The 121,896-nt window shown below is 33.5% G+C and overlaps 3 protein-coding genes across 8 annotated transcripts in view; 1 reads left to right on the top strand and 2 right to left on the bottom strand.

Moving 5' to 3' along the window:
- Nucleotides 1-1,168: 1,168 nt before the first annotated feature.
- On the bottom strand, nt 1,169-85,245 carry LOC133200151 (tyrosine-protein phosphatase Lar-like). Of its 2 annotated transcripts, XM_061335909.1 has the most exons (36): nt 84,952-85,245; nt 74,929-75,039; nt 67,031-67,103; nt 65,040-65,155; nt 48,309-48,617; nt 43,979-44,161; nt 42,932-43,042; nt 41,271-41,531; nt 34,546-34,646; nt 34,206-34,404; nt 29,670-29,957; nt 27,979-28,290; nt 25,165-25,476; nt 24,383-24,577; nt 23,611-23,703; nt 22,795-23,088; nt 20,471-20,758; nt 19,422-19,528; nt 18,363-18,579; nt 16,827-16,996; nt 16,634-16,666; nt 12,109-12,297; nt 9,701-9,930; nt 8,332-8,450; nt 7,831-8,129; nt 7,537-7,635; nt 7,260-7,379; nt 6,806-6,960; nt 6,302-6,587; nt 6,072-6,165; nt 5,902-5,978; nt 5,633-5,767; nt 5,302-5,427; nt 4,883-5,037; nt 4,503-4,638; nt 1,169-3,722 (listed from the first exon to the last, which is right to left on the bottom strand). In XM_061335909.1, exons 4-36 carry the CDS (start codon nt 65,113-65,115, stop codon nt 3,654-3,656), a joined length of 5,838 nt encoding a protein of 1,945 aa, XP_061191893.1. In that variant the 5' UTR covers nt 65,116-65,155; nt 67,031-67,103; nt 74,929-75,039; nt 84,952-85,245; the 3' UTR covers nt 1,169-3,653. The 2 variants fall into 2 exon arrangements, with proteins under 2 accessions (XP_061191893.1, XP_061191894.1); XM_061335910.1 differs by lacking the exons at nt 16,634-16,666; nt 41,271-41,531; nt 42,932-43,042; ... (4 more) ...; nt 74,929-75,039; nt 84,952-85,245 and adding an exon at nt 38,400-39,047.
- Nucleotides 85,246-102,495: 17,250 nt separating this feature from the next.
- Nucleotides 102,496-109,912, top strand: LOC133200231 (PCNA-interacting partner-like). Its single transcript, XM_061336048.1, has 12 exons — nt 102,496-102,521; nt 102,644-102,771; nt 104,274-104,464; nt 104,723-104,992; nt 105,577-105,771; nt 106,106-106,270; nt 106,459-106,613; nt 106,814-106,970; nt 107,252-107,427; nt 108,065-108,143; nt 108,268-108,389; nt 109,413-109,912. Exons 2-12 carry the CDS (start codon nt 102,645-102,647, stop codon nt 109,756-109,758), a joined length of 1,983 nt encoding a protein of 660 aa, XP_061192032.1. The 5' UTR covers nt 102,496-102,521; nt 102,644; the 3' UTR covers nt 109,759-109,912.
- Nucleotides 109,913-114,742: 4,830 nt separating this feature from the next.
- Nucleotides 114,743-121,896, bottom strand: part of LOC133200150 (solute carrier family 2, facilitated glucose transporter member 12-like) — a 13,574-nt gene continuing 6,420 nt past the window's right edge. Inside the window, exons 3-14 of one of the 5 annotated variants that reach the window (XM_061335904.1) lie at nt 121,053-121,169; nt 120,675-120,781; nt 119,761-119,844; nt 119,239-119,342; nt 118,833-118,945; nt 118,490-118,578; nt 118,170-118,256; nt 117,708-117,818; nt 117,076-117,490; nt 116,682-116,804; nt 116,358-116,490; nt 114,743-115,295 (exon numbers count right to left, since the gene is read on the bottom strand). In XM_061335904.1, coding sequence (XP_061191888.1) covers nt 115,166-115,295; nt 116,358-116,490; nt 116,682-116,804; nt 117,076-117,490; nt 117,708-117,818; nt 118,170-118,256; nt 118,490-118,578; nt 118,833-118,945; nt 119,239-119,342; nt 119,761-119,844; nt 120,675-120,781; nt 121,053-121,169 — 1,613 coding nt within the window. In that variant the 3' untranslated portion in view covers nt 114,743-115,165. Of the gene's footprint in view, nt 115,296-116,357; nt 116,491-116,681; nt 116,805-117,075; nt 117,491-117,707; nt 117,819-118,169; nt 118,257-118,489; nt 118,583-118,832; nt 118,946-119,238; nt 119,343-119,760; nt 119,845-120,674; nt 120,782-121,052; nt 121,170-121,896 lie in introns of all 5 variants that reach the window. The other 4 variants (XM_061335905.1, XM_061335907.1, XM_061335906.1 and 1 more) reach the window with 4 other exon arrangements.

The raw sequence follows: 121,896 nt of genomic DNA, 5'->3' as shown, positions 1-121,896 counted from the left end.
GAAAAACGTCAGTGAGTATTTGACTTGATAGGTTGTATGTGCTGACAATGTCATTGTATCGACCATAAAACTTGCGAAATGATGATTTCAAACGAGACTGTTGATAACCTTGTTTCAACTTGTTTGTCAATAACTTGCTTCGTTTTAGAAATTGTTTATACAGAGCATGCTCTTGCGCATCGAATCAGCTGAGAGACATAAAGCCCATATATACAGGTGATAATAGTATATTGCTATGTAAGTAAGGGAAGTCTACAATTGAAAAGTTGAAGTCATCACCTTTTTCATAAAGCTTTGTCATTAGGTTACCATTAATGTCATTTTCTAGTAAAATATCCAAGTATGAAACAGATGTGTCAGACTCTGACGTATCTTTTATTTCAAGCTCATTGGGATATAAGGAGTTGACATATGAATGAAAGTAACCATTGTTAATAGATAATACGTTGTCGATACATCGAAATGTCGAGTTGAAGGCCACAACAAGTGTTTTCTTCTTGTCATTTTGAAGTTTTTGAATAAATTCTGCTTCAAATGAATACAAAAAAAGGTCTGCTAATAACAGGGCGCAATTGGTACCCATGGGAATTCCAACAGATTATTGGAAGACCTGATCTCCAAAAACTACAAAGATCTAGATACTGTCAATCAGAAACTCAAGCATCTCTTTAATATCAACTTCAGAGCACTTGTGTGTACAATCAGAATGTTTTAACGAAATAAATTTGCAAATGACCAATGCAACAGTAAGTATATTTACGAGTTCCATTTTCATTGAATAAGCAGCTATGATGTCAAAAAGTCTGGGCTTAAATTTTTTGTAGGGAATGGTTGTATAGTGTTGAAAAGTTGTACGTTTTAATGTGATTAAAAGTTTTGTGATTTCAAATTTCCTAAAAGTTCCTCGAAGGTTTTGAAGCAGACAATACTCAGACACATTACTCTGTTATGAGTTTTTGATTTCCATGAACGGTATTGCCAGGGTTACTAAATTAGGGATTTCAAAGAATTTCACTAAGATACATAATCCAGTACATCATTTTTGGATTTTAACAAATGATGTTGCCATGGTTACTAAAAATAAAAAATTAAATGGAATACCAATCCTGTTATCTTTTCAATCTATTACCGACATCCTCAGGAAAGAAAACACTGCAATGTGTGACAATGTCAGTAATATGTCTTTATTTATGACTGAATACTTCTGATCAGATCAAAGTAACACAACATCTCAGCAGTATTGTACAGGACAACAATGCACAGGATCAGACAGTAATGGTCTGGGTAGATCTAATGAAATACCAATTTTAACAATGTCTAGCATATCTTGTAGAATAAATAGCAGTGAAAATACAAGAGGAAAAAATAGTGACTTAAAGCTGTTTAATTCACATTAATTTTTACAATCTTTAATCAACTTTATGTGAAAAAAAAATCAATCGAAAAAATGAGAACCATTGGTAGATGACTTTTGTAGAACATTAAGAATACTCTTTATCTAGTCTAATAACATATTGTATATGGATTTAGATTGAGATTCTTACAGTTAAGCAATGTAAAGAAATATAACAAGCAGACATACATGTACATACATTGAGACATTTAGAATCTACATGAAAGTGAGGGTGCTTTTCTATATATATATATACAGCTTTTACATGAACATGGAGCTAGGTGTTGAATGTCATGTTTCGTGTTTCAAATTGGTCTACTGAACTTCTAAATATCATTGAATTTAACCCCTTATTTAAATTTTTATACTCCTGTTTATTGAAATCTTGAAATCTGATACCAGCTGAGTTATTTTCATTTAACTGCAATGCAGTTAAAAGAAGACAGTGTTGTTTCATCAAGTTTAAAATGTACAACACTTTAAGAAATAGGAACATGTTCATAAAAGTTTCTATACAATACCCATGAAGCCTAAAGTTGAACTCTACCACATGATGCAAACTTAAGTCCTACGCTGAATTCTCTAAATGAAGCTGACTTTTTTTTTAAATTAAAGAATGCAACAGAGAAGAAGAAAGCTGCATTCAGTTTTTACATAATTTTTTTCTGTGTACGCAATACGATAATAAATTCTTTAAAGTCTTATTAAATATAATGTACAATATAGTTTGGAAATTAATTCCGTGTGTAGAAATAATTCAATTAATACCAAAATACCATGTCCCTGAAGTTCTAAGGAAAAAAATACCACTCAATAAGGAATTCATCACAGATCAACTTTTTTTAACATTTAAAACGTCAACATTTAATATGGTCATTGAATATGTGATGTATATGGATAATAGATGATGATGAATGAAATGATCCTTGGTCTAATTATAATGCCATGTCGTGTACAATGAACATTAAGTATATCTATACAATAAAATATGCCTCAATACTATCAGTAGGTGGGAAAAATTGTCTTCAATGTACATGTATTTTTTTAAATATATACATAAGTTAGCAATCTTATCATAAAATTAAATATCTTTATACTTTCAAGCCTTTGTTTTAAAAGACAGTACAACAAAAACATATACATGTAAGATTTAACTTGATTTGCTGTAGTTCAATCAACTGTGTTTCAACTTTTGTTGAGAGAATTTTTTTTTTCAAATAGCACATAAAAACACAACAGAACTACCATTTTTACAGACATCAGAACCACATTGTTTCATTATTATGCCTGTACAGGGTGTTTCATTATTATGCCTGTACAGGGTGTTTCCATTATTATGCCTGTACAGGGTGCTAAGAGTTTAGGGACGTCCTTTTAAATAAACAAGCACTTTTTTCTTCTGTCCAAAAACATAGATACAAAAATGTACAAAATCATCTCACACTATAAAGCAACACATATTTGTTCTCACATATTAAACACAATTATATTCTTGATTATCTAGAATGACAATCAGATGTGCTTGCATGATAATCTGGCCATCTATCACATCATAGTATAAAGAAAAAAATGAAAAATAAATATTACCCACAATATCCTTCAGATTTCCTTTAATAAAAACATTTCAATTTCATGTTATAGCTCACAAATTGTGAAAAAAGTTCAGTGACATGGCTTGTGATGTTTGGAATTTTCTGGGACATTGAGCAGTTAGAAAAAATGTCTGAGCCATGACATTTTGCAACATGAAAAAATATCGCACAAACACAGCGAGCGAAAAACCAGAAAACTGGTTGTTTTTGTTAACTAAGAGTAATAACCCCTTCTAAAGTAATGTAGTTTTCACTTCTCTAGAGAAACGTCGACACAATGCATACATTTTGGACACGATATTATGGAAGCAGTCTCTAGAACAATAACACACGCACAAGCACCATGGCTAATGATGAAAAAAAAAAAATCACAGTTTGGACTAATCTTCTCTATTTCAGAGAAGCAGACCAGAAATCAGTTTATTTCTTTGGCAACACAGATGTCAACATGATTTATGTTTTCCATAACCTTCCTGTACTGGCCACTTGCACACCAAGGACATCACAGAAAGAATGGATAATTCTAACTAAATGTTATTGCACATATAAACATAGAGCTGACAGGGATTCTCGTGCCTCTGGCTACCTAGCAAACTGTTCAGGTTTTTCCTCCACAGAAAACCAATTTGCTTGTTGAAGTAATTCACAACGCTATGATTAACTTGTCTCTACGTTGCATAGTGGTCAAATGATCCCAGGTACTCAAAGGCAGCTCTATAACAAAACTGATATTGGTCCTAAAAAAAAGAAATTAAAAAAAGTTCAAATACTGAAGAGAACTGGATATGCTTCTATATGACAGCTAGTTGTCTTGCATGATTAAATTCTCTTGGTTGTATGCTGATTTAATTACTGTTAAAGTGGAATACATTACACTGCTTCAAATTTCAGTTTGAATTTTCAGTGAACATTAAGCCATTGTGAATATTGTGGACATACTGATGTTGCTTATATATATTTAATATGTGGCATGAACTTTAAAACCCCGTTTTCATACTCTGTATTATCAAAATATTGACTACCAAGGTAGGTAGTAAGTAGCGATTCACATTGCAAATAATTTTAATAGAAACCTCTTTTAATTGCAACAGCTTACTTGGTTACTGCACTAGTTTGTTACATAGGTAAGTTATTTCCAATAACTTTCTTTATTTTTTTAAAGAAATTTTTTTAAATAGTATTATTTTATAATGAGAATTTTAATGACTATGATTTTAAACTACCATGAAATCTACCAACCTTGGAAAATGTGAAATTTCAAAAACGTAGTAAAGACTTTTACAGTACTTGTTAATAAATCTTTATAGGAAATATCTGATTTAATTCAGTTGAACATTGATATCTCAAACATCAATATCTTGAATATCATTTTTATGTTGAAGTAAGTTAGATGTTCCGAGCACTTTATATATATTTTATTTAACCTCAATATCTCAAATCCTTGGATATCTCAAAGTTTTCCCACCTTCCCAAGAGTTTGAGATAATGAGGTCTGACTGTACTTTTTTCGGACGTACCTCTGTTTGCACCATGGCCGGTCGTTGCGTTCGCAGCATCTTGACGGTTTGAAACATGTCGACAACTCCTTCATACCTCATTCTCTCAAGCACTATACTGAGGGTGATGAACACTCCTGTCCGGCCCACTCCGGCACTGAAAAAAAAATTTAAAAACACATCAAAATTGTGTTCTAGAGCCAAGGGCAATTCAATGCATATTTCATTCCCAATGGATACATAAATATCCAGGTAATACTAAGATTACTAACTGTAGCTTATTATTCATTGTACATTCCAGTTCTTGCGTAGAAAGCCAAGGGATATTCCCAATTTGTATTAAACGAATCATAATTTTTTGACAGCAATTCACCTGGATGATCTAAATGATTGTTTCCTACCTGCAGTGGACAGTAATGGGTCCCTCTTGTCCGAACTGTTCCTTTGTTTTGTGAACTTGACCAATGAAATCAATGAAACCATCCCCAGACTTCGGAACACCTTGCTCGGGCCAATCAGTGAACTGGAACTGACGGATAGTTCTGGACTGTCCATCCTGTCAACAAAATGTTAACATCAATCACCTAGTGCATTACAACTCAACACAACCATAAAGAATACCACATCACATTATAAATAAGAATCTTTGTAATGTTATGCACCATTCTAAATGGCAAGTTTTACGTGGATAATTTTGTTATTCCAAATAATTCTTCAATTTTTCCTTTAATTTGAATATCAACTATGACCCCCCTTCCCCCGAAAAATCATTTATCTATATTTGATTGTTTTGTATTTGGATTTTCACTGGTGAACTTACCCTTGCATCTGTGACTTTAAACTCCCTCAGAATATACTGAGGCATGTTATACTCTGCCATGGGATCGACGACAAAATACTGATATCGAGCGGACCTCTCACTGGGCCAGTATTGGTGGCATTTCTCCTGGATAAATAGAGGACATATTAAATCATCTGACATTTTTCTGCCATCATCATTCACCAAAAAATTCTTTATGTACAACTCCAGCAGGGAAATAACTGAAATCCTGCTGCTGGTCACTCTTTAAAAATTATTTTGGCATTGTGCCTGGATGTTATAAATTTATTTGGCATTGTTTAGAGATGGATGGATGTTATACTGCACTTACTCTGCCCATTTCTCTAAGTTTTGTGAGCATGACTATGATTGTGGAGTTGTGTTCCCAGAGCATTCTCCAGAAATCCTCGGTGGTCTCTGCTAAACATCCTTGTGTGGCTATGTAGGCCTGGCGATATTTGTAACCCTGGAGCAACACAGAAATGAGTCATGAACTACTCAAACTTAAAAGGTAATGTGCTTAAGCTTTCTAGCCTATAAAGTTACTTTTCTTTTTTGAAAAAACAAAAAAAACACAGGTGTTGAAAATGAAAAACTTACATCTATGAAGCTTGCATTGATATAATCAGAGCCATCTACACCCCGAATAGGTTGTAATGCTACTCTTGTGGATTCAACTGGAAGAAAAAAAAATAGAGTAAGATTTCTTTTTTTTCTCACAAGCAATGCTTAATTTCATAGTAAACAAAAACACTGCTTCTGATACTTACAAGGTAATATATTAACAAGCCTGTTTTTGAATTTGTTCACAGGAAGATTTGCACTAACAAAGCGGTTGGGACTAGCCTTCATATTTGCTAATCTCTGCAAGAAAAAACCCCCCAACAATTAAAAATACATCTCTGCACACATACCATTTACAAAACCAAAAAGTGACTGTTTACCAGATTTTAATTTACATTTTTTAATGAAGAAATAGACATGTATGCTGAGGACTTGCCTTGAATTCTAACTCCATTCCCGTGACAGTTTCTCCTGGTTCCGGCTGCATCAGTTTCTGAATGTGAACCGACAGATTGCGGGCAGGAACCTCCGTATTTCCACATGTTACCGCCTCAAGTAGAGCATCATGAATGAAGATGTACTGGTCCTCTGTCTGAACCATATAGTTACGCTGAGCTCGTAAACAGGTCACATGACCATAAATGTCCACTGTCTTTTCATGTTTAATGCGTTCCAGCATGGCATCAATGACAATAAAAGCACCTGTGCGTCCAACTCCAGCACTAGCAAGGTAAAAATTTAACATTGTTTAATAAAATAAATATGGCACTAAAACTAGTGATAAGTTTATGTTTATAATTGATGTGCAGTGCATGATCTGCTTCACAAACATTTTTTTCCAGTTTCTATTGAAACTGATTATTATTTCAAAACATCTTTGTTTTAAGCCATTTTTTACTATGTCTACATGTACATATGAACATGTGCATTCCCTGCATACCTGCAGTGAACGATTAAGGGGCCTGCATCAGGGGGGTTACTGGCCTTCACTCTCCTCATGAACATCAGGAGAGGGGTGGGATGATCAGGGACGCCATGGTCTGGCCATGCGGTGAACTGGAACTGTCTAACTTCACGCTTCTCAGGATACCCATACTGAAAATATCAATTGTACATGTATTACACTAGTCAATATTCTTTTGTCATACAATTGTATACTTTTGTCATTGTAAAATGCATTCTCTTTTATACTAATTTGAACCCATACTATTACTACCTGCAAGTCTAGAAAGATTTTTTAGTTAGAATTAGTTTAATCATTTTTTTTTTTGGAAAGGGGTGGGGGGGGGGGGGGGGGGGGCAGTTAAGCAGAATTTCAGAGAGAGCTGTTCCAGTAATAATTATCTGTTCTGATGTATAAGACTTGATGAAAGTTTTAGCTGCAGTTTTCCTACCCTGGATATATGGAAGGTCCTAATGGTGTAAGTAGACAGTTCTGTGACGTCCACGAGGAGAACCTGCATCACTCCATAAGTCTCAGCACCACGGTGGGGCCAGTACTGGTCACACTTAATCTGGACAGAGAGAAAAAAACTAAATAAGTAAAATCAAGTTAGAGATAACGTTCTGATTTGTTCAAGCATTATTTTTGTTGTACAAAAGACCTATATAAACCATTGACAAATGAAACTGTATATGTTCACAATTTACTCATACAAGATAGCCTCTTACCCTTGACCTTTCTTCTAGGCGGGTCATCATAACTATAGTTCCAGTCCTTTGTTCCCAAACCATCCTCCAGAAATCTCCGAATGTCTCTGGCAATGGACCCTAAAATAAAGACAGATATCAATTATATCCTTTAAACTGAAAAGTGTAGAATTGTAATAATTTATACCGAAAACATCCATCACATAAAAGTATTGAGATACAGTGCATACAAATCTAGTGTCTCAAACATGCTGTATGATACACTGTACTTAGCACTTCCATACTTTTTTGTTGGAGCCATGGTTTTTTGCTTACCTGTGTTGCAATGTATGCATTCTGTTTCCTGTAACCATCCATGTAATTTGCATTGATGTAATCACTACCAGGAATGCCATTTTCAGGTTGTAGGATGACACGAGAATGGTCGTATGCAATCACGTTAGCATATCGGTTTTTAGGCTTATTAATCTCGTAGTTGGACTGGTCCCAAGTGAACTGCTGTCCTGGTTCTATGGACTCGTACTCTTGTGAGAACTTGTGATTATCGTTAGCCTTTAGATTGTCTATGTGCTCTTGTAACATATGAATTGGAATGGGTGGGTGACTGATCATACCTGTGTTAAAAAAAAAAAGTGTGAAAATGATTTGTATGAATACATGTGAGTACTTTCACTGGTAAATAATCTTGTACTTTTAAAATCATACTAGTAGTTGAGGGTAAACACATTTGACCAGTAACATGGGTAAAAAGGTACATTTAAGCATTAATCCTACATTTATAACCAAGACATTGGGAATAAATGATTCTGGTGGTACCTGGGGTCTGGTAATGTTGGCGACGGAGCTCCACCGGATCACATGGATGAGAAGGAACATCCACTATTACTTTACCAGGATATGGCTCAGGACTTTTGGATTTTCTGTTCGATTTCCTCCTGAAAGTGTAAGGAATACAAAATCATTTCTCTCTGTAAAGTACAACCAAAATAATGTTATTTATTTTTTTTGTTCCTTTGAATACCAAGTAGAGTTAAAAAGAAACCCTTGATGTTCTATTTAATAGCATCACTTTTTAATCATAACCTCTTAATAGACTGTTCATAGTTTTATTTCTTACTACAATAAATCTAAATTTTAATTTGTTTACATTTCAAAAACTTGAAAAATCTGGCTTTCAAATAAACCACAACTTCAGACACTTTAAATTTTGTTTATAACTTAATCAAAATTAAAAATGTGATGCAAGTTACACATGATTTAATGATTAATAAAAATACATGTAGTTCAGAGTAAAAGTATTGTAAATTAAAATTTCTCATTCAGATAGAAAAGATTCATACAAGTATGTATCTAATATGAAATCATAAGTCTTGATTTTCTTTAAGTTTTTTTTCCTTCTAAAATTACAATCAACTTTACAACCATTCTATATATAAAACTCTTTATAGCTGAAATTAAATGTAATATTCGGACAATATCAAAAATGAAACTAAATATACCAAAATGGACAACAAAGAGTGACCACCTTAAATCTGAACTGATCATAACTGTAACAAAAGACAAAAAGTTTGGAAGCATCAAAGTATGGAATAAATGTCATACTGAAATGATATCAAGCACAGCCTTGGACTAGAAATTAAGAAAGTGAACTCAAAATCAAACACCTGAAAACCTACAAAATCATATAACATAAATAAACAAGAAGATATCCCAAACTTCAGTAAACTTCCCAACAACGTGTATTCTGCACAATTTAAAGTTTCTTTTGCTTTATGTACACACAAGTTGGTGAAGTTGTGCAAGATGAGAGCCTGACAGAAAAATAGTGGAAGAGAAAAACAAAATCATAAGCAGTACAACGTCATCTCTAGGAGATTTGTCACAACATCAATGGACGACTTTGTCCTTGCATATCCTCATAGGACTACTGACCTCGCCAGCCAAATCAAAAAGATTACAAAACACACTAGGACAAGCCCTGCGCACACCGATCCCCCCACTACAATCAGATAGTTGGGATTAGTGGGTGCATCCTGGGGGGACATTGTTTCCGAAATGGAATAACGTTTTCCGCCATGTCCTCCTTTAAATTCATCCGAATATATACTAGACGTGCAGAGATCCTGTTAAAGCAAAGAAAATGGCAAATGTAAGTAAAATTCGGCATACTTTAAAATAAACGTACCTCATGTACCACACCACCAATATACAGACGATGATTATGAAGGCTACGCCAGCACAGACAGGGGCTACAATCATTATTATCATGACACTTTTAGAGCTTGCGACACTTTCTTTCCCTATTGTAGGGTCGTCTTCTTTGACACTTGCAGAGTCTTCATTGGGGCCAATTGGTTCTGGATTCTTGGGATGCACGCGCAAAAAAGCAGAATAATCACTGGACTTGTACAAAGTCTGGAAAATAAACAATTATGGGGGTGGTTTTATTATAAAAAGTTGCTACTGAATATCTTATAAGGGTCTTCACACAAGCTCCGACTTGGAATAAAAATGATTAAAACTCAGAATTATTTGAGAAAAAAAAATTCAATATTTCCTGTTTCAGATGGGTAATTACATTTAAATATAACATTTCAAGCATTGAACTGTCCTCAATGTTTTGAAACTGAATTCTGAACTTTCTGTTTCTTAAGAAAATAAATTTATATACATGTACATGTATGTCTAATAAATTTCACTTTAATAAATCTGTGACAATCCAATTACTTCACAATAATATGATACGTTATATTCTGTAAGGATTTTGTAATTTTGACTTCTGGAATGGAAAATTATATCAATGCATTTATATACATTAAACTTTTCAGTTTTGACTGTTCACATATAAAGCAAGCTTTGTTCGCGTTTACATTTTAAATAATACAAAACTTTTAACTAGTGCTGTTTGTACATACATGTATGTTTTGATATGGAAAATGTGGTTAAAAATAAAGGTAATATTTATATCCTGTTAAAAATTCTATTTCCACCTACCTGGTTAACATTAAATTGCTGGAAAAGTACTCCCCCAAAAATTCCAGAAATATAAAAAATAAATGTCGAAAACGAAAATAAAAAATGTTGGAAATGCTGAGCAAAATTCCAGAAATGAAATGCAGCAGTAATATCTTATGACTTCAACTGTACAATCGTTTAACTCCCATCATAATTTATTTATCTACAAAGGCCTAAAAAATATGTATGTTATCAGTTACCTGACCAACCCTAATTTTATGCTCTGACCCAAACATTTTTTTTTTTTGGTCGTAAAAATTCAGATATTCCAAGTCTGTATGTTTTCCTTCAAATGTGATGGTTTATAGGTCATGAGGTCACTTTATAGTGGCACTTTTTAGAGCTGATTGTTAAAAATAATAATAATTATAATAATAATAATAATTGCTAAAAAAGAGAGCTTCAAAATGTTTCTAAAAAATTGTATTTCAAACTTATGCCTTTATATGAAAAAAAAAATTAATAAAATAATAAAAACAAGGCCCATGGGCCACATCACCTACCTAAGCTTGGAAAAAGCAGAAATCAGTTCAGTACTGAGCAGATTAAATATATAAGTGATTGCAAATACATCCCTCCCCCAGGGGAAATGGGGGGCATGACATGTTTACACTTGAATCTACATTAACTGAGGATGCATCCATATTTCTTAGACTAATCATGGCTTTAGAAGATTTTTCAAGATTTTTTTCCCATTATGTTTGATCTTGTATTGTGGCCCTGCTCTACCCCCAGGTAACATGACTTCAACAAACTTGAATCTTCTTAAAACTTTGATCCCCTGTTATGATCCCTCTCTATCTCCTGGGGCATCATGATTTGAATAAATCTGAATCTACATTACCTGAGGATACTTTTGTATAAAAATTACTAACCATGGCTTTGTTGCTCTTGAGAAAAGATTATTAATTTTTCCCTTTACATTCCTATGTAAAACTTTGATCGCCTATTGTGGCTCCACCCTACAAACTTTGATCTCCCATTTTGGCCCCTCCCTATCCTGGGGGGTCATTATTTGAACAAACTTGAATCTACATTACCTGAGGATGCTTCCATGTAAATATGACCAATCATGGCTTTGCTGTTCTTGAGATGATGATTTTTAAAGATTTTTCCTATGTATACCCATGTAAAACTTTGATCGCCCATTGTGGCCTCGCCCTACCCCTCAGGGGTTTTGATTTGAACAAACTTGAATCTATACTATGTCAAGAAGCTTTCACATAAGTTTCATCTTTCCTGGCCCACTGGTTCTTGAGAAGATTTTTAATTACCCCACAATTTTTATTTTTTCTTCATTACCTCCCCTTGGAAGAGGTGTGGCCCTTCATTTGAACAAATTTGAATCCCTTTCACCCAAGGATACTCTGTGCCAAGTTTGGTTGAAATTGGCCCAATGATTCTGGAGAAGAACATGAAATTGTAAAAAGTTTACGACGACAATAGACAAATTTTGATGAGAAAGCTCACTTGGGCTCAGGTGAGCTAAAAATAACAAATAATTTTATCTACAGACCCTATTTTTAATCACCATGTAAAAGCTAGTAAACAAACATTTTTTTCTAAAGCCTAGCATACCATTTCAACTGTGTAGGCACGCAAGAAGACTCGATACGTGTTGTCCACCTCCAGAGGTCTATTAGTGAATCCTCCATATTCCACGCCATCACCTAAAGTAAACTCCTCGGGAAGTTGATCAGCCTTAAACTTTGCTGCGATGTACACATTTCTGGCAGGATAACTTGAAGGCATGGTGTCCGAATAAAACTACAAATGGAAATAATAAAATATTATACGCAAAATATTCCAAGTTCAACAGTTTGTTCTTTGTGCCTTGACAAATTCCTAAATGGAAAAACAAACCAGTAATGGTGAGGTCATACTATAAAACTACTATTGATAGCTTTATTTTGTAAAAATAATTGTGAAGAAAGATAATTCTAATGATGAGAGTTTCTTCAATTCGTAAAAATAATTGCAACGAAAGATAATTCTAATAATGAGAGTTTCTTTAATTTGTAAAAATAATTGCAAAGAAAGATAATTCTCATGATGAGAGTTTCTTAAGGTTGATGTTTTCAATAAGCATCAATACATGTACTTGGTATATCTGTATTCCTTTTGAAATTTTGACCTTGAACTGGTAAGGGCACATTTCACAGTGAAGTCAACAAAAATCCAAATTAAAGGGTTGTTAAAACAAGTATTTATGAAACAGGTGTACGGAATGACTACAAATCACATAAATGTGTACAAGACAATGTTTACTTAACATAAAATCATAAACAATTGAACATGCTACATGTAATTCTGAAAACTTCAACATCTGTGACAACTTTGATAATTGATTTTTTTTTTTCAAATTTTTTTTTTTCTGGGTACACAATTGTTGATCATGATTAATCACTCTCTTGAGTATTTATTTTTTTTTTTAAATCTAATGGAACAAGAGGCCCAGGGGCCACATCGCTCACCTGAGCACTATGGCTAGGAAAAAGCAGAAATCAGTTCAGTCTTGAAAGGTTGAAAAGTTTGAATAAAAAAGTGGTTTGGGGGGAGGGGGGGGGGTGTCATAAATTGAACAAATTTGAATCTACATTATCTGAGGATGCTTCCATTTAAATATGACCAATCATGGCTTTGCTGTTCTTGAGTAGAAGATTTTTAAAGATTTAACCTATGTATTCCTATGTAAAACTTTGATCGCCCATTGTGGCCCCACCCGACCCCCGGGGGTCATGATTTGAACAAACTTGAATCTACACTATCTGAGGATGCTTTCATATAAATATGACCAATCATGGCTTTTCTGTTCTTGAGAAGAAGATTTTTAAAGATTTTTCCTATATATTCCTATGTAAAACTTTGATCGCCCATTGTGGCCCCACCCGACCCCCGGGGGTCATGATTTGAACAAACTTGAATCTACACTATCTGAGGATGCTACCATGTAAATATGACCAATCATGGCTTTGCTGTTCTTGAAAAGAAGATTTTTAAAGATTTTTCCTATATATTCCTATGTAAAACTTTGATCGCCCATTGTGGCCCCATCCGACCCCTGGGGGTCATGATTTAAACAAATTTGAATCTACACTATCTGAGGATGCTACCATATAAATATGACCAATAATGGCTTTTCTGTTCTTGAGAAGAAGAGTTTTAAAGATTTTTCCTATATATTCCTATGTAAAACTTTGATCGCCCATTGTGACCCCACCCGACCCCCGGGGGTCATGATTTGAACAAACTTGAATCTACACTATCTGAGGATACTACCATATAAATATGACCAATCATGGCTTTGCTGTTCTTGAGTAGAAGATTTTTAAAGATTTTTCCTATATATTCCTATGTAAAACTTTGATCGCCCATTGTGGCCCCACCCGACCCCCGGGGGTCATGATTTGAACAAACTTGAATCTACACTATCTGAGGATGATACCATATAAATATGACCAATCATGGCTTTTCTGTTCTTGAGAAGAAGATTTTTAAAGATTTTTCCTATATATTCCTATGTAAAACTTTGATCGCCCATTGTGGCCCCACCCGACCCCCGGGGGTCATGATTTGAACAAACTTGAATCTACACTACCTGAGGATGTTTCCACATAAGTTTCATATTTTCAAGCACAGTGGTTCTTGAGAAGAAGATTTTTTAATGATGCCATTAATTTTTCACGAATTCTTAATTATCTCCCCTTGGAAGAAGGCGTGGCCCTTCATTTGAACAAACTTGAATCCCCTTTACCCAAGGATACTTTGTGGCAAGTTTGGTTGAAATTGGCCCAGTAGTTCTGGAGAAGAAGATGAAAATGTGAAAAGTTTACAACAACGACGACGCCAACGCCAACGACGACGACAGACAACGGACAAATTTTGATCAGAAAAGCTCACTTGAGCCTTTGGCTCAGGTGAGCTAAAAACTGCTTCCACAGAATCATTCAACTAGAACTGTCCAAAAGGGACAAATACCCCCCGCTGGGTTTTTCAGAGAAAGTACCAAATCACTAATGTTTTCTAGATGTGAGAGGTGTTCACAATTTCCTTAAACATTTACAGTGAAAATTTAATTACTCATTATATATTTTTATACGTCCGTCTTACGACGGGACGTATTATGTTATAGCGTTCATGTTTGTCCGTCCATAAGCTTTTTCATGTCCGGCTCATAACTTTAATACTATTATGCCTAGAATTATCAAACTTTGTCAGCTGATACATCTAGGGTAGAAGGTGTGTCGCACATTAAAACCATGTCATTCTGACCTTTAATAAAGACGCTATGGCCAAATATGGAAAAATCATAACTAGAAAACCATTAGACTTAGAATCAAAAAACTATGTCTTTTAACTTTTAAATTACACAATCCCAAAAGATGTCAGAGTATTGCAGTATCTTTATTAAAAAAGTGTTAAATCAAGAAAATACTAGTCTTATTTTTTTCATTATGTTCTTTACAGCAATCTGTAACAACAAAAATTCCACCTCTCCCATGGGTGTAATGATCAGGCACTGGTCAAGGAAAATTTTGATAGCAGAAAATTGCATGTCAAATTAGAGATAAATTAATGAGTTTAGTGTGAGGAGATAACTGGCAGAGCATCTCTGATCAAGCAGGTGTTATCTACATCTCTTGGGAAATGGGCAAAAGGAATCAGTCTCTTAATTAATTGCTTTTGTTGTATTGAATTGTTCTTGTTGGCTAGTCTTACTTTCAAGATAAATTTGATGTAATTAAAACTAATTTGATATTGTATATAATAATTAAAACTTATATGATATTGTATAAAATAATTTAAACTAATTATTTATTGTACATTTTTTATTTGAATTTTTATATCTTTACAACAAATTGCAGACTGCCTTGTCTCGCTAAGATGTCATTCAAACAATTGAATCTAAACTGTTTATGATAATTTAACAATATTTGATGGGCGTATCATGCTGTGGTGGGGCACTTTATTAAATGAATGAAACTAAGGTGCAGCCTAATAAACCATCAACACTAATAATTACAGTGTTTTTTATTACATTGAAAAAATAGTTTGCAACTATCTGCCATCTTTGTGAGACATGACACACAGCAAATTGATTGTTGAAAAAAAAATATCATAATTAATTATAGAAAATCAAATTGATTTTAATACCTTTATATCAAACTCATTTTAAAAATAAAAGGCTGGTTTTAGTAACTATGTATTTTGACAGACATAAATTACAATTAAGAGACTTAGACAACAGAGATCTTTATTTCTTTCTGCCCAATTCCCCTGAGATATAGATAAGACCTGCTTGATCAGAGATGCCCTAACAGCTTCCCACACTGAACTCATTAATTAATCTTTAACTGGATGCATGTCCACTCATTACTCCCAAGGGACAAATGGATTTACACTATCTGCTGTGTAATGTAAAAACTGTTTTTAATACTTTGTGTTTTTTTTTTAGCTCTAATGAGTAGTTTTAAGCTGTAGTTCACATTTTTGTACAGATGTTCTAGATTCTATGTCTCAAACCTTAGACATGAACCCAAAATGACTAAGTCAATAAAAAAAAAAAACACCTGTAAAATGCAGAAAAATTATCAAATAATGTTGAAAATACCAGGTGCACATCTTCATATGGTAAATAATAAGTGTACAAATTTTCATACAAATCTATGCAATAGTCTCTGGGAACAGATCCAGACAAAACCACATAATAAAAATGAAAAAAACACCTGTAAAATGCAAAATAATTATCCAATCATAATGAAAATACCAGGTGCACACCTTCATATGGTGAATAATAAGTGTACAAATTTTCAGACAAATCCTTCCAACAGTTTCCAAGAAATGGTCCGGACAAAATCTCGTCTACAGACAGACAGACAGACGGACAGACAGACGGACATGCTGATTCCAATATACCCCCCCTAAACTTCGTTTGCGGGGGGTATAATTAAATTTTCTTTTACTTTATTTTTGGTCAAACTATTTTAACAGATAGTACGTCATACAGACAACAACACATATTGAATATACTGTAGGATAACGACAACAGGGTCAACCTAATACCAGGAATAAATGCTTTCAGAGAAGCATCCTTTGTATTTACCGTTTTAGTTGTTGTGTTCAACTTCAACCCTATCTGTTGTACGCATGCAATGAAAAAATATGACCATGATTTTCATAACTTTACTTGGAAAAATGAATGAATTAAGTACCAGAAAAAAAGATTTACTAGCATCTGTTATGTTTTGTTTTAGAAATGCTTGCATTAAAATAAAAGAAAACATATCTCAACGAACCTCTGACTCTTTGAAATCTTGTGGATTTTTCTGTGCTGCTATATTCTGTGGTACCACAACTAAGTAATAGTAACTTAAATCGCCATTTTCTTCACTGGCTTTATCAAACGTTAAAATGACTGAGTTTTTCCTGTATCCTTTCACTTGGGGTTGAGGAACTTTATTTGGAGCTACAAAGTTAAAAAATAACTTAACAAAAGAAATGGTACATGTACTTTAAGAACATAGCAGTATTGTTTGGTAAAATATGAATGTTTCACAAAACACAAATTTGTTAGTACAGTCAAACCTTTTTTATCTCGAACTCGATGGGACTGAGAGAAAAAAATCCATTTGTCGAGATACTGATGGTAAAATACCGGTACATATTTAAATAAGTGGTTGGGATTTCAAATCACTTCAACATATCCATTAATCGAAATATCAGTGTTAGAGATACCGAAGTTCAACTGTATTTCTACATGATAAGTATGAAGTACGCAGTACAGTTAAGGTGCGCAATGGAAATATCGGCAATTTTTGCGATTGAAAATATATTCTTAATCAGGATGGCGATTCTTTTCAGTACTTTATTGATATCCGACAAATGTAATTATGGTTAATAACTACATATTGAGGACGATAAGATTTTATATTTAGACTTGTCATGTGATGTGGCAGACACGTGATATACCACATATACTTGCAGTATTGAGGTCACCTATAAATTTCACTAGTGCAAGGGCATAATCAAGTTAAAATTCTAAACTTAGAGTATAAATATTTTCAACACGCATCATAGTTTCTGAAAAATGCTGCGATCCTCTATAGATTCTGCTATTTCATTTTTAAAATCAAATTTATATGACCACATTCTGTATTTTTTGCTGGTCAGCAGCATTAAATATAGATATAATTTATTCATTTTCAAGATTTCACCAGGATTGCGGCACTTTTCAGATACCTTAATACTTCTAGAGTTTATATATAAAAGCTTACTGTGATCCATTGAGTGTATGCCCTTGCACTAGATGGATTTATTAAGACCCTTGCATTACCCTCCGATGTACTTGCATACAAATATACGGCAGTATCAATTAAATAGGAAATATACGGAATATATACGAATAAAATCATAAAGAAGACATTGCATCCAAGTTAATTATCTCTTAAATATCTTTAGATAATATTTTATTTGATTATAGAATGCATTTTTTTGTGAAAATATTTCTTGATCCGCCACTTACTGCATACAAACTGCATCAGGGTTTACGAAATGACGTCACATAGAAAAGTGCATCGCGATCAGTGACTTGTTTATACCTTGCTATGTGGAATTTAACTAAAGACAAACAGCATGTTATAGTAAGTTTAGATGTAGTTTGATGGTTTCCTATAGTTTAAAATAGCAAATTATTTCATTTTGTAGGATTTTTAAGAATTGTTGGTTTTGTATGATGTCATAGTTAATGTTTCCCGTACAAATTAGGCTCCGCCACCTCTTTGTAGCCTTAACTGTGCTGCGTATTGATTAAAAAGAACCACAGAAAAACTTACCAAGCAGACGAGTGTAGGCCCTCACCATCTGTGGATCACCTGTTGTTCCGTCACGGAATCTAGCTGTGATATTGAACGTATAAAAAGTTTTGGGCTGGAGATTGTTCACGATATAACTCTTTTGGTTTCCTGAAATCTCGATAGGTTTGGATTGGTATTGTTTTGGTGGTAATAGTTGACCTTTGTGTCTTCTCGATTGAACTCCTACATATTCCAACTGTTAAGACAATTGAAATTTATCTTTTTTTCCCTATTTTAAAATATTCTTTAATGTGGAAAATTGACTATATAAATATATGTAGGACTCCAAAGTCCGATGGTCATGCCAAAATCCGATGATCTGTGCCACAAACCCTGATAGTTTGCCACGCCAAAGTCTGATGGTGTAGTAAACCAATCTACATTTATGACGTCATATAGTACTACTGCCATGAATTGCGATGCCGCGTCTCATAAATAAATAAATAAAAATGAATATTAAATATTTGAACGCAGAAGTGAAATGATTCACTAGCATGTGGCAAAGAATTGTACTAGTAGCCCTCATTTCTTGAGTGGGTGTGAGGCTAACCTAATCTCTCGGATGGGTGCGAGACTAACCCTAATCGCTCAAAACATTTAACCTACATGCTGGATGGGAGAGAGACTTACCTTAATTAGTCGAAAAGAGTGCAAGAACCTACCCTAAATCTCTTTGGGGTGCGAGACTAACCCTAGTTAGTCTAATAGTGTGCGAGGACTAACCTTTAACTCTTGGTTGGGTGCGAAGCTATCCCAAAATCGGTAAATCAGTGTGTAAGGACTGACCCTAATATCCCTGGGGGTGCAAGCAATAAGCAAAATCAGTCAAATTTGTATGCAAGGATTAATTCTGTATTACTGGCTTTTGAATTACGGACAGCGGGGTCGAGGATTGACGTTGGATTATTGTGATGTCATAAATATTCATTGTTTCTCTGCACCATCAGACTTTGGCGTGTCAGACCATTGCACTTTCATCTCATAGGAAACCAGCCATCGGACTTTGGCGTCCGTACCGAATATATATATATATCTTACTTGGTAAAAGACAACAGCAGAATTTTCTGGGGGATCCCAGCTTAAATGCACCTCTGTGGCTGTACGTAGAGTCACCTGGAAATTTCTCACCTGCTTATCCGTCACATCTGTAGGAAAAGACAGAAACTGAAGTATACCTATATATTAGATTACTTTTATCATATTAAAAGAAAATAAACCTTTATACATGTATGTTTCTTATTTTTTGATGTAAACTCAATACAAAGTTGAGTCTGCACAGCTGACTTCTGTTTAAGTACGATGTTCTTACATGTATGAAATTGCTAAGGATATGACATTTAATGCTACTTTTCAACCCCTGCATTTGATCAGTTTTACAAAACAATGTCAAGTTTTTTGTGATTGAATACATGTACATTAGTACTGTTCTCAGTTGAAATGCTTTGGAAAGAATATGTAATGTATTGTATTATATTTGAGCTGAACAAGACTCCAGATAGGACTTAACACTTTTAAGGGAACTAAATTAGAAGACAATAAACAATCAAAGATTCTGAAATTATAAACATGTTCAAGTCAATGATGGATTTGTCCACTTCAAACAATAATGTGATAGCAAGCATCATAAAATTAATCATAAATATGTTAATTACATTTCATTTTTATCCCGCAAATATGTCTCACATGGCCTTGACTAATTATATAAATTAATAATTGTCATACATGGCAGGCAGTATGAACATGCATGCACTTGTAACAAATACATACATCCACATTACTGCAAGAATAAACTTTTTCTGGTTAAAGATGTATTCTATATATGTATTTTGAAATCCTTATTTAATAATACTGTAGATTACCAAATTACCATTCACATTATTTTTGCGACACAGCTGTATTTATATGCGAGACAAAATTTTCATCAATTCTGAAAACTGTTGTATATAATCTTCCAAGAATAAAATTTTCACAAGCAGTGTCTCTCATAATTCTGCGAAAATAAAGTCCTCGCAGTAATAAAAAAAAAAAAATTCTTGTACAAATGGGATGTATAATATATTATGAACTAAAACAATGGAATTACTTACATACAATAACGACCGAGTCTACGAAAGGTTCCGACATATTTCCAAATCTGCCATCCACTGACTTGGCCTGCACTCGAACAACATATGTCGCCTTGTCATCTGGGATGTCAATGTCTGCTATTGTGTAGGGACCAATTTCTATCTTGGACCAGTCTTCCATGTTATTGCTTGCAAAGTCATTGTAGTAAACCCGATATCCGGCCACAGCCATCTTAGGCTCGTCCCAGGTCACCTCAATCTTATGTTGATTCTTGCGGCGGGTACGAACATTCTGTGGCTTGTCTGGCACTGAAATACAGTTGTATGTATAGTGTTTTTTTTTGTAATTATAGATGAATATGCAATCAACACTTGCAATTGTAAAATACCTCACAGGATTATATGAATACACTGATGTGATTAATTTAGACTTGTCGAAATTTTGAAATCACCGTCAGAAATTTGGTCTTCGGACCAGACGAAGTTTTGTCAGACCAGATACATCTACCTATTTTGACGCTGAGAGAGGAAAATAAATAACTGCACCAAAATGCCATTTATTATTTCCAACAGCTTTTAATCTCAAAAGTTCTTTTCTGTAGATGGAGAGTCTTTAATCAGAGACTAAAATGACATTTTATGTCTTTGTTGTAACAAGTTTAATTGACCATCGTCACCACGCGGCCATCTCTGCTGTTTTTGTGACCTTCACCTGTGCACACCAATCCCAATCTCTTAAAAATTTGCATCATACTCAATTTTTTTCAAATGGTCATTTGGACCGATGTTTTCTTGATAGTTATCAGTCAAGACAATTTATTTTTCACCAGCCTTTCCGACAGGATCGAGATTTTGACAAGTCTGTTAATTAATAGGCATACTGAAAACATTTATTTTTGCAAATAAATAATGATGTTTGCAAATTAAAAAAAAATGTTCCTTTTATCAATAAAATCTTTTTTCTTTGTCTTAATTGCATGTATTTAATCTTATGTAAAGGCAAAGGAATTAAATTGCTACAAAAAACAACCGGTCTGCAATAAATAACGTTAAGTACAGTGGCGCCGCGGTAATCCGGACGCCAATAATCCGGACGCTTCACCTTCCAGACGATATTTTTTGGGAACCGATTTTTTCCACGTTATTCTGTCTTATTAATCCGGAAATTCGCGTTCCAGATCCGGACGGTCAATTTCTACTACAAAACGCAATATTTCATTGAAAAATGACTCGTTTATCCGGACGGTAATTTTTCGAGGAACGACTTTTCACACCTTTCTTGCAGTAGTGATAATTATTGTAAAAACGTCCGTGGAGTCAGTTTGAACGCGGTTACCTGTGACCTCTAAACAATAGCGTCTATAATTAGCGTGTGTTTACCTCAGCTAAAACACACGTCTTTTATATTATAAAGCCCGAAGAATTTAGCTTATACTGTGCATTAATTAAATTGCTAACGTATATAAATTTATGAGAATTTTGGAGAGTTGTAAATAAAATTTTTACTGAATAATAAATCACGAGATTTCGTCGTGGTATCGAGTTACGTAAGTTTATCAAAATACGATCGTACATTATTTGAAACTTTTTTTTCTTTTCATAAGACAATTTATTATGATACATAATTCAAGAAAATATATTTCTATTAATGCACTAAGAAATACGTAACTGGCGTTAGTTATAAATGCCGATCATGTCTTTTCAAGATATATAACGTGGAGTTTCTAGAAAAAGTATTGATAATCCTGAATATGGCTTGTGTTTACGTTGAATGTTTGCAATACGTACACTGATTGCAGTATTTAGTTACTTACTTCCCTATGTAGTGAATATACGCGGTTAATCATTTGAACATTCTCAATGGTGATAATGAACAGTTCTACTTAATATGAGCTTCAATAAATATAAAAAAAATGTGCCGAAATAAAACAGTAGCAGATCAAAATTTGATCAGCCCATGTAACTGCATGTCAAATAGAAGGCGAATAAAGTTTCCTGTGTTAGAAAAGGAAGTCTCAACATAAAACTGCCTATCCATTTTTCATCGTGTAAATTACATTTTAATTTTTTCTTTTTTTTAAATATCTATTATTTCTTTTAAAACTATAAAAATAAAATCAATAAGTCAAGGTAAAATAAAGGTGTTTTCTTTGTCTTCACATTTGATACCACTATCCTCATATGTATATGATTTAAGAGGGTACGCCTTTTAAGAAGTGATTCACTTATCCGGACGATTCATTTATCCGGACGATTTCGTTGGGGACGGAGGTGTCCGGATTAACGAGGCGCCACTGTATATAAGATTTAGTTCACAAAATTGAATTTAATAATTGATATATTACTTCTTCCGAATGTATGGTGCATATATTTAGGGCTCCAGGGGCCGGGTCCTCTACTGGTAAAGGCTCGGATCTGGAAAACATAGTCTGTGTTCATTTCCAGTCCCTTCACCTCGTACTGTAGTCCAGTGATATTGAGATCTTCAGCGTTGATGGAATCAGCCATTTTGTGGTACATGAGTTGGTACATGACAATTTCTCCATTCTGCAGGTGCTTGGCTGGTAGGTCCCACTCCAATAAAACACTGGTTTCTGTCAAGCTCTCAGCTGAAAAATTCTGAGGAGCTCCTGCTGGGACTGAAATTTGCGAGATGAAACATTTATAAGAGATGTCTTTATAAACAAAGAAATCAGAAGTCAGAAGTTACAGTAGTGTCCTCAAGTACTGGTACAAAGTCTCAAAGAAACTTGACTAAAAATGTAGGAGTAGCGTTTTGAAAGAATTTCACATAAATTTCTATTTTTGGTAACCATGGCAACACTGTTGAAATTGGAAACTAAATTATTTAAACAGAATTATCTATCTTAGTGTAATATTGTGTACAAAGTCTTATAGAAATTGGACCAAAACTGTAGGAGGAGTAGCGCTTTAAAAATTGTTCACCGACGAGGCAGAAAGATAGATGGACAACAGACACCTTACTAATTGCATAAGCTCTTCTGTTCTGTGACCAGTAGAGCTAGAAGTATGACCAAGAAATACAATGGGCCTCAAACAGGAAATTTCTTGTAAACAATGTAAATGTACTTTACATCTGACTTTAAAACTTTAAAATACCATGGACCATTAACAACAAAAAAATCAAAATTGCAACATACTTCCATCAGGAGTAATAATTACAGCCGATGCTCTCTCACCAAGTCCAACTTCATTTTTTGCCTTTACTCTAAATTCATATGTAGCTCCCTTATCTGAAATAAATAGGAATAGTATAGAAAAAAAATAGCAAAAAACCCCAAGATATTTCTGTTTTACAACATGTTACCTTTTCCTTTTATCCTGCTTCAGACAAATTTGTAGAATATTGATTGTCTAAAAACAGATCAAGACATCCTGTAATTTTCTTAAACCCTATCTCCGAGCAAGAGATGTATTAAAAAATAGGGTACAAAGCAAAGCTTAAAAAATTTTTAGTTTGCAATTGACAACCTACAATTTTTATAGGTAATATAGTGAATAGGTAGGTTGGTAGGGTTTTTTTTTTGTTGAAATAAAAAATAGATTTTAGTTTTCAGGTTTTTGTTGGATAACAAAGAGATTTTCATAGGGTTACTTATGTAATTAAGCTCCATATATTACACACTGTATAAGCCACTAATTGATAAAAACAAATATCAAAAGTAGAAAAGAAACAGTTTCAATATCCTGAAAACTGGAATCTTACACACAAAAAAAATCATCTCAAAAAATGGCTGAGAAACGTTTCAGTCGGGTGCATTTTAAAGTGGATCGGTAGGCAACTGCAAACAAACAATTTTTTATTTTAGGCCCAAGATTCTGTTCGACATGTACCTGTCTGTGTCTTATTGTGTCGCTCATACTACATGTATTTCCCAGTAACTCAAGTTTCATTCTTTTATTTATACAAACCTAAGATATCTGAGATGTAGCTCTGTCTCATGGCTGGCAGATTGAGCATTTGGTAGGATTCCCCTTTGCGTCCCCAGATCACCTGATACCCCATCAGCTCCCCATGCACCTCCTTTGGTATCTTCCAGGTCACATGAACTTGTGGGCGTTCCTCATCTAGCAGTACAGCATTCAGATCCCTTGGTGGTGTGGGCACTGGAAAACAATGTCTCTCATCAAATTTTCATTTAATATATGAAGACGTCTGTATATTCTTGAGACTTGGTAAATGTTTCTTGTTTCTGCATATTTAATATTCTCTTTCATATAAAATCTATTTCAGCATTATCCCACTAACTAAACAATTTCAAAGTTTTATAGCACCCATCCCTGAAGAAACTTTATGTGATAATTCCATTTAACTAAACATTTCATTTTTGAACTAAATAACTCTCCTTCTTCTGCATTAAACAGCATGACAAGTTATGCAATATTAATTGTTTTTCTTCTTTATGTGGGAGTCAATGAGCATGTAATCTCTCTATCTCATCTAAAATTGAAAAGTTCAATACTGATACACAAACAATTTAGTTCTCCGGTGTAATAACTCATCACATTTTATCAGTTCCCTGAGTTTTCATCATATCCATTAACTGATAAAAATCCAAATCTCCCCCCAAAAACTTTTCATAAAGTGGTCTCTCACAGTGGTGGTTTGGGGTTGGGGTTGGAGGGTAGAGTTAGACTTCAGAAATCTATATTTAACAGGGTACTCTGTTTGATGCACTCTTTCTATAACTTACCAGCCCCTTTTGTATTGACTATCTTCTTTTTGCTGCGTTTTCCATCTCCCCTCCTTGTGTACCCTGCTACCTGCACAGAATACTGTGTGTCGGCTTTCAAGTTTGTGATCACAGCTTCATTCCTATTTCCATCATGCGTATCATGTACCAACTCCTGTCCGACCATTTCATCCTTATCATTCGTCTCGTAGTAGTAGACATAGTATCCGCGGATAATACCATTGCTGCCCCGGCCCTCTGGTGGCCGCCAGTCCACAAACATGGCCGTAGAGTTGATGGCTTCAGCTGTTACCTTTGTGGGTTCATTAGGCACTGTAATATTTGATGTATTTCATTCAAATTATCAAATAAAACTTAGAAATGACTCAAAGGAATATTAAAGTATGTATGTCTTACATATGTGGTTAATAAAAATTATAATGATAAACATGCATCTAATTGATGTTATCTTGAAATCTTTAGAAAGGTGCATTTTGTCTAAAGAAAAGATTCTTTAAAAAAAATTATGCTAAAGTATATAAAATTCTATATTGAAAAGAGCTTTTAATCTCCTGTTTTATGCAGTGAAAAGTTCACAACATTATGATCATCTGCAATGTCAGCATTCATGTAAACAGTTAATCCAGCATCTCACACAACACTCGAACCTCATAACAATCTTTAGTAACATTCAAACTTTCAATGCAAATTCTTTTCCTGTGAGACTGAAGAATTGTTCATGCTTTGAATTTTATTTTTATACTTTCTCACCCTTGTGTGTTTTTCTTATCATTCAATTTTAAGATTGCCTTGGTTTTTGTGCGGTGAATAGATGTGGCATTGTGTGTTGCTCATGTACACATTACATTTCTTGCCATCTGTGTAGAAAAAATTATCTTTTTTTTTTTTTAAAGAATGTTATGGAAGATTTCCTTCAAATTATGTAGTGCAAAGGTGCGGATCTCTTGCTTAATTATTATTAAATTGACTGAACTGATGCCAAAGATCTAAGTCGCTACCATAATAAGTAATTTTGAATGGAAATTAATAAAGAGTTAAACTTATCCATTATTATGATAAAACAATGTTCTGATTTTTCCCCCCAAATATTTTGAACAGCACAATCTGTCCACTGTTTTTCTATTCCTGTGTTTTGAGAGAGAAAAAGAAAAACACAAGATGTAGTACCAGGTAATTAGAAAAGAAAATCTAAAATACATGCAACACCAAACATGCAGAAATTTCTAACATGAAGACCACATCAAAATTGGAGGGTAAAACACTTACCTATAAATATGACTATTAATAGCATTTCAGTTTGTGTATAGGGGAGAAAAATCACTAAGTTCTGAAGTCAGTACAAGTTAATTCACTGTAAAACCAACACTCCGAGCAAAATAACTGGTTAATAATCTGGTTAACCCACAGCAAAATAACCAGTAAATAACTGGGTTAACCCACGGCAACTGCTTAGAAAGGTTATCAAATGTCCAAGAATGTTATATGTGTTAATGTTCTGATTCAGACAGATCAACTTGATGAAAAGTTTTGAAGATGATCATGTTGAATATGACAAAAGTATTTTATGATTATAAAGCATGCTTATGATAAACTGAGCATGAAGAATTATAAGGATAATTGTATGTTAAACAATAATTGATGATGGGTGGCTTATTCTTAACAATTTGTTAACACCATATTTTGTATCAAGATGTTTGTATTCAACCTCACATCAAATTTTTGACAACATAATAACGTTTGCCAGTTTAACAGCTTTTTTTCCCTGCTTTTTCAATAATTAAGGTCAATATTCTGATGATTCTCTGATCACTGCTTCCTATAGAGCCTCTAATTAATTAGTACAATGTGTATAACTTCTGAGGGAATTCCCCCCACTGTCAATCTCCAGGATAATGTACAAAGACAAGTTAAGCCATATGTTACCCTGCTGTCTTTATACACCTATTCATGATTGTAAACCAACAAAGAACAGGTTTTTCTACATCCTATGGTGAAATAAACATATTGCATAATTTTGCTGTAAATACTTTAACTGTTTTTAAGTTCAGATAAACGCATTTTTACAACACATTTTCCTGTGTTTGACAACTACAAATATCCATGTTTCTATTAGTCTTTGTTCTTGAAAACGATTGAATGATGATGAAAATGGTGATAAGGATGAAAGGAATGAGAAAATAAATGGCTGGAATGATAATTAAAAATTCCAATGTAGTTTTCAATAAATTTGATCAAACTAAAGCAATTTTCTGACCCTACAGTTCCAAAACCACTTTAAGCAATGCCACACTCTTTCCAAATAATGAAAACCTAATGATAAATGTGCAATGACAAAACAATAAAAGCAACGATGTGAAAATGTGTGACATTCCCTTCAGAGATGTGACTTTAGGTTTGACATAACCCACTTTAAGATTATATTTTCAGTATCAAATAATGCCTTTAGTCACATGTCTGTGCAGAATTGGTTCTCATGACACTAACACAAAAAATCTGTAATGAAGATGTTTGATGCAATCATGAAGCCTTAAAATCATGCAGAACTTTCTTCTTTTTTTTCTTGTATGTCTAAGAGATCAATTGATGTATTACTCCATTTCAACAATTTTTTTTTTTTCTTCTTTTTTTTTTTTAAAATGTTCTGCATGATTTTCTGAGTTCAAATGACACGAGGTCAATCTGTCTAAATCCAAACAGTTATGAAACATAACACCATTGAGGAAAAAGGAAAAATTAACAACGGAGTCATCCATGATCCAAAGATCTAGGTCAATGCAAGACGATGATTTGTTTAAATCCACGGACAATACCTACCATCCTCATTGGTCCACACTCGTATGGGTGGTGAACTGGGACCATCTCCTACACTGGTGAAGGCCAGAACCCAGATCTTATACTCAGTAAAGATCTCAAGTTTGCCCAACACTATCTCCTGATTCTCAGCGTCAACGGAGACGCTGGTGGCATCCTGATCAGTCTGACTGGGGTCATATTTCACATAAAATATCTTATAGCCTTTTATCTCCCCATTTTGCTGATCTTTTGGGGGAGGTTTCCACGTGACTTTGATACTCCTGGAGTCTTTGTAGGGCATTCCACTAACAGCTTGAGGGGCGGCACTTGGCACTATAGTGAAGTGGTGAGGGTTGGGGGAAAAGAAAATGAGAATAAATAACACATATAACGGAAAATAAATTTACATGCAAAAACATGCAATGAATGAAATAAAATAAAATACAGAATTCAGTGCTGATTTTCTATTTTTGCATCATGGCACCACTTATTAGCATCCATTATATGCTGACATGCATGGTGATAATTGAAAGTTTATGCATTTGATGCAGCTTGTATGCTATTAAAGTAATTTTTTCCATTGCCATCAAAATCAGGCATGCTCTCTATCAGTATTTATTGAGATATGAGCCATGAGTCAAGCTTTCCAGTTAAACTACATGAAGCAATCAATAATTTAACTTTAGATGTATTTGCATAATGGATATTGTTTGATAAATGTGAAGTTGTTCTAAGCTTCAGTTTTCAGCAGTGTGAAACTGAATGGCAATAAATTGTACAAATACCTATGTAACTATTCTGAAATAGGAAATCTAAATTTTGAAAATTATTCTATCTATGGATGCTAATATGGACCCATAATACAATCAAAATACTTTTTCAAAATTAATAAAAAATTATCTGGAATTTTTCGCTTAAAAATTACAAATAAATTATGACAAAATGGATACTTCAAGATGGAAACGTGTTGATGACTGAATTTTCACAACATTAAGATAAAAATAAATGTGGATAGTGTAAACAAATAAAAGAAATAATGATATGTCAACACATTTAAAGCCAAAAAGTGAGATACTGGAGGGAAAAAAAGATGATAACAAAATAAAGGACAAATCTTTTGTCTCAATGAGAATTTTGCAATAAAATTAATTTATCCATCCCATGATTAATGCATGCATTTGAAGAAAACTGTATGAATTGAATTAAAATGTTGATTTAAAAATTATTTTCATTAAATAGCCTTGACCTTTCATGAATTGCACAGCAATTAAAAAACATTGGAAACTTCATTTCTTAAATTTTTCTTAAAGAAAAAAAATGACCTTGATCTACGAAAAAATAAACCCAACTACTGTTTATGACCAAATACCCAATCATCTAACTGAACTACCCCATACACTTACCCAGCATTTCAAGGGCTATCCAGAAAATCATTAAAACAGTCATGAATTGAAATTTTAAAAGTTTGATGAAGAAACAATGTTCACAACATAAACACAAATATAATATAAAGAAATTTACTACTGGGTCATTCAGTGAGTGGCTAGGGGAAATACCACAAGTGAACAATATATAAATACAAAAAAAGAGAAAGTTTTCAACTTGAACACTAAGGTTTTTTTTTTTTTACCCCAAGTTCTGTGATGTTGCACACAGATTTGATGTGGAAATTCAGTACTGCTGTGTATGAATATGAGTATTTATAGACATACCAAATGGGAGTGTCTTGGCTTGGATGATGCGTGTGGCGGCCCCTTCACCTTTCACTGACAAGGCTGAGACTTTTATGGTATACACCGTGTCGGGGGTTAAATCCTGCAGTTGATACTTGGTCTCTGTGCCTTGGACTACCGCTTTGTTCTCTTGCTTTAAGTATGTATCGTTGTAGTACACAAAGTATTTGCTAACTACAATTCTAATCTGACTAGGAGGGTCCCAGGATACATCTATAGTGTTAGGTCCTGTAACTTCCGCAAAAATGTTACGGGGTTGTGACGGAACTGAAAAGTAGAGTAAAACTATCAAATATGTGCCTATTCTATTTCTTAAATCATCATACATTTTAAATTTTCTTCTGCCTAAAATGAAACACAAATTACTTTACACTAACTGCATAAGAAATTGCCATCGCTAATCAAATTGCAGCAAAGCTTCGGGAAAACAGTACCGCTATTCAAATTTGCAATTGCTTTGCAGCATTTTGACTTTTTGTATTTTTATGCCTCTATGCAGACCAATGAAAGTTGCATTGCAGCAGTTTGTCCATCTATATCTATAGTTTGGTTATGTGGCAGTGCTATCTAGTATATAAACTTCAGTAGGTACTCTTATCTTAAATTTCTGGTCTGCTCACTATTTTTTTCATTGACTGATTTTTTTGACTCTTAATATTGAGGAATTACAGAAAATCATGCATACGGATAAATTAATCCTGTTATGTGCAATGTATCTGATTACTGGTTCATGCAATATCCAGCATAAATTTTCTATCTACTAGTAATGATAAATATACTATATTATTCCTAAATTTTTATTAATAACTATTTTTCACCTGTTCTTAGCCATTGTACTTTCTATTCTAATACACACTCTTTTTTATCCAATCGTCATAATGTCATCACAACCACTTATTCAATGAAAATTATAGAATACAAGAGTAAGTTAAGAAAAAAAAACTTAATAAGCAATAATTTTTCAAAAGAAAACTTAGTTGGTCATGATTTTGCAGATTGACTAAATTAAGTGGGGGTGAAATAGCCATTAGCAAATTGCACAATTTCTGTGAATAAAAAAAAATGTATACATATTGGTTGTATGTGATTAAATGAAGCATGTTCATTTTAGCACAGTTTAGTTGATTATTTTTTTCTTTTGTTCTATTTGAATTAAAACTATTCATGACGAACAGTTATGAAGATTTAAGGTCTTTAGATAAATCAAAATTTATAGCTAGTACTACATTCCAATCATTTATATATAATATACAGTTGACCTTAAGTATCTCATACAGTGATATCTCAAATAAAATGGATGTTCCAACCCCTTTTTCTGTACGTAATTCAACCTCAATAATCTTGAATCCTCAGAAGAAGATAAACGAAGATTTTTCTAGTCCCACTGAGTTCAAGATAACAAAATTTTGACTGTTGATATAATTTTCTGCATATTTAAAAGGTGTGAATTAAAGTAAGGAAAAAAAATCCTAAATACAGATAATACAGCATATGCCAGTTGTGTTCTTAGGCATAAAAATAAAAATAAAGTAATAAAACATCAGATATTGAATGCTATTAATTTCATCAAGTACAGTGCTACATTCCTCCTCATTTGACCTTTACTTCTGGTAATAATGATCTATTCACCATGCACTATCTTGTGTTCAAATCCTCTTAGCATATGTTCTAATACTGTTTCCATTAGTGGATCATGTTTTGATCATCTGAAAATTTCCGCAAGAATCAAATTTACTGCTGTTTGCAATGCTCAGCTACACATACAATGTGAATTAATCCCAAAAAAAAAGCATTAATGTCCTATTCAATAGATAACATGCGAGAGCCTCCATGACAGTGTTTCAAGGTTTTAGAAAGATCGATATCAGATACTCAATGAGTAAGACTCATTTTGAAAAATGTGCAGATTACATTCCCAAGTGTGATCATGAAAGTCATACACTGCATTCATTTCATACGATAGTATTTCTCTTACAAATAGTCTTTTACAGTTACGTAAATATTAAATCCATGTCTAGATAAAAAACCTCATTTTCTCCAACTTCTACAGGCATACAAGTATATACACCATTCATCCATAATAATGGTGATTTTTTTTCATGCATAATATTTTAAAAACTTACGAGAGCCACCTGGAAAAAAATACGGAAATTTCAAATTAATCTTGTCCTTACAAATTCTTTTGACATTTTGGTCTGGATTGCCACAATATTTGCTTGATAATACATGGGTAAATGTAGGTACAAGTGAAACAACGAAGTGAAAATGAACATATACTGCATTTAATCACAAAAAAAATATACATTTCCTAATATCAAATGTGCAATTCTTCCGGAAAGTACACAAATCAACATTCAAATGATTCCATTGCATAATGCTCTTCTATATCTAGACCATTTTATATCCCTATTTCATTAGATCTGATTAATGATTAAGATATAAAAAGTCTATATTTGATGACTGTAATACAGGGAATTTTATCATTAAACTTAAGATTTCATAACCTGTCAAATTAATCCAAACCAAAATAGGCATTAGCAATGATCATCAATTGTATGGAAAGTGTTAGGGGGGTAAACTGTGACCAAAAAAACTTAGAACATAGAAAAATAATGATCGCTTTGCTTACCCTGAAAGTTGCCTGTTGCACGGTAAGTAACGGGGAAAAGAAATAAACGCTTGTTAAATATCTATGCATCAAATTCATTACAGCAGACAGCATAACTTTAGAATTTGTTATAAATCAATTATCGCATGCATGCGCATATTGCTTAAAATAACGATTACAATAACATAGTAAAAATTTGATTATTTTTTCTTCTTTTCAAAATATAAAATTTACCTTAAGAATTAAAATTATTATACTCTTTCAAAAAATCATGAAAACACTCAATGATACAGAAAAAATGTGAAGGAAAAAAAAGACGCTACACATTTTTCGCGCAGCAAAAAATGGATACTAGATAGCAACTACAACATGCTTTAGCTATACAGTGCGCTGTTATATTCATACGCAAATTGTACAACACCGCGCGAGCACATTATATACTGCAGACACAGTCATTAGTAGAGAAATCACAAGTATAACAAATACAGATATAAAATGGACAGTTAAAAGTTTTTTTCACATTTTCTTATGTAAAATTATTTCCCAGATTTCGTTTTTGTGATAACACTTTACAGGAGTACACAATAAATGATAAACAATACATGCAAAGTTATATATGTCAAACGACAGCAGAGAAATGCCACCTGATGAAAAAAAAGGAATAACAAGTATGTGTTCTGACTGAATCAACTTACTTGAAAAACCGTTATTACCATTATGTTTTACCATTAATGGAATTTCTGCAAAGGAGGCATAAACTTAGAAAAATCGGGATTTATTTTTTAGACGACTTCAGAGCACAAGAAGGGTACACAGATTTTCTGCCATTGTGTTCCACCATATAAGAGAACAAGGGTACCCCCTTACCCCTCCCCTTCCCATTTTAGCTTTCCTTTTTTTAGTATCCATATCTGTGTTCACAAATTAACCCTAATACATAATAGCATATCTAGTGCAAATGTGTATTGTATCCCAACCTTGCTTTCTAAATAGAACAAGAACACGAATTAGCAGGTACATTATCTTTCTCACTTCCTTGGACCTCAGTTTCTGTATAACCTGGTCAGCCAACCAAAATTAATTGCAAAGTTCGGAACTGATTTAAAAAAAAAAAATGATCTGAGGCTCCTATCTCTTCTGACAAGACTAATAGCCAAAATAAACATTTCTAGTCGAAAAAAGTTGGAAAGAAGAAAAGGATGCTTCTACATGTTGGTCAATACCTATGCCAAGCCAGTTTGATTAGCTAATCTCTAAAGAATGTTAATCAGATGCATGTCACAAAAAGGATGCGTCACCAATTCTATCACAATAGCCAAATCTTGTCCTTGATCAGGCACGTTATGATGAGAAAAAACTCTATAAATTTAATATCTGGCTGTTGCAATATTTTGGTATTCAATACGGCATGCAGTTTTAGTGCTAAGTCACATGAACCAGTCTACAGGGATTTACTCGCATAACTGCAAGACCTAACTTCATGCAAATTAGTCATAGTACAGGCTACCAGCAAGTAAACATAACAAGATATTTAACAGTTGCAAAGTACATTTTCTGCTTTGCTCAAAGATATCCATACCTTTTGTAGGATTATTTTTTCCAGAAATAATAATAAATTTTGATCATATGCTCTAGAGCCCATACATCATAAGTTTGTTTAACAAATATTGATTATTTGTTTTACTTCTCTACAGTGTACTTACTGCATGATAAATGCATGCCATCACCATGGTAATTGTGTTTTGATACCATGCAGAGAAATATTTTTTTTAACAACATGCCATAGCATTTGTTTTGGTACAGCTCCATCTGTGATGGAACAGACACATTGCGTGCTTTCTTGTAAAAGTACTGCACTTAGAAATCAACCAATGGATAAGCCACAACAGAGTCACATGACAACTTACTTCCTTCATTGGTGATGACAGTTATAAGCTGCGACACTGGACCTTCCCCTTTACTGGAGTAAGCTAGGACACAAATTGTGTATGTGTCATTTGGCTTCAGACCTGTTATAATAGTTTCATTGGTGTTTGACTGGACTTCTTTGTTGTTCCACAGAATTATGGGTAAATCTGCTTGCAGAGTGTAGAACACTCGGTATCCCTAAGAAAAAGAGAACAGCGTTAAGAACATTTCTGCATAGAAAACTGTTATAAATTATTCCAAAAGGACTAGAATATAATTGTGGTACAGATTATTTTTCTTCTTTTTTTTATTTATTTATTTATTTTGGTCGGCAACAACCTGTATGACACCGTTTGGTTTTTCTGGAGGTAGCCATGACACACTGACTGTGTTGGAGTTAAGAGCCTTGGCGGTAACATATCTTGGAGGTGTTCCAGGTGCTGCAAGATAAAAAAACATCCAGATTCATAAAACAAAATTAACTTCACTTAAGAAGCTCAGCCAACATTCTCTGTCTGGGACAAACATAATTGTCTAACTTTGCATCTTATAATTAAATTAATCAATAAAATATGCCTTTGCAATGTAAATTGTTTTGCTTCAGTGAAAATAATACTTGGAAGCAAGATCAGCTTAATTGACCATATTCAATTAGAAATGTTCATGCCTCCAAGGACAGAAGAAGTACACAATTTGATAAACCATGCAAAACCATCAGTGAAAATACAAGTATTTCAAAATATACACAAGTGATATTAAAATGAAAAGTGACGAAAAACTTGACTTAAAATATTTTTTGTTTCAGCTTTAAGTCAACTACCTGAGTACTAAAGGACAGTTTTAGAAACTGGGTGACCTTGGAACATATTTTCACCAAAGGCCAGTTTCTGTGTGTACAGTATAGAAGAGATGTGGTAAAAAGATTAAACACAATTTGACTCCCAGTAAAGCTAATCAAACTCTCCCCATGATGTCCGACTGCCTGCGTCTTGCCAGAAGCAAGCTAACCCAGGCGAAACAGTATATTCAGACTGACAGGATGTAGCGTATCTTACACGATAACTTTTTTTTAAAATAAAAAACAAAATCTCATCCACAGCTTATAAATACAGGCTGGCCAATAAAGTATCAAATTCTAATGAATTCAAAACAGACTTATGAAAATCGCAGTGAGGGCATGATAAGTGAATTTGTTGCAGACATAATTCCTTGATCACAGCACCATATGTACCTTCTTAGTATCCATAAATTAGGACATCTGGATTCTGGACATTTCAGAAATACTGTATCTTAACAATTATAAAAAGTTTAAACATGGATAATTTTGCCATGGGTATAATAGTTTGCAGTATCAAACTATCCTTAATCAATGCAGATCCATTATTTAAACTCTAAAATTCTAGGAATCCACATTTATACAACAGGACTAGCAAAATTACTAGTATGACAATATTGCCTTCATATAGGTTTACAGAAGTGATATCTAACTCAATTTTAGACTATTTAATAATTCAGAAAGCTGCCAATATTCTAAAATAGATATACAAGCCTATTTTAATCATAATGTTGAAAAATACTTTATAAACAGCAAGGCACCAAACAGCTGGATGTTGGCACATTTTCATGTATGACATTCTCTCTGCTTGGCAATTGATAAAACCATCTTTAATACTTGTGAAATCTTTTGGGGAACAAATATTTTGGTCTGGAACATGAATTGATTCAAGTTTAAAATGTTTACATTAAATTCATATTGTTCTAAACTTTTTAAGTTGTTTATGATATCCTCATAAACATTGATCCCAGTTAATTTTTTTTTTTCCTTCAAGAAATTTGTGTTCTCATTGTTAAACAAGGAAAGTAAAGTTTAAGGGTATCCCATGAAGTAGCTAGAGTGGTGTTATCACTGGTTTGACATATAATAAAGAACTGATGAAGTGCATTCCTGAATGGCACTCTTCATCTGTCAAGTCTGAATTTCTTCCTGCTTCTGCTACTAGGCACTCCCACTGTTTAAGCCTGGATATGGTGACCGAATTCTTGAATTTTCTGAGTGATGAACATGTCCTTGACTTTCTTCAGGGCACTCCCACTGTGAGTCTGGATAGGGTGACCAACCTCTGTGAGTGATGTCCTTGACCTCCTAACTACCATGGTCCTTTATCTCCTGGTCCTGTACTTTAACTGAAGATTTGGAAAAGATGCATGCATCTCCAGCAGAACTTAACCAGCCTTCTGATTTAGACTTGTACTACAGAAACTAAAGGGTAAGACCAGCAAGATCTCAAAGGTAACTTTTTTTGAAAGAGAAAAAAGTATTTCATTTTTTCCTATCATTAATCTAAATTTAAAAACATAATAAACAGCTTGATAACTAGGGCCTTCTTTTTTTCCTTTTATCTTGTTAGGTAAAACACAAAGAGTGGGAGATGCCAAATATTTCATCAGCATAATTTTGTAAAACTTTGAAACTGAAGATTCTGTATCTAGAACCCTGTGAATTTCTGTAAAACTTTGTTTTCTAAACTTTCCTCTAAACACATCAGTACAACAACATAGGCTTGATAAGATCATTCTCAGAATATACCATAGCAAAGTTACCCAAGATGTTGAAACATTTTCAGTGCATTTCTGCACGAAGGCACAGGGGGATTTGGCCTGATAAATTCTACTCCTCAGTGATCAGATAAGATTTTTTTTCTCCTCTTCATCTAAGATTTGCTGGAAGCATAGATGATGAATCATGTTATATGGGTTTACATAGAATAACCTACCACCAATCCTCCTCATTGGAAAAAGATTGACAAGTACAGATGTTGGAGAAAAGAGAAACGGACCTCATTAAAAAGTAATAAAAGTTTACCCAAGCTAGTACAGGTGTATGTAGACTGTAGAGTACATACTGGTGTAGTATATATATTATATATATCAAAATTAAATACTAAAGACGAGTATAAATCAAGAATTAAAATCAGAATTATAAGATCACATACAAAAAGAGAAGCATTCCTGATAATTGATACTATAGTGTACCACATGAGTCACAAAGGAGTCGTTGTATAAATCATTAAGGCCAAAAACCTTACAGACAAAAAACAGATTTTTCATCTTCATTTTTTAGACCATTGACAATTCCATTTCTTGTAGAACAAATTGTTCTATCGATTCTAAAATCTGTCTACAGAAATCACTTAAAGCTTGTACCTGGGTGATATAATCAATGTGAGAGTCATTACTCTGTGATACGCAATTAACTTCAGAAAAAAATATATGTTTGATAGAAATGTTAATTTCCTGCTTCATCATGCTTGTGTAGGGCTTTTATTTCATTTCTTTGATCACTGTCAAAGACAACAAAGTAGCCATTAATTATTTTTAATCAATATGGCATCACTCACCATTACCTAACCAGCACTGAACTTGATACATTCTATAAGCACATGTCAAGATTATATGATAAGTTTTCAATATCATGAAATTTGATCATATACTTGAAAATATTTAACATAATCAATTAATAAATTAAACGTGCTAGTCAATAAGTGTCACATTTCTATCAAGCATTATCATCCAGTTTTTAGATTCCAAGTGGAAAATTCCAAGTAATTATTAGAGAAAGTTATCTATCACCCTAAATAGTGTTTATAGTTGACTGATTATGCAATGTCCATTCACACCCTGTACTCTCAGCAGGGGAGGGGGCAAGATGTGTTTTAACCTCTTATAAACACAGGAGGGGGTTAAGTCTGCCGTGCAGTAGATAAGCTATTCAGTTTGCCCAATCTCTGCTACAGGATGGGTTGATAGGTGATAATCAGTATCTGTAGATTGATGGACACTAATTACCTTATGGCATGTAGGTAAATAACTAACTCGTACAATCCTAGCCATGTTCTAACCTCTGTAACAACATGTATACACAGAGTGCACTGGGCCAAGTTCATTGCAGGCTACTTTATCTTCACAATTGTATACTTGTTTTGGGTCAAATTTCAAGTGTTTGGTTAGCAATAATTGACAACAGAATATTAAAACAGCAGCTCTTACATAGGTTAAAATAATAGAGCTTCATCCTAAAGTTTAAATGATGCAAAATCATTGAAAAAAATGATTTTGTAACATCTGCCAAAGATAATGGATCATGCAATTTTCCATAATAATATTCTGCAGAAGTTTGTAATTTTGAGACCAACCTAGCTCTCCAGTTCGAACTTCAATTGTATCACTGCTCTGACCACGGCCATAATTATTTACACCTACAACACGAAATTGGTAAACTGTGTAAGGCTGTAGACGTCGGACAGTGAATTCCGACTTTTTGAGAGCACGAGTTTCAATCCACTGAAAACTATCGTCATCCTTGGGTTTGTACTGGATCACCGCTTCGTTACTCCCGGCATTCCACGTCAGCCTCACAGACTGGGGAGTCACTTCCCAGTGAGTTAATCCTGTAGGTTTCTCTGGTACACTCTGACCAGTAATTCCACTCAATAATACCAATATAAAAACACATCTTGCAGTACAATCCTTGTAGTAAAAGCTCCTAGAAATTAGTTCCATATTGTTTGACAAGTTTTCATCAGGTTTCAAAAAATCCCAATCTCTCTTAGAACAAGAGAGTGATCATCACATTATGTTGCTGCAATAGGGTAAATTAATTCCCTGACACTAAAGCTGTTAACAGAATTATTGATGAAACTTATCCTTGATTGCCCGTTCTAATTAAATTGCATGTCACAGAAAAAACAATCCTTTGTATTGTTTTGCTTTCATTTTGACTTCATCACTTGCAACACAGGGAACTTCAGGCTCATCACTACTGAGAGGTCATGTGACTCTCTTCACTCACTTGATTGGTTAATCATTATCTGTGTGGAAAAAGGGGGGAACTTCTCATCATCCTGGTAATCTGGTTGTCATAGCAACTCACCATGTAACACTCTATGTCATGGTGTGTCAGTTAAGAAATACAGTGCATTGAATGTAGTCCAACATCTTTTGATATGTGCTAAACTTGAAAATGGCTTTTTATCAGAATTATCTGACAGATAGAGGATAAAAAAAGCATTCAATAACATACATCTATGTGATAAGACAAAGATTAGAGAAAATATGAAGCGAATAAAATTTGGTGCTCTCCATCAACTGTTTTTCAAAGCTAGTTCCACCAGGAATCTGATAGGAATCTTAACACTGCCTTCATACTTATCAAATGTTTTTCTAAGAAGCTAGTGCTCTTAAATTTCTGGTTTTGAAATTCAAAATTTGTGAAAGGAAGAAAAAAGCACTCATACATTAACAATTGATTAAATAAACTAAACATTTTAGTGGGCAAAAGAATTTTTTTTTACAATCTTCATCAACATATCTACATAATATTCTGTGCTCTAGTGTCTACTTATACTAAGTTAGGAGTGAATAAAAAAGTTACCTTAAGAAATTAATAAGTTTCTATGGTAATTACAATGTGTATTTCATATAAACTACATTAGACTATGGTCCATTCAATCTAATCAAACAACAATCTACCAAAGAAGTCTAAGTTGATTCAGAGGTCCCGAGATAATGATCAAAGGCTGGAGGGGCCCCAAGATGATCATCAGCATAGCCTGATCAATTTTTTAATGACTTTCAATACCACCTCCCGAGAAAAGTATCAACAAAAAGCACATGTAAATCTCATTACCTCCCCATGGCTCTACAGCTGTTTAATTAACCAGTGAAAATTGGACAAAGATAAGACATCACATAAAATACACAGACGAGGAAAAAAAAATAGTGTGTATAGTGTAAATATGTGTAAGGGTAGAAAAAACATGATATAATAACTCCCTTACAACTTAACAGCATGTTAGAAGGCAGTTCTGCAATCTTATGCATGTTGCATGTTCTCAATGAAAATACCGCAAAATCTTTGAGTATTAGCCGATTCTTATTAACCACTTTTTAACAGGAAATCCAAATTAATGCGATAATCTTGAGGCAGATGTTGAATGCTAATTTAGCTGCGATTCATATCTACTCTGTAGCACTGCAGTGTAAAATGAAATGCAAACATGCTTCAAGAAATTTGATAATAAGTATCAGACCTAATCCCATGCGAACAAATACACATAATGAGCATTTTCTAAGAGATGTTATTAAGAAGTTGAGTTTTGGAGGGCAATTGTGTTCACTAAAATAAAAGTAGATCCTCAATTCATTAAAATTTCCAATTATCTTGGTAATGATAAGACAGTGCCAAAGAGCATACAATATATTTTTCCTTTTATCAGTCTAGTGTAAATCAAGTTATATTAGATATACAGAATTTCAAATTTTTTACCCAAAGTCACAATAACCCTATATCAACAGCTGAATATGATGCAAAGAAATGTCATGAAAGAATTGATTATGTATAAGAAGAAACTGATACAGATTATATTATACACTTAAAGATGATTTTAATCATTTTTATATATATAATTATGATAAACATCAGATCCATGCTGTTTTTGTAAGGAAACTATGTGAAATAGCATACCACTACTCTTGGCTGCATAAAAAGGAGATGGCAAAATGAAAAAAAAAAATCAAGTGAATTTGGCTTATACAATCATACCATAAAGTGAATACTTATTGGAACGTAACATTTTTTTTCTTAAAAGAAAAAAATATCTGAAAATTGTCATTCTATTTGATGTATTTGGTATTTTTGACATAAACTGCATTCTTTTGACTACTGCTTACTTTAAATTTTTTTTTTTTTTTTTTTTTTTTTTTTTTTTTAAAAATTGAATACATTCAGGAATATTTGTTGAATCTTTATTACAATACTTATTACATGCACGTTATGCATCAAAATAAATTCTAAAAATTGATTGTGAGTGTAAACATTCAGTTAATCATTTTCTTAAATGACTGGCACTAAAATTTAAGGTGATAAGAACTGAATTCTTAATTATAATGAAATACATTCCCATCAGGACATTACTCAGGTACAGTACAAGTTAGTAAAGTTTTGTTAGTATTTTGTGTATAATTTCTAATGAATTAGACCACATGTTGCTGTATAGATATTTTACCTTTAACTATGACCTCCCCAACATGTTCGATGTTCCCTAAGTCAGAGGACGCCACGCAAGTGTAGTTCTTGCTTTCTGTGACATTTTTAAGTTGAAGGACATTTTTTCCTATGACAGGTTTTCCAAGTTCTGTGGCACCATCTCGCCACATGACATGTGGCATAGGGGATCCGACAGCCACACAGGTCAGATTGACACTGCCGTTGGGGTCCACCTCCACTCTCTTTGGAGGGAGGGTAAAATGAGGGGGAACTCTACGTACTGGAAAAAAAGAGTCATAATTCATTATAGCTTTGCTATATGTCATGTAAACATATTATTTACAGGTGGGCTTTTTTGTAGCTTTCTTGTCATGAATTCTTGCATACATTGATGAAAAACAGCAGAGTAAAGATGCTGCCATTAAAATGTATTGGCTTCATAAACTTAAAATACTTCAAGAGCAAAACTTAATGAACATTCAGTAATTGCACCTGAATCAATCTACAACAGCAGTCTTCTAAAAATTCTGAGATAAATGTAAGTTAAGTTTTCAGATAAGACTAGTTGGCATCAAATAATATATGGGAGTGTGTTTTTTAAACCGAAATCCAAAAAAGATATCATAATTTGATGATGGTAGATTCAACGAAAAATATATTAAATTCAAATCAGCATGATCTATTACCATGTTTAAGTAGGGCTGGTGATATGCAGGAATAAGACAGGGGTGTGTTCTAAGATTACCTGATATTAGCAGTATCTTTGATTAACCTAGCATATGTTACATCACAAATAACCCCCATATCTAGCACACCGTCTATAGGATGCTGTTCCATCTTTAGATATGGTAGCATGTTAAGTGTTAACCCACTTATACTTGTAAAGTATAGGGAAGTGGACACAAGATCATATTGATTAATCACAGTAAATACAAGAGGAGAAAAAATTAGAGTTCATAATAAGAGAAAAAATTTGAAAAATTTTGAGTAAGGAATAAAATTGTTAAATGGGTAACAATATTCACGATACAAAACTTTAGTTTTATTTACATGATTTATAATTTTTTTCTTTAACAGAGTTCTTATCTTTCATTCTTTTTGTATGCAAGACGAAGAGTTCTGCAGAACTACTTATGTCAAAACTGACATGATGGTATGATCATGAAACATTGTTGTCTACCTTTTATCTGATAAAGCCTGATGGTATCTAACCCCTAGGTTTAACAACCTTGTAGTACATAAGAAAAAAAAATATGAAAAGTCTCTGTTTGTGATAGTAGACAGATGTTTCTTAAGAGTATTCTAGTCATCCTTCATTCAGTGTCATGCCAGTCAACAGAAATAATTTGAATTGGTTGTACATATAGGAAGCTCTACCAGATCTAAGGGAGGAAACGCCATAATCTATCACTGCAGCAATGTATTGGTCCATTGCCATCTGAATCTTATTCAACTATTAGGCTAAACATTATTCTTTGTTCAGCAGTTCAGCCTAATTGATGGGATCATGTTATTCATTCAGATTTTTTTCTCCCCTCAAAGAAATAATCATTTGTTATGCTATTCAGAATTTATGATTTCAAGAGCTGACTCTTGTGTAGTTGTAAAATTTGATTTATAAATTGGCATGTTTTTTTCTCTCTCTTTTTTTCCTCAGCAGCCACTTATGAAGATACACACCTCTGATGTATAACATAGCAGCATAAGAGTATGCCACTCCATATTCATTGGTAGCTACACATTCATACTTTCCATAATCCGACTCTAAAGCCTTGGCTATCCGTAAAGAGCCTGAAAAGAAAATGATTGTTCCATTGATAAAGAGGAAACACATTCCAAAATGTTAATATTTCAATCAAGCTATGAAATACAATTTTCAACTGATACATAAATACTTGAATTCCCTGTGGAATGAAAATTTTCTGTAAAAACAGAAGGGGTGGGTGGGTGGGTGGTTTATAGTGCTATTTCTTCAAGAGGTCAGTATCAAAGATATTTTTTACAAGGTCTTCTTCAACATGTAAATTTTACAATATTTTTAATGTGAATGCTTTCAGTTTTCCCTTATTTAAACATTACCTGTACTTTACAATTTTTACTTGAGCTATTTTTCTGATCTCTAAAAGTTTCAAAGGTTTCACCTTGCCTGCATCCAAAAATAAGTTGACATCTTTTAACTATGAAAAACAATATAGATATCACAACTGGTGCCTATCCTTTAAGGTTACTGACTCAGTTTGATTCTCCTGAAGTTAACAACCCACAGAATCACAATGAGTCAATCCCCCTCAAGACAGACATTATCCAGCAGGTAGACTATCTGTACAAATGCTTTGATATTTAAAAAAATTATCTGTTGGGGGGAAAGATGCATTCTTTTTTTTATTATTAAAAAAAAAAAAAGATGTACAGAATTTGTTAAATGTGTGCCCTAAAAATAAAGTGTGTGTGTGTGTGTGTGTGGGTGGGGTGGGGTGGGGGGTTAATTTCTTTCAGATTGAAAATACAAGGGGCACCTATAGGGTGCAAGAATTGCAATATGTGACCTCATCAACAAGTTATTTGACTCATTTACATAAATATGTCAATGATTCATTTGTGCTTTAGTTTTTATTCTTTCTTGTAATCTATATTCTACAAAGTACATGTAACACCATTAAGTTTTAAAAGGTGGCTATGTTGCAAAATAACTATTCTTGCTTAAAATATTTGGCTGTATCATTTAACCTGTTTCTGTGATTGTGAGCCGTTTGTTGTCACCCAGATCTACAGGGATGCCATTTTTGAACCACTCGATGTCAAACTTGTGTCCATTAGCATCAGCTTGACACTGCATGATGGCAGGTTTCTCTTTCTCAACAGATTTTAGCTCTGGATTAACAATAATTTTGGGATATCCTACTGGAAATTCTGTAAAAAAAAAAAAAAAAAATAACGAAGATGAGTAATCTTTGACTTTCTTATTTCTTGATAAATAGTGCAATATCTCCTTCACTAAATAAGCTGATCCATTTCTGTTGTTAACATTTCAGTACGTGTGAAATTCCACATTCAACTGAAAAAGTACCTGTATCCCCTCAATCTATGACATTTGTTTGACAACTGATTGTTCAGTATCACTAAAAAAAATCATTAGTGAATAGAAATCTATACATTGTGGTCTATATATACCAGTAAATACATTTTTAGTAAAACTTTGATGAACAGTTTTGCACTCTTCAATGATAAAACTCATGACAGTTTAAAAATCTTTCTGGAAAATGTTTTAACATGATAACAAAATGCCAAATTGTAGGAAAAAATATACACTGAAGTAAAGTTTTTTGATAGGGATGGTCCAGAAGAGAGACAGAGAGCAGGAATTATGGGTAGACTGGGTAAATGGGAGGATTATGGGAAGGAAAATATAGGCATCTCTACTTGTCAAACAACAGTGGAAAACTGCAGAAAGTATACAAAGTTTGCTTTGTATTGTGCAATTATACAATAGACCACATCTATTCAAAATTTGAAAAAAGCTGAAAGAGCTGCCTTGCTCACCTGAGATTTTCTAATTTATGAAAATGCTGAAATATAAACCAACCAATGCATCAGCCTGTTGTAACAAATTTTATCTAGGAAAATATTACTTGTGCTATTTAATGACTCAGCTATTTAAAACTCAACAACAAAATTTTTAACTTATTAATTATAATGTTAATAGAATTTTATTTCTATAATGCCTTAGCTTTCTTGTTTAGCAGGCATGTTTTATCTTTTTGTAGCTCATATACACCCTATATTCTCAGGTGAGCAAAATAATCTACAGTACCTTAAATAAAGTTCTTGTGTTGAATCTGAGTTATCTCTCTTGGTTCACGACAGTTGTGAACCAACTTTTACGTTACAACACTTATTCAAGATGCAAATGAAAAACAGATAAAGAAAATTGTTGTTTTTCTCCATCTTGGGGTTGAGAAATTTGGATCCATTAGAATAAAAAGCAAAAAGACATCAATAGCTACCTTTATAAGTTTTTTTCCATTTAAGATATTCACCTGAAATTTATAGCAATCTATTTTCTAAGGATGATAACACATTAGATTCAAAAGCATTATAAATTTACTTAAATGAAATAATAATTTTTAAAAAACCCACATATTTTATCCATATCCTCTAAATGATTTTCAAAAAATAAATCACATGACATTTGTCTCCAAGGCAGCTTATCATAATCTGTGATAAAAATAGAACATGATATATAAATTTTATCAGAAAGACACTTTAAAGCATAATTTGCATTAGCCCAAAAGTTCAAGATTTGGAATAAAAAATAAAATATTTCACAAAATATGCTTCTTTTGTGAAAAAGCTATAAGGTCTTTTTTACTTTATCACAGAACAAAGTAGCTGCATTTTTATGGCAATTAGACAATTAAACTTAGATTAGAGCTGATGACTAACTCCTCTCATAACATTTTGTTGTTCTATTCTTCCTCTAAAGAAGTCATGACTAGAGCTTTGATTTCCATGGTAACTGAGACAAAATCAATACTTGGTGTATAGTGCAGCATAGGCTAGTTTGACAAGGCAGAGAATAATTCTAATGACCATTTTCTTTGTCCGCCCAGTGACATACAGAAATCTGTCTTCCCTACAGTGACAGTGAGGGCGTCACTTTGATACATTTTATTCTGGACCTTTAACACTAGCCAATAATATCTAAGAGTACATGTCATAGAAAGTTACTGCTTTATCGCTATATTGAACATATTAAAGTGCGTATATACTTCTATTTTATTTTGCCAATTCTGGAACAGGTGAACCAAGTACATTGGCACTCCCCTTGTCAACAAATTCTGTCACTTGATAGCCTTTTAATTGTCATAACAGTTCCAATGCATATTTAAAAAGCTCAGCTTCATGACTAATGTGTATGCTGCAGAAACTGAACATATATATATGCAGAGGGAAAACATATTGATTGACTAATTGCTCCGTTAACGGAAGCAAAAATTTCTGAGTTAGTGAACTGCATATATTATTGTTGCTGGAAAAAAAATCATTTTAATTAAGAATCATTCATGTGTCAAAAACATCATCGGAGATAATCTCCTATAGTTCCGTTTGTGATTCCTATGAATGAAATCTGTCCCTTTGTCCCTCACGACTTCCAATCACAGGTTAACATAGAGAGTGTAAGATATATGGCACCTCTTTACATAGTTATACATAGTTATACATATTTGTGTTACTTCATACAAGGATGAAAATGAGATGAATTTTACTTTGTACATGTGAAATTTTGAGTTCCTTTGCACAAGGATGAAGCTGAAAAAAAATTGAGTTCCTTTATACAATGATGAAGATGCAAATTATGAGTTCCTTTAAATAAAGATTTGAGCTCCTTTGTTCCGGGATGAAAATGCAGAATTTTGAGTTCCTTTGCATAGGGATGAAGATGAAATGTATTGAGTTCATTTGTACAAGGATGAAATGAAAAATTTTGAGTTGCTTTTTTCAAGGATGAAAATGCAGAGATCTGAGTTTCTTTGTACAATGATGGTGGTGCAAATTATGGTTCCTTTTTATGGAGATGCAAAAATTTTAAGTTTCATTGAACAATGATGAAGATGCAAATTTTGAGTTCATTTGTGTAAGGATGTTAATGAAAAACATGGCTTTCCATTGTACAAAGATGATGCAAAATCTTCTTAAGTTTCTTTGTACAATGATGAAGTCTGAGTTCCTTTAAAGAATGAAGATGACAAATTTTGAGTTTCATTTGTTTCAGATGCAGATGCAAATTTTTTTTGAGTTCCTTTTTACAAAATCAAGATGGAACTTGATCAAAATTAAAGATGAGACATCCCATTCTGGATCAGTTGCAATACTAGCTGCAGAACTGTAGCGTTATGGTTTTATATATTAGTCTTTGACCTTAACGTTATGGTCAAAGACTAATATATAAAACCATAATGCTACAGTTCTGCAGCTGTTGCAATACATGATTACTTAATAAACAGCTGATGATTTTTTGCAAGTGTATTATTTCTGTTGTTGTTTGATTAAATCAATTTAATGCACAAAATGAACAACAAGAAAGACATCCCAAAGGGAGATAATTCCTAATCTTCATCAAAAAAAATACTAGAATGAGAACTTGTCAAGAAAAATTGATATTGGACATTATTTTAACATAAAATCATAGCAATTTATTCTTATGGGGAAAGAATAAGTAATTATCAAGTCAATTTTCAATATTCTTGTCATTAAATATTGAGCAATGCTGTTCTGCTATGTGAAGATCTTTGACAAGACACAAGCTTCAGCAGGGTTAAAAGTTGATAAAAGAAAAATAATAATCCCTGCATTGCCCTGATCATCCAGGAACAAAGCTTCTCTCTTGAGATATAAAAAGATCAGTTCTTAGTGTTGTGTGCTTCAGTGGAAATCAATCCATCTGACAAAACATGAAACATAATGAAAGATATCAATAATTTTTACCCTGTCATCCATATTTCTCTGAACTTCTTAAAATTCTAGCAATTGTAAATGCTTCTTTTTTATGAATATTACATACTTATCATGAAAGATATATTTTTTTGAAAATCTTCAAAAGACAATGTGTATTGCAAGACAGTTTATCACTCTTTCTTCAGGCAAATACTTCACAGACATTGCATTTCTAATGTGTTTTCCAATTCTATAATGGGTATTAAAACTTGAAAGGAGGCTAAACACAGCATCAAAAAATCAGCTCAGATCAAGGCAAATTTATCTCTGCCAATTATGGCATGATGAAGCCAAGTTTATACAGATGCATGGAAAGGGGGGGGGGGGGATAAACCAATGTCATTTTTTCATAAATGTTCAACCATGAACTTCAAACATTCCAGATGCAATATTGAGCAGTAATGCTGAAATTTGCAACAATTTTCTCTCCAAAATCCCCATCTTTCTCAAAATAAAATTCTTATACAAAGTCTAGTTGGTATGAGATGTAGAGTATAGTGACCAAGCAACATCACAACTTTCAAACCACACAGTCATTTGAACAAATTTAATGTCTTCTTACCGTTTCCTTCCCTGTCAATGCGGTAGACCTTCAGATGCCCAGTACTTCTGGCTGGATCCCCCACACCATTCTCAGCCACACAGGTAAAGGTACTACCACTGTCCTTGTTACGCACGGTCTCAATTCTCAAAATACTACCATACGGCATGTCTAATTTTTTGAATCTGTTCCTCCTTATATTCAATTTTTTCCCATCTTTTTCCCAATGAAATGTAGGCTGTGGATTTCCAGATGCTTTACAGACAAAAGTGACCACAAGTTCCTCAGCCACAGTCAGGTTCCGAACTTCCTGGGTAATTTGTGGTGCAACTACAAAATACAATGGGAAAGCATAGATAAGTTACAATTCTCTTGATAGGCCTTACCTTTGTGGAGACACTACATACAGGCATGCTAAGACATACATTCATGTAAAGAATACGGAGACATCAAATAACTCTCAAGGCATCTGCATACACCTTCCAGAGTTTTGGAAAAAAAATGGATGCTATATGTATGAATTTCAAGTAGTCATAAGCTGTCTCTGAATTACAAATGATGATGAAGTTGAGATACCTTATATCTATTTACAGGAGTCCATCAGTGACATTTATGAGTACCCGATATAATTTGTTACATTCTGAAAATTCTGTCTTTGCTATACATTAACGCCCCCCCCCCCCCTCCTTTTCATGTGTTATAGATATTACATTTTTTTCCTATTTTACAAATATATTTAGTGTATGAAAATGCCTTTAACTGCCAACAAATAAATTGTTCCTTATAAATTATCTTACTTTAATATTATTCATTAATATGCAGCAGGCTACACTCATTCTCTTTGTTAACATTCATATTCATGATGCCTTTCACTACATTTACATATTCATTATCTCATTACATAATACAAAATCATAATCTAACTTTCTTTGCATAGGACATAATTTAATGAGGAAAGAATGGAAGGAACAATTGCAGCATTTTAACAAGTAACAAATGACAAAATTGCACAAGGAATTGCATGTAGTTATGAAAGAAAGCTGGTTTGCAGGATGCAAAATCCATATATTACATTCTTTTTACTACGTAAAAGTATATGCAATACAAAAAAATTGCAATTACACTCTTTACAATGAGGAAAAAGAGGAATTTTAAAATTTCAATATATTCAGATAATGTTGACTTTTTAATACAACACCAACAATATGTAGCCTAAAATCATCCTTTTAAGAGCAAATCTATTAATCAATAGATTTCAATGTCATGTAAATAGACAGAAAACAAGTAGCTCTATTCAGGAGGGGAAAATAGGTTTCTTCTATTCAATTAAATAAAGTCATTAATCAAGAACCAGGCTTGCTCAGTTTTTTTTTTTTCTATCCATTTAAAGTTGTAGGAAATCAAGCTGCCACATCAATGTCACACACATAAATGTTACACTACAAAACCTGACAGGCAGACAGAGGGAAACAAATCAATTCAATTCTAACCCTAGTCTTCTTCTGCTTGGTTCTTTTATTTCTAATCTATTTGATACACTGGGTAAATCACTTTCATCTCTTGTTAGGATGATGTAGGTCATGATAGAAAAAAAGGTTTGATACCCACTCCCTGACACTCTTCCCAAAGGCAACTATTGGCAAGTTCAGATCAACATGTCATGCACTAAAAAGTACAAGAGATGGGTATATATTAGGGATGTCAAATTATTTTCCTTAGTCGATTATTCGATTGCATTATTTGAACGATAGTCGAATATTCGGAACATTTTCTGAAAAAAAAAAATATTTTCAAACTTCACTGCTACATGACGTATTTATAACTCAAAAACCCTTTTACTTAAATATATTTAAAAAGTACCATCAAAAGTAATACAACGTAACGCGTGGATAGCATGATTATATGAAATAAATTTAGAAATCTAATTCTCCAAAATGTATGATTTCAGCAGAAATCAGTAATCGGTCTGTACAGTCATGCAGTCAGTTTTTATTTTAGTAAGCATTAAAAAATTGACAGCCGATATTTTTTAAAGCTTATTTTGAAATAAATGGGGGGGGGGGGGTTTAACCTCACACTTTTTACACGTCAGGTGCCTATGAAATTGTTAAACAGTTAGATACTGCTTATTCAATTATTCATCGCTCTGGTTATCAAAATGTCCTTAAACAGTTTAAAATGTAAGCGAATTGTTTTAATAATAATTGTAATAATTATCGAAGTGTCAAAACATGTCACAGCTATAGTTTGTTCCTTGCATTTGAGCAATCTTAAGATAACAAAAGATAATTGGTACATGGTATACGTCCATTTAATATTCTTACAAACAAAGCCCAGCATATTAGTAACTTATTACAAAACAACACAGGCCGTTACTGGCAAATACTTCTCGCATTAGTGAAGCACTTATAAGTACATAACAGTATTTCTATACGTAAAGGGAAAATCAACCGCTTTTTTGTTTAGAAAAATTATCTTATCGCCTGTCTCTGAGGAAAGACATTTTCTCAGTTTTGTGATGAGAATTCCATCCTGTTATTACTCATTTATTGCTAGCGCTCGAGAGCGCTAGCAACTACGTTAGTCTATATTTCTGAAATACGCATGCTCGACTTCACGGGCATTCTGGGAAAACTACTGTAGATAGACTGTACGATAACAATTTCGTTTTGTCATACAAAAATAGAAATGATCCGAATTTACACTGGCCTTTCCTGTCTGATATGCGCGATATACATTTCGTAGGTTAGAGACAGTCAATACCAGTCTAGATCCGGATTCTCAATTTTTTTTTAAATTTATTGTCTAACCTACACATAAAAGTACAAGAAAAAATTTGGCCATATAATGCCAAGATTCTAGACATCTAGCTTTCCTTACAGTTTTACCATCTTAGTGGATAATTCCGGCAAGCTCGGAAAAAACAACAACAAAAACAAAAATCTTTTTCAGAGTATGTCGGAAAGACATGGCAATTTAGTGTTTATCATCTGAAAATACATATGATCTGAAGTTTCGTGTTCTGTTGTCTAACCTGCACGTAAATGAACAAAAGTAACAGTAACTCGGGTCTTATACAACCAAGACTGTTATTTCTTAAGTTGTAATGAATACATAGCTTTTTTAATCTACCTTCATAGATCTTTCCGACAAGCTCGAAAAACCGCGGCAACCTCGGATATGTTTTCCGAGCTTGCCGGAAAGGCCAGAAGGTGCTCATTGGTTCTACTGACCTTTTATTTTTCACCTCGAAATTGAAATTGCAGTAAAATACAGAATGCTTAAAGCACAGTTAGGAGTTGTGCCATTGCCGACGTGAAGCACACTCTTAGATCCACCATTCTGAATTGTGACCCCCCCCCCCCCCCAAACTCAACCACCAATCTGCCTTCCTATTAATAATTAATCAATTCAGCAAATTTAACAAATGGTTGGGATATCTTCTTCTGTATTTTATTATGCTACAGCGCTAGCTCACCAATCTTTTTAAAAGATAAGCTTGTTTAATTATAATAATATTCGAATGTCGTTTCGTTATTCGATCGTCGGTCCGTTCGACTGATGGTCGAATAGTCGACTATTCGTTGACATCCCAAGTATATATAGTTCTGTTTCAGGTGAATTCATTTCATTTTAAATGAAGGGACAAATTAGGGTGAGGTCCCAGTTTAACTAGCCTTTGGGATTATACTTCACTTTTTCTGTGATGGTGCTCATTTGCATTGTGTATTTAACAGATTGCATATGTATGAGTGATTCAAGGAAAGATTATTGGTTCAATAGTTTGAACTTGCCTATTGTTTCATTAATTTTTTATTAATTCCAAGGTACTTAAGAAGTCATAAAGCACAAGTTTGAAGCTCTGTTAAATTTCCATATTTTATAAGCTCTTTAATTTAATAAAAAGCTACGTCTAAGAGAAAGACAAACTCCTAAGCAAGTCATTTTCAGATTCTTGATTCTTCATTACAATATATCACTGTGTGTTTTTAAAATTGTATGTGTTTTGATTTCTCCTCATTTAATATCACATGTAATACTGTAGAAGCACAAATTTTCCTGGGGGATAAAATTCTGTTGATTAGTCACCTAAGAAGTTTCTGTGCGCATTAAATTTCATTGTTACAAGGTAACCCTCTTTAATAAATTGTAATATATAAAAATTCTAGTTTCGTTGATAATTGTTAACAATGAAATAAACGAAATTTAATCCCCAACGAATATTTTTGCTCTTATAGTATAAACCAGCCAATATTACTTATGAACCAAGAAGAGATATTTTGGGTTTTGAAATGCTTGCTTCTGTCTTTATAAGGCTGTGTAATATAACATCTATATCTATGACACAGACATGCAACCCATTAATGGGACTTTGTGTGCATTGAAATTCATAAATATTTAATGAAAATATTCAGCATCAAGTCACACAAATTGTAGCACTCAGAAAAGTGTCCCCAGCTTAATAGAACATAACTTTTGTTCTTGTGATTAGCAAGTTCACCATAATGCAATAAAAAGAGTAAATAAATAATAAAAAAAGCATTATGATGTACCAATGCCTGTTTGGTGTGCTTAATATGTAACATATTACACAGAACTAATCAAATATTCATTTTCATTTCGTGGATATGACTGTATTGAAAATAACAGGAAAACTGATGTCTAAATTATTTTCAGTTGGTATCTAATTTTTTTTTTCTTTTTTTAGATAAGGATTTTAATTCGGTTAAGTGAGTAACTAGCTTTGAATGCTAAAAGCTAAAAATCCATATACATTTTTTAAAAATTCGAACATCACAAGCAATATCCTTCAGAAGAACAGAAATTAGGTTCTATCAAAGAGGAGGTAACTCTCTGAAACTTACTTCCTGAGCTATTTTCTATCATCTCGGACTTACTATTTATATGAGGCAAAAATTGGTAGAAGCTGTACGTTCCTGTGGGATTCAAAAATAAAATCCATTGTATATTTACCTATAGGTTTGTAAAGGGTTGCAAAATTTTCCATGTCAATTATAAAACCAAAGTACTTTTGACTTGAGTCCCTTTCAATAAAGTTAATTATTCATATTTTATAGTTGATTATATATTTTGACAACTAAGTCATAAAATTGGGGACTGATAAAAAATATACTTTGATTATTTATGTACTGCAAATGATTCACAACTAATTAATAAATCATCAGCCCAAACTTGCATCATCTAAGTATCAGCAAGGGCAGATGAGGCCTGGTTAGATCAATGTTATAATTAGGAAATCAAAACACATATGTGTGTGTATTTCGAATAATTTAAAATATTTTGATGTTGCACAAAACAGTGAAATTATATATATATAAAAAAAATTAAAGCCATTTGGCCACCTTCTTCTATTCTATCATATTTTCAACATGACAGTAATACTTCCCACATTCATGGATTAATATTAATAAAATTTACTACCAATACAGTTGAACTTCATTATCTCAAACACTGATATCTTGAATAATACGAATATGTCAAAGTGATTTTGAAGTCCCAATTACTTTTTCTTTTGGTATTTTAACCTTGATAAATGAATCCTTGAATCCTCAAATATCTCAACGATTTTCTTTGTTCCACCGAGTTTGAGATAATGAGGTTTAACTGTACTTGATATTTTCTCCTGGAAGAAATTCTCCTTTATGAATACTTCTCCCTTGACTTATTTGCCTGTTAAAGTCCAAAGAATAGGAGTAAGATATACAGTATGTACTAAAGAATAACTTAAATAAGTTCTGTAATCCCTTATCAATTCCTGATTCTGAGGTTTTCTGTTTTTGAAAATGGATTCATGGGCCAAATTTGTGGGCTCTTCACCCACCCACCCCCCTCTCCCTCCCACCAAAAAATGTTTAAATCATTTTTGGCTGGAGGATTTGCTTTAAATTGGGCCCTGAACATGACCCTGCCCTGAGGATCTGCAGTCCCTGGATCCACAGCTTCTTTTCCCAATCATTTCAAAAATAGTATTTTCTCCCAACAAGCAAGATTTATCCCTAACAGTCTCTCCAAGAAATTAAGGATATTTGTCCCTTAAGAAAGAACAGTAACTCTTGAAATTATTGTTTATTTTAATATTCTGTAAAGAAAGCTTCACACTGAAATTTCTCATGCAACACTTATCATTTTATGCTTCTTCATATGATCCAAAGTACTTTGAAATTTCTGAAATGGTCTTGTAAAAAGTTGATATAGTATTTGGACTGTATTTTTTTTTAATAGAGAAAATGAATTTCCTTTAAACTTATTATAATGAAATGAAACCAGATGTCATATTTTTGTATTGATATCATATGCTATTTACATAAAATATTTTTTTAAGAATTGTAGTTTCTTACGTTGCGTTACGTTGCATGTTAAGTATCAAAAACGTACAATTTTCTCAGATTCATACAGTTTTTTAAATCCTAAAATATATTAGTTGATCAATTTTCTATCAGAATATGCCTAAATGATGCTTTAAATTCTTTAAATATTTGAGATTTTGTAATTTTCCCAAAATAATATGATATAAAAAAATAATGATGAAAATAACATGGAAAAATACACATCACTTTCTGAATTCAGTGATGTATTTGAGCATTTTCAGCTTTAACTTTGGATGTTCAGAACCTGAGAGATGAAGAACTTAGAGACAAGGTGATTAATGATTAAGGATAGGGTTGAGATGTGGAGGATGTGTACAGACAGTGTTGACTCCATCAGAATTTACAGATAATGTGGAGGTGGATGATCAGACAGTCTCCACTATAAGAATTTACAGATAATGTGGAGGTGAATGATTAGTCTCCACCATCAGAATTTACAGTGTGGAGGTGGATAATCAGTCTCCCCTATTAGAATTTACAATGTGGAGGTTATAGATGATCAGTAAAGCTTACACAGTCTCCACCATTAGAATTAACAATGTGGAGGTGGATGATCAGCCAGTCTCCACTGTTAGAATTTACATACAATGTGGAGGTGGATGATCAATAAAGCTTACAAAGTCAGTAATCCTTATTACAATGATTTCAAGAAATTAGACTAGAACTGTTCAAAAGGGACAAATACCCCCCGCTGGGTTTTTCAGAGAAGGTACCAAATCACTAATGTTTTCTAGATGTGAGAGGTGTTCACAATTTGCTTAAACATTTAGAGTGAAAATTTAATTACTCATTATATTTTTTTTAATGAATGAAACTAAGGTGCAGCCTAATAAAACATCAATACTATTAATTACAGTGTTTTTTATTACATTGAAAAAAATAGTTTGCAACTATCTGTCATCTTTGTGAGACATGACACTCTGCAAATTGATTGTTGAAAAAAAAATATCATAATTAATTATACAAAATCAAATTGATCTTAATACCTTTATATCAAACTCATTTTAAAAATAAAAGGCTGGTTCCAGTAACTATGTATTTTGACAGACATAAATTACAATTAAGAGACTTAGACAACAGAGATCTTTATTTCTTTCTGCCCAATTCCCAAGGAGATATAGATAAGACCTGCTTGATCAGCTTCCCACACTGAACTCATTAATTAATCTTTAGCTGGATGCATGTCCACTCATTACTCCCAAGGGACAAATGGATCATTTACACTATCTGCTATGTAATGTTAAAAACTGTTTTTAATACTTTGTGATTTTTTTTTTAGTTCTAATGAGTAGTTTTAAGCTGTAGTTCACATTTTTGTACAGATGTTCTAGATTCTATGTCTCAAACCTTAGACATGAACCCGAAATGACTAAATCAATAAAAATGAAAAAAAAAAAAAACACCTGTAAAATGCAGAAAAATTATCAAATAATGTTGAAAATACCAGGGGCACATCTTCATATGGTAAATAATAAGTGTACAAATTTTCATACAAATCTATGCAATAGTCTCTGGGAACAGATCCAGACAAAACCACATAATAAAAATGAAAAAAACACCTGTAAAATGCAAAAAACACAGGCGCTTGACGTTTTTAACCTTTCTTTCCATAAGTAAAAAATCCCCCATACTATAATAATAACAAGGTTCGTCACAGTCGCCATCTTGAATTTTTCAGTTCAGCTACTTCGCCTCGATTTTTAGTCTACAATGTGTTTAAAATTAACGGATACAACCGTTTCCCTCAAGTACTTACTTTAACTATGCCTCCACTTTCGGGCAATTCAACTCAAATCACATTAAATCCTCTCCAATTCTTAAAATGTCGCTTCAAACACAGTCTACTGCTACCGATTCCGTAAAACTTAGAAAAGGGAGGCCGGAAGTTGATGTTAGAACGTCACAATCCGGGAAAGCCCTTTTCTGATTGGTGGATATCTTGAGAGTTATATTAATATTAAGAGCTGTTTAAAAATGGAGCTTGAGCAGTTCTAGACTACTGGTACGTATTTTATAAATAACTTAGTAATATATATTGATACATCTATAGTCCCCAACTGTTTTAAGAAACACTGAAATATTTAGGATAAATAGTATACAATGTATTTTACATACAGAGGCGTAGTTACACACCTGAAAGTAAAGGGGGGGGGGGGGGCTTAAATCCAAATAAAAATTCAATTATATTGTCAAAACATAAATGCATTTACAATTTAATTCTGAAATTTAGGGGGGGGGGGGGGGTCTGGCAGATTTTGAAAATAAATTTAATTGTCCTTCACTGACATGGAAATAAAGCTGGGAAAAAATTGCCAGCCCACCCCCCCCCCCCCTCCGGAATTAATTGGTCCTCCCTTAAAAATAAATGAATGGCAATATAATCTGTGAGGCCACCGTAGGTCTTAGGCGAAGCCTTGATTGGGGCGGGGGGGGGGGGGGGGGGGGGGGGGGAGGGGAAGCTCCTGGCTTGTACAAATATTTCAATCACATTCTTGCAGGGAATAGCATGGTATTTGGCTTTCCTTATGAAAGACAAGACAGTAATATTGTTTCTAACACGAAGTTTAACTTTCTCGGAAACTTATTGTAAATGTACTTGAGGCATCCAGAATCTTTTACCGCTACATTTGTATCGTCTGCTCTCTGTTATAATATGTATTAATAATGTTCAACAACAAGTATTTTAAATGTTGGTAGCAAGAATAATTTTAAAATCATATACTACAGTGGCGGATCCAGGAATCTTGAAAGGGGGGGACCAGTTTGGGGTCAGGGTAGAGGCTCACAGCCACACACAAAAAATTGCTTTATTAAATCTTATGTATATTTTGGACACAAAGGGAGGGGGCGGGTCCCCTGTCCCCCCCCCCTCTAAATCCGCCAGTATACTACATGTATTTGATCAAGCCATTCGACGGTAATTAAACTTAATTTCTCAAAGGTCTTATAGAATTATTAATGTGTTATAGAACACTCACAATAGATTAATGATTTAGTTGGATTTGGCAATGATTCAATAAAAGATTTCAAATAGACGTAATAATATAAAATTTGATTCGAAATAATGACAATTAATAATTTGAAACAAAAATATTTGCCGGATGATGCTATTAATATTTTTTTTCTCTCAACAATCTCTCTCTCTCTCTATCTCTCTCTCTCTCTCTCAGACCTAGATTTTTTTTTTAAAACGATGTGTACTAACGCACTTGCGTATACTTGCAAAGACAGCTTCGCGCCTGTAGAAAGAGGGGACATGGAGGTTCAGTGATCTGGGCCAGCTCACCATTGTGATGAAAAATAAACATACACATATCTATCCTTCTTTTTTTTTTTTTTTATAATTTCCATCGCTTCCAAACACTGAAAATGGTACCACTATAGGGAAGAAATATTTATGCAGAATGCAAGGGGTCTGGTTTACACGAGAAATTAGTAACCAGAATTCCAGGACCAAACATAATTTTTATTTCCTCATGATTTTTTCTTCAACAAAATAAAAGAAAAAAAAAATATTTCACATATTATTTTTGATGATTATGGAAAGCATCGGCCTGCTCAGCATTCAACATGTCGAAAAAGTTTGTTACTGTCTTTGCATGATTTTTCCCGCGAAACATCATATTTCTTTTAACCAATGAAATTTAAGTAGAGGGAATTCCTATTTACATAACAACATCAACTTCCGGCCTCCCTTTTCTAAGTTTTACGGAATCGGTAGCAGTAGACTGTGTTTGAAGCGACATTTTAAGAATTAGAGAGGATTTAATGTGATTTGAGTTGAATTGCCCGAAAGTGGAGGCATAGTTAAAGTAAGTACTTGAGGGAAACGGTTGTATCCGTTAATTTTAAACACATTGTAGACTAAAAATCGAGGCGAAGTAGCTGAACTGAAAAATTCAAGATGGCGACCATGACGAACCTTGTTATTATTATAGTATGGGGAATTTTTTATTTATGGAAAGAAAGGTTAAAAACGTCAAGCGCCTGTGGCAAAAAAATATCCAGTCATGATGAAAATACCAGGTGCACACCTTCATATGGCAAAGAATAAGCGTACAAATTTTCAGACAAATCCTTGCAACAGTTTCCAAGAAATGGTCTGGACAAAATCTCGTCTACAGACAGACGGACACACAGACAGACGGACAAGCTGATTCCAATATACCCCCCTAAACTTCATTTGCGGGGGGTATAAAAATTTGTACAGTAAAGCCTATATATGTCTACACAGATATTTACATGCAAACATCACTACTGGCTGATTTCTGTATTTGGCCCTTTGAAATGGGAGGAGAGGCTTTATGTGATTATCCGACCTGTGTTCACAAATCATCAGAAAGCCACCCTCACTTTTTTTGTCAATACGATGAGAGAGTGAAACCTGTATAAACACAATAATGAGGATTAAGCTAACAGATCAATTATTAGATCCATTACAGCCATTTTATCTTTTGATGAAAATAAAAACTGGCTACTGCTGTAGGCTTCTGTGACAGGAACATGCATTGCTTATTAATTGGCTTGTACTGCCACGGAAAAAGAGACATAATATGTGTGAATTCATTTGGAAAGCTATGAGTCACAAGAAACAATCCATTCCTCAAATAAGTTACAAATCCAAGTCACATACCTAGACCGTTTAAAAGGAGACTCCTATCTAAACTACAAATCTTTTGGCCCACATAATATAATACTAAGAGTTCAAAGCCAAAAAAATATGAGAAAAATGCAGACATTGCTGGTCTCCAATTCCATATGCAAATGACTCTGTCTAAATGCAAAAGAAATGTCAAGTCATTACCGTTAGTCAACAGACTTGGTGAGCATTATTCTCGGACCAAACTCTTTAGCATTTGACAGAAATTCAATGATGGTTCCCCATTTCCGTTATCAAACCTAATCCCTTCCTTTAAACCCTCAACCCAATCTATAGATGCTTAAACTCAAATATTTCAGAACATTCCATGCAATAGTGAAACTTTTTTTTCCCCTTTTCAAAGGGAAAAAAATCAATGTTTCAGGGGAGCAACCTTAAATCGCACTGAAAGTGTATACATAAGTGTGAAAAATTCATGGAAGTTTTTAATTAATCCAATAAATAAATTGGCCCTCTTTGGCTGTGTGTTCTTAGTGGACCCGCAATTGTCATCTCGATTGCCTTGTCAAAGAAAATCAATGGATTGACCATCCCCCTGGGCTTTTTTATCCTTTCATTACTCCATACATATCTGATGTCTGATGGACATTACGTTTGTATAGGGACTTTGACTGGGGAGATTTCTCAATCAATCAACATACTGGAAACCATGCTCCTAAAAGCAATACTGAATATAATCAAACACCCAACAGCCTACCAGGCCATAGTCTCAAAACCCTCGTATGTCATGTGTGGTATGACTAATCAATTTGAAGGAGAATTGTTAACAGTAACATGCATCTCTAAACAAAGAAAAGATGTAACACTCCTTATCAAGCTAATGCATCAATAGATCCTCAATGATTAGAAAATTCAATGCCTATGATGCCTTGTATGAAATTTGTGGGTATGTTTTAAATTATTTGTGCTGTTAATTGTATTAAAAAAAATGGTAAAAATTAAAATCATTATCTGGACTCAAACATACAGAGATACATGTATCACAGACAAAGTTTAGACCATTGTGGACCTTTTTTCTGAATCTACATAATACTGATATAAAATTTATTACTGATGGTCTATGAATTTGTCATTGGACACTCATAGAAAGAAAATATGAAACTAGAGACACTAGTGAAGTTCATAATGGGCTTCAACAAGAAAAGGGGAGTAAATTATGTATGAATGGGGATTGGAGACCACAAGGAAACAATTGTGTTTCATGTTTTATTTCACTAAATTCACTCTAACTGGGGCTGGAATCCCCCAGGATGATGTAGTATCAAATAACAAAATGGGTGCTGCAGATGAAAACGAAAGATAATAAAAATTATGAAAACTTATTCCAATGAGAAAAAAAAAACTATATGTAAATCAAATATTCAGATCACTGAGTATGTGCCATGAGTGTAGATTTACTGGGGATACTTGTATTTGAGTGAAGTTATAGAACTGAGAGGGGCTCATATAAATAACAGAGAAATGTGAAGAAATCTTAGGGAAGTAAAAAAAAAAATCAATGGACAATGTCTGGAATTTGGGAAATATTTGCGCAACTCTTAGGGTCTTGATTGTAAGCAATGTCAATATTTAAAGACCAACATACAAGTCATCGATAAATATTCATGCACAACCAGTCACAAAGACTCCCGATATTGCATTGCTGGTATTTTTCTATCTTGCTATCAAAAAGGACCCCTTGATAAAAATCTTCATATTATTCCCTTCAGACATGATTCATAGGTTTATATGGCTGGGGACAAGTCTAACAGTGGCTTGGATATATGTCTGGAGATGGAACTAATGTCTAGATCTGACCTGTCAGTCCTATCAAAAAGCTCAGCTCCCCAGCTTTAAAGAGTGTACAAAACGGTCGGCAAGAAATAAATCTTCTATTTAATGCACTAAGATACTTCAATAATCTGCTGTGGTATTGTTACCCCATAATAAATGAAGTGTACAACCTTTTAAAGAGGTTATCTACCCTAGATTTAAAGGCATGTCACATAATCACTCTCAAATATGATAAATGTGCAGAATATGTATATGTAAATGATTAAGTATTGAACGTATTCATAAACCTCAAGATTATTTGATCACTCAAAGTGCACACCCAAAGATATCAGTTACTCCTAAATTCCTTCAACTCTTTCAAAATGTTACCCATTGTAAAATGTAAATTCCTGTCTGAAAAAACTATGTACGCTTTTTGAAGGACTTTGAAGAAATAAAAAATATTGTGTGAATCAAGTTTATATACACACACACAGAACTTCTGTTAGAAGTCCAAATGTTACATGTACTGAGTATCAATCTAACAGTCTTTAAGTACCATTGTGCTCTAGCCTCTGTGTCTCATATGCCAAACTGTGACTGTATTTCTGACTTAGACCTTAAGTCAATCATGTTATATTGTAACTTCTTATTCACAGGGAGGAAGGGAAAACTGTACAGTTCTAATGATGAAGGAAAACTTCATACTCTGTCTGATGGAAATATTAAAACTGAAATTGGTGAGGAACTCCTTCCTCAGAATGGTGGAGGAACTTGATCCTCTGTATAGAGGAGGAATTCAGCCCACACTTTAGACACTAAATCTAGTGAGGAAAACTCTCCTCTACATGGTGGAGGAACTCCTTCCTCAGAATGGTGGAGGAACATGATCCTCTGTATAGAGGAGGAATTCAGCCCACACTTTAGACACTAAATCTAGTGAGGAAAACTCTCCTCTACATGGTGGAGGAACTCCTTCCTCAGAATGGTGGAGGAACATGATCCTCTGTATAGAGGAGGAATTCAGCCCACACTTTAGACACTAAATCTAGAGAGGAAAACTCTCCTCTACATGGTGGAGGAACTCCTTCCTCAGAATGGTGGAGGAACTTGATCCTCTGTATAGAGGAGGAATTCAGGCCACACTTTAGACCCTAAATCTAGAGAGGAAAACTCCTCTGAATGATGATCTGCATGGTGGAGGAACTTCATCCTATGCATGCTGAAGGAAAGCCTCAAATGTTGAATTTGGTGGATGAAAACATGATACTTGATATCAGTGGCAGATTTTAGGGGGAGGGGGATGTGTGCACCCTATGCATCCCCCCCCCCCCCCAAGCTGTCAAATTTTAGATAAATCATGGTTCCATCTTTGAAAAGAAATGAATAATCAGATAAAGGGATATATTATATAAAAGGCTTTATCTCTATATTATTGCAAGGCAAGAGCTTCTGGAGGCTGAATTCCTAGGCTTTGTTTCCCCAGACCTTAAAAATATTCTTTAGTTTTACTAATTCTAATCATTAATCACCACGAAAAGAAATATTTTAAAATGTCTACTTAGAAGACTTTATTTTTGCCCTACTAATCTCAAGAATCCAAGAGCTGGGGACTTAGTCCCCAGGGCCCCTACCAGGGCTTTACTGTGGATTCACAGGGGGGCCTCAAAGCAGGCCTAAGATCCCTTGCCTAATCAGCTAGTGCCCCCCCCCCCCCCTTCATATTCTGGATCTGCCCCTGAATATTGTGGAGAAACTTAATTCTCTGAATGGTAGAGGAATTATAAATATTAGTTTGTGGAGGATATTTCTAACTCTTGAGTGGTAGAAGAAAGTTGCAAGGGAAAACTTTGTGCAAGATGGAAATTTCATGCAAGGCTAGTCAGCAACATTTCCAACTACCCCCTACATCTCAAAAGACCTGAATTCCAAGCCCACTATTGACTTCTGTTGCTTTATTAGTTTGCTTTGTTCCTGTTAACAAACAGGGCCATATGCTTGAGGATTCTCCAAAGTCAGGAAATATGGTTTTTAATTAAACTCTGCATAAAAATTTCATGAAAGTACTCCTGTTTTCCTACTAAGTTATGTGGAAGAGACAAACATGCTTTTTGAAGAAGACAAACAGTATTCAGTATTATATTTGAAGTTGGCATAACACTATACAAGAAGGTTTATTGACAAAATGTTCCTTAGTGTCATCAAAATACTTAACACATTCTGGTGTTTTAATTTGTATTTTATTTTCTGGACAAGGTAATATGGTAGGCCTAAAGAATGAAAGGGATGCTGATGGCCAGTGGTTGATCAATGATTGATATGATGATATATATTTCACTTGATTACAGAAATATCAAACAATATCATCAACCAACTATCCATAAATATTTAATGGTAACATTATTCAAAAGGGAGATAAATCAGGAGTCATCAGAGGCACCGCTTTATTATGTTTGCTTATACTGCGTTAAAAGAAAAAAAAAAAAGAAGGATAAATGTTCTACTATTTTAAAGAAACATTTTGAACCAAAATATGTATCTGAGTTAAAATTAACATGACTTTTTTGCGATGAAAGATGTATTATAAGATATATCCCAGAAGTCAATCCTGCCACTATGAAATTTGAAATCCCAAAGGTGAAAATATTGAGCTAAAGTTGATTTATTCAAGTGTAACACACTGAATTGAAATCTATGGCAACTACATAAAAAGGTATCAATAATTCAAAGATATCTTAATGGGGAACTCCAGGATGATTTAAAGCAATTAAAACCTTGATCTAGGGGATGTATCAGAGATGCAAATACTGACAAAAGTTAATATCAAATTGTTTGCTTTGTGGGAAAAAAAATTGAAAGATGATACTAATTAAGATTTGCATCATTCATTGCATGAATTGTTCATATATTTCCAATCTAACAAAACCTATTGACCTTTTTCTTTTAATTTGATGCTTATTTTTTGCTAAAAATCTTCTATGAAATGACATTTTTTAGCATTTCATGTGGTGCTAAGCTTTAATAGAAGACCTGTACTGTTTTCTTTTCTTTCTTTTTTTTTTAACTCTTTAAAACTTTTTATGGTAAGCAAACAGCATACATCTACACGGAAGTACATGCATCTTTTACTTATGTGTGGAACTTTATTAATACATCAAATGTCTGTTACAGCAGTTTGGTCTGTACAAAAGCTATATCACATGACATATGATGGATAATTTCTAACAAAATACTGGTACCCCCATACCATCCCATAGCTTAACAAAGATATTTTAACAAACCTAGGATTCAGAGAGTACAATAGCGTTATCATAGAAAACAAGTCATACATTTTACCCAAAATGAAACACACTGACTGAAACAAGTCAACCAAAATAATAAAAAGTATAGGCTGTACTTTTGAAATCTACTCTAATACACAAACAAGCCGATCATCATTCATGAATCTCACACACAGATCTGGTAGGTAATTTTATACTGAGTATTTCTTATATCCCCCCCCCCCCACCCCAATTTGACATTGATTTGTTCTAGGTAAAGGTGCAATTTGCCTTAGAAGCATGAATGAATTTTTCACTTTTTATTGGGAAAACTGCAGAGTTTATACATTAAATTTATCTGCTAATCTGCTTTACTGTTTGTGTTAACAATTTTATTTTATAATCTAACATGAAAGATGCATGAACTACTTTCAACTTAAATAACAACAAACCAATTTTTTTTTTCTTGCAGCTAGAACTTGCCTAGAACTTCCAAATGGTGTTATCTGCATGCAGCAATTCTTAATAAATGAAAATAAAGCTGCAACAATTTGATTACTACAAATTCTATGAGCACAGAAATGCTCGTGACAAAATGATTATGCAATTTGCCCAGATTAGTCCATGCATCTTGGGTGTTAGGCGTGAATTTTAACATTTCCAAAAGTGGTAAAATAAAAAAGTGACTCACCATTGTTCTCTGCATAGATGGCCACAGTGCTCAAAAGCACCGCTGCAGCAAAGGTATTCAGAACGTCATTCATCATCACCACAGCATTAAAGCTGCATATACTAATTCTATTTTACCTGAAAATTAAAACAATACACAAAAATACAACATCAAGTTTTACCAACTTTCAATTTTTTTTTTTACCACCAACAGAAATTTTGACCACCACCAATTCTGTGTTAAAGTTGTTCAGTAAAATTTTGTCCACATTGTAGTTAATTAGATATCTGTTAGTATTAAGTGTTTCTCAAACAAAATAGCATCCACACAGTACTGATATGATGTAATCCTTATTAAATGCTGGCAAACACACGTACACAATGATAAAATCAAGTCCTCCAATAGGCAAAGTGATGAGTTAATTCTCTTGTTTAAATTTTCCTTCCATAAACTTTTAGATTTATCTAACACTGGTTTTTAAAGTCATCTTCCCCTCATAAAGGCAACACTTATTTTCCAGCTGGATAGGACAGGGCCCATTCAGAGAACAGACCAAGAGATAACACAGTGAATCACTGGTGAAATATTAGGGGGCAAATTAATTACACCTCTCCTTCTTCATGAAAAAGAACTTTCTTTATAGCCAAAAATTCCTAGTCTCCAAAAAGGAGAAATTTAAGTTTGACAGCAATGCTTTTAAGAAAAGGCAATTAAGTTACAGTCAGTAAATTTCATGAATGAATGAAGTCATACAGTGTACAATGGGACACTACAATACACAATCAGTGCCCACAGCCACGGGTCAGTGAAGACACCTGGTCTTCTCTCATTCACAAAAACCACTTTTTCAACTATTACCTATGTTAAATAATAATAGTAAATTCCTCTGAATTATGTCACAAATTTCCCATAATAAATATCCTCTCTAGAGGTCCAGTGCAGCTAAAACATCCATCCAAAGGAAAAGCTAGTCCTTCCCATACAGTCCCAGGTACACATACCAATAACATTGCTTTTAAATGAATCAGCCAATCAGAGACCTTGTTGCATTTCCTATGGTGCAAGTCTTGATGTGTCTTTTGTCACAGTACAAAGGGAGATAAAGCCTATAGGCATTTGTTCATGGATCATCACACATATATTGTTATCTTATACACTAAAGTTAAAAATATTTAGCCCATGCCACCTTGTCATATTACATCAAAAGAACTGTGCAGTTGTGAATTTTTAAAAACTACTGTGTGTTTTGCAATATTATTTGGCTACAACAATAACCTCAGGGTGGTGGTCCTCAGTATGTTCATTAGAATGATGTAATATAATGACAAAATACATTATACTGGAAAATGTAATTACTATTAACAGTGAAATTAACTTCCTTTATTCATTCCTGCCTTTATTTCCCATAAAGTTCTTTAATGGATTTGATAATGTAAATCTAATCTAAATTTCAGCACTTTTGTTTTTAGTAAATGATAATTATACTTATGATTTTATTATTCATTGCAACTTTCGTTTAATGATGCATTGTTTGAAACATGAAAAGATGCAAGAAAATTTACATGAAACTTAACTTCAATACAATTTTCACTTCAAGTAGTTCAATATGTTTAGGAGCTCAACTAAAAAAATAAATACTTTTTTGTATATAATTTTTAAGTTTAAAATACATACTGTCTGTGTTCCTATATTATTCAAAAATAAGTACGAAAACAATCAGGTCATAGAGTATGATGGTTTAGTAAATTGACAGTTAAAAAAAATCCATATTTTGACAGTGCATTTATGAATTATAGGCTAGCACTCAAAAGATTATGCCAAAATATTAAATTACTAATTTTTCCATCATCATTTAATTAATCTCAGAAACATGAAGTCATATATTTCTTTCTTAACTCCCCTAATAGAAAAAAAATATAGCGTCAAGTGCCTGTGATAGACTGTTTGTTACAACTCAATGAAATACACAGAGTTGAACAAAGAGAGACAACTGCTGTTTATTCGTTACTTACCAATTCATGAACCATTTAAATATAGCACCACATTGACAGATGGTTCCTTTGTGTCTACATTTTCTCAATCAGTCTGCAAGTAACAATATCAACATTTATAATGTCAATAAAAAGATACAATAACATTATGACTGTTCTAATTATTTGACACTTTTATTAATGAGTAATGTAATAAAACTCTTTCTCACAGCTTGATTGCACTAATTAATAGTAATTGGTAGCAACTCCAAAAGAATCATTTCATATTTTAAATTCTCCACTGAAAGCTTTTTGAAAGGGACTAAATAACCCCTCTATTGCAATCTAGAGGAGAATTAAACCAATACAGTATAATAGACGGACAGAGTTATGAGCTTTTGAATTAATGAGGTTAATAGGGAAAACTTTCTTTACTTGAAACTGATCTTATTCATGGCATTTAGAAAAGAGTTATTTATATACAAAACACATATGTATTTAAGAGATTGTAATTAAATAGGTTAATTTTGTATAAGTATACATTATTTTCTCTCTAAGATTTGAGTAAATAATCTCAGTTCACATGAATATGCTGGAAAAGCATTTTGTCAGATACACTACAGGGCACACACTTATTTAAGGAATCACTGTCTTTTAGTAGAGTATGCCAGGGCATCAACGATAGTTGGAAATCATTAATGTGGGATAATTTGCATAACGGGCAAAGCCTGTTATGCATAAATTATTCCATGTTTCCAACTATCGTTGATGTCCCTGGCATACTCTACTAACTAGACAGTGATTCCTTATATTTCCATTTTAAAAATGTGGACTAATAGATTAAATTACAAGAGGCCTCACATGTCAATTTCAATAGTCCCCACCCACTACGTCAAACACAAAGACAGCCGCACGGGAATTACATGCATATTAGGCCTCCTTAGCGTCAGACACAAAGACAGCTGCATGAGAATTACATGCATATTAGCTTAAGGCCTTCTTAGCTCCTGACCTTTCGCTTGGCGAAATTTACATTCCAGTAGAATGATCAAGAAATCAACTCAACTAACTTTTAAAGAGTTATCACAGAGAAAACAAATAGAAATGGAAATATTCTAAAATTATTCACTCTTTGGTCAAAACGACACAGATGTATTATACACATAGATTTCCATAATTTTTTTATGGACAATTATTGGTATGTTTATATAGTAAATAGCAGATCGAGCCATAAATAAAAGACCCTTGTTTTTAAATTTACATATTCTGATACATGTACTAGCATTTCATTCCTAGATGACCATTAAATTTTCTTCAATTTCTGTTATTTTTGTAGTTTGATGATTTCTTCTGCGTGGGAATCTTATAACAAAGAAGAGACCCAAGGGCCTTAATGGTCACCTGAGTAAATTACAACACTGTTAAGGATCCAGATATGTTGCCCAAAGGCAAGAGAAATAGGACAATCAGGGATCAACAAAATTGGTAGTCTAGTACTAACAAATCGTAAAGTAGATCTATTTACTTGCCTGTACTTGCCAGTGCTAAAACTCTCTCAATTGTCACTATCACCATGCATAATACACAACAGAGCTTGAGCACACATAGTAAACCAATCACAATCCTTTTCAAGAACATTTATTGTACAAAGTTAGGTATTTTTGTCTCATTTTATTTATCTCTTATTTACATGTCTACCTGACCAAAAAAATGTATTTTAACTATATAATCAATAGAGCCCTAACCTAACACCAGAACCTCTGACCCTGAGGACAAGAAATTAATATATTTGGAAAAGGTATTCACCATGACAATGCAATAGTATATTTACAGCCGCACCCTAACACCAGCACACCTGATCCAATCACAAATTCACAAATTTGGAAGAGGCAATCTTGCTTATTATAACCATTAATTTACTTTGTTTGCTAAAAACCCAGGTGCAGAGAAGAAGACTTTAAAAGAACTATATAACCAATAGAGCCCAACCTTAACACCAAAACCTCTGACCCAGGGGTCATAATTTCACAATCTTGGAAATGGCAAATAAAGGATCTTTATAAGCATGCACTTAGTTTGTCTGCTCAATAGCCTGGGACAGAGAAGCTTTTTAAAGGATTTACGCATTTTCACTCTATGATCAATAAAGCCCCACCCTAAGTCCACAACCACTGCCTGGGAGCCAGAATTTAACAATTTTAGTAGTGGGCTCAAAGTTTATTACAGTCATGCCATCAGCTTGATGTCCAGGAGTAAAGAAAAAGATTTTTAAAAGTTGCATTAATTTTGATGGCTTTGCCCCTTACCCTTTAGGCCCTAGGGGGACAGGGTCCATGAAATTCACAATTTTTTCTCTCTTTGCCCATAAATGCTATATATTAAACTTGATTGAAATTGTTTCAGGGGTTCCAGAGAAGAAACGAAGAATATTCAGAACTTTATGACTGACAATGAACTATACATGACAGTGGATGAAAACAGATAGCAATAGGTCACCTGAGTGACTAAGGTGACCTAAAAATATTTATTTTAATTTCAACATTGATTTTATTTTTAGGAGTGAATGAAGGGGTTATTTCCCTTTCTCCACATCCACAACAAAGAAATTCATGCATGAATCTCTAATAAAATGAATCAATATTTCTTATTTTAAGTAGGGTGCAGTCATTTCTTGTTTTAAAGGAGAAATTATTAGCTAGATTATAACTGCATAGTTTTATAGTTTTCTTAATGTTCTCATTAAATCTCATGTAATTCAAAGTATGTACACTCTAGCATTCCATCCTCATTGGTTGAAGATATGCTCTAAAAAGCATTATTAATATTTATTTATTTGTAGGCCTACATTTTTGCAAAATCAATAATTCGAATCTGAGAGAAGAACCAATCAGAACTGAAGATTAATATGCTTCACCAATGACTGGTTGAAATTTCTTGGTTTCAATCAATTTATCCATGAAAGGAAATTAATTTAAAAAAAAAAATGGTAGAAATTCCTTCACACAACAGATGTTTCTGAATACCCCCTGCCTGTAATAACATAATTCAGAAATGACAAATTTTTGATCAGCTGGGCACCAAATTTTTCAGTATCTCACATTAATCTCAGACATTCTGTGCTGTGATCAGCTGATAATGACTTTAACATAAATATGCCACACAGAATGGAACACAGACCGGAGTGTTAGCTCAGTGACAGACAGAATGCATCAAACAGATTTCTTGCTGACCTTTATTTTTAAATGTACACTTTTTATAAACAGGAATATCCTGTCAAGCACTCTCTGTGCTGAGGATTCTGAATAGATCTCTTTGGAGATTTCCCAAAAGAACTTCACACAATATGATTCAAATTCTTTCGTTCAAGCTATACAATTCAAACTATGTCAAATTGATACCAAAGACATTTTCCACCATCATTTTTAACAGAAACGTCATTTTTAATGATTTAGAGAGGCCCTAATTTTGTACAGTGTACCTAAAATTGTGCTTAATAGTTTTTAAACTATTCCACATACTATTCCATTAGGCCACTAGCATGATAACGTGGCAGCGTCTAACAACTAAAATGCCACACATAATGGGAGTCTTCTGAGAGCCTTTGAGGCATAAAGACACAAGAAGATTTTATGACATATGTATATTGATACTAGTGAATCTCTAGAGTTGGTGTGTTTTAACCCTTGCCCATGTTGCGGCATTGATCAAAGTCTTGACATAACAGTATTCGGCAGCATTAACAAACAAAGATAACATGTCTGCTTGTATCATGTCATTGTGTGTGAATAGTTCTATTGAATTCTCCTGATATTGACAGCAACAAGAGATTTGGTTTCCATAGAAATAAAAGAAATCTATTAGCAAGCAGATGAGACAAAAAATAGTTGGAAGCCAGTCTGTAACAAAAGCTGTAATGGCAGCATGCTACCCTTTTATGCCTCGATCACAAATCAAACTGTGCATGTGACATGAGCAAACATTTTAACTTTAGACTTTTAAAGCTTCACATTAATAATACACTGAATTTGAAACATTTTTTTTATTATGTATAATCTATATGAACTTATTTTCTTATTTATATTATAGGCTTAAAGCTGAATAAAAAATATATAATGTGAGTAGATTTTTTTTAAATATCTACAAAGCAGCACTTTAAAAGTTATTTTTCCATTTAAACTATCTGCAAGCAATATGAAGACTTTTTTAATGTGAGAAAAGTTTTCAAGATTGAGAACATCTCACAAACTTAATTTTTCCAGCATCTGGTTAAACTATGTATATAATGTACAAGCTAGTATATAAATTTCCCTTTTTTTCATGCATACAATTAAATTCCATTTATAAAAGCTCTACTATTCAATGCATTATGAATATTCTGATACATACACCATGTACATGCATATATGTCAAGCTAATTATATTTGATTAATTACCCTCCCCCAAACTCTGGCAGATGGAGATATGGTTCTTGTTAGACAGATGGTCAAGGTCCTCAGTTTTCACAAGCCCCACAATGACCCTTAAGGCTTGAGATGAAACATTAATTATGCACTCTCAGATGCATTAGAAATGAACTGAAGACTTACTCAATAACATTAACTTTCTCATATGTATTATTCTGGTCATGGGTCACAGTTCATGTAAAAATAATAATCTGCATAGCATAGGTAATTAAACAGCAATCTTAAAAGGTTAATTATGAAATATTCTGTATAAACTATGTACTTGCATTCTGTGTTTGTCAGAAACTTCACTTCTAAGGGGGGGGGGGGGGGATATTGTTATTACCGCATCAGCACATAACATAGTAATCAGTGAACAATTATTAGCCTTAGAGAAGAACAAAATGTCTATAACAATAAAGTCATAACCCCACCCCATCCCCCCAAAACACACACAAACAAAACTTCCGAAATCTTTTCTAAAAAATATTATTTCAATGCAAATATACACAGTCTATAGTGAGTACAACTAAACTCTAGTAAGATAACACTTAGATATGACACCAAACAATTTAAATTTTTTTAATAAATATTTTTTTATAAATTTCACTAGGGCAAGCAAATGTCCCTTTCTGAATCATGTCTGAAATAGTTTCATTCTGTCCTAAAAGTTTCAAATTACTTTTTAGTGCAGCAATACCCATTAAATCTGAACACCAGTAACTATTCTATAAATGGAACATATATACATTCCATTTCTGGATAAACAGCAAATATTATAAGGCTGATTGTGAATGATTGATGTGCCCATTAATTACCATCTCTGTTTGCTAATCCCTCCAGAGAAGAACAAGGCATACAAAACACTTACGGAACAAATAACAACCTAAAGACACTTTTCCTGATCCGGACAATATCCACGGAATTACTGGAACAATCCAAAGGATCTTCCAGAGAGGCATTAGCTATTTATTATGCAGGAATGATGGCATTTGCACAGTTTTTTCCTCTTCAGTGTATCGATTAGGCCTGGGTTAATAATCCCTTTGTCAGACTCACACACACAGACTTGGTAAGACAACAATCTTCTAAATCATGGATGAATTCAATCCTTAACACCTCATTTCCATGACCAGAAACAAACTAGATTAATGTGTTTGACATCAGATGCAAGTTTTTTTTTTGTTCGCATGTTCATGTATTGATACTTTGTAATGTGCCTTTTGTCTGGGAATAGGAGGCATGACTCAGAAGTTCCCCATTAAATAAATTACAAGAATTTTTTCCCAAACAAATTTTAATTTCTTTTGAATATTACACTCTATTATGTGTATTCTATGAAGTACAAACTCTGCAACTCATTAATAAAATATCCACTCACTGAAAAAAAAAAGATCTTGGATTTATGGTGACACTTTCTTGTCACAAATTTCAGGTATTATTTCTTGCATTATATACATCCTTCAGCCTAAAGCATGGTATCTGTTAATTAAATGTATACTTTACTTCTACTCTTGTTCATTTGTGTACTTTTCAACAGTTACAAAAAAGCTAAATATGTGAAACATGGTTATATATAGAATTATGCCCCTTTATCATATACCATGGAGTAGAAACTTTCACATCCCAAGTCCACAGATATAAAGAGTAAAATTACAAAATATTTAAAACTAAAGGATACCATGCTTTAGGTTGGGGAGTACATCTAATGAGAGAAATGCTTGTGACAAAAAATGTTGCTGTATTAAACATATAATAATAAAAGAGGATTTTTAAAAAAAGATTTTTTTTCAGTGGATGGATCTATAGCTCTCTGGTATGTCTTTCTGTATTTTATTTCCCAGAAAACAGTTCCACAGCTATCAAAGTATACTTGGTATCACAATAACTTAAACCAAAATTAAAATAAAACAAATCAACCCAATGAAATGATCTATAATTATAGACAATACTTGTTTTGCCTCATAAAATAGTTATATGTCATTTATAGTGATCCAATATCTTAGGTTGTTTGCCCTTAAGAATTAGTGGAGAATGTCAATACTATGAGAAAGCTGAATTTTGTGTGAAAGTTAACATTTTTCAACAGATGCAATGCTTACATGCCATGTATATTTACTTAAAAACTTCATTCACTAATGTTACACATCTGGACTGGATTCAATATTTCGCCATCTTTATCTATACTGAATTTTTGTATATTTGAAATGTTTCAGCTATTGCAATATTGTCTGACCCTTGCCTGACCGGTTGTTAGTCTTTAATATTTTATGATCAGCAGCACCATTATCAAAACTCTATGCTGAAATTCAATAACTAAGGAAAGCTTAATTGTGTATATAGAGAAAATTCCGATAATTATCCCTGACATTACAGCATCATTACTTGTTTCATTCTGTCCTCTGTATCTCGACTTCCTTAACATTTACACATATAAAAGACAACATATCTCCGACATCATCAGGAAGGTAATGTTATCACTCTGACTCCAGCAAAATAAAAACTTAACCGATAAGATGGCACCAACAACAAGAATCAGTGGAAAAGTAAGAAAAATAAATTATTATTGAAGGTGGATATAAATTTCTCTGGTTTCATCAATGTTGTGATTTGTGATAATTCTCAGTATGATGGCAGTCTCTTTCATGTCTCTGCATTCCATCTCTCACTTAATTGTGAACAATGTCTGTCATTCATCCCCTTCCTTTCTCAATGTGAACAATTTCTGTCATTTATTTATTTATACCCAAGCAATATTCTAAGTACTAGTACCTCATGAACTTACTGATAAATAACAAACATCATTAAGATTTCATGAATATGTGCCACATACCTGAACAAAGTGCATTTTTATGCTTCAATAATTATTGAATTACTTAATTTGCACTGAATTATCTCCCCTTTTTCATCACTTGTTCCTACTTTACTGTCCATTAAAACCAAACCATGTACTACTTTGACCCTGGAATGCTATAAGAATTTCATGGATATGCCAATCAACAAAGCACATCTTTATGATTAAATATATTGAATTGCCTAATTGGCTCTGGAATTATCTCCCCTTGTCTGTATTTACTGTCCATTAAACCAAACCATCTCCTCCTAGCTACAATTTTACTGAACATGAGACAGACAAGATCTTTTAAAATACTGAGAACATTATGTGTTGTAAATGGAAAACAAAATTTCACTTGATATATCATTCTCCCTTGATTCAGGGGAAGAAAACCTCTGAACTTGATAATTTTAAAAATGATGTTTATAAGAAAGCACTCAAACTAAAAAAGATCTTTCAACTGGTTCAACAAGAAAACCCTTAAATCTACAACTTTAGAACTCCACTGAATGGCAGTGTTTGATATATAATAATATATATATAAACTGCCACAGGGCTTTGACTGCATTGGTCAATTTACTGCAAGGAGACATACTGCATTCATGGATTTCATAAGAGACAGAGTAAAATCAATATATGATATCATACACATATCTCATTACCTTAAACCGATAATTAAATCCTGTTCAATGTTGTATAATCACAAAAGAATTTCTGTTCTGCAGCTTTTCAATGACTAGTAACAATTTCTTCTGGGATCAGCATATCTAAGTCTACAATGATAAGAAAAAAAGTTGAGATATTATTAAAATAAACAATACAAGAACATGAAACAAACATTGTGATGAAATGGTGAATTCTGGCCAGATTGTTCATGTTCCCTGAGAAATAATTGTTCCCATCAGAAACTCCCTTAATTCTGGAGCTTCTCTTGACAGATTCAGTCTACAAACAAAGACACATATAGTCACATCATCATTCAATTCTAGCGTTTTATCACTAATCATGTTAAAGCCTTCCACGATGCCGCTCTAACAAGACATTATTATTGATTCCCTTAAAAGAGAGGAAACGAGAAGAAATTAGGAACATTACTCCATTACTGCTTTATAAATCCCTCAAATTCTTTTCTTCGATGTTGAGAATTCATTAGGAAAGTCCTTAAATCCTGAAATTCTCTGGAAAAAGTTAACTTTTCTATGTGTCATGCGTAAGTTAATAATCACGACTGTTAGAATTTTTTCTCGTTTGCCTCTAGCTCTCCATACACAAATCAATAAACTTGGTATTCTTTTGTTTCCGACTGATGTTGTTTTTGCAGCAAATACAAGGGATTCAGAAACGGTGAATAGATTTATAATGGAAGTTAATTGATACCCTATATTACCTTCAAATCAAGCCCCTGGCAAGAAATCAATGAAAGAACTTAGTTACTGAAGACGGTTTATTCCCGTTTTGTGTCAACACCATTCTGTGTTTTAAGCTTTTGGTATGCTCACTGTATCAACTATATGTCAAAGTTATGGAACAAAGTTATTTCAAAGCAAATCCAACATCTAAAACTGCGACAAGTACTAGTAAAAAATATCCTCTCAACAGGAAGTCTTAGGGGATCTAACCATAATAATAAGCCTATTCAAATTATTTAAATTAATTTCATTTCAATGTGCTACTAATTAAAAATTCAGAAAGATGAACTGCTTAATAATTTATAACAGATTAAAATTTATTGCACCGTATCTCCTTTCTAAATGTACTAGGAGTTAAAAAAATACTGGAATACAAAATATTTTCATTCCATGTTTTTCTGTAAAGGTCTGAATCTTTATAAATATTTTATCTAATACATATTGACATTCTGGAGTAAATAAAACACCAAGCTCTCTGATTCTGTAAGCTTTTTAAAAGTCTATAACATTATATAATGTGTAAGTTTGGTGAATGTTATCTGTGACATCTTTTCATTACATCTATCAATGAGACAATCTGACATCAAGAAAAGATCTGTAGTATTGGGGTTGGAAGAGAAAATTTCAACAAAAAGAAACATTAAATCCAAACAAATACTCTTTAAATGATCCCATTTTTAGAACTGGTGTACATCTGTCCATATCTATCACTTCTACAATTCAACTGACTTTCAAGATTTTTCCCCAACTTTGATATTTTTGAAAACCAGCTTTTATTAAATCCACGAGTTTTGTGACCTTTTTTAATTGCAAATACTTCTCTTCACAACCATTTAATCTGGATGCTTGAGTCCCCAAGCAAATCATCAACATCAATGAAGCATCTTGATTCTCAAAACAGACACTTTATAATTTGTAGATATGTTAATTCTGTTCCCCTAAAATTTTGTCTTAAAGGAGAGGTGTCCAGATTACTGGTTTCCGGATTAACAAGGCTCCACTGTACATGTACAAACCAATTCTCTATCAAATCATAATCTTGAATGTTCTCATTTCCAGCCAAACAATGAATTTTACGCACCTGTTCTTTTAAATATTATCCACAATAGAAAGGTTTAAGGTTCACTGACCCCCCTAATAAGAGAGGTAACTCTCAATATGACAAATGATTCTTACTTTTTGTAACAGAGTGAACAAAGGGATGAAGAACCTAAAAAAACAAAAAACCAAGTATTTTGTGGAAGAGTCTTCACACTTCAGAAGAGATGGAACTTCGTTAGCCTTAAAAAGCAACAAAATCCAACCTTTGGTATTGATTTGGCTTGACTTTTCCCACCATGCTCAACATCTTGGCCAAGAAATTTCAATAACCCCCTACACTTTAAATCATTTCATGATCTGTCTCTACCTTTTCGCAATAATGTTAACAAACATTTGCGCAGCTAATACCAAAATACCTGATTTTCAAAATCTCTGTCAATATTATGGAGTTGATAACATCTTTATCCCTCTTCAGAATGAAGTGTCAATGACATGCAATCACCGATTCATAACCCATTTCACACATATTTCAGTTGCTGTAATAAGATCTTCATGTATTGATTACACAGAGAGAAAATTAAAATATTTTCCCCGAGTTATTGCATCTGTCGTTATGAAAGACATGACAATTTTTCTGACCAAATAAAAGCACTGATTAATTAATAAAATGTATTTTTACATCCCTAGTATAATTTTTCATTCACATCAAGACCAGCTGTAAGTGAGGTGCTAAAGTTAGACATGTGTCTATGGATTTAGGCCAATCAATAAGGGATCTTTGCCTACTACAAAACTTGGATGTAGGATTTCATTCCAAATTTTTGACCCATGAATCTCAGTTGCAAAATCCAAGCACATATGCTGGATCCCCTCCCCCTTTTACATTAAAGTTTTAATTGGTAACTCTTGGCAGGATTTAAACTCAGATATGATAAGAAAATTTGCTTTGATACAGCTAGAGCTGAAACAACAAACAGTTTGTCCAGGAATAATGATGTTCTCTTGAAGGTTTTGGCCCTACCCCACCACAGGAGTGCAGGGACCATGAGATTAATTTTGTTGTCTTTCTTCCCATAAAGAAGCTACATATCAATTTTGGTTCAATTCAGTCAATTAGTTTCAGGAAACTAATCAGGAAACTAATAATCCCAGGGAAAAAAAGCTGGAAAATTGGTGCATGTCAGATGCAACAACACCAATGGACACAAACACCAAAAGGTCATCTGTGTGATTCAGATGATCTTAAAAAGGTTCAAGAGAGACAAAAAGAGAGAGAATAACTGACAATTAGAAAGAAAACAAGGGCACTGCAAAGTGGAGTATCCTCTTGCAAAAGGGCACATCAATCCCGATATAAATTATTTCATATGTAACTTATGTTACACCTGCACTCACTCACTCACCCACACACAAGTGCATTACTATATCCCCTCCAACTTCACTGTGAGGGGATAAAAAATGTATGCAAACATGAAATAGGACAGAAATGATACAGGTGCCAAAAAGTACTCCTCAATCCAAATTGTAAGATATTAATGACAGAGAAATCCTTTATACTCCATGTCAAGCAGCTTATAGAGCATTATCAAAGGTGCTTTTAGAATTATCATCAAAATTAGATAAAATTTCCTGGTCCACAGAACCTTCAATTGCTACATACCAACTAGAGCAATCAGTCTCATCCAGATTGTGTGACCAAAAGATCCAGGTTCCAGCACCCGGTGTTTGCTAATGGTTACGGCTTTCAAAAAGAGCACTGGATTAAACTAATAAATGTTTGGTAAGATTTGTGTTCCAACAATTATAATAATGGACACCAATAAAAAGGCCTGGGTAAACATTATTGACTGCTCGAGTCTGGAGAGGGTCTCTCATTTGCAGGACTTTGATGCTTTTTAGATATTGGTTTTTTGATCAATTTTTCATGTCCCTGGAATCGACTGATCTTACATTCTAGTTTATTCTACCTTGATGAGATTGATTGCTAATTAACAATCAATGGCTGCACCAGGTGACATGGTTTACCTCAATGTTCAGAACTTTTAATTCCATTTTATTGATGAATGACAAATATTTAGATGAAAAGGTCTTTTGAAGGTTTGGTTTCATTTGATTTCTGTATTTGCTGGCCTCTTAATTTCTGTGTCTACATGCAGTTTTAATTTGACTTTTCTATATGTGGGTACTTTGAATAAAAGGTTCTTTGACAATCTGCTTGCAAACTCAGCAATTAACAGATCCGGATACAGTTAAATTAATTCTAAATTCAAAATTGGGGTCAAAAAGCATTTTTTTTTTTAAATATGAAAAAAAGAGACATTAGTATTTCTTGAAAGTTTTTTGTAATAAAAAAAATTCCTTTTGTGAATGTGAAACAAAAAGTAAACTGGTGACCTGAAATTTTGATCTTTCACCATACTCACTTGATGTAAGAGATTCAATGAATCACCCTACCTTTTATGTTCTATATAAATTCAAATATGCTCATTTCAAAGACATGTTAGAACACTTTAATAATCTTACTGACATTTATGCATTTATTCCTCATTATATTCTGAATGTCATCTGGCAATAAAAGAATATTACATTGCACAATTAAGTACCACCTTTATCATGAGATAAAACTGAGCAAATTTTCTCTTCAGCCTGCCATGAATCATTTGATAGACCATCATAGCACAATAGTATTACTATCAGTATCATATTGGCAAACAAGCATATGCTTTTTAATTTTCTAAAAGAGTCATAAATCAAAGTTTATAGTGACAGATCTGCCAATACCAAAAAACAACGACAATATACAGGAAGTAATACTTGGTAAAACCGTAATACCGGCAAATTAACTTAATCACCGTCAGATAATGCTTTCAACATTTATTTGGAATTTTTTAGGCATAAGAATGGTAAGAAAAATATCTTAGAATCTCCATCAAATGTTAAAATTTTACCTCGTTAGTTAGTTCATCGTTGTAATGTAACAAATAATTCCATGATATAATAGGAAAGCTTATTACCAAGACTATGACCTACATATCAAGGGGGGGAAAACTGCAATAAGCAATTTTGAGATATTATATTCTGCTGCATCCAAAAATTTCAACATTAAATTCATCAAGATATGGAATTTTCTGCATAATTACATCCTGTGATGAAATAGACAATGATGGATATGTGTTTTAGAAGGCAATGGAGAATATGATACAAAATAATCAGAGAAATGGATGGTTTTTAGTCCAAAAAATGAATGTCTCCTTAATCCCCAATCAATCTTCCATTTAATGACCTTGACTTTGAGAATGATACCATGTCAAGGTTCATGAGGAGGATATACTTAAAGTTGAAATTAATTCCATTCAAATTATGACTCTGAAAAATTTTATTAAGACAGCTAGATATCAGTGCCAAAAACAAGCCATATCATAATGAATTAATGTTCATTTTTTACATTTTCAGAAATCTTTTGCTTATTCCCTATTTAGGAAAGAGACATTACCCTGGCCTGTAAAACTCCTGATCATTAAATTTACTGAAACATGTCAATGATTTGTTACCAAATGCATCTAAAATGGCCAACTTTTATTTGTGTGAAAGAAATATCCACAAGTTTTGCAACCTTCTTTTACTTTCAAACATTTCACTTTTATTACGAATATTTCTTGCCAAGAACTAATTATTACATAGTGGGTTTTTGCTGAATGTTTCCTCTGCAGTTGCGAAAAATTAGCAGTCCCTGATGGATTTCAAACTAACAAAATGGGAATGAAAGATGACACAAATAATAGTTGGTTTACAGTAACTTGGGTATTTTGTTTTCAGAGATTTACAATTTTCTGAAACATTAATTAGATGTAAGCTTCATATTAATATATGAAAAAAAAAAAAAAGAATATCACAATATTAACCATTTTAAGAGTATCTCTCTGTGCATATAAAGCTACTTCCATATGAAGATCAAACATAACATAAGTGTGTGATGATTTTTCTTTTTCTTTTTTTTTTAATTTCATGGAAAAATGAAAATTGTACAAGGGAAATAACTATTCTCTTTAGAGAAGTGGACAGGCTTTCGCCTACATCCTAATCAAAAATAAAGCAGAAAAAAAAATTTAAAAGGAGACAACTCTTTTCATTTTCCTGCTGGGGATAAGATAATTCTGACCAAATTGTTTTATAAAATTAAGAAAAGCTTTCCTTAGGCATTCATATCTTGAAAGACCATCAGTTAACTATCTTCATTATTTCATTGTTAGCCAAAGGTCTAAAAATTTATAAAATCTTCAACCCCAGAAAGTCTGAAATATCTAAAGCAGGATCAGGGCTTATTCAAGGACAAAGATTAACTTCTAATGTTCCTGTGTTTATGTGGCCATTCAGTATTGTTGCAACCAGTAAGATAACTGAGTCGGAATTGAGAGGTAATTGTAGCCAGGCTAAAATGTTTGCCCATAAAGTGTCATTTTTATCCCCCTGTGTATAGAACAATTCTGAAACAAATCAATAAAATGCTTTTCTTTTAGTATGCGCATGATCTATGTATTGTGATCCCTACAGTTTTCAATTATGCCTTCTCCATAGCTAATATGATTCAACATGCTAATGCCATTTACATAGAAAACAACATGTTCTTCCTTCACAGCTCATTGGAAACTTGTCTCCAAGCTGCCTGTTGGGGCTTCCACTTCTCTAGATTCTGTTGAGAGTCAAAACCAGATTAAACCATTGGAGCAAGAGTTCACACCAAATATCTCAAATAGAGTTTTCATGTTATAAAATCTCAAACATTCCTGCTTACAGCTTCAAAAGATTCTCTGCTGAGAGATCAGGCATTTTTCATTGTCACTTTGTCAGCAAGTGAAGAAAAATTAAGTGTTTTTTGATATTGTAATAACAGAAAAATCATACACCAGTAAAATAAACTATCTATCAATCCATAAAGAAAATACCTAATGCCATTTGATTATGGAAATGGTTCAAAATTTTCTGAAGCCATGCCTTAGGTGAAGACAGCAAGCTAGTCTATCTCTACGAATTTCAAAAATATTCTGTCTTATAACAGTTCTAGGTACTGCTGATCTGCCAATCACTAAATTTTTCACAACACTTTATTTCAAGAGATAGTTATTTAGTATAAATTATAAGTGAGACAAAAATTTAACTTATTTTAGTTTTTGTTTTAAAAAACCTTTAGTTAATACAAATTTACATGCGAGTCTTACGTTCAAAAATAAAGTTCTCGCAAATAAAAGGTGATTTACAGTATTTTCACTACCTCAGTTTTCACAATTAATTAATACAAGTTAAAGCATCTGCTCTAGTCGCGGAGTAAGGAGTTGATCCTTACATCCCGGGTTTCAATCTCAATGTGGGTCGTGGAGACCGGTCCTTCAGATGAGACCATATAAACCAAGGTCCCGTGTCGCAGTAGGTGCTAGCACGAAAAAGATCCCTCACTGCTCAATGGCCCTGAGTGCTGAGTATAGGTCAAAATTTGCAGCTCTCCACCAGCAAGTGGTGGCAACTCCATATGAGTGAAAAATTCTCGAGAGGGACGTTAAACAACAACAAAAAAACAAACACAACAAATACCAATATATTTGTCAAAGGTTACGTACATCTGTTTTTCTATTGTTCAATCTATACTTGATGTTGGGAGAGGATGCAGTACTGCATACCTTACTGCCTAGCATTACCAAATGTCACAAGGTTTCAATTTCGCCTAATATTATGAAGTTTGAAGAGTCATTTCATGCAGTCAAGACTTGAACTTTATCCTTAGCATTTGAAAAGTGCCACTTAGTGGCAAATTATCGTCCAATTATTTCCTAGTCGGGATGTATGCTGAAACGTTAGATAATTGTTTAGAAATGGAAAGGAAATAGTTACATGTAACTGTTCAGTGTTATAATAAATACACAGAATCCTTGAAATACAAATTCTTTATGCAGTACTTAATTGCCATATACCATCAAAAAACTTTAGGAAACAAAATACATTAATAATTAATGTCTTTTTTCCATTATCATGGATATTATTGACGTAATTTGATTAAATTCATAAAGAATACACCGTAACTACAATTTTCTGTCACTTGCTGCAATATAGGCAGAACCATTTAATTAACATCAGTTCATAAGTTATGTTGACGAGGAACCCAAAACATTTTCTGGCAGTGTTCGAGTAATGTAAAACAGATACAAGTTTTTGACATTATATAGAATTATCTTGACTAGAGATTCCACTCTGTATAATCTGCATTATATTACAATACATTGGTAAGTAGTTTGCGTAGCATAATTTGTTAATTGAATGTTTGTTTTTGCATAACATGCACCACGCCAAAATAAGCTAAAGGATCATTACTTCTAAATTACCTAGAAAAAAAATATATACATCGCTAACACGCACAAAAAAATCCCAATCACAACTCTTCGAACCTCAGTTCCAAAGATGAAACACAGCACAGGCTCCGGACCAGATAACTTGTGAAGCTAAACACAATCCCTCAAAAAAATGTTAAATGAAAAGATCAAGGACCACACATCCTTACCAATGAGGCTTCAGAAACCTATGGAATTACAAACGCAGACAAAACATAAAAGAGATTTTCCTCATGAAGGCATTATGATAATTTAGGATGACAATGAAATTCAAAGCAGATGGTCATGAAAATTAAATTGTGTCATTGAGTTTGGCGACAGTCATATATTGTCTCACAATATCAATTTTTTTCCCCTTTCCATCTTGAAACACTTCATATTGTTTAAACATTACTTTGATCACATGAATAATTCTATAAGATCAGACTTCAAAAGTTGAATTACTGTGGGGAAAAAAATCACTAATTACCCAGTTAACCTATTAAACAATAGTTCCTTTCCATGTATTGCCTAATTAATGGTTTATCCTCTACACCTACAGCATTGCATTACTGGTCTTTACCAGAATTATGGCACATTCCGATGCCTACCTATTTCAGTCATAAATGTGAATAATTGATTCATTTCTTCATTGAGCTGATTCATGTTCAATGATAATGGTAGATTACTTCAGAATCTAGTTCATTTTTACTGGAATTAACCAAATGCTTCATTTGGAAACAATTACATTATATATTCACAAAAAAGATTATGTATATCTACTATCTATATACCGGTAGACAACCCAGGATTTTTTTATTGAAGTATTCTTAAATAAACCTATTCTCTTTATTTATCTGATGTCTTGTGAAAGCCTTACTAAAATGTTGTCCAGGTGGATACAAAATAAAGTAGAAATGACCACTCCCTCCACTTCATCTATCTGTTATAGTAGTGCAAGGCACAGTAGAATCATTACAAACCTTTCTAAAGTCCAAAATGATGAAAAAAAGGATCATTTTGTTTAAAAAAAAAAAAATCAGATGTACAATAGTATGTGCACATGCCAATTTGAAAGTAAATTCTTTCACTTCAAAATATAAATTACATTTTTAAATATGTATGTATAGTAATTAAGTTACTGAAAAATGTAGAATGAACAAATTCCTTAGAAAAAAAACTGTTCTGAAAGTTATACAAAGGTATATTTGTTTGAGCCTAAGATGGAAAAGTAAGACTGTAGCAGCAATTTTAGGCTTTTCAGGGAAACTCAATCTACTTCAATGAAAAAACGGTCAGAAAAATCAATATTTAGTATGATGACTCACAGTTAGCAAGTTGTGAATAAGATGCATGGACACTTTTTTAAAAATAATTATTAAAAATGATAAAAAGAATTTCATTATTCAGAAAGTAATCAAAGCAAGATATAATTGCAATTAACTCATTAAATCTCTGCAACCAAAAAATTAACACGATAAAGGAAATGTCAGAGAGATTTGTTATTCTACTCGTTAAATTGTGCAGTTCCATATAATATAGATTTCATTTCATTGATTTCACATCATAAGAGCAGAGCTTTTTAAAAAAAATTCCTAAGCCACAATTCTATCGACTTAAGTTTTTTCCTTTTCTAAATTAAATATATATTATGTAAACATCAAGATTACAATTGCAAACTCAATTCTTGAAAGTTTTCATTAAAAAAGAGGAAAAAGATTATTAAACCAAATGAATTTCAAAATACAATCAAAATGTACACTATATTGATCATAACAAATATCATCTACAGACACTCATCACAAAATCTAGATTCAATTCAAACTAAAATTTATACATTTATAATTTATAATGTAGTATGTTAAAAACTCAAACTTACCAAATGTTCAAAATCTGGCAGAAAATGTTCCAAACTTTAGAGTAAAACCAGACAAAAGAGGGGGAAAAATCAATAGATACTCCTCTGCTAAATAGTGTCCAATTTTTACCATGTAATACAGCTATAAGCATATATATGCAATGGTAAAGAAAAATCAATCAGCAAGCAATGAAATTTTCATAGATTTTCTTTTTTATCTTGAGAAAAAAAAATCCTTCACAGTTTACATATATTTTGCCACCGACTCAAGTACGAGACACTTAAGGCTGCACTCAGAAAAACAATCACAAACAAATTATCCTTAATGATGCTCATGAAAGCAAACAGTCAGGTTTTTACCAAGAATTGCATTGTTTATAAAAACTTGCACAACATATAGCAAAAGTCCTGTTTCACAAGTAAAATTGAAAAATTGGAATATGTCTGTCACTAAGATGAAAATCCAACTGGCTTTAGTGAGATCTGATAGGCTGACTAAGGATTAGCCATATAGTGATGCCCAGCAAAGCTTATTTGAATTGCAGATATCCATGGAGTCAATATTTGCCATCTTTGATCAATACACCATCACCAGCATTCTTTTGACACATGCAAGTGAAGAAGAAAAAAGTTGCAAAAGAAGAATATATTCCCCCCTTTAACTTTTACTGCCTATCTATAACTCCCTCTCTTGTAACACCAGTGCTCGAGGCGTACCTGGCCAACCTATGTCATTTTTTCCAATAACTACAAGACAAAGGAATTTTAACCCAAACCTTCTGTTTTGTGCTGGAAAACCTCAGGCTGCCACTGACTATTGTGAAGCAATATCTGTCTTTGGTGTAATTAGTGAGTCTATAGGAAATCAATTTCCCAGAACGTAAAAGACTGAGTTTTTCTTTATTTAACAGCAGTTCCACTGCTGGGATATTTCCCTATTATGCATGCATGTAGAGTGGGAAGTTTTGCCAGGCAAATTATCAACATAAATGTTCAATATGAGTTATGTGTGACTGTACACAACACACAAGTAATTACAGCAAAATTGAAAGAAGATGGACTGTGTTTCAGAAGCTGACATGCCTTAGCTAACTTCCTCCTCTTTAAATTGGATAGTTACAGGGAATCTGCTGTCATAAAAATGCCATCTCCATACCTTTCTCATAGAGGTTTTAGTGGTTCAATCCATTTTCAGGTAGATAGTAGAGCCTCATTATATCTAGTCCTATCTTATAATTATAACTGTATGTCCTTCATATGTTCAGTGACCTTAAGCACAATCTCAAATGAACTGTTTTCGCATAACCAACCTTTTTGCAAGGTAGTGCAAGTTTATAAATTTACAACCTCTCTCTTTCTTTCTTTCTAAAAAAAACAAAAACATAAGAAAAATGGAAAAGTTCAATTATCAAGGGGAGAATAAGTGCAGGAGTTTCCAGAAATATTTAAGGCTTTCATGTTTCAATCCAAGAGCCTTTTTTTTTTTTAAAATTCATATAACACAAAATATAGAATGATAGTAATTTATCATTGGGCACAGAATTTAATTGATAGCATCATCATTTAATGACCATCAGAAGGTTAAAAACCACACATAAATAAACAATATTCCTCTCATAAAAGAAAAACTGATACCATCAAATTTCTTGACATTAGAATTCACTGAATAAACTATCTGGATTGTGAGCAAAGTGCTTGACTTTCAAGAAGTTCACAAAAGAAGTATAAGTTTTTGGTGTTGTTTATTATGACAACTTCTTATCTGTGGAGTAGAGGGCCAGCGTAGCTGTCAGCACCAATCTCAGGCTCCGTCATGTTCTATCTGACAAGAGTTCCCCCCAATACCCACATGTAAACATGATCTACAATAAAGGTATTTGTGTAAAGCCCCAGCTATAAATATCAAACTCTCTTTTTCTACCACTGCAAAGCCTCTAAGGAAGAAGTTTAACTTGTCTAGTCGTCTAAAAAATAAATAGCATAAACATACAGACTCAACTGTATCAATTTTCTTCCCCAAATTTCTTTTATGCGGCTTACTCCAGCTAATAGTCAACAAATAACTGCGATCTCATCGTGAACCTTAAATACCACTAACTAGTAATTAAAAATAATGAAGATGTTTCTTTTTTAATTAAGTAACTCAGTATCAGACACACATGTGATCCATTGCAGATGTTTTTCAACACCACACAGCTAAATTTCTGATTATTAATTAACGAGAAGATTCTCCATGACATCACTCTTCAAAATCAGACAACCATGAATGACCATGTGCAAAGTATTAATGACATTAAATCTATAGTCTAGAAGATTTAATTACACCAAACTACAGACTGTATAAAGAATATTCAATATCCAATCTACATTTAAACTACATGTACAAACATTTAACAATATTCTACAGACTAATGAATATGGGGGGGGGGGGGGATTCTTTTTCAGTCATAAATATATGAATGAAGAAAATAAGTTACGTAGATCAGGGAATTGATGACCCCTGCTTAACAAAAGAATAAGTGGTGGATGGAAGTGGTGAAACTGAGAGAGGGAGAAAAGAATTGGCCTTGACCTATTACTTTTTGGCCTCAAAATCAAGAGGGTTCTTCCTGAAGATAGAGACACTCATCACTCTACTGCAAAAGCTCACCAGTCCTACATCTACAGTTATCATTTTAAAAAACCATTTTACTCAATATATGAATTTATGACCTTGGCCTTTGACTTCAAAAAGGAGTTTACGCAGAAATATGACACAGAATCATTGTAAAAGCTTAAAGAGAACTGACATTATAAATTTCTGAAATTGCAGATCTTTGACTTTTGACTTCAAAATTAGTAGGGGCCTTCTTTAAGTCATACTAAGTTGTGATATAAAATTTCATTGCAAAAGCTCAAAGAGAACAAGTTTTTATTTAGTAACTATTTCATTTTAGAACTTAATCAGCTTTAACAGACATCATCATTGTTACAGAGAGACTGATGGACAGACCCAAATTAATATCCCACAGCTTTCAGCAAAAGTGGGGAACAAAAAGTGGTTTCATACAAAGAAAGAATTTCTCTAAGACCATTTCATCACAGAGTTAGAAGAACAATAGCAGTCAATTCTAACTTAATGAAAACCAATTTCTTTGTTAAATAGGTTTTTTTTCTTTCCCAAACAAGCTACATACTTTGACATCTCTGGCTAAAACTGTGATAAACCATCCAAATAATAAACTAGTACAATTAAACCATCAAAATGTCGGAACCCTCTTGGAGAACTAGCCAAAACATAACTCCTAGAACAATAATGTTCTTGAGAAAGCCGAGTACACCCTGTTGATAATGAACACTTTCCTATTATTTTCTGCATGTTCTTTGGATGTGAATCTTTCACCACTTCTGGTTGCTAATAAATCACTATCTTACTTGCTAACAGCTACTGCTATGGGCTGAAGTAAGACTGCGGAAAGACGGGTGTTGTGTTAATTCCCAATTTAAAATTAGAACAGTTTGTTTAAAAATTTTACATAGTAAAAATGTCTAAAATTGTAAACATACACCAGTTAAGTAGGCAGTGATGATGTCATTATAAACTTAATTAACAAAAGAAATAAAATTGATGGAGAAAATCTAACATACATTCTTTTTTATTTGCTTCTTAATAAAATCTAATGCACACATGTTCAACATACCGGTAAGTAAAAAGTATTTTAATAAGAGCACTGGATTAGCTTTGACTAACAATACATTTGTATGTTCCATATAATACAGCAGTATTCCAATAACAGTACAGTACTTCCTGTTACTCTAATATAAGTATAATGTTAGGTCGACATGTAACCCTGCCAAACCAAATACATAAGGAGTATGTATTGGTATGTGGTAAGAAAACAATGGCCAAACCTGAAGAATTACATTGTTCCTTATTCAAATGGAAAATCTCTTATGACCTTTTCCTGATTCTTAATATATAGCTGTATTTGAGAATGCAAATTTTCTTCAGTTGAAATTCTAAGAATATTCTCATTGCATAAGCTTATGACAATGCAGTGGGTGTTCTTTGAGGCAATTAAACACCTATCATGACATCAGATTGTTTCATTCCAAAGGTCTGTGATTATGAACATTTCATTCCTTGCAGATGGAATGAATATGATATACATTTTGAACATTTTTGCTTCTATAACCTTGGGGTTATAAACCATTCCTTCACCTAATTAGCAAATTCTGTTAAATTCTGTTTAATATGAGCAAAGAATGGATTATTTTCTAATTTATAGTTTGCAAACAACTAGTCCAGTGTTGTTCATTTGATAAATATCCAATCCAATTATACTGAATAAATTTAATAAAATAAACTGGCATTTTATATGGTTCTGAATTACAGTTTCCAAATGTCATACAACAACCCCTCCCCAAACCAAAACTAAGACCTCCACAGTAGTACAACTTCCCTGGTTCCTATTATCCTGAAATAAAATGGCCCAGCAAGACAGACACGAGCCATTTACTCATACAGGTGCATTCAATTACTTTTTTTCTGCATTTTACTTACCCAGTGCCAGTTCCTGTAGACATTGTTTGACAGGCAAGAAAATGTATGCTTTTGTAAATTTGTTAAAATATCGTATACCAGAAGTCAAACAAGACGGAGTGTTTAATCAAGACACTGGATCGGCTCAGCTCTGATAGCCAAAGTTTTGATCTTGCTTCTTATATGAAAAATAACTTGTGAGAGCTGATAATATGAACTAATTTGTAATCTATCTTAAAGCCACATCAAATCTATTTTGACAAGATCAAACTTCCTCAGGGGTGAAGAGATAATGAAACTATATGTACTGGTGAGTTAGAGCAAAAAAAATTTCCATGTGTATTTATTCAGAATACTAAAAAAAATTTCAATTCATTGACTGAAAACAAAAAAAGATGTTTTTTTTTTCCTTTTCAGTGGACTGACCTTATAGTTGTTAACCTCTGAATTCCTAGGTCATGACATTCCTCCCCCCCCCCCCCCCCTTCAAATTTTTTTTTACATTTTTCATTTTTCAACTCCTATTATCTTATGTATAATATTTTTTAATATAAAAAAATGAAAAATAAGGAAGGCAAATTACTTTCAATGTAAATCAGTATTTAATTCTTAATTTCATATATTCTACTACAAGTATTGAGACACAAGAAAAACCCATTTATAAATAAACAAATTTTCAATAAATTAAAGGGGAAAAAATATTTACAATTTCACTCACTTGTTTGTGTTAAAAAAAAAAAATGAACTGACTTGAATTTACTAGTGTTCCCAAATCTAAAGTCACCGTTAACTTCACAGTTGGGGAAATTTTCATTCACGTAAAAAGATATTGCCAAAACTTTCCAAAGTTTAGCCACATTTCATTCTTAACAAACAAACATTACATGCAGAGAAACACCAGTTTGTAGAATCAGAAGAAAGAATATGTAAACTTCTGGCATTATTTACAGAAAAACCTGTAGATTAGGATGTACAAATTGTTTTAACTGACAAGATTTTTTGCTCGACTCTGAAAAGATCTTGATCAAACGAGGCCATGGATTGCTTCCATATGGTCGTATTTGAGGGAAAGCCGATAGATTATCCCCGTCTCTCCCTCTGCATTCACATAAAAGAAAATGATGAGGGTGTTTTAAAAATTCTAATTATATGAATGATAAGTGATGTAACTTATACTCAAGACTGCAATGCATTAATCAGTGTTTCCTTTATGTGAAATCATTTGGGCAAACTAACGCACACAGATGCTATAAAGCACACAAAGAGCTGCCATTTTATATATATCCAAAAGTTTGCACTAAATCTTAAAATTTATGTTTGTACTTGGAATTTTATCATCTGGAATATTTACCCTCTCCTTTGCAATTCTTTCTAGAGAATTGAAAAGTACCAGTCCAATTCACAAGAGATAAATTTTATTTGCATGTGAGAAAAATGTTCACTCATATTATTAAAATTTTTCTTAAATGGTTATACACATGTAACTATTTACCAATTCTTAATCATATTATTAAAATGCAAACAATTTCAGTATACCTTGCGAGGCAAAAAATTGACAGAAATTAAACTTTAAAATTTAATAATGGAATGATAGATATATTTATTCCAGTTATCTCTCTTATCAGAGGATCTTATCATTAATAAACCTTAAAACCCCAGTCACATTTCCAACCAGAAGTCTCTGATGAGACTGTAGCTCTACTGGTTTGTACTTAAAAGAAGCATCTTGGACTTGAAATTTTGCAACAGCAATACATAGAATAATGATCCTTGGTGTAGTCTCTTTTTGTTTTATTGAGATTTTTGTATTGTTAAGATTTATTGCAATCAGACTAAATCTGTAGGAGGAGTAGCCTTTTAAAAGAATTTTACAGAAATTTCAATCTTAGTAACCATGACAACATCATTCAACAAAATCAAAAAACAATAAAGACAATTTTGTATCATATTGTATTCTACTTGTGTGACAAGTTATACTGAAACCAGACCAAAACTGTAGGAGGAGTAGGGTTTTTAAAGAGTTTCACAGAAATTTCTATTTATAGTAACCATGGCAACATCGTTCATCGAAATCAAAAATCGATACACAGAAATTTCTATTTATAGTAACCATGGCAACATCGTTCATTGAAATCAAAAACGATACACAGAATTATGTATGATAATCTAGTCTACTTGTGTGCCAAGTTATAATGAAATCAGACCAAAACTGTAAGAGGAGTAGCGTTTTGAAATTATTTCAAGGAGATTTCTATTTTAGTAACCATGGCAACATCGTTCACCGAAATCAAAAACTGATAAACAGAATTATGTATCTTAGTGTAGTCTACTTGTGTGCCAAGTTATATTTGAAATCAGACCAAAACTGTAAGAGGAGTAGCGTTTTGAAAAATTGTTTACAGACGAACAGACAGATGGACGGACGGACGACGGACACCTTACTATCGCATAAGCTCTTCTGGTCTCTGACCAGTAGAGCTAAAAACGAATGACGGCCAATGGTTTTGGAGACAAAAATAGGATTCTTTGGGCGGCAGTTGGCAGTTCATCAGCAGTTGTCTTGCCCAATTTTTGACCTCTTTTTTCGTCAGCTGACCAATTTTATGTCCTCAGGCCAAATCATAATTTTTTTTCTGCATTGGTGGCCGATTCCTTCATTTGAAGCAGTCGTTGAATAGTCCATCGACCAATCTCCATCATTGTCTGACCACTGGCAGATAGTTTGTCAAGTTGGTTGTTGGTTGTTCGACATTTAGGCATTGGTTTTGTTAATGTTGGCTTACGGTGAAAACCAAATTGTGGCTCAGCGAATGATGATTGGTTGACGGTTGGCCGATTTACTGATATTTTAAACTTTCAAAGGTATCAGTGTTTCTAAGAATTACTGTGACTACTTGGCATCACCCTATACGAGTGTTGGTCGATAATGTTTTTTTCAGCTGACGATACGAGAAAAATTTTGGTTGCCGGAGCATCGGCTTAAATGTGACCTAGGTATAAGCCAGCCACTGGAAGACATATATATATTATAAATGTAATATTTTTTATCATCCAGGTTATGATTTTAAAAACATCTTGCCATGAAAACAATTTCCTAATGGATCATCTGAAGATGTTCTTTATATGTTAGACTAATATATAAAATTGTTTGGAATCTCAATGAATTTCATAGCACACTGCACTGATATCAAGGGCAGACAATCAGTGATATTTAAATTCCCCATCCCCTTTCCCCCCAGTTTTAAAATATTCATCAAAAAAAAACCAGCCTGTTATTTGCATTATATACTGTAAGGAAAAAAAATGCAGGGTAAATTTTGAAGTGATTTATTTTCCAGTATTTTTATCTGACATTTTAAGTCAATCATCTTTAATCAACAAGTCACCAAAATCTGATTTGATTTTGACTGATAATTCATGAGTTATTGAAACTCATATGATGGTACTTCCCAAAAGTGAAAATCAAAATCCTCATTTTCTCTAATGCCTCCCTTGCACATTTGTCACATTCTTGACTCTGCATGGAGTTCATCAGTGCATTTATCTTTCTCACAGAGATACTTTTGTTTTTTGTTTGTTTGTTGTTTAACGTCCCTCTCAAGAATTTTTCACTCATATGGAGACACCACCACTTGCCGATGGAGAGCTGCAAATTTTGTCCTATGCTCGGCACTTACGACCATTGAGCAGTGAGGGGTCTTTTTCGTGCCAACATCTACTGCGACACGGGACCTCGGTTTATACCGTCTCATCTGAAGGACCGGTCTCCACGTCCAACAGTGGGATTCGAACCCGTGACGTAAGGATCAACTCCTTACCTCGCGACTCTAGAGCAGACGCTCTAACCACTGCGCCACGCGGGCGACTCTCACAGAGATATTACTCAACCCTTTCCACAAGGCAGCCCTTAGTTGGTCTAGAGTAGCTGGGGCATTCTAATGCCTTCAAACCTTACCGTCCAGTTAGTCCCATAGATGTTAGATTGGAGAAAAAGATTGACTTCATGGATACCAGTTGAGTGGGTTAATGTGATTGTTTGCGAGAAAGTTTTGACAAACTCTAGCTACATTGGACAAGTGTCAACATGCTGAAAAATTAGGCATATGATGCACATGTACACGAGTAAGAGGAACACCGAAGTAAAAATGATGAGCTCACAAAAAAAAAATTGCCAAATTGGGCAATTGGTTTCTTTCAGTTTTCAAGTGAATGTAATGATTATGATTCTCTACTGTAAACCAACTTTTATTCGCATGCGAGAAATATCCACAAGTTTCGCGACCAACTTTATCTTGCGAATATTTATTGCAGCGAACCAATTATTTTGCTTTGCATTTGTAGAGAATGTTTTCTCAGTCGCGAAACTATTTGTCGCTGATTGATTCCAAATTGACGAATCGCGAATAAAAGATAATGCGAATAATAGTTGGTTTACAGTATTATATTAATAGCTGTTCTAGTGGGATTGACGTGGCGATTACACAGATCTGATGGCAGAATGAATGGCCCCATCTTGACGTTGCATTGTTACATGCTAACGTCTCCAATGCAGGATGAATGGCCCCATCTTGACATGGCATTGTTACACGCTAACATCTCCATTGCAGTTGGTTGGAAACACTTCCAGTTCCTCTCTGACAAGGGATAAGACATTCTATGGTGGAAGAATTCACAACAAACTGCACAGCAACCTGTTGTTGCAATTTTTCTTTACATGCAATAGCTAGACCCCATGGAACTGGACCTTGATTGCAAGAAATTCAAATTGACTTTAAATATCGAATGCATCAAGTGGTATTTCAGGATTTGTTGACAAACCTGTCATTGACATCAATATGCATGTTTTTGCCTAACGACGTCATATATTTCACAGTTCAGTAATTTTGAACACCGATTTTAGTGCACAATAACCAAGATGCCCCTCTTACCAGTTTTCATAATTTTCAATCATGCAGTCAAAAATGTTATGTTACCGTATTTCGTTTTCTTTTCAGTATATATACTGTATCACTGCACAAATGCACTCGGACTTGGTACAATAAAAAAATCATTGCCAGCTACGGGTAAGTTCCAATCTGAACTACCGGTACATGTTCGACAAAACTACATGTATCTGAAAGTAGCAAGAAGTACAAGCAAATTTTACAAAAAAGGTTGTTATGAGAAAAATACTGTCTACATTAACCAATTTTTTTCCTCTTGTTATCAAGCATTTTTTCTCTCCCTGCAGTTATCATAGCGATTTCAGCATCCCATGGCAGAGATAGTCCTTATCGGACAACATCTCTCCACACTTGCATCTGTGATACTATAACTCTGTACTCAAATCAATCCTTATCGACAATCAGTGGATTGTCATCTAGTCCTCTAAGCCTTAATTACACTTTTACTCTCTGTCAAATAATCAGTGTTCTGGCTTTATCGGCAGATAATGCTAAATGAACAGGAATCATTATACCTTATACTATACTAAAGCCCAGGTCAACTGGCATGGGAATGACCTCCTGCTGTACATACAATATCAAAATTTCTTTTTTCAAATATATTATTATTTATGAAAATGTTTGGAGTTATATGTGCCAAAGGCTACTATCATCATTTTTCTTTGTATCCAGATTTTTTTTAAATATTGATTTTTAATTTCATTCATAAGATGCTCTTTAACTTGTGAAGAGAGAGTAATCATTTCAGTTGAGCTTCCTTCATAGTCTAGCCATCCAAATAATTCTATCATAACTATATAAAAAAGTCATTTCCATCAGTGCATGTCTAATCATCCTCACAGCGTGTCAACTTGTTGCCATTGGACCCCTGAGGTCTAACGGCAACGAGTTGGCACAGGACCCCTGACACTGTGAGGATGGTGTCTAATTTTCAGGGAATTTTAAGGTTAAAATTAAAAAAAATCTCAATAATCAATTAAAGGAGGTTTCATAGAACTGCAAACACTTATCACAATCTAATATGAATAGTATCTGGATCAGTTTACAACATTTTCCTATCACCTGTGATGCTTTTATGCTATATTTTTCAGCATGGAGTTCATATTGTTCCAGTGCTAAATGAGAATTCAAATCATTGTGAATTAAGCACAACATCTGAAACAAGTTTATCAGGTTACCTAATTAAAAATACACAATATGCATTTCATGGTTTTTGATGTTTCATTATGTTCATATAAATCAATAATTAAAAGTCATTATTCTTCAATTTGATACTCCTCTATTATGAAGAAACAAAAAGCACTCATTCCATCTAAATGCTATTATTTTCATTACTCTGAGTCTCTCAGCTGCAGATGCAAAGTTCATGAAGTGTAGACTGGCTCCACCAGTTTTTCTGCGGCAATTTCTGTCAAATAGCTGGTCATTATGACGAATTCATAAACTACCTTTTTATCGATTGTCTGATAGGTGCCAGCCCCATGGAAAACATGCTCATATCGCAGAATACATTTTTTTTTTTGCTTAATCGCCAGTTCGTGTCGTAATTCAACAAATATATACTAGCCACTGGCCATTTTGTTTGGGCTAAACAATTTGAGGCAGATAACATTGTTTATTGTCTTTGTTGTATCTTTTCTAGAAATTGGTCAGGGAATTGAGAGCGCAAGTCTAATCAATCATGCATATGCAGGAGAGGCAAACTTGAAGAGTGTGAATATGCATTTGGAAACATAATTAAATTGTTAATGACCTGTTAAATTATTAGCTTGATCACTCCAGTGTAAAATTGCATGCTTAACTAAGTATTTGAAAGACGACCCAAAGATTGTTCCCATGGGTGCAACACAAGGGAGACAAATATCTATCGTGCATTTTTTTTCCTTTTCTTTTCTTCCTGAAAATGCCAAGAAGACTAGTACTATGTATTATCAGAGAGAAAACAGGTTTATTAGGATGGGCTAGAGAATTGTTTGATCAAGGGTAAATTTGTTTCTACTTGAACCAGTTACTATCACTTCATTATTATTACTATCTGGAAAAAAGAATTGATCTCCATTTATCCAATGGAAAAATTTCAATAAGGCATTAATCATGATTATCAAATTAATTGATTAAATTATTTAATTCTGCATAAAATTTTCCTCTGAATTTAAATAATTAAATTCTCTGAACACATTCCATACACACAAAAACATGAAGTGCCAAGATGAATGAACTTCGGCTAATTAAACATATTAATCAATCATACAAATTCATGCAAGAAAATCTTGTACAAGAAAAGAATTTACAAATCTGGGAGTTCTTTACAGCTTCTTTATTCCCTAGTTTTTTCATATTTACCAGTTCTTGTGAAAATTGGTTGACAATGCTTAAATGACAAGATGGCTAAAACATTAACAATCTCTATGAGGATGACTCATGGTCTCTTCGGCTTAAAAATCAATTTCTGCCGTCAAGCCAGGAATCTGCCGTTTCTCTCAGGGTGGTGAAAATGGGCTTAAGTCAGGCCTCAACTGATAATACTGAATATTATCTCCAATCATACTCCAAATATGGTCAGGAGTATTGATCGCAGGATGGGAGAGCAGAGAGGAAGTGAATTATGCAACCTTGAGCCAAAAAAAGACGTCAAGAACCCCAAGAAACATGGACGGTTATAAGATTTTGGACTTCTTTTGACAAGTGACTCATCTCTTCACTTTATTAATGTTTTTTCTTTCCAATTGTGAAGTTTCTGTGGTGGCGGCTGCCAGGGTGAATGACAGAAATGTGCAAAATTTCAGAAAATAAACGCTAGCCGGTTTCATAACATTGAAAAATGTTTACCGGGATATTGGTCCATTTCATGCACTTGCCAATAAGATATCAATGAAACATTTAAAAAATGTTTAAAAAGTTTCAAACCAAACAAACACTTTTTACACAGAATTGTTTGAAAATAGTCCTAATGACCTATTAATTTATTTTAGCTGCTTTTAGTGTTTATTATATTCAGTCTGGAAGCCTAAAGCACAATCATATATGAATAAACTCATTATCGATATACACATGCAGCAGCACTTTAATCATTTACATGATATAATTAATACCAGTACTTATGAAGTCATAAATAATGGATGGAAAGAATATATTTGAAAGAACTAAACTACAGAAAATTCTGGTCCATGTTTGAAACCTTTATGATTTTCTTTTGTAGTAATATTTATATATCGTAGTTTGATCTCTACACAGTATCTCTTTTGTTATAACTTCTAAAATATCAATAATCAAAGTGAAAGTTGAAAAGATCCACGAGTAATAATAATGCAATTGATCCATCCTTATCTTTGATAATTCTTCAAATATAGTAGGAACAATACAGTATAAATGAACCAAGATACTTAGGGACTAAATCTCGAACCATCACACTCCTGCTGAAGGCTTAGTTTCAATCTGGGCCAACATACTCATTCCTTCTAATTCCATTCTACTTCCTCCACCTTTGAGGATTTTTTTCCAGTAATGTCCTTAATTTGACATTTAAACATTTGCAGATTGTTCTCTTTGACACTAAACCAGAATTAAAATTTCCAGAAAATAAAACGTTGGGAACTCCGAAAGTCAGGGACTCCAAACTGAGGACATTTATTTATTCCACAAAATCTTTCATGTACATTAATTTAAAAGCACCTTTCAATATTTAAAAAAATACATTACTTAATAGTCTCTTCTATTTATATATGTCTTTGAATTTGTTAAAATCTGTATGAATTGGTTCAGGCCATATAGTTAATTTTTAGTCCCCTACCGATGAAACTGGAGGGTACTATAAGTTTCCTCTGCATCTGTCCGTCTGTCTGTCCCTCTGTCAGTCTGTCCCACTTGGTTTTCTGCACTTTTCCCCTAAACACTTGCAGATATTGAGCTGATTTTTGATATGTGACTTTATTTTGATTAGTTATAGATCAAGTTTGCATTTCGTTCTGTTTCACTGATTTTTGATGGAATTATGACCTTTTTCGCAATTTTTTCTAAACGCTTGCAGATATTGAGCTGATTTTTGGTATGTGACTTTACCTTGATTAGTTTGCAATGATTTTTGACGGAATTATGGCATTTTCAATTTTTAACGGGAACCAGATTACACTTGCCGGTAGGGGACTAGTATTGCTAATGCAATACTCTCAGAATGCTTGTTTCTTCAGTGGTCACTTTCTCTGAGTCGACAGGTTATGTAGGGTCAAATGCCGATAGCCCTTAGTAGAGAAATAATTATGGACCAAGCCATAAATCTTTCTCTCTCAAGTATTAATCCATCAAGTGTGTCATTATCCAAAGTGTTGATGAAAAACCAAGATTACACAGTATATTTATGCAAGGGCATATTACTCTTAAACTGGATATTATCAGAAATTTTAGTGCAATATCATTTTTAACAAATATTCATAAATAAAACAGTTTCTGATAATTGTACATTTTATCTCAACTCCCTGGTGTTTTTTTTTCTTACAGATGTTTATTGAGAATCGTGGACAATGTTCTTAAAAAGTCATAAAAAATGCAATCCTCTTTTTTTGTCTCCTTTGGTACACTTCAATATTAATTACACAATCTGAAAAGACCAAGGAGTCTGGGAGACTAAACCAATCATAATTAATTCATAAGACAAAGTACCGAATGGATTTTCCCCCATGTCTGCAAACATTTTTTTTCTAAATAAAGATCTGTTTAAAATTAATTTTCATACCTGAAAATTTGTTCCTTTCTCAGTCTTTCAAAGTCTTCTTCAAAGATATGCAGGCATCAATTAAGGCAAGCTCCCCATATGGAAGATTTGATTCTGTTGAACAGCCAAATACAGTAGAAAGACCACATTAATGGAAACTCTTTAAGTAATCAATAACAAACTTTGTAGCATTCCATACAAAACATGGATGCCTTTTTGCATCACCATTATAAAAGTATTATATGAAGTCTTGATCCCAAAGTCATGATCTAAATAATCAATTTTTATCGGCCCTAATCATGAATCTGCAAATTTTTGTTAATTGGACACTTTATGGCCTCAGCATCTTTTTATTCCTTGAAAGCAATTGGTGGGTTTAAAATTAGCCTGATTAAATACTTGTGTGTAATTAGGATTTCCTTCTTAAAGCAATAAATTCCCTACCTTTTCCCTGTAATTATCTACCACATATACCATAAAAATTCATTAATCGTTTTATATGTTGCTCCTGTTTTCTGGTCCAGATTATCTGCCAAAAAAAAAGTCAAGCAAAACCTACATATCGATCATCTTTAAATCATTATTTAATACTTGCTATAATTTGTCAACCATATTTTTGTATAATTTGCAAAACTAATTTAACTCTTTTAAATTTAAATTCAATTTTCTGAATCTTTTTTATTAACTTAATTATACAGCACCTTTATTTAAATAATGTTCTCTGAAGGTTTATTTACAGTCAAACTTTGTTATCTTGAACTGGATGGACTAGCTGAGAAAAAACTTCGAGATATCCAAGGGTTCCAAACATTGAGGGTAAAATATTTAAAAAGAGCTGGTTTGAGATTTTGAGGGTAAAATACTAAAAAAGAGCTCGGGACTTCCAAATCACTTAGACATATCCATAGTGTTTTAGATATTTGTGTTCAAGATACTGTAGTTCAGCTGTACATATAGATGTTATGACAGACTATTACAACAACACTGCCATTACTGGTGCTAAACTTAAGGTTGCCAGGAATTATCATGTCTGACTTGTTCTGACATGGAACAATATGGTTTACTTACCTGTCAGTTTTGGATAACTTGTTCAACTTTCTCTTTGCGAACACTTGACTTAAGCTTGTAATCAGTGATGCAATGACTTTACAAAGGAAGTAGGCTGAACTACAAACAAAGTATGGCACTCACTTTCAAGCCTTATAAATGACACAGTAAGTAGCATCAAATGCATTTAAAATGAAATGTAATGTGGTCTGTCAATGAATTAACAGTAAACCTTCAACGGTTGAACCACATGAGTAAAGAATTTTATTATATGATCAGCAAGCCAGTAACTCAATTAAAATGCAAACACCCTAGTAAGTAAAATCTCTTATCACTTTTTTGCTTCACTGTAAAGGCAGAAATATTCGTTGGGGATTAAATTTCATTTATTTCATTGTTAACAATTATCAACGAAATTAAATCCCACACAAACTTTTCATATGACTATATATTGAGTAGGGTAACTTTCGAAACAACAAAATTTAATGCCGACGAAACCTATTTAGATGACTAATCAACGAAATTTTATCCCCACGAAAATGTGTGCTTCTACAGTATATACTGAATTAATTGGTTTAGTGATAAATATTTCCAACTCCCCTGTTTGAAATAGATGTGTCCTTTTCAGTTTTGACAGAGATATAAATAACAGATTTGCAACTGTTCAAAATCTCACTATCAAGTGCTGTTAAAATCACATAAATTTTTTAAATTCTCCAGGATAACAAATTAAATTTTTTCTTATTTATATGAAAAAAATAATCAGAACTTGTATTGTTTTAAGATTCCTTATATGATAAAATAAACAAATTTAAAGAGGAATTTGAAAAGAAAAAAAAAAAAAGGCAACAGGTGAACTGTGGTTGGCCATATTGCCAAGATTTTGCCAACTTTCAATTACTGACTTTTTAAATTTGCCAAGTTTGCTATTATTTTTTAAAGTTTTACAAATCATACAGCTATATATAATAGCTAGAGGAACAAGCTCTTAATATAAGGACATGTACAAACAGAGGAAATTTGGATCATTGTTCCAAATATTTTTCAAGAGTCCACATAAAAAATTCTAAAACTCCCAATCCTGGCAATATGGTAGCTTAAGGCCAAATAAAAAAATATGTATGGTTCCAGTTACCCGACTGTCCCTATTTTAAACCCCCGACCCTAAACTTTTTTTCGGCAATTTTCATATTTTTTCCAGAATTTTATTTGTGTTTTTATTATTTTTGATTTAAAAAATTGTTTGATATTCATAACTAGGGTGCTCCCTACCAATGTTGACTAATATATTATCACACCACATCTAAATGCCATTTGCAAAGCAGTGATAGGTATTATTTAGAAAAATTTTGAAAATCATTTTGTAAAAAAAAAAAAAAAAAAAAAAATCCCTACCTACCTACCCTAAATTTTTTTTGGAGGTGTAACAGGAACCACACATATTTTTTTGTTTGGCCTAATCATAGCAACAACTTACTTGAAAACAACTGTATTAACAAACAAGAATATAATGCAATATCCATGCCATAAAACTATCATTTGCATCCTCACTATACATGACTTCATATAAAGGACCCTCTATACACTATATAGGAAAAGTTCTTTTGGACATTGGAAAAATTATAGTTTGTAAAGGTGTGAATATTAAGCTTATCTAACACATTTTCAAAAGTAGGATACTATGAATGATACCTTGCCATAACGTTATGGTTTTGGACAATTTTTAATTTTCTACCGCATAGAAATTGCTGAATAGCAAATAATGAATAAAATATAGAGGATAAGGATAAAACAATAACCCACACATAATACTTCCTTTTAAACCAGTTTTAAATCAAAGATTACTGGTAAATCACTATAAAATAATGCCTAAGGAAACATGCCTCGTAGTCTACAGTTAAGACGTTATCAAAGAGACCAATAAATTTACAATACAGATATCTTATAGGGGCCTAGAATTTACCTTAAATATAGTCAGATGTAATTTTGACAAACAATCTACATCATCAGTGTCAGATAGATAATCGAGTCAAAGGTTTCCCGCGACAAATGTTATCATAATTCTGGATCTTATGAACGCTTATACCAACACATTTTTTTAAATGCATGTTGGATGTGAAAAACTAACTTTTTAGCGATATTATCTATTTCCTTTACCTTATAAGGTCTCTTTGGAAAAAAGCTGAGCAACCTTTTGTGTGATACGATTAACAGCTGATTAAGTATTTAGAAAGTTTGCCATTTTGTCTTGTCGATGAAACTACTTTTACCCTATTCACCAAAACTAGTCTCCAGTTGGGATAGGCTACCAGTTTTTATTGCAGGTCAGCTGACTAGATAGTGCGCGTAGTTCAAACGGATTGGTAAACAGGTAAAAGGGAGATTGCTTTTATAAACTGCAGGTGGATATACTTGCTTATGTACGTGTTTACTTTATGGATATTCTGATATCTATTTAGAAGTTATATAAGCAGTTAAAATGATTTCTTTTAGGATGATGGTCAACGAAGCAGGATGCTTTGTTTTAAGCTGTTGTGACAAAGAAGTCGTCAACAAGCATTTGAAATCGATCCAAGACCACATACAGGAGCATGCATCTGGAAGTTCTAATCCTCCTTTAGGTAATAACTTTGTCTGTTACAACGAATAAAAGTACTTTTCCCAGCAGTATCACTAGCTTGCAGTAATTTACTAATTTTAGATATCAGCAGCAAGTGACAGCTAGGGCCTAGCTGACCAAAATGGGGTCCTTCTTAAAAGAGAACCCTAGAGAATCTTTAAAGAAACTATATGCCTTTAGATTGCTTTAATTCAACGAACAAAATGGTGGTGGTGGTGGGGGGGGGGGGGTATAAGAAATAAAAGAGTTGAACTTTTCAGCTTGCCAATTAAACAGGTCCGGCACAATCTCTTGATTAAGCTATGTAGCTTGATTTAGCTATATAGCTTTATTAAGCTATTCAGAATAGCTTGATTTAGCTATTTTATCACACTTTTTTCTCAAATGTGTTATTTTCCAAGTATGCACAAAAAGTCGCACCTTGGTGCAGTGATGATATTCAACCTTGAACTCTTATGAAAATAATGCATGTAAAAATTACTCATCAAATTGCATCTCCTAAAGAGACTTTGTACTCAAAGTTCTAAAAGATTTGGGGCTATATAAAGCAATTGATACAGTTACTTCTTCAATGAAATTATAAAGGAGGCCAATTATGGTCAACAAGATAATTGATTGGTAATAATTCATTACAATGAGAAGCAATCTTACTTATCCATGCCTCACCGCACACAAGGTAGTGTACAGTTACCCAAACAATGGAAATTCATCTTTTGCTTGAAAGTATTCAAATGCTGTAATGTTAGAACTATCTTTGATTTGGGTTGTTGATTTGATAACCCATATAACATATATGAATAGTCAAATACTTGCGACTTTTTGTCTATTTTGTACATATAACATTTTTGTGAAAACCTGCATATAAATAGCTTTATCAAGCTATTTTGAATAGCTTAATAAAGCTATATAGCTATTTCAAGCTATATAGCTTAATCAAGAGATTGTGCTGGACCTGTTAAATACTAATGAATGAACTGATTTAAAATTATACTTTCTATTCACATCTCTTCACATATAAACAAAGTACATTATACCAAAGATCATACCAAAATTCTGTATACTTCCCAAGATATGCTGAAATCAATTCCAAAATTGACCTTTTTTTCTTCACTCAAAATTAGCTTGGGCCTCTGATCATTTACAATAATAGGGTAAAGAGGGAATGGTGGGACAAATTTTTCCCAATACTCTCTAAATATTTGCTTTTCAGCATTCAAAATGTACTATGCATTGTATTGTGAGATGACTTAAACTGAATTGAATTAAGAGATTTGATTCATTTTTTTTCTACACAGTGGTTTATTTAACAAATGTAAGTAGATCAAAGTTATAACTTCATTAGATTTCCAGTATTGAATCTAAAGTTTTCTGATTTCTCATTTTGAGATAATCATAATATATTGACTTGAGGAAACTCTTTTACACATTACTTACTTATCTATTTTTGTATTTATCAACATAGCTAATACTTCAAATTTGACAGCATGCATCTTTCTACTCCAGATACAAGTGTGAAAAAGATAACTGTCATCAATTGTCAAGATATGGTTTGTGAAGATGCTTACAGTATATCAGAGTACTTTATATTTTTGTGTCGTAAATATCAACTTTTGCCCAATGAAAGAAGCACTCTCCTTTCTTCCATGGATCAACTGATTGCTCTACAACTTTGTCTGGCAGAAAAGAACAAGGAGGTATAGAATTGATTGGAATTTTAGTCAATGATTCAGGACTCTTAGATTAAATATTTACTACTGCCTTGGGAGAAAGTGAAACTAGGTCATGTCAGCATGATAATCATCAGATACGGTCAAATTTCTATTTGTTAACCTTAATATATGAAACAGATAAGATGCAGTTTTTTTATTAAAAAAAAAACCCCATAGTTTAAACAGTGTACAAAATTTGAATTTTATTAAAAAAAATTTTGATTTTGATCTTTAATATTTCAGGAAAGGGGAGAATTTGATATCGAAACAAGCACAGTCTTTGAAAGTAATAAGGAAATCATCAAGGCCAAACTTCAGTCATTAAATGCTGTGGAACCACCAGAGATTTCAGAGAGTTATCACAAGTTTCTACAGCATTGTAACTATGTTGACACATGTGATGTGGTCAACCTAGTTCAAAAAGCATGTACCGATGATACATGTAATGATTTCAATGAAGATTTGTCAAAGAACCATTTTCTATTTCTTGGTTTACCAAATGATCCTGTTGAGGTAATGATAGTTTAAAAGTATAACAATTAGCCAAATTTATAAGTCAGCGTTTTTTTTCCTTATATAACTGGTACCGATAAACGGTACCATTCCCAATGCCAAAAAACGTTTATTTTTCCCAATTTGGGGACTAAAACTTCCCAATATTCCACTGCCAAGCAACAGACTACAATGACATCGTATTTCTTTTTATATGAAACATTGTACAAGTTGACTAATTGTTTCACTTCCGCTTAAATTGAAAGTAGAGATTAATCGTAATATGGCGGGACCTATGGTGTAGACAGCATAGTATCATACATTTTGACAAATTGAAAGCATGAAAATGTGAAAACGAGGGACATTGACATGAAAAACAATACTTGTTTATTCCTTAAAACATGGAGTAATAGGTATAATGAGGTTGGAATAAATGCAAAATACGTTTCATTTGTTTAAATAACAGAAAATTTTCCTTAATTCTACTTCAATGCTATTTTTCCCAATTGAACCAGTACCAGACCCTTTCCCAATGGGTAGAAAAAAAATCGCTGTAAGTAGTAAAACTTGTTTACAAATACCCAGTAAAACTTTTGTTTTTTCAGATTGCCATGATCAATCTGCTTTGTAAAGACAAGGCTGTCCACAAAGTGAACATTGAAGTGTCTCTAGAGGAGGAGGGGGGAGATGTGAATGTGTGCTCTACAGTGTCCTCCATGGATAGTCTGATTTCACAGAGGATGAAGTGGAGGGGAATTGGTACCCCTGGTCCCTCACAATCTGCTGTCTCCATAAACCAGGTTTGTCAATGTTTACAAATTTTGAACTGCCATTGAACTTTGTTATCTTGAACACCGATATCTCGAATATGAAGGATATGTCAAAGTGATATTGGTAGTCCCAACCCCTTTCTCATTGTTTTTAACCTCAATATCTTGAATCCTCATATATCTCAAAGTTTAATCTTGGTCCATCAAGTTCTAGATAAGGTTTGACTGTATCTACTTTTAAAATATAATCTTTACTCAAAAAGCATTTTCCTGGATGTAAAGGTCATGTACATGGACAACAAGAAGTTAGCTTCATACCTTCCTTTTTTTTTTTACGTGAAACTTTAACCATTTTAATTGACAGATGTACGTCCAACTAGTATTTGTGGCTTATTTGGAGCTGCTAGTGAACTCTAGGTCAGAACTTGCCCTAGCTAGATCCTTTAATGTACCAGAGCGAGAGCTTGGGCTATCTGCCTTCACTGATCTGAAACATGAATCCCAGAAAAAAAATATGCCTATGTACCAGGTAAACAATATTATATATAACATTTACAACAATGTATTGCTTGCTAATGGTGCAAGTAAATGATAATATTCTTTGACCTTGAAGAATTTTGGGGGGAGAGGGGTGTTCACAGGCAATGACATAAATTCATTGCAGCAATTCTTTGAATGCAGTTTTCATTTCAAATGTTGAATGATATTGAATTTCAGACAGCCACTTCATTTATAATGAGAGTCAGACTTGGTGGCAAAGGTTACAAACCAGATCCTTCTTTGCCGATATCCCAGCATACGAAAGGACTCAGTGATTTCATCACCCTGACACATAAACTACAAACCATTGTAGAGGAGGAGGAGAATACCAGGTAAAACTTACTCCTATCTAACTGAATAATAGAAAGCCTCTCATTGATGTGCCAATACTGCTGATCTGTAAGATACATATATCTTTCATTGCATGTCTGACGTTTTCTTTGAAGATCTTGAAGGAGTTGTCGAATTGCATATACTTATCAGATATTTATCACACTTTGATTATTTATGAATTTACATTGATGGTTTACAGGGTCGCCTGTAGAAAGGTGCTTAATGTTTTGAAGAAAGAGATCAGTAAATCTGAAGATAAAAGAATTCAGAACTCCACTGTTGAGAAAGTTTGTGAGAATCTTCAGAGGAGTGCTGTGCAGGTCCTAGAGAATATAGAGATAAACAGTCCTGCCAAGGTACTAATTAAATAAATATATAGGGAAGACTTGAGGCTATCATAGCCTTGATAAGAAAGAAATATAGGGAAAATAATGTACTGTTTAAACAGTAGTATGATTTAAAAAAAATGTTCAAGTTAAGCATTTCCTTGTACACATATATCACATATGTTATATTCCCATGAAAATGCACTTCGACCATTTTCCCTTCCCTCTTTCAGCAAAGGGACAATTAAATTTTGTATTCAAAACTGAATGCTTATTTAACCTCTTTTTTTAAAAAAAAAAAAAAAAAAAAGAAATCCTTAGGAGGCACCCCCTTAGGTTACAAGACATTGAGGGCAATCCATCACCTGGTGGATAAGCTGGTCACTGGTGCAGATGTCCTCAAAGCTAACTCCCTTGATGTCCTGTGTGATAGTTTCTCTAACCAGCACACACCTGTCAGGTTTCCCTGTCTCCTGTCACAGTTCAGGTAAGAGAATATAGAGGAACCTTTGCAGAATTAAAATACTCATCTTGTACACCAGCAGTTGATTTTCAGTTATACAGCACTATTTTGTGAACTTGTACAATTTATACCAAAGCATAGATAACAGGTCAAATTGCATTGGTCAGTTGTGCACTGTGCAAGTAAGTATTTAAATATAAGTAATATTGCTAACCACAGACTTAGCTACACAGACATATTGCATATATGTATTTGAAAACAATTAGCATAAAATACTGGGTAGTAGAGATATCCTTGGCTACCATCCTTATAATTGTTGTCACAGTACTGTAAATGTATTTGGCCCACTCATATTCTTCATCAGCTGATCAGCATAAATTGAATGAATTTATGAATGAATTTATGCATTTGGAGCCAAGCTTAAATATGTATTTGTTTTAATCATATATCAGTATGTACTCTAATTAGTGGACAGAAAGCAGTGACAAGGGCACTAAACTAAACTTTGAGGGACTAGCACTAAAAATATTAAAGTATTTTTACAGTATAATTCAGCATTCATTGAAAACATCTTGTGAATATCTAGCTTAAAACTGAAGGCATTGATTAAATAAAAAATTACTGAAATTCAGTTTTTAAAACAATGCATTTTTATTTTTAGAACTCCTTGTGATGATGTAGACAGCCCTGAATTGAACAAGTCACTGGCAGAGAGATTGTTAGAGAAACAGAGAAAAGAGGTAAAGTCATTTATCTACGAAAGTAAAAATACTGCCCAATAGTTAAGATATCTTATAGCTTGTAAAGATGGTCAGTTTGTGATTAATGGTTTTGTGTGGTTGTTACATTTGAACTTTTTGGCAGACTCCATTACATGCCAAGCGTTACAAGGCCACCATGGACTGGGCGGCTCCTCTCCATGATGTCCAGATGACAGATGAAGCAGAGTCATTCAAGTGTCAGAAGTCTACATATGTCTTACCAAGGTAATGATAACAGACTTGTCGAAATCTGTCGGTCCTGTCGGCAAGGCCGGTAAAAATTTGTCTGGACTGATGACTTTTAAGAAAATACCGGTCATAATGACCGTTTGAAAAAATCTAGCATGACACAAACTTAAAAAAGGTCAGGATCGGGATGCGCAACTGAAGGTCACAAACACAGAAGAGATGGCTGTGTGCGCAGCGTAGTGACGATGGTCAATTTAAATTGTTACAGGAAAGACATAAAATATATGTTATTTATGTCTCTTATTAAAGACTCTCTATCCTAAGAAAAGAAACTTGTGAGATTGAAGGCTTGAAAATATTAAAGGGCATTTTGGTGCTGTTATTTATTTTCCTTTCTCAGCGTCAAAATAAGGTACATGTATCTGGTCTGACAGAATTTCGTCCGGTCCAACAGAACATTTGACTTTGTCAGACCAAATGTCTGACAGTGATTTCAAAATTTCGACAAGTCTGGATAATCAGTTTGGACCACCTTAATATTAGCAGGTTGCATAAGCAGTAGAGTATATTCATTTGAAACAAATGGTACTACTGTTCAAGAAAAAAATTATTTTATTTTTCACTTTTATTTTTTTAAAACATAGGTAACAGTTTAGCATTAACTTGACCTCAGGGAACAGAATTTGGGCTTTAACGAGGATGCGTCCACTCATGAGTCTGCAGATGCTTTGTTTTTAAGAACATTGCGTCCCAAATAATTTTGCTCCATCTAGTATGCAAATTCTTGTATTAATGAGAACCCTGGTGTACCTTTGTCCATGGGAATCAAAGTTTAAAAAATAAAAAATCATTTTTCCTTCCCCTCCCCCTTTTCTTCTTTAGTAAAAGGCTTGTATCATTGGATGCTTCTGTAGCCTATTTTAGAGTTTTAGGTGTTTTTGTCACTGAGAAAATAAGCCAATTATAAAATTGAATGTAAATACAATTAACAAAAATAGAAATTAAATCTCTTTAAATGAATATCTTGAAATTAACCAAATGCATCTTTTTTCTGAACAGCAAGACACTGGTGCAGCCAGCAAGTGCTTCTAAACGAGTGGAACTCCCAGGTTTGAAAGAAAGAACATCACAGGAATCTAACAAAGACAAGGATGTGGACTCAACCAGTGATCTCAAAGAAAAACCGCTTAGTCAGGAATCTAGACAAGAGGAGACTGTCTCCTATGGTGATGATGTAGAAAATCATCTGGAGGTTGGGGGTAAAGCAAGGAAGAGACCAGGCCCAGAACCTTGTGAAAAAGAACCTAAGAAAAAGAAAACTCAAGCTCAGGGAAAAAATTGTCGTAGGAAACTGCTACCTCAGATCAAAGGACAACAGCAAATTAACAAGTTCTTTAGGATGTAGATAAGAGTAGATTGGGTTGTGGCTGATATTTTATTGTCTCTATTTATTTTTTACTATTTATTTTATACAAATATTGATATTATAGATACACATGCTATAGATATTGTGGGGAGTGAATTTGTAACTATTGCTATGGACTTGTGCAATAAATAAAATTAGGAACTTCATTGTGATTTTGGTATTTCATTTTCTTAAGATATCTGTCTACAGTAGACTTTTCTGACTTTTCCCAAACCTTGATTGTAGGTGATAGAAATACATTGTAATTCTGGTACATGTGCAACTGAAGCAGGAAAGAAACTGTATTTACTTGAACTGCAAGGATTGAAAGAGCCCACCTGTAGACCATGGATTTAGACCATGGAACACATTTATCTGCCTAACAGCAAGTGTTTTGTGCACTGGGAAAAGATAAAAGCTATATCTTGTAAGGGATGTGATACAGTGAAACTATTTTTCCCAAAACGGCAATTTGTCAACGAAAATCCCCAATTGAAAAGGTACAGGACCCTGTTACTATAAAGGGTCAAATAAGCCCTGCATACTGAAAATGTAGAGACTTGATGTTCAGAAAGTGAAATCTTGAGGAGAAATGCTTATATGACTGCTAACACAAGTCCTTTTTCAGTTACAGCAGTGATACTGAATGCTCTTTTTAATTTTTTTTTTTTTTTTTTTTTTTTACATTTTTCAATGTATGCTAGTTATTGGTGATTTTATGCAGATTTAGATTTATAAATGTGTGTTATTAATAAGTTTTACTTGACAACACTGTAGTATATCAGGATAGTGCTAAAACATAAGAAACAGGTAATCAAAGATTACGAAGCTGACCTCGACGAATGATATCTTTCAGTACTTGGCAAATCTTGCATCATATTTTTTTCCTAGTTAGCGTGCATCTCAAGATCAATATACATGCAAGTTTGGCTTAAGTAGGTTAGTTAATTGGAAATGGACCTGCTCCAAAAACTTTTACTTGTTCACTAATCAAGAAAATGTAGGTCAGTTCCAACATCCGAAGCAAGACTGGAAGTGTCCATCCTTAGAAAAATCATCCATGCAAACTTAGTCATAACAGGCCACATAATTATAGAGTTACTCCAAAAAAATTATCCTGTTCACTCATCTGGAAAAAATAGGTCAAATTCAGCATCCAAAGGAAGTCTAGAAGTGTCCATCCCTAGATACATCATCCATGCTAATTTTGTTAAAGTATGGCTAAAATTCACTCATCTGGAAAAAGTAGATCAGATCCAGCATCCGAAGCATGTCTGATAGCATCCATCCCTAGATGCATCATCCATTCAAGTTTGGTCCAGGTAGAGCTTATAGCTACTTTGGGATGGATCTGCTCAAATAACCTGGTCACTCATCTGGAAAATCTACGTCAGATCCAGCATCTGAAGCAAGTCTGGTAGTGTCCATCCCTAGATGCATCATCCATGCAAGTTTGGTCCAAGTAGGACTTAAGATACTTGCTGCTCCAAAAACTTTAACCTGGTCACTTATCTGGAAAATCTAGGTCAGATCCAGCATCCGAAGCATGTCTGGTAGTTTTCATCCTTAGATGCATCATCCATGCAAGTTTGGTCCAGGTAGGGTTATAGTTACTTGGGAATGGACTTGCTCCTAAAACTTTAACTGGGACACCAATGCCGGGGGTAGAGCATAAGCTCATCTCGACTCTGTCTTGAAAATATGTATTAAGTATTTTCCCTTGATATCTCAAAGTTTTTTCTCAGTCCCATCGAGTTGGAGATAATAGGGTTTGACTGTATTTCTGGATATGCTGAAGCTAACAATGCTGTGTGCTATTAATTAATGTTGGCATATACTCTGATTAATTGTGGGCATTCTTCAGCATAAGTGGCATACAGTCATCATTAATAGCATACATTCAGCATTTATTAAAATTAGTGTGGTGGTCAGAAGGGTTTCATCACTGGTGGCCAGATAGTTAGTAGAGCACCTGACTGGAGATTCAGGGCGCCCAGGTTCGAATTTTTGTATGTCCGTCACATTTTTCTCCTCTCCTGTTACATTAGCATTTAAGCAAATACAGAAAATTATAGTAAACTCTGTTTTAAGGTTATCTATCCTCCTAATGCTCGCTGATGATGCCGATTGTATGCGTGTGATGGTTTTATGTCACAGAGAAAGGACTGTTCACTGTTATATAAATGGTTACAAAAATCATAAACATAATCAAGTATCAGATAGCACTTTTATTTCAAGTCCATAAAACTTGAGGATTCCTACATTCAAACTGAAGAAAATAAATTAAAAAATCACTGAAATAAGTAAATTTTGTTTATAGAGCAATAATCTCTTTAATACTACAAAATAAAGAAAATTAATATACAAGCATGAAAAAATCCTTGATTTTATACATGAAACATGTATTTAAAAGATATATGTACAACTTATAATATAATATGAAATTTAATAAGCAAATGTAAATTTGATCATTTGTAATGAATACATTTTTAATGTCAATGTAAAATGGTAAACAACTGGCTTTGTTCTAAAATAACAATGATCCCTATTTCTGATAAAACAAAGAGTCATAGACAATTCTGGGAATTCACAGCCAGCCATGTGAATTTCATGTATAATTTAAAGACAATTGATAAATAATTCAATAATGAGAAAAATAATGTTAATTAAGTTAATTCATAGAATTAATAATAAAGCAATACTCTGGTTTACTGGTTACATGAATCCTTCAATACATGTTCAATACTTCTGGGACAATATTCAAGATAGTCTATGGTTAGAATACTAATGTTGTATATGAAACAAAAATGTACAATCTCACAAAAATGTTTTATCACAACTCTGATCTGATTTCCACATACTCCATATGATGAAAATCATTACTAAGTACTTTTATGTCATATGAATTGTATACATGTATTATGCAAATTATTGTTGATAACAAAAAAAAGGAATAAGAGGCCCACAGCCATATCACTCACCTGAGCACATTGGCTAGGAAAAAGCAGTAGTATTGAAAAGATTAAATAAATAAGTGATTGCAATTGCAAATATACCCCCCCCCCCAGAAGGGGGTGGGACATGAGTTGTTTACATTTGAATCTACACTAACTGAAGATGCTTCCATATTTCTTTGACTAATCATGGCTTTATAAGATTTTTTTCTACATGTTTGATCTATTATGCCTTACCTCCTGGGAACATGATTTGAAAAACCTGAATCTACACTACCTAAGGATGCTTCTGAATATATGACGTCATGGATTTGCTGTTTCTTGGAAGAAGATTTTTAAAGACATTTCCTACATATGTAACAGGCGGGGAAAAATGTCGGTCAGACTGGGACTCGAACCCGGGACCTCCCGCTAACCGTGCTGGTACTCTAACCACTGAGCTACCGGGCCGACGTACCCAGTCCCCGTTACACATATATTCCCATGTAAAACTCTGATCACTCGTTGTGAGCCCATCCTACTCCTGGGGGTCATGATTTAAAAAAAAAATGAATTACCTGAGGACCCTTCCATATAAATATAACTAATCATGGCTATGCTGTTCTTGAGAAGAAGATTTTTCCTAATACAAATTCCTATGTACTGTAAAAATTTGATCACCCATTGTGGCCCCATCCTTAACCCAGGGGTCATGATTTGCACAAATTTGAATCTACATTACCTGAGGATGCTTCCATATAAATATGTCCAAGCATGGGTTTGCTGTTCTTGAGAAAAAGATTTTTAAAGATTTTGCCTATATATTCGTATGTAAAGCTTTGTTTGCCCATTGTGACCCCACCCTAGCCCTGGGAGTCATGATTTGAACAAACTTTAATCTACACAATGTCAGGAAGCTTTCATAGAAGTTTCATCTTTTCTGGCCCAGTGATTCTTGAGAAGATTTTTAAATGACCTACTCATTTTTACTTTTTCTTACTTTTTCTCCCCTTGGAAGAAGGTATGGCCCTTCATTTGAAAACTTTAAACCCATTTTACCCAAGGATACTATGTGCCAAATTTGGTTGAAATTAGTCCAGTGGTTCTGCAGAAGAAGATGAAATTGTAAAAAGATTATGACAACAACAAGGACGACAACAACAACAGACAATGGACAAATTTTGAACAGAAAAATTCACTTGAGCTGAAGGCTCAAGTGAATTTTTCTGTCCAAAATTTTCTAAAAAGAAAAATAACCAGAAGTCTGGTGAGACTGTAGCTCTATTGGTTTCTACTATCACAAAGGAGGAAAAAAGTAGATTCTTGGACTTGAAACTATGGGAACACCATTGAATAGAATAATGATCTCTGGTTAAGTCTCTCTTTGGCAAGTTTTACTGAAATCATATTAAAAATGTAGAAGTAGCCTTTCTAAAGAATTTCACAGAATTTTCTATTTAAGTTACCATGGCAACACCATCAAAATCAAAACCAATAGACAGAGTTATGTACCTTAATGTAGTCTACATTGTATTTTGTACCAAGTTTTATTGAAATTGGACCAAACTGTTTGAGAAGTATTGTTTTGAAAGAATTTCACAAAAATTCCCATTTTTGATAAACATGACAACACCATTTGTTGAAATTTAGAATTACCTACCGGTAGACCTTGCATTCTTTAGAACCTTATCTACATTTAATAACCTATCTACATTTCATATCACAGGAAAGAATTTTAATGGTTTTCTCTGGTGGAAATTTTCAGTCTAATAATTGTACATGTACATTACCAGTTTAGGTGTAATTTGTCAGCAAAAATAGACAAAAACCTTGTGAAACATGACAATATTCTTAATCAGAAAGTGGCAGCAGCTGTCTGCCATCATAAAAATGATATACAGAATTATGATCTTAATGAAGTCCCTGTTTTACTGAAATTAGATTATAACTGTAGGAAGAATAGTGTTTTGAATTAATTTCACGGAAATTCCTAATTTTAGTAACTATAGAAATCAAAAACCAATAAAAAGAATTATATATTTAATGTATTCTACTTGTGTACCAAGTTTTATTGAAATCAGACCAAAACTGTAGGAGGAGTAGCATTAAGAAAAACTGTTTACCGAAACAGACAGACAATGGACACCTTACAACAGCATAAGCTCTTCTGGTCTCTGACCAACAGAACTAAAAACATACGACAGCATACAAACATAAGTATGAACTCATGTATGATTTTTGTTAGAGAGTATTTACTCCTGACAGAAATCAGGATATAGTCTAGTGTAAAAGGAAAATCTAACTACGCTGAGACAGAATAATAATAACAAAGCAAATAAAAAATTTGTAACCTGCAATTATAGCACGAAGTTTATCAAAGTGTACATATTAATTTGGGGTGTTCTTATACAATTCATTTCTGAGTGTTATAGTCATGTACAAACCATTCATTTTTGAGAGTTTTAGTCATGTAATCAGGAGATTTCATTGAAGGAATCAGTGCTGTGTACCCTGTGGTAATTAGGTGATTTCACTGGAGAGTTGTATAATGGCTGACAACAGTGAAGTCTTCTACAGTAGGCTCGGATTCCTGATTTCAGAGATCTGTAAACACAAAATACAAGTTATCCCCCTTGTACTAGGTGGTTAGTAACAAGCAAGAAAACTGCCTTATGAATATGGAAACTATAAATCAACTATAATCAGATGGGTACATATATACTCTAACCCTATAAGCTATTCCAATATGCATGCATCAAAATATGAGTCATCCCCAGCTGACCAACAATTTCAAGTTAACTTCATACATGAAAGTCATCCCTCTAAAAAAAAATCTTAAAAACTTTAACCAAAAAGTTGAATTTTTTTTTTAATAAAATCTGGACTTTGTTCCAAGATGAATCCAGACTGTGCTGTATTGGACAGGTATGCTAGTTCTAAGCTATCACTACAAATTTAAAACTCAATGCTGACGAATTCAAAAATCATTAAGAATTTAAAACCATAGACCTGCATGGGGTCCTTTTTACAAAAGAACTTATGTTAAAGACCAAAATCTTTGGTTGGTTGTAAAATCCTGCAAAATTAATGTTTCTGTTAAAAATTTCTGGCATAAAAATATCATGTACTCTTTATTTGTTTCAAAAAGATTGATCGTTTTCAAATAAATGTGAAAAAGAAAGTTATTTGCAAAATTATTTTGGTCTTAGTTATAAGTTCTTTTGTACAATGAGGCCCTGCTTAACACTGGTGTTGCTAATGCCAGAAATATTACTATAGCTCTCAGGAAATTCTTCCTGGCCTCAAGACCATAAATTGAGATTATGAACGTCCTTAAGTCGAAATTTCAAATTGATATAACTTTTGAAGTCATTTTGATATTTCATCTTGTGTTTGTATTTGAATGTTATACAAAACTCCAATCTTTGAAGAATATATGTAGACCAAAAATCAAGATATTCAAAATAAAGATTTTGACTTCAGTCTGTTTTCAGTTTATGGTGTTGAGGCCAGGTGAGCTAAACTTACCATAATTCACCAAGAATATTTTTTTCCAGTTTTCAATGATTTATTAAATAGAAAAAAAACACACATGTATATCTTTGTGAAGGTATATTTATAATTTATTGCTTTATATTCTGTCTTGCTACATTCATCCCCACGTACCTATTATTGAGTTCTTTAGAAATTTGTTCCAGGGATTTCCCTCTGGTTTCTGGTACAGCAAAGAAGATAAAGACCACAGACAGAGCACAAACGGCACTAAACATCACAAAAGTCCAAGATACACCAATGTTTTCTACAAATATAAATATAAAAATATACTCCAGAGTACTCAGAAGAAAGTCTGTGTTCAGTATTTGAAGTTGTTTTTTTTTTTCAAACCCTAATATTTTTTAAACTTTGAATATGAGATGGGATAATCTTATTTTGCAAACACTGTGGCCTATCAAATCTCAAACTATTTGGAAAGAAAAATGTGGTCTTTACCAAGGATATCCAGAAAAGTGAGCGATACAATGAGATTGGTTCCCCAGTTGAGCACCGTGGCCAGAGAAATGGCTCTCCCCCTCACTGATGCTGGGAAGATTTCACTCAGGATCAACCAGGACACTAGAAAATTAAACAGGGAATAAGCACTGAAGGAAATCTCATAAAACAGATAGATAGGAACAAAAGTCTCAGGCTTAAATGAACCTACACAGACAAAATATACTGGTAAACACTGGTATATCATGTTAAGCTTCTCGGGTAAATACTACTAATGCTGTGGTCAAGCACAATGTTCCAACACAGTCATACCAACTCTAATTGCTGAAGCATTTTGAAGCTCAAAATGCATACCCATAAATATTTTGACTACAGATACTTGCACTTTAATTACCTGGACCAAAACTGAAACCAAAAGCAGCCACGTATAGCATCAGAGCTGTGAAGGCCGCTATTTTGCCAACAGTGGATCCATGGATATGTACGTGAGGTTCCTCTGTTGTTGTAGCAGTATAGTTATCCATAATGTAAGACAACCAGTCCAATTCTGATAACGTGTAAGAATCATTTATAGAGAACATCTGGGGGGTTGTAGTGTAAGGTATTGAAAAGTTATGGTTGGCTTCCGTTAAAGCTTCTAAACACTGAACACTTTCCTGGCAAGGATTGGATCCGTAAATGTGGTCATTTAAATGAGAAATGATCCCCAGGAGAAGGAGGGACACACCCATTAATGAGGCACCTGTCAAGAGGAATCGGCGTCGGCCCCACTTGTCAACACAACATAATGTTATCACAGTCATCACCACCTATAACAAATATTGCACTGTCTCAATAAAAATATCAGGTAAAAGTATCTCTCCTTCTTGCAGGGAGATTTAAATTTATACTTCCAACATGTTTCATAATAATGAACTGAAACTGACCAACACTTGATATTTCCAAATCAGCATTATATACATGTACAATACACATATTTAAATGACCCTTGAACTAGTAGTGGTACTTCTGGCCTTTAACACTCACCTTCACACAGCCCAGTCCTACAGTGGCTAATGTGGCTGCTGAGTTGGACTCGAATCCTATTCCTTCAAAAATGGTGGGGGCATAGTATAAAACATTGGGCTGCCCTGTACACTGAAAGTTTGAGCATATTTTTTAATTACTTTATAGACAGTATAAGGTAAAACAATCAAATACTCATAGTTTTCTTTAAATTGTGTATACAACATTGATTTGGAGATGTAATGACTTTGACCCTTTGACCCTTAAATCAATACCTTGTTCCTCTGGTCACCTAGTGCCACCGTAAAAAGGTTTGATTAAAAGGTGAAATATTATGTCCTTAGTGCTGATCAGAGAAAAAGATTATGGGAGGATGCACATACAGATCATTTACAATATCCCCTGGCAACTATTTTATAGGATGACAATAACCTATACAATCATAATGATACAATATCAGCCACAAGATTTCCGCTTCAGTACCTGTTGAAAGAATACAAGCCCTGCTCCAATGAACATCCGACCTCTCATGTTGTCACTGGAGCTAAAGACGTCCATACAAGTGTGTTCCTGTCAATAAAAGTATACAGATTTATAAGGAATCAGAAATCATAAAAATTTAACTGGCTCAAAAAAATTTAAAGTTAACATTACATCATGAAACTCTTCAAAATTAGATATGCTCATTACAAAGAAAAAAATGAATTTTTCAATAAAATTGGTCTAGATCAATAATGTTTAGAGGTAAACCTATACTTGAGTAAAAACTAATACATGTACTGGTGAGATAAAATGTTCCCTACCTTTTCATTGCTAATGGATGATTTTATCTTTTCTAACTCCCGATGTACTTGTATTTTCTTTCCATCCCTCAGTTTTAATAACACTTCCTCTGCCTGTCAAACACAAAATATGTTTACCACCATAACCAACTGATCACAAGATAGCAGTCATGGGCAAAATTCTTATCATTATAAAAGTACAGGTAGTTAAAATCCAATTAAACAATCATTATAGAAATACTTGTCAAAGAAAAGTACCTTAAAATCTTACACATAACACTAGTTACTACATTTCCCCCCTCCTTTTTGCTCTCCATGGTTGTAAGTAAGTAGCAAGAAAGTAGTGTGTATGTATTCCAAATACTTGCCTCTGCTTCTTTGCCCGTGAGGATGAGGTACCGGGGACTTCTAGGGAGGAAGAACATCCCTACTCCTTGTATTGCTGCAGGAATGGCTGATAGACCAAACATGTACCGCCTGAATAATAGAAATATACTTAAAATGAATCATATTAAATATTTTCACAAATTGTGCTGTTTTCTCAGACAGTATTAATATCAAAATGACAACATATTAAAAACTAAATTTTGGATAACTGGTAATAAATCTTACTTAACAGAATATTTATTTATACAATTTTTTTAATATTCTAGAGATTCAACATAAATTGTCAACATGAATCACTTACTTATGAGTGCTTGCATTGATTAAAATTGAATTTAAAACCATGAAGGCATAAAATCACACATGACACCACAGAATTGTCTTACCATCCCTCTGTGACATTGATAAATAAGTAGTTGACTAGATATGCCAGCAGAAGTCCAAGTGTGATCCCAAGTTCATTCAATGATACTAACTGACCTCGCTTTTTCTGAAAGCAAGAAGAATTTCTTATTACAAGCACGCATGTAATATCTCACAAATTATGGGTACTGTGGAATCATTAAAATTCGTGTGGGCCAATTTTTGTGGAATAGCCTAAATTTTACAGGTTTGAGGGGATGTAATTTCGTGCATTCACTCATACCTTCAAAAGGAAAAATGACTCTTAATATCCCAATTTTTAATCCGTTGATGATGTGAATTTGTGGATGCAGAGTACCCACGAATTGCACGAATAATGAGCCACTGTGAAATCTAATGTTTCCACAGTATGCATTCTACGACACATAAAGATACAGTAGATATAATGTAAGTTGTCTTTACCAGAAGGTATAACATTGACATTTTTTTTAATTTCTTGATTAATGATATTAATTAAAGAGCACAAAATGTGGCTCCTGACTTACAGGGGGTGCGATTTCTGAGATGTAGATACATTCTCCTGTGGCTGACAAAGAAACAGCAAATCCTAATAGGAGACGGCCAACGATCTGTTAAATATCATCACAGTGAGAAAAGGAAAATCACACAAGAAGTATCCACTACAGCATAACAAACAAAGACAATATAATGCAAGGTAAAGATACTGTAGATTCCTATTATGCCCAAGTACTTAATTAGTCATTTGACTTCTTATTTTGACTGTATACCAACATGGTGATGTCAATAAATTTAATTGATAATTATTGTGATTTGACTCGCTGACATCAAATCGTAAATTGACTCACTGACATTAAATTGCAAGAACATGATTTTGAAAGTGGTCTGTTAATCACAATTAACAAGTATTTCAGAATAACAATAAAAGTGAGTAATTTTAAGGTCACAAATGGGGGTTCTTGAGAAATTCTGCAATAGTAAATTTCTCCCATATGTTTAGGAATCTACAGTAGTGGGGATACTGGAGATTAATGTAAATGCAAAAGGAAAAGCATCAAGGAATTGTATTTTGGGAGGATTACATTGACTTGAACTAATAATCTTGAATATTCTCACCAGTGTGGAGAACTTTTAAAATTCCTTATTACCAGAATGAGTAATTTGGCAAGAATCATAATTAACCTTCGACAGAAAGGTAGCTCTATACAGGAGAGACAGGTTAGGAAGAAGGTAAAACTCTTCCCACACATACTGGGTAATTTTGTTAGAATTGTAAATTCAACCTAAAGTGTGGGGTAGGTTGTTGAAATCCCCAACACTTATCACCAGTGTGCAGTCATTTCACAATGGTAGAATATCACAAATCCTGGATTATACCAAAGGTTAGTATTAGGAGAATTAGACATCCCTCTAGCAGTGAGGAATAATCGATCCTACCTACCAGGGAAGGGTAATTTGGTGAAAAGCCTAACACAAGAGCTCCAACCAAAAACACTACTGTATTCACAATGATGGTCAACCGCCTTCCAAATTTGTCAATTAAAACCCCTGAAATAAAAAAAATTTTGAAAAATATATTGGAAAGGAAGTGCGTGCCTATGCAGATAGTGATCAAGTTGTCATCGATACTTAGGATTTGCATTCCTTAAAAAAAGTCTTTCCTTACTTACATGTATTATAATAATATATGTGTTCTTAATAACTCTTACTTATATGAGTATTTATAATGATTTAAGAGGAAATGGAAACTTTTTGAGCAATTAGTGCATATCAATTAAGAAGAATTCAAATTCCTTTTGCTTGAAATATCTATCATTACCTCCAATAAGTGAGCCAGCAATAGCTCCCATTAACATGGCACTGATGACCATCTCCTGGAAGGAACAAGACAGGCAGAAGTCATCCCTAAGCTGTAGTACTGCTCCAGATATGATTCCTGTCAGTGAGAAAAGGAAAGCTGTTAACAACAAAACAGAAAAAAGTCATCTCTCAACTGTAGTACTGCTCCAGATATGATTCCTGTCAGCGAGAAAAGGAAAGCTGTTAACAACAAAACAGACAAAAGTCATCTCTCAGCTGTGCTCCAGATACGATTCCTGTCAGTGAGAAAAGGAAAGTTATTAACAACAAGACAGACGAAAATCATCCCTCAGCTGTGCTCCAGATATGATTCCTGTCAGTGAGAAAAGGAAAGCTGTTAACAACAAAACAGACAAAAGTCATCTCTCAACTGTGCTCCAGATATGATTCCTGTCAGTGAGAAAAGGAAAGCTGTTAACAACAAGACAGACGAAAGTCATCCCTCAGCTGTGCTCCAGATATGATTCCTGTCAGTGAGAAAAGGAAAGCTGTTACCAACAAGGCAGACAAAAGTCATCCCTCAGTTGTGCTCCAGATATGATTCCTGTCAGTGAGAAAAGGAAAGCTGTTAACAACAAGACAGACGAAAGTCATCCCTCAGCTGTGCTCCAGATATGATTCCTGTCAGTGAGAAAAGGAAAGCTGTTACCAACAAGACAGACAAAAGTCATCCCTCAGTTGTGCTCCAGATATGATTCCTGTCAGTGAGAAAAGGAAAGCTGTTAACAACAAGACAGACGAAAGTCATCCCTCAGCTGTGCTCCAGATATGATTCCTGTCAGTGAGAAAAGGAAAGCTGTTAC

The sequence above is a fragment of the Saccostrea echinata genome, unplaced genomic scaffold (genome assembly GCF_033153115.1).
Source record: "Saccostrea echinata isolate AGI-Se365-2 ecotype Australia unplaced genomic scaffold, CSIRO_AGI_Sech_v1 ptg000037l, whole genome shotgun sequence".
NCBI classification, from domain to species: domain Eukaryota; kingdom Metazoa; phylum Mollusca; class Bivalvia; order Ostreida; family Ostreidae; genus Saccostrea; species Saccostrea echinata.
Note: the sequence above shows the minus strand (reverse complement) of the source record. Positions and strands in the feature narration are given on the sequence as shown.

Coding starts and splice junctions, on each gene's coding strand:
- LOC133200151 (XM_061335909.1), bottom strand. CDS start 65,115: ATGATGAATGACGTTCTGAATACCTTTGCTGCAGCGGTGCTTTTGAGC. Junction 25,477..27,978: donor AGTGTGGACCAATGAGGATG/GTAGGTATTGTC, acceptor CAAATATTACAG/TGCCTAATGAACCCACAAAG. Junction 18,580..19,421: donor CTGCTGTTGTCTTTTACCAA/GTAAGATATATA, acceptor TTGTCTTAACAG/TTGGAATATGTAGGAGTTCA.
- LOC133200231 (XM_061336048.1), top strand. CDS start 102,645: ATGATGGTCAACGAAGCAGGATGCTTTGTTTTAAGCTGTTGTGACAAA. Junction 106,271..106,458: donor AAAATATGCCTATGTACCAG/GTAAACAATATT, acceptor ATTGAATTTCAG/ACAGCCACTTCATTTATAAT. Junction 108,144..108,267: donor TAGAGAAACAGAGAAAAGAG/GTAAAGTCATTT, acceptor ACTTTTTGGCAG/ACTCCATTACATGCCAAGCG.